Source organism: Lemur catta, chromosome 26 (assembly GCF_020740605.2).
Source record: "Lemur catta isolate mLemCat1 chromosome 26, mLemCat1.pri, whole genome shotgun sequence".
Lineage (NCBI taxonomy): Eukaryota > Metazoa > Chordata > Mammalia > Primates > Lemuridae > Lemur > Lemur catta.
Genome location: NC_059153.1, coordinates 4,150,447 through 4,294,625, shown reverse-complemented (window position 1 = coordinate 4,294,625; position 144,179 = coordinate 4,150,447). Strand labels below are relative to the sequence as shown.

The 144,179-nt window shown below is 40.7% G+C and overlaps 3 protein-coding genes across 4 annotated transcripts; 2 read left to right on the top strand and 1 right to left on the bottom strand.

Moving 5' to 3' along the window:
• Nucleotides 1–58,347: 58,347 nt before the first annotated feature.
• Nucleotides 58,348–77,638, bottom strand: LARP7 (La ribonucleoprotein 7, transcriptional regulator). 2 transcript variants are annotated; one of them, XM_045537495.1, is made up of 13 exons: nucleotides 77,489–77,638; nucleotides 70,801–71,004; nucleotides 69,696–69,796; nucleotides 69,539–69,622; nucleotides 69,197–69,361; nucleotides 69,014–69,107; nucleotides 68,585–68,938; nucleotides 68,353–68,497; nucleotides 66,478–66,629; nucleotides 65,535–65,653; nucleotides 62,570–62,729; nucleotides 62,250–62,341; nucleotides 58,348–58,583 (listed from the first exon to the last, which is right to left on the bottom strand). In XM_045537495.1, exons 2-13 carry the CDS (start codon nucleotides 71,000–71,002, stop codon nucleotides 58,503–58,505), a joined length of 1,749 nt encoding a protein of 582 aa, XP_045393451.1. In that variant the 5' UTR covers nucleotides 71,003–71,004; nucleotides 77,489–77,638; the 3' UTR covers nucleotides 58,348–58,502. The 2 variants fall into 2 exon arrangements, with proteins under 2 accessions (XP_045393451.1, XP_045393452.1); XM_045537496.1 differs by having other exon boundaries at nucleotides 68,585–68,935.
• Nucleotides 77,639–77,833: 195 nt separating this feature from the next.
• Nucleotides 77,834–121,916, top strand: ZGRF1 (zinc finger GRF-type containing 1). The gene is made up of 28 exons (XM_045537494.1): nucleotides 77,834–77,960; nucleotides 79,541–79,631; nucleotides 80,537–80,617; nucleotides 81,904–81,963; nucleotides 83,725–83,910; nucleotides 84,279–86,541; nucleotides 90,692–90,765; nucleotides 93,281–93,331; nucleotides 95,002–95,085; nucleotides 96,642–96,827; nucleotides 98,872–99,022; nucleotides 101,045–101,697; nucleotides 102,421–102,559; nucleotides 103,043–103,227; nucleotides 104,364–104,560; nucleotides 106,208–106,347; nucleotides 107,189–107,332; nucleotides 108,434–108,548; nucleotides 109,587–109,849; nucleotides 110,530–110,689; nucleotides 113,764–113,841; nucleotides 114,044–114,191; nucleotides 115,310–115,437; nucleotides 116,728–116,851; nucleotides 118,844–119,020; nucleotides 119,157–119,291; nucleotides 120,596–120,857; nucleotides 121,038–121,916. The coding sequence occupies exons 2-28, from the start codon at nucleotides 79,611–79,613 to the stop codon at nucleotides 121,160–121,162; spliced, it is 6,330 nt and encodes a 2,109-aa protein (XP_045393450.1). The 5' UTR covers nucleotides 77,834–77,960; nucleotides 79,541–79,610; the 3' UTR covers nucleotides 121,163–121,916.
• A 17,793-nt stretch (nucleotides 121,917–139,709) lies between these two features.
• On the top strand, nucleotides 139,710–140,498 carry NEUROG2 (neurogenin 2). Its single transcript, XM_045537493.1, has one exon. It carries the CDS (start codon nucleotides 139,710–139,712, stop codon nucleotides 140,496–140,498), a length of 789 nt encoding a protein of 262 aa, XP_045393449.1.
• The last annotated feature ends 3,681 nt before the right edge of the window (nucleotides 140,499–144,179 follow it).

The following is a 144,179-nucleotide window of genomic DNA, read 5'->3' as shown; positions in this document are numbered from 1 at the left end:
GTAGAGAAGGGTGTTTTGATCTTGCTCAGGCCGGTCTCAAACTCCTGACCTCAAGCGATCCTCCTGCCTCAGCCTCACAGAGTGCTAGGATTACAGGAGTGAGCCACCACGCCTGGCTTGTTTTCCCCAGTTTATTACCATTAGGTCAGACTATTTCTCTTTCCAATCATACTTCCACACAAGTGTCCATTCTTCATCAAACCTAAGCATAAAAATATAATTTTACAGTTGTCCCTAAGTCTTTGAGCCTTCATTTCTGAAGTCTCCCATGTCATGGAAAACTTTGGTTAAATAAACTTATCATGCTTTTCTCTTGTTAATCTGTTTTTTGTTACAGGGGTGTCAGCCCTTGGAGGAGGTAAACATACTATTTTTTTCTTCCTTACACTTGCAAGATTATTATGGGGATTAGAGATCACATACACACAGAATGTATATACACCTGGGACCCAAGAGTATTCAATAAATGGTAGCAGTAGTAGCAGTAACAGTTACATTGTTATGAAATATTATTTTTCTAACAATGCATCACTCTCTAGTCCCAGAATGAACTACTCAGGTGCTGACACTCAAATCCTCCCGCAAAATCCACAATCTGTATCCTATCCCTAGTCAAGAGCTGAAATCTGACAGATCGTGAGAAAAAAGGAGGACAGAAATCATGTCTTCCTTTTCCCAACTCCATTTATATAGTGCCTGGCGTGCACTATTGGTAAATCATCCATTTGTCAAAGGGCTTAGTCAATGAACACAGACTGCATAGGACAAGTCCTCGATACGTATTTGTTGAATTGCAATCCAATGGAAGTCAATTAAGGCATGTGAAGTTAACATGAGTTCAACACATTCAACAGCGAGTTGGTTATCTTGCTCACCTTTACTGCATAGACAAGAAACTAAGCAAATTATCCCGGGGCACACAGTGCATTGTAGAGAAGAATTCAACCGCACACTGGGAGGAAAGATTGGGCCACAGATCATTCTTCCCCACGAGCCAGGACTGTCACACCACGTCCAAGCTGTCCTCTTCCATGTGCCGAGAGTTGCATGAGAGAAGGGGGGTAAATAAATAAATTCTAATTCTTCTGCACTTGTAGGAAACAAATCCAAAGCTCAAGCTTCTGACCTTGGAAAACCATTTCTATTATTATTGGCATGGCTCAGACCCAGCTAACAATATTTCCATGAAGCCCTTACCAGTTCACTAATTCTTTGGCAAGGTCATAATTCAACCTTAAAAACAGGTGTAGTGCGACAGGAGAACAAGTTAAGCAACATGAGAAAGCAATCAGACACACCCAGACACTTTGCCTGGGACAATTAATCCAGTTGCTATAAGAAGTTAGAGACGGGCTGGGGGTGTAGGGCTGGGGGTGTAGGGCAGAGGGGTGGAGGGAGGAAGTAGGGCAGGAAGTTGTGCTGGCTGCAAGGTTCAATCAAGCTTTGGTTTGCCCCGAGACCCAAAACCCTGGCAAAGTGAGTATCAGCGACTTTCAAGCTGTCGATGTGCCTTTCAGTTTTCACCTTGGCTTTTCGACATTGGATTATCAGGATATAAGAGTTTCAGATAAAAACTAAAAGTCGTCTTCTTTCTCCTACCTCCTGTATCTCTGTTTCTAGGGGTGACCGTTGTTATCATGTTAGAATTTGTCATTCCAGTATTTCATCCCCCCAAATCCTCACTCCCCCTCCTCCTTCTACAGTTCCCCTTCCTAGCAAGTCTTTTTGGGCAACCTGAGGGCAGGGATTGCAGAATCAGTATAGACAGTGTCTAGGGTACCATGGGCCTGAAGACCAGGGAATTGGGGGACTTCACACACAGAGTCTGCAGGTGGCAGCCACCGGAGAGAGCGCTCCTGCGGGAAAGCAGACTCCGTGTGCCACGGTTTTTGGGGGGAGAAGTTAAAAATCCCTAATTTTGTATGATGCCTTTTAACCACTGAAAACGAATTAAAAGTCTGTGACAGAATGCAGCCAAAAAGCAAACAACAACACAACCCGCAATAACACAAACAGCAAAAACATAACGTGGACCCAACTCAGCCCACACGTTAACAGTTGTTTACATCTGCTTTTGATCGATAAGAAAGAAGCTTTAGATTGACTGTAGAAATTAGAACTGGAAAAAGGGTTTTTGAAATCATCTGGTGCAAATATTTTATTTCATGGCAAAAGGAAACTGGGCCCCAAGAGAGGCTATGGCTTCAGCACAGGTGTGCTAGTGTTAGCCGGGGAGTGATGATGAATACTATGACAGGCAGGAGACGTGTTTGGCCCTGTCCCCAAGCTGCTCATAGTCTAGTGGAACAGAGAACCTGTGAACAACTGGGAAGCAGTTTCAGCAGGGCCCATGCCATGGCAATATTTGACAAGGTACAGAAATAGAACAGAGGAGGAAGCAGTCAGCTCTGACAGCCATTTAATATGGTCATCCCAACCCCATCGTCCTGCTCCTGCCATCTTGAGTTCTAGCTGCTGCACGGTACAGCCTCCAGTCCCCAAGACCAACCCCCAACCCTCCCTCCAAGGAAATGGCGACATGGCATGCGCAGGACAACTGCCCGCGTTCAGAGTGCCATGCGCCAGCATCCCCTGCAAAAGAGAAGAAACATCTGGCTCTTCATTTCCAAAATACAGCAGCACCAGTAACCCAGCGCTGGAGGGCAAGACCCCTTGGTGGTCTAGTCCCGGCTCAGCCATTAACCAGCTAAAGGACAAGGCAAGTATGCAAACCCACGAGGTCAGACTAAAAGGCATTTGAAGGTGCTGCTGGTTTGGCGATTCCAGGACTTTTTATGACAGCATCCACGGAAGTTCAAAGAAGGAAGATATCACTGTGGGCAGGAAATGTGGGCAAACGGTGCAAACTCGGGGATTAGATTAGGCCCTAAAGGATGGGAAGGATTAAGTCGCAGGGGGAAGGGATGGCATCCGAGGGGGAGGGGAGGAAGCAGAAGGAAACAGCTTTAGCAAAACCAGTGGGGCCAGGAATGCACCCTGGTATGCTAAGGTGTGGAGGGAACTCCAGATGGCAGAGATCTTATCGCTGAGGTAGGAAGTAAGGTCCTGCTGCAAGAAGAATCCCAAGGGAGGTGTTAAGGATTTGAGAAGTGGGGGGAATTTGGGGGCCCTTTCTTATGGTGGCTGGGAGGAGGTGCTGGAATATCAACAAAGGATGTTGGAGCACAGCTGGGAAGTCTGCTTAGTGCAGCCCGGGAAATGGCAGTGAGCTGGTTTGACTATCAGTATAAAGAATAGGGGCAAAGAAGTTTTGGGGTGTGCTCTGTGCTCATTTGTGCTATGATTCTAGGACTTGTCACTCAAGAATAAAGGACTGCTGAAGCCAGGACTTCCTATATGCCTGGCACAACTTGATCCCCACTCCCAGGAACTAGAGTTTTTTTAGGAGAGGGAAATTCAAGGGAGAAAGGCCAACTTTTATTCATTCATCAGCCCTCTCCTGAGCCCTTGATTCTACATGCTGTGTCAGGAGCCTCCCTCTGGGCTCCTTGTCCCCATGGGACTGCTAACATCGCTCTCTGCTCCTTATACCATCTGTGCCAACCCCACCGGCCCTCCTTAGTGGCGGGCTGACGCCTGTGTGCGGTGAGCTCACCACTCCCATTAGGACCACGGGGCGAGAGGAGAATGAGGCCAGAGAGACATTTGCTCTCTAGACCATTAACGGTTAAGCAACAGGCATGTCTGCATTCTACCCCGTCCTGTCCTTTCTCTCCTGCACGTCTCTAAGCAACATGCCCTGGCTGGGACTGTCTCTACTGCCCCTCAATTCACACCAGCGCTGTCTCCCTGAGCCCCAGGTCTCTACCCCGTATTCTTTTCCTCTAGCCCCAGGCCATCCTCCTCCTTAGAGCACCTCCTTGTCTCCCAAAGCCTCACCAAGCTGCTTCTCCTGAGCTCAGAGCACGAGTCTTGCTTCATCTGCTGGTATGTGAAGGACTGTGCAGGCAGGTGGCAGAAAGCTTTGGAAAAATCTCCAAGCCCACAGCTATCACTGTTGTGCAAACCATAAGAGATAGATAGATACACACACAGTCACGCATCGTTTAACGACAGGGGTATGCGTTTGGAGAAATGCATCAAAATCTCCAAGCCCACAGCTATCACTGTTGTGCAAACCATAAGAGATAGGTAGATACACACACAGTCACGCATCGTTCAACGACAGGGGTATGCGTTTGGAGAAATGCATCGTCAGGCAATTTCATCATTGTGCAAACACTGCGGAGTGGACTTTTACAAACCTGGATGGTACATCCCTAGGCTATATGGCATCGCCTGTGCTCCCAGGCTACAAACCTGTACAGCACGTTCTCGTCCTGAATAGTGTAGGCAACTGTAACACAATGGAAAGTATTTGTGTATCGAAACGTAGCTAAACATAGACAAGGTACTACTGTAAAACAATGGCATTTTAATTTTATGGGACCACAGTCATATATACGGTCCATCGCTGACCAAAATGTTGTTATGCAGCACATGACTGTATACATACAAATACTATCTACATGTATGTACATATGTACACATATATGATAGCAAGTAATAAATCTCCTTAAAAGGCAGTATGCACTAAGATTCTTGCAGCAGCTATTATAACTCATCCAGACCTAAGTACATCAAAGTCGGAAACGTAGGTTCTCCTAAGCAGAGAGGTAGATATTTCCAACTTAGTGAGCTTTTTTGTCTGCTTTTCCGCTTTTCTTTGTCCCTGATGTGCCCAACCACAAATACATTACAATGGCTCAGGGAGTGATGGGGGCTTTCAGTAAACCCTGATTCTTGTAATTCCTCTTCAGTTTCCTGGAGATTTACCTGCTCAACCTCTGCTTCCTTTACCGGAAAGAAAAAAGTTCTTACAGATAAAATAAATCCTAATGACATTCAAGCTCTACTTCATGGAAACAAACAGGTGCTTATTTACAAGTGATCCGATTAAATTTTTCTTATTCATAATTACTAAGGAGAATCAAAAAAAAACTTGGATTGAGGGGCATCTTGCTTGAGTTTCCAAGTCAAAACTATGGAATTAAGAAAATGATGTGTTAAAAGGCACCTATACTTGGTTAATCCTGAAATGGGCGCCTTTTAGGTTCTATGATAAATCTCAGCGTTGAAAATGTGCTTCATTATTATTCCCCGCTTTGCACAAATGTCGTGGTACGATCCCAGAAAATATTGCTGTCACGGTGTTCAGTCCGTAACTATTCAGCAGTAGACAATCTCATGCACGGGTTTTACAAGGGTGGTGACAGCTGACTCTTGGAAATTTTGGAGTCAACAGCCCATGAATTTCCATACATTTTCTGAATGTAACTTTCTCCCCAAAATTCCAAAGTTGGGTCCATAAGGCAAGTGTTTGCCGTTAGTGTCTATGGATCTAAGGACAAAGTCACCCAAGATATTTTCCCACCAGAAACTTGAACTCTCTGCTTAATGTCACTGTTGGGACTCAAAACGTGACTTTTTCTCCCCTACATCAGCAAGGTTACTGATAACTTTATGGGTGGTAAAAACTGCCGAAATGTTCATGTGTCATAGAAGAACAAAGAATCACAAAGGTGATTTAAAAGCGTGGGTCGGTCTAACGACTTTATTTTAAAGGACAATCTCTACCTGCAATTGCTGTTTGTGCTTATCTGCAATTCTTGTTTCAAAGCACTCAAACAGCATGCGTGTGTTGCAAAATTGTCCCCCACCTAAGTAGTTTTCAATTGCCTTGCTTCAGGGGACTATACGAAGTGTATTTGAGTATCTTGGGTTTGTCTGTTCTCAGAACACATCCAGGACAAAATTATGCTGTCAGAAGCTTCAAGGCCCAGCAGCTGCAGGAGTTAGAGGAAGAGAAGTGAGATCAAACAGGAATGCGCTATCTGTGCATAAAATTAACATAGCCTTATAGCTTAACCCTAAGATAACGATAAAGTAAGCTAGGAAAAAAAAGATTTAAGGAGGAAAGAATTTGTCATTGTGAACTAGCCCTCCCCAGGAATGAAGGACATCAGGAAACTCACATTCCTAACTGAAATACTTAGGCTTGTTAGGAGGATGCTCTATACACCTTAGCAGACTCTAGTCTAACAAGTCTGAATTTGATCTACCACTGCCTGGAGGCCCTGAATACGATTTTTGACGTGTGCCACGTTCACTCTATAAAACCCACAATGACCCTTTTACTTGTAGTATAACAATTATGATTACATGGTAAGCATGTTTGTCTATGCTTTACAGAAAATGTATGTAAGAAAACAGCTTTTGTTCCATCTCAATAGCTAATGTAGAGCTCATTGTATTCCAGGATGATAGCCAAACTTTTTAATCAATGAAAAAAATTAGTAAATATACACACAATGGCATTTCAGGGAACTCTCTAGAATAAAGGACTGTTAACCCATTGTGCTAGGATTATTCTGATAACAGCAGCAGTTATAGCGTATTCAGAAATCTCCTTTCCAACACTAGAACACTGGAGATTTACAGTCTATTATTTAACGTCTTCTGTTACTTTTGTTCTGTTACTCTTCCCCCTCTTCTTTTAATTCTCAATTTTAAGAGGGCAGCTGGATTCCAGTAAATAGAACCAGAAATTAGAGAGCCACCATGAAAATAAATCACTTCGGATTGGAGTTAATTTGCTTAATTGCTAACACTTGAGATTTAACTTTCAATTTGAAAGGTAAATCCACTCTTAAATTTGGTGCTCTTATGCAAAACACTGTGTCTCCCCACTACCCCCCACAAACCCAACAGTCCCTAGAGGAACTCCAGCCCCACCCTCGAACAAAAGGTATTCAACGAACCAATTATGCACATAACCCGCTCATTTTCACATGCAAATACTCTTGGACATTATCATTTTACACATTTGAAAGTGATTTTTACATTTAAAGTCCAGTTGCAGGGCTTTAGAAATCCCAGCCTGTGGGCTAGAGACGGATTAAGATTTCCTTTCTAATTATCATTTTCTTTTGGTGCTAATGTGTTTGTTCCTTATTAGGGCCACTCACCGGCCTGGACCTAAGCCAGATTAAAAGCAATTCCTTTGATTTGCCTGTTTTCAAACATACAAAAGAATTTCTCGCTTTGAAAATCCCCACAGAGTTTTGGGTGAAGAATGTATCACCTCAGGATGTTGATACTCTTAATTATAATTTATGCCGTTGGGAATTCACCAACCTTAAAAGGTAATGTCTGCGGCTGTGAGTCTGATACCATTGTTAATTGTGCTCAATTCCTGAAAAAATAGAATACAAATTGCAATTTGTTTTGGGGATTTTGTAAATGTCTGACTACAGATGTATAGCCCTAGTGACTGCTTAAAATGAAATATTTACATATATGTGAAGTATTTGCAGAAAAATCACAAAAGTATTTCTTTTTCTGTCATTGAATTAAGTCAAGGAATAATTTTAATAAGCTTCATTGGGCCTTCCTATTATGCATAACTAAAAATTTAAATTAATACATCGTTCAAACCTATTTTGAAGTTATAAAGAATGTGCATAAGCTAAGGACTATATCATCTGTATCCCTTCGACACAAGAAAAATAATGATGGCTTTCTTTATCCAGAAAATTACGAATGTTAAGAGGAGGAGGTCAGTGTTCAAAAAGGCATTTTCTAACCCCCAAGTTAACTCTACTAGCCCCCAAATCCAAATAAACGCTTTATTTGTATTATCCTCTTGTTTGTATCATATATGTAAGAGCTAAAAAAGCAATTTTAAGGGAAGTTACACACAGTATTCTCTTTAAATATATTTAGAAAATTACTCTTAAGATTAACATAATTTTTCAATTGTTTTAATTCTCATACATTTTAATGATCAATAAAAGCTAGCCACACGTGCTAACTAAATTGTCATTCCAAATATGTGTAATCCCAGCTAAGAACTTTCAAAATGTCTTGAGCCACTACATAATTGAAAATACAGTGGATTCCTTTTAAACGGCTGCTGTGGGGGCGGTGGGTGGGAGGTGACAGGATTGATACTGTATTGCAAAGAAAAAATTATAGTTTTTATGTACGAACTTATCTTTGATTCATGTGTGTTTTGACCTGGATGATAAGTGAATGTACATAATACTTTTTTAAAAAATGAATCTGGGGAAGAAGTAAATAATGAAAGAAGGAAAGGACTGATAATTTGACTACCTACGTGTGACTATAATAAAAAAATAAGATAAATGGAAACCGAGGATTCTAATCCAACCAGGAAAAAAATTATTTGATGACAGAGGACACATGGAGAAAAAGGTGTCACCAGCCAATAAGAGCAAACCACCAACAGAAAATGCCAAAGACTGTGAACAGACCTTCACAAATAAGGAAATAGAAATGATTAATAAACTTACAAAAATACCTTTGGCCTACCGACAAATGAAGAAATCCACATTTTATTTCAAAAAATGCAGAGGGTAAAAGTGTTTTTGTTACATGAACACATAAAAGTTTTCCTAAAAGTGTTTTTTTGTTATGAATTATAGCATGTGAAGTCAGAGTGAAAAGTTTTTTGACTATTATACTGGCAAAGATAAAAATGAGAGAAAATACTTAATATTGGCAAGCATTTGCTGAAACGGGTACTCTCATATTCCGTAGGGAGAAAGTAAAATTTGTGCTGTAACTATAGAGGATAATTTGGCAACAAATGCTAAAATTCAAGATGCTCATAGTATGATCCAGAAAATTCCATTTTTAGGATTTCATCCTAAGGAAATATTATGGATAACATGAAAAACTGGAAACAATGGAAATCTCCCAAAGAGAAGAATTATCCATTAAAGTCTAATACTGTTATCTATTAAGTAAATCTATTTGTGCTATTTTATCCAAAATGTTCAGTGAGAAATACAGACTACAGAATAATACACAGCTACATGCGTTGGTTTAAGTTTAAGCAATAGACATAAAAAAGCTGGAAAAACTAAGGAAGTTATCTTTAGGGGTCAGAATTATAAAAGACTTGTATTTTCCTTTAACATATTAATATTTCTGTAGTGTTCAAACTATATAGTATTCAAAATAATATATGTTATGCTGTCACCAGAAAATACCTATTTGCAAATCAAAACCAGTATGTAGAACTGAAGGACAATAGGTAAATAACAGTTCAGTGAATGAACAAAGTGAGCTACATAAGATTCTACCATAATGAATTTGTCAGGTGACAGCCAAAGGGAAGTGACAGCACTCTCATGTTTCTGTCCCAAAGAGAAAGGGGTGGTTGTAAAACACAATGGGGAGGATGGGGAAGAAGCAAGTTCCCTAATAAGTGTCATTGATCAAGGGATGTAAGTGAGCCGATATGCAAAAAGATTTGCTCTTACAAGGAAGATGAAAATTCCATATTCTTCATGCAAAAGACCAGAGTCAACATTTGGGCTTCGACCTGACTCAGTAGCCCCCTTAGGATCTCAGGCGATGTGCAAAGAGGCTATTTACGAATCGTTGCAATGGAATTTTGGATCATCTGGCTTTTGTCACTTTGGGGGAAATTTTCTTCAGTTTTAGTTTTACTTTGTTTTAAAAAAGAAACAAGTACCTCTGATCCTGTTACTTCTCCACTTGCAAAGCTATTTTGGATAACCATTGTCTAAAAGATAATGCCCAAACTCCTCCTTATCAAGGCAAACAAGGCCCTTGCCGTTCTGGGCCCAGCCGACCTTAACCAGCTTTATTTAGGGCGGGTCTGCATTTACCCAGCTGCACACCCCACCTACACACACACACACACACACACTCACAATTCAGTGAAAAATCTGCAGAACTGGCACTGTGCCAAAAGAGAGGATTTCACCGCCTTTGCAAAGCCATCCCCAGGTTTGTGTGGCATTGACCACACTGTATTTATTTCTTTAACTGCTTGTTCTCTCCTCTCAACAGTCACCTGTTAAGCGAAGTGGCCCAGTTGTTCAACGTCTAGTAACTGGAGCACGATTACTACATCATAATTGTGCATCTCAATAAATCAGAAAAATGCTTTCACGCATGTTTTGAATCCAATGCCAGTTTTAAACATCAGTTTTAAAGATCAGTCATGTCAAAGGAACAATGATGAAATCCAAGTAGAATGGAGAACAGCAAACGAGTTATAATTATGCAACTGTATCCAAAATCTGGCCAGGAAAGCTTACACGAGGCGTCCGTATGGACACAGCCCTGAGACAGCCGGCCATGATGGTGACAGCTGGCTGCTCTGCCACCCGGGAGCTCAAGTGGGCCTCGCCCACGTTAGACACACTGCCCTGAGAGACAGGATGAGCAGGGCAGGCTTTGCTTTGTCACCATGGTCATGCAAGGAAGAGGACTCTCTCCGAGTAGGGCCAGCTGTGTAGACGCTGGGCTTGCTGGGAAGGAGCAGCCTGTTGATTCCAGAACAGCCCCGGGGAGAACAGTCAGCCCACTGGATAAAAGGGAGGGGAGCTAATCTCTCCCCTGAGTGTCTACACCTGGGTGAGGAAGGCGACACTGGATCTCTGGATACAGAAGCACATGATAAACAGCTGTTGCTAGGGAGACAGTGGTTGTCCTATGTGATAATAACCCTTAAGAGAACAATGCTTTTGTCCCTTCAGTCACAGCCATTTTTCTCTGCTTTTCCTTTTTGTTTTTTCTCATCAGAACAAAACCTTGACTACAAACACTAACCACATTTAGAAGGACCAGGTTGGTTGGTGGTAAGCATTCGGAAAATGAAATAGGCTGAAAGAACCAGCCTGCAACCAAGATTTGTATTTGTCAAGAAGGATTTTTCCAGCTGGGCCTGTAATCCCAGCACTCTGGGAGGCCGAGGCAGGAGGATCGCTCGAGGTCAGGAGTTCGAGACCAGCCTGAGCAAGAGGGAGACCCCGTCTCTACTAAAAATAGAAAGAAATTAGCTGGACAACTAAAAATATATATAGAAAAAATTAGCCAGGCATGGTGGCACATGGCTGTAGTCCCAGCTACTCGGGAGGCTGAGGCAGGAGGATCGGTTGAGCCCAGGAGTTTGAGGCTGCTGTGAGCGAGGCTGATGCCATGGCACTCTAGCCCGGGTGACAGAGCGAGACTCTGTCAAAAAAAAAAAAAAAAAAGGATTTTTCCCAAGCAAAACATTACTCATGCATTTAACCGTTCTTCAGAGAACACGTATCTGATGCCTTCTATGCACCGTGCACCATGCATCATGCTAGACACCAGGGATGAGATAAATTAGACGCTGCCTGTGCCCTCCAGAATGTTACAGGCATTAAAAAAAAAAGTGAATGAAACTGTGACTGTCGGCAGCAATGCAAGTCTGCAAAGGTGGAGGCAGAGATCAATTCAACCCGGGAGACAGAAAAGGCTCCCACAAAGGGTTAACTCTGGAGACAAACCTAGGAAAAGAGGTAGACTCTCCCTGGTTGGCAGGGAGGGGAGAGGTTTAGAAGCCAAATCAAGGAATTAGGTTGAGAAGTGAAAAGTGCATGGCACATTCTGAGACCCGGAGCCCTGCTCAGGGGAGAAAAGTGGACTATGCAGGATCTCAGAAGCCGTGTTAAGGATTTAGACTTTTTCTTAAAGCCAGTGAAGGATCATTGAACAGTTTTAGGCAAGGACCAAACAGGATCGAATTTGTGTTTTGGAGCCAGGCAGGGTGGATTGCACCAATAGTCACAGCTTATGAGGGAGGCTGAGGCGGGAGGATCCACGGGACGCAGGAATTGGAGGCCATAATGTGCTTTGATTGCACCTGGGAACAGCCATTGCCTTTCAGCCTGGCGACATAGAGAGGCCTCATCTCTAAACTAACAAACTAAAACTTGCATTGTAAAAAGATCTCTGTGGTGGCAAAGTAAAGGACAGAGTAGAGGAACATGACGCTAACCAGGAGGCTGGCAAGGGACAAGAGAGTCAGAAAGGCAAAAAAAGGCAGGGGGCACACACAAGAGATGCTATCTGATCATCATCTTAGCTGGGGGAGGAAAAAAATTTTACAAGGATTAAACTTTGTTACTTTGGCATAAAAGTGTCGTACTGCACAGCTCTGCTCCTAGCCCTCAAACTGTCGCCACGCTGCCCCGATCAATCGAGAAGCAGGCCCAGTGGCGTTTTCTAGCCCTGCATGAGCATTACTGAGAATTATGCAACTGCATCCGAAGGGGACCAGGCTTCTGATTCAGAGCAAACTGTTCACACCGTGGAAAGAAGTACACAGAGAAGCCATTCATTCTAAACATCAACGTGACATTCACCTGGGCTTTCTGGGAGCTAGAAAAAAATCCCCTGGGATGAACAGTGATCCAATCGATTTGGAGTAAAGTCTGATTTCCCACATCCTGGTGAAGAAAGAAAATGAAATCACAGAAGCTCGTGCTGAGAGGACTGAATGGTGGCCTCCCAGGGCATCTATCATTCAATAAATCTGTCAGAACTGTTTATTGTAAATAAAATAGTTTAGATGTAAACTTTAAAAATGTATGTAAAAATATATATATATGTGTGTGTATACTCTCTTACCAATATTTATTTAGTTTCAATTAGGCAAATGCACACTTGAACAAAAGAAAAGCTTATGTATAGTCTCATACTTTCAGAGTATAAAATATTATATCATCTGACTATAAAAGGTAAATCTAAATTCATAATTTCTTCCATTAGTATAGCTTTTTTCTTTTTTTTTTTTGAGACAGAGTCTCGCTCTGTTGCCCAGGCTAGAGTGAGTGCCGTGGCATCAGCCTAGCTCACAGCAACCTCAAACTCCTGGGCTCAAGCGATCCTCCTGCCTCAGCCTCCCGAGTAGCTGGGACTACAGGCATGCACCACCATGCCCAGCTAATTTTTTTCATATATTTTTAGCTGTCCAGATCATTTCTTTCTATTTTTAGTAGAGATGGGGTCTTGCAATTGCTCAAGCTGGTCTTGAACTCCTGACCTCAAGTGATCCTCCCGCCTTGGCCTCCCAGAGTGCTAGGATGACAGGCATGAGCCACTGCGCCCGGCCTAGTATAGCTTTTGATTGTACAAAACAGATAGTTCAGAACTTATACCCTACGCCTGCCTTTCTATTTAAATGATGTAGAACTATATTTACTTTTTTTTAACATTGTAAATGACATTTGCTACTTCTTTCTTATTATTAAGGCAAGAAGACAATCTGGGAAATATGGAAAAGTATGAAGAGGAAAGTAAAAGAATCATCCAATGTATTATTAATGACAAACCTTCTATCTTCTTGTTCTCTTTGTTTACCTTACCCACCACTGCCAATGCATCAGGATCTGCCAATTCTCTCTCTTAAATTTATTCTATATCGTCCACTTTTCTCCATCGACATCGATAGTATTCTAGTCCAAGTCACCATTATCTTTTCCGTGGAATACTGTTCTATCTTAGTCTTGCTAACATCTTTGTCCTCATTCTATCTAATCTCTACATGGTAGGTGGAGTAATTTTTTAAAAACATAACTCCGATTCCAGCCTGGGCAACACAGTGAGACCCCAATCTCTACAAAAAAAAAGTTTAATTAGCCAGGTGTGGTGCCGCGCACCTTTAGTCCCAGCTACTCGGGAGGCTGGGGTGGGAGGATCGCTTGAGCCCAGGAATTTGAGGTTGCTGTGAGCTATGATCCAGCTACTGCACTCTAGCCTGGGCAACAGAGCAAGACCCTGTCTCTAATAAATAAGTAAGTAAATAAATAATAACTCAGATTATATCACTCATCTATGTCATATCTTTTAATGTGGATGACTGATTGCTAATAATCAATTCTTTATAGAAGTTCTTCATCTGAACAGTGACCTTTTGTGCAGCAAGATAACTCTTGCAGTTTCTATTTAATTTTTCCATGGGAGTGACCCCATCCTTCTTGTGTATTATTCCGTCTCATCAGTACAACTTCATTTCAGATGAACAACTACACCGCAACCCAATATATAAAGTGAGATGAGCTGTGTTTTATTAGGATAAATGTGCTATATAAATTCAAATCTGTATTTTTCTGTAAAGACACTTGATAGGACATTCCTAAGGTAAAAACTCAGAGCTTGTTATGTGCTTGGCTTTACTCGGTGAGGCAGAGCGTGCTGGTAGTAGAGGGAGCTTCGATTTCCTCAGTGTGCCCAGAAGCAAACGGATTAGCTGATAGTGAGGATGAAGAAGATGTCAGAAGTCTAAGAAAATGGAAAAGATATACAATTACGAAAGATTTGTCTAGAAGAGGGAGGAGCGAATGGTCTAGGACGCTGGTTCTCAAAGTGGGGTGCCGGGGTCGGCAGCCCCAGTTATCACGCGGGAACTTGCTAGAAACTACAACTTCTCAGGCCCCACTCCAGGCCTGCTGAGTCAGAAATGCTGGAGGGAGGACTTGCCTCCTGGCATCTGTGCTTTAAGAAGCCAGATGATGGCGATGCATCGTGAAATATGAGTGCGCAGGGCTAGGGGGGGGGCCCTAACATTTCTGGGTTGCATTAAGAATCCCTGGAGGTTCCGGATTATGAATCTGAAGGGAAACCAGGCAGCGGTGCGTTGCTGTGTGTTTTTCCTTGACCTAGTTTAAATGTGCAGTGCAGGCTTGAAGGAAGTGGAGATTTTAATTCCACCAAAATGGGTGGTTTTCAGCTGTTTACATTTTTGTTGAACATATTTGAGAGTGTACACGTTTTTTCCTCAGTGTCTAAAAACGAAACAAAATATATTTGAAAACTGAAACTCGAGTGACATATTTTCAATTCCTGCAGCAGAAATGCAGTATGAAAACTACCAGATCTGATCCAACTTCCTCATTATACAGGTCAGCGTGCCTGAGTTGATTAAACTTACCTCCGTTTTATTCTAATGGATGAGAATTCCTACTTTGAACAGAAAATTGGATGATGGATACATTCAACAATGAAAAGGTGTTAAGAAGAAATATTTTCCGGGGAACTTCTTAGCATACTTGAATGAAATCACTGGTCCTCTTAGGATAGTAACAAATATTCAAATACCCTCTCCTGATAAAGATGCAAATTTATTTAGACATCGGAAGATATTTTGAGTTAGCTCTATGCTATCAAAGCTGAGGGCACAATATAGATCTATCAGAAAGAGTGATTTGGAAGGGAGGTGGAGGGAAATTTCTTCCTCCTCCCCCAGCAAAAGGAACATCAAGAAATTTGTAATTCAGCATAACAGGAGTGGGCAAGAGAGAGCCTTTAAAAGCATCCATTCCATGCTCATCTGCCTCTCCCTCTCTCAAAGCACTTGGGGGTCGTGCTGGTAAACTCAAGGTTGCAGGGCAATCCCTAGACTCTTAAGTGCCCGGTGCATTCCTCTTTGCTTGCTGTTTTGCCTGTGATTCTAAGTCAGGGAGCAGCGAAGTAGTATAAGCCTCATCCACACACACTCGCTTCCGAATTCAGCACCGGGTTCTCTCGTCTGGACCACTTCCTCCCTTACCTACACTTTACCATTTTAAGTGCTTCATAGCATTGAATATCCAGCCAGAACAGACTTCTCCTTGCCTACTCTTGTCTGCTTCTCTCCTGTCATCAGAGTCTTACAGAATGTATTGTTTCTAATCCTGCAGTTCAGAACTTTCTGGAACCCACAGACTAGGCTGAGGTTCCCCTATAAATGTCCCCAGTGAGTTTCAGTCTCGTGGCACCCAGAGAGTCACAAGTGCCTGAAACCACTGGTTTAATTACCTGGTGGATGCCTCCTCTGGCCAGAGATCTTGCATGTTTTGTTCCATCGTGTATTCCCAGTGGCCGACTATGAGCTCAGCACAGGATAGATGGATGCTCAGGAAAAATGGTCCAATTAATAAATGAATATGCTCTTGCACACTCAGCGTAGTTCAATATTTGCATTAGATGAATAGTCTGCACAAATGGAAGCTAAGCCCTACGTACACAGTCCAACTACCTTCAGGCCACTGAGGTAGGAGGGAGCCCAAGTGATCTGGATGGTAAGGTCACACGGAAGGGAACTGAGAACACTGCTGACAGCAAGAGCTGAACCCCTCCCCCGATCCGACTCCCAGGTGACAACTAGCACCAAGGTGCCCGTCATGTGAATGGGCCATCTTGGAAGTGGGTCATTGGACCCTAGTCCGGCTGCCCCAACCAATACCACGTGGAGCAGAGACAAAGCTTCTCTGCCAAGTCCCGCACAAACTGCACAATTGTGAGCGAATAAATCGCCGCTTGTTCTTGTTTTAAGCCACTAAATATTGGAATGTTTGTTATGCACCAATGAAAACTGAGATAAATGGTAGGTAGATATTTAAATTTCATAGAAACAATACATAAACTATGCGGTGTGTGTGTGTGTGTGTGTGTGTCTGTGTATACTCAAAGATTTAGAGCAATGAGGCCGGGCGCGGTGGCTCACGCCTGTAATCCCAGCACTCTGGGAGGCCGAGGCGGGAGGATTGCTTGGGGTCAGCAGTTCGAGACCAGCCTGAGCAAGAGCAAGACCCCGTCTCTACTAAAAATAGAAAGAAATTATCTGGACAGCTAAAAATATATAGAAAAAATTAGCCAGGCATGGTGGCACATGCCTGTAGTCCCAGCTACTCGGGAGGCTGAGGCAGGAGGATGGCTTGAGCCCAGGAGTTTGAGGTTGCTGTGAGCTAGGCTGATGCCACGGCACTCACTCTAGCCCGGGCAACAGAGCGAGACTCTGTCTCCAAAAAAAAAAATAGATTATATAAAATAAGCCAATCACAAAAAGACAAATAATGTATGATTCTACTCACATGAGGCACCTACATAGAAAAATCCATAGAAATATTAAGGACAATGATTACTATGGACAGGGGTGAGGAGGAAACGGGGGGGTTGTTTAATGCGTACAGAGTTTCGGTTTTACAAGATGAAAACGTTCTGGAAATTGGCTGCCTAACAATTTGCAACAATACTTAACACTACTAAGCTGGACACTTGGAAATGGTTCAGTTGCTCAATTTTATGTGATGTGTTTGTTTCTTATCACAATTAAAAAAAAAGACTAGAATAGAAATACCGCAAGAATGGGACAGAGAGTGAGTACTGCAGAGGTTTGGGGACATGAGAGACCGTTGCTGTCATGGAATGACGTCAGTGGGCAAGGAAGGAGCCCAGTCTGATGTCACGCCTAAGTGATGTGCCCAAAGAAGAAATGCTCAAAGAACCACAATCAAGGAATTTTCAATCCACCGTAGTTAGAGTTATATTTCCACTGTGTGTCATTTCTTCATGATTGAGGCAACGTATGAGATTGCCCTAGGGAATAAACTTTTCAATGCTTCCATTTTGGATTGATAAGAACAGCTGATGATGTATCATTAGCAACGGCTAATAACAGTAATGATCTAATAAGTGTAATGCAATCTAAGACACTTCACAGATAAACAAAAATTAAACCCAACCGGGCAAGATGCCCAGATTACTTCCTACACGCACCAACGAAGTACGGCGAAAGTAAAAATAGAAACAAATGTCTTACAAATATGGTTGGTTATTTTGGGGGTGGTAACACAAGAGAAGCCTCTTTTTCTTCTTCTCTGTATTCCTTTTTATTTCTATGTGTTAAACATCAGCATATGGTTAAAAGTGCATAAAGCACCTTTTAGTAATGGAAAACCATTTAAGGAAATAAATTGTTATTACATGTGACATCAGAAAATGAAAGGACTATTTCTTGAGATCCTGAAAAGTGATGGGGAGCCATTTCCGTCACCCAGCAAGATGGGGATTTCAGCTCTTTGGTGGCAGCTAACTCGTCTTTCATTGATTTTCCAGCCCCCCAATAGGGTTCTCCATGGTACATTTTCCCAGTAAGTAGCTCTTGACTATTCGTGACTCTGCCCACAGGAGAGGGAAACGTTCTAGGCTATTCCAGGAATGCATGTTGACCCTGAACTTAACTAGAAAGAGGGAATAGCAGGAAGCTCCCACTACTTACTACGCTAAGGAGAGTGTTTTACAGAGCTGGTCGAGCCCCATCGGTGAGCCAATTGGAGGGTTTAGTTCCCTCTCCAAAAGACTAGAAGGTGTGGCATCTTCTCACAAGGAAGACTGTGAGTAGGCTTAACCTTCAATTCACACTCTTCATCCCTTAAGGAAAGCAATGTTACCATTCCTTCTGTTTCCTCCCGTAGATATTCTGTGCATATATGTGCAAATATCCATGTTACACACACACACACACGGCACATGGTACACTACATCATATAACTGGTCTCCGTTTCCAATTTTCTGGTTTCTTTCCTACGCAATATATTTAACTTATACCCATACTGAATACCCATGGTATTAATCCTTATTGATTTGAATAGAAATGGAATTGTTGAATTGAATTTTAAAAAATTTCATTCAACAAATATTTGATTTTTTTTTTTTTTTTTTTTAGAGACAATGTTTTGCTTTGTCACCCAGGCTGGAATACAGTGGCCCATCACAGCTCCCTGAAACCTTGAACTCCTGGGCTCAAGCAGTTTTCCCACTTCAGCCTGCTGGATAGTTGGGACCACACCCATATGCCACCATGCTTGGCTAATTTTTTTATTTTTTATTCTATAGAGATGGGGGAGTCTGACTATGTTGCCCATGAATGATCATAGCTCACTGCAGCCTCAAACTCCCGGCCTCCAGCAATCCTCCCACCTTGGCCTCCTGAATAGGTGGGATTACCGGTGTGAGCCAATAAGCGTTTAATTTGAGCTAGATGCTGGGTCTATACCAGTGAAGAAAACAGAGTTTCTGCTAAAGTTTAAGGTCTCATTTGCAAAATCATAATAAGCTATTAGTCTAAAATCTAATTTCTGTTAAACAAAATATGTACATATATGAAATAACTACAGGAAAACTACTACTGAGCTTAAATGCTTGATCACTGGTAGGGCTATAGGCTACAGGTGGAGATATTTGTATATGAAGCCCTTATCAAAATAGCTACTTAGAAAATGAACTTGAAAACTACTTTTCCTTCCATTGAAATAGAGAAACTGAAGATGAGATTCAGTCTTTAAACCTAACAGGGGTAAATAACCAGTATACTAATTCCAGTTCATGAGATTTAAAACTCAATGTAGGCCGGGCGCGGTGGCTCACGCCTGTAATCCCAGCACTCTGGGAGGCCGAGGCGGGAGGATCGCTCGAGGTCAGGAGTTCGAGACCAGCCTGAGCAAGAGCTTGTAAAGTATGCAAACCCCCTCTCTGATGCCTTTGTTTCTCTTCTTGGAGAAACTCACTTTTTGAGATCACTCTAGATGCCATGAGTTTAGATCAGCGTGATCCTGAATTACTCAAACGATGACTCGCTTTTGCTATATTTTCTATGAAGGCTTACGATGCCGTTCCCATCACACCTGCATAGGAGTCGCTCACTTGACACAATCAATCCTGACACTTTCATTTCAGGATGCAGAATTTCATTGTTATTTTCCCCTTTGATTGTTCTCTATCCTCAATAGCTTTAGAGTCATTTCTCTTACTTTCCACTTCCCCCACTCTCCAGTTTGGAGGCTCCAGGCGTAAAGGAACATGGCTTTCTTCAGGATGACAAAGGAGCCTCTTATTATCCTATCACAATGCGAACCCTCCTGTTCTAAGAAGCACAAAAGAATTCTCCACCCCTCATCTCCCCCTGTCTTCAGCATCCTTCCTCCCTCCTACCTTTTGTGTATACTCCACCCTTGGAGTGGCCTGGGAGCAAGGATTCTGAACCTTGGGCATTTGGGGGTTCTATATTCCCTGCTGCAAGAAGAAAATAAAAGAAGCCAACGGGGCCGGGCGCGGTGGCTCACACCTGTCATCCTAGCACTCTGGGAGGCCAAGGTGGGAGGATCGCTCGAGGCCAGGAGTTTGAGACCAGCCTGAGCAAGAGCGAGACCCCATCTCTACTAAAAATAGAAAGAAATGATCTGGACAGCTAAAAATATATATAGAAAAAATTAGCCGGGCATGGTGGCTCACGCCTATAGTCCTAGCTACTCGGGAGGCTGAGGCAGGAGGATCACTTGAGCCCAGGAGTTTGAGGTTGCTGTGAGTGAGGCTGATGCCACGGCACTCACTCTAGCCTGGGCAACAAAGCGAGACTCTGTCTCAAAAAAAAAAAAAGAAGCCAATGGATGCTGATGGGCAGACGTGGGGCATTTTCCTAAAAACTGAGATAATCCCATAGCATTTTTCAAGAAAAACAACTAGGCAAAACTTCTGAATCACGGACCCATCATATCCTTGGTCCTCCTCTAATAGTGACAACCAGCACAAGTTCTTTTTCAGCGTACAATGGCTTTTCCATTTGCCAACACCATCTCTAGGCAGCCAATATCTGAGTTATCCATTATGTAGTAAAGTGCTTTGCAATACCTTAATTATTAAAAGTACATTAGAAAGCCAAACTCTGTTTTCCCCCTTCTATCCAGTCTGCATGTGTGAGACTTTAATTTCAATTTTAAAAGACTGAACCATTCACTGAGCACCTGGCATGTATCAGGCAAATGTGCCGGGCACTGTGCGTACAGGTATGTTTCCTATTGTCAATACCTCGTAGCAATTAGGGAAATAGCTGATTCCGCTAGGAAGTGACATGACCAGTGTGTCGGTTGTATGGAAGAGAGTTTGTAAAAGGGAGAGACTACAGAGAGTGAGACCAATTAGGGAAACTATTATAATGTCGTCTGCATGAGACACACAATGTGGGCCTGGACTTTGGAAAAGCAAGCTTGCAGAAGACAAAAGAAGGAGAGAGGAAAACAAACGAAAAACAGCTCAAGGCTGTCTGACATCAGGTATCCAACCAGTGGTGACTGTGTCACCCAAGACAGGGACCAAATAGTAAGATCCTATGAGGCACGTTCCATTCGAAGCCTCGCAGGATAAAAAGGAGGGGTTTTCAGGATTCAGGTGGAAGTATTAGGTCGAGAGAGGGGTTGACACTGAGGAAGCTATACAGGAGTAGATGATTGGTCTGGGAAGAAGTATAAATATGTGGGACGAAAAATATAGATGGAAAGCAGAACCCAGGAAAACACTAATATTTAAACAAGAAGGGAAGGAGGAGGAAGGGATGGAGGAGAACGATAAAGAATACCAGGAACACACACTGGTAGGAAAACCATGCAAGAGCCACGATGATCAACACAGCTCTTTAGGATCGGGGTGTGGACTGACTCACGGGGGTCTCATCTCCCATGATCTCCCCCAAAACCGTGCTCCAGCCACTCAGAACGTCTGATAAGCCCCTGAAATGCAACCTGCTTTCTACTTCCATGACTTTGCACCTCCTGTTTCCTCTGTCTGGAATTCCCTCCCTGTCTCTCAGTCAATGTGAGCATCTTGATTTCAGAGGGCGTTCAATGTGAGGGTAGAAAATACGAATGATGCTCTATAAGCCGAGTGAGAAGGGCTTCAAGGAAGAAGAGAATGGCCAACAGAACCAAAACTGCTAAGAAGTTTAGTAGGATTGGCGCTGCCAGCTTGCTAGATTCTCAACCAAAGCATCCTTCTCTCCCACCAACTGGGTTGCTTTAACCTCACCGTCAGGCTCAGCCTTTGGACTCTATACCCAATGAAGACTAAAGAATTGGGAGAAAAAGAAAATTAGTAAGAGCAAAGTCCTACAATACGTAGGAGGAGAGGTGTTTAGTTCGGGATGATTCTTCCTCTCAAACAGGAAGGAAGAAGACAGGAATATGTGAAAATAAGGATGTTTAGAAGTGGATGTTTGCCCCTGGTTTGCTTTCAGAACTGAAGAGGGTGGCTATAAAAGAGGCATTCATGAATAAAACATTCTGTACTCTAAGATGAAAGAATTAAGTCAGTTATACACTGATCCACGCTTTTATCGGAGAGATAAGATTGTCTAAGTTGGCATCAAGGTCTCTTATCCAATTAGAAGTCTGATTTAGTCAACAGCCCTGGTACTCTTGTACATTTTAGCTTTTTATATTTGTAAAGGCATGTTTTCTTACAGTAAATAGTCATTGGTGTCTAAGTAAACTGGGTAAGCACTTCTAGCAAAGCTATACAAATATACTTGGTAACTATCTTGGATAGGTAATAGCACTAAGTATATTGATTTGTTGGATATTATGCTTAACTCAGTGGTGCAAATTCACAAAATAAACATATGTCCTTAAAAACTAGCATTATGAAATTGATTAGTCCATATAATTTATGTTAAATATATCTGTTATTCTGAAATTCACAAGCTCACACAATTTAAGCAATATCACAATATCAGGCATCTAACATTTTCCTTCATCTTCATGATTATCAGCCACTATGTGGGGCAGCAAATTGTTTAAACCCAGGTACACCCAGTTCCAGAAAGAGTTTATTTGATCTACTCAATTCCAAAATGAACCAGGCTAAATAACCTTATAAAATTAAAGTGAAGACCCCCAGCAGAAGAGAAAGTCAGTATTCATAAAACCTGCAAGGAGACTTTATAAATCCATCCTTTAGGATGATCAGAAAAAAAGGTCAGACAAACCCAATTTATATTAGATCATATATTGCAGAAAAAAAATGACGTGATCCTTCTACCTCTATTACCATAAGAGTTGAATAAAGGTTAATGGATTTGAAAAATTGCATTTCCAGGAGTCTGGCTTTTAATACCAAGTGCCTGGCACAATACCATCATCCATTGTAAAGGAAAACTGTCGAGATGAATAACTTGGATACATAAGATGGTGTGGCAGATTTGAGGAGAGTTGTGACTACTTTAGTGAAATAAATCATTTAAAGAAACAAAACTGTTTTCACACCTGCTCAGGTAAAACAAAAGAATGTTTGCTTAATTTCATTAAAAGAAAAAATAAATTCCAGATGTACCACTTGACAATAATGTAGATCTAGATGATTCCTCTAAATTTTTTTTTTTTTTTTTTTTTTTTGAGACAAAGTCTCACTCTGTCACCCTGCCTAGAGTGCCGTGGCGTCATGATAGCTCGCAGCAACCTCAAACTCCTGGGCTCAAGCGATCCTCCTGCCTCAGCCTCCCAGAGGGCTGGGATTACAGGCATGCGCCACTGTGACGGCCTTAAATCTATTATTGTTCAGCCTTTGAAATAAATTATTCCTTCGACTAAAAACTCCACATGCCGTGACAGCTCCAGAATTTCTATTTAGGAGGCATTTCACAGAGGCAACCTGATTGGGAGACAGGGAGATTCTAAGGGGGCCTGGCATACAGTTATTTGTTCAGAGAATAAACAAATTGTTTCTCTTGGATTTTTATATGACAGAATTGATGAAAGTAGCAATGTTTGCTAAAGTTCTATTTGGATTTTAAGTAAGATTGTGAAAACATGATATCCAATGGTTAGGTGACAATGATGAGGACTATGACAATGATGATGATGATTTTTTCTGGAGGTGGCTTTTATCTGGAGGTGGGAGGGAGGTGACTAAAGGAGCCAGGCTCTTGCAGGGCTATTCATTCTCTATGCAACAAAGACCAAAGTCTTTAGTAAATTGAAGGCCCTCCAGGAAGTTATACCAATTATCTTTCCCATTTTATCTTTCACTAATCACTCCTTGTCCCCTACTGTGTAGCCAATTAATATTGATCACTAACCTTTCTGCCTCTCCTCCAATATTGTCCCCTCTTTACCTGCCTCTTCATGCCGCTCATTCTGGATCTGAAATGCTCTTCATCCAATCTCTCCCCATCAACATCAAATCCATTCTTCTATAACCAAGTCGAATTTCGACTGCTTCACTAAACCTAATATAATTTCCTCCAACAAAAATAAACCTCTTTTATCTCCTACGGTATTTTGTACACTAGTCTTGCCCTTGCCATATTCTATCCGTACTATAGTAAGCTATGTTCAGTGTTTGATTTCATCTTCTATATGATTGTAAGATCCTCCAAAGCAGGGCTAGATCTAATGTCTTTTTCAAGGAAAATTTTAAAACATTCCGAGTTCTATTCAAATAAGCCATAACTTACATAATCATAACTTATCCATTGAAAAATCTCAGGAACATATATATTTTAAAATTATTGCCAAGGGGTATACTACAGGTGACAACGTGAAATTTTAAATTTAGTTTCTCATTTTAACAGCTCCGTTCTGCAGTGTACAAGTAAAAATGTAACGGAGGGTTACATTATTAGTACATCTCCCATCAAATGTGAGTTAAAACTGAAAATGTAATTGTTGATCGCTACTTTGTTGTTTGACTTGCCACAAAATTCTATAGATGTAGAGCAAATGAGTACTCATTGGAGCCTTACTCTGTTATTTTTGTTTGCTAGGTGATTCTGAGCAAGTTACTTACTTTCTGTGTATCCACTTGAATTATCTGCTTTCTAAGTTGTTACAGATATTAGTCATTAAGCAACTGTCAAGAATTATAAAGAAGTCTGACAAGTAACCAGAAATGGTGCTTGTTAATAACACTCTGGAGCTGAATAACCCAAAGTGAACCAAGGAAAGGACAGAGTTCAATGAAGAGAAGTTTTCAGCCAACATATAATCCCATCAGAATTTGTCATGAGATCATGATGGTTGTTTTGCTAATACGTTGACATTTAGCATGTAACATATACAAGTAAGGGAAACAAATAAAGAATTTGCAAACTATAAAGCTTGATTAGCAACTGTGTACCTAAGACCAATATTAATGTAATGTGGTTTCTTACTTGGGGTTTTACATTGTTGAAAATAGTACTCAGAATTGAGAGGGTGTAAAATACTAGTAGCCTTTGATCCAGCAGTTTTGCTTCCAGCAATTTATCTACCAGAACACGTGTTCAAAGACATTCTTAAAGATAAATGCAGCACTGTAGCAAAATGCTGGAAACAAACTGAATGCTCATTCAGAAAGAGTAAAATAAATTATGATACATTCATATAATATGTTAGCTAAATAAAAATGAAGTATATGTACCAAAATGAAATGATAACTGGAATAAATTCTTATGAGAAAAGTATAGCATAAAGCAAAGTATATAGTATAAAGTATTTGTATAACAGGCTCCCATTTATGTAAACAAAAGGGGGGAGAGGTATGTACACAGATATATTTCCCTAAAAACACTATACTTCTAGAAAGGATACATAATAAGTGACTACTTCTGGAGTGGGGAATTGCAGACTTTGATTTTGGAGTAAGGTTTACTTTTCCCATATATTCATCTGTAAATATGTGAAGTTATTACCATATTCTTATATAAATTCTTTAATTTAAAAAAAGTACAATAAAATAATGTTTTAAAAACCATTATAAGCCGGGTGCAGTGGCTCACACCTGTCATCCTAGCACTCTGGGAGGCCAAGGCGGGAGGATCGCTCGAGGTCAGGAGTTCAAGACCAGCCTGAGCAGGAGCGAGACGCGTCTCTACTAAAAAATAGAAATAAATTAGCCAAACAACTAAAAATATATACAAAAAATTAGCTGGGCATGGTGGTGCATGCCTGTAGTCCCAGCTACTCGGGAGGCTGAGGCAGGAGGATCGCTTGAGCCCAGGAGTTGGAGGTTGCTGTGAGCTAGGCTGATGCCACGGCACTCTAGCCTGGGCAACAGAGCAAGACTCTGTCTCAAAAAAAAAAAAAAAAATTAGCTGTGCAAGATGGTGCACACATGTAGTCCCAGCTACTTGGGAGGCTGAGGCAGGAGGATGATTGAGCCCAAGAGTTGGAGGTCATAGTGAGCTATGATGATGCCACTGCACTCTAGCCAGGGTGACAAAGCAAGACGCTATTTCAAAGAAAAAAAAAGGAAAGGAAAGGAGAGGAGGAAGGAAGGAAGGAAGGAGGAAGAAAAGATAGAAAAGAAAAGAAAAAAGGAAAGAAAAAAAGAGAGAGAGAGGGAGGAAGGGAGAGAGAGAGGGGAAGGAAGGAAGGAAGGAAGGAAGGAAGGAAGGAAGGAAGGAAGGAAGGAAGGAAGGAAGGAAGGAAGGAAGGAAGGGGAAGGAAGGAAGGAAGGAAGGAAGGAAGGAAGGAAGGAAGGAAGGGGAAGGAAGGAAGGAAAAGGAAGGAAAGAAGGAAGGAAGGAAGGAGGGAAGGAGGGAAGGAAGAAAAAACAAAAGTATAGCCTTAGGTTATAGCGATTTATGAAAGCTCCACATCTGTGTTACCTCCTGATCCAATGACAAAAATAACGTTCTGAGTCTTGTTTGCTACCAGCCCACTTTGTGTTAACTTCGTTCTCACCCTCTGTGGTAGATCCTATTTTCAAAACTGGCCAGTATCCCATCCCACGTGCTACTGTTACGATGTGGTGTTGACATCCAACCCTCGCACTGAGTGTCCCCTCCGTTTGAATCCGGGTGAACCTCTGAGACCGCCTTGACCAAGAGTATGACAAAAGAGACCCTATGTGATTTCCAAGGCTGGTTTATAAAGGTGCCTTTTACTGCTGCCATGATTTCTTGGGACTTTTACTCTTGGAACCCATTCACCATGCGGTGAGGACGCCGGGACACCAGCCATCCAGGTGGAGGGGACTCAGCCAATGGCCCCAGCTAGCACCGGCCACCAGACCTGTGAATGAGCAAAGCTTAGGTGATTCCTGCCCGGGCCATGGTGTCATCGCCAGCCTCTAGTCACCCCAGCTGAGCCGTCACATCCTCACAAGCCCTGCCCAAATTGCAGATTAGCGAGAAAGCACATGACTATTGTTTTTTGAAGCCACTATGTTTGAGGTGGTGTGTTATGCAGCAACAGATAACTAAAACTATTTATATATCCTTGCCATAAAAGCTAGACACACAGGCTATTGAACTCATAGCTGCTTGTGTCACTAGAAACAAATAATTATCTCCTTAATATAACACAATCTACCTGTATAATAACCCTTTATAAAAGCATAAAATGCTAATCTTCTTCAAAGTTTGCAGTGAGTGAAGCTTAAAGTCCCCATTTCTCATCTTATCGCTCCCATTCAACATAGCTGATTTAGAAACTGTTTATAAAGCCTCCGGGAACTCTCTGTATTCATCAAATAAGGTATGAGATGTGACATATTGTTTTCTTTTTTCCATTTGTTTTTTTTTTTTTGATATAGTTTTATTGCATGCATTTCAAGTTCAAAAACAGCCTTCTTCCCAGACATGAGTACTTATCTTGTACATTCCCATGATGTTTAGATTGGAAATTATGTAAATCATGTTTTAAAAAACAATGCTAAAAGCATATTAATGCCATTAAGATTTTCTAAATCTACATGTACGCACTTTTTTCTCACATCTGAAAAACTCTCCCAACCTCTGCCAGAAGGAAAAAATAAAATAAAATAGGAAAAATTCAAAATATTTAAACCCAGAATAGTCCAGAAATGGATTCATGCCAGTACGTCAACTGATTTTTGACAAAGACACACCAAAAAGCATTTAAAAGAAAATATGGGAGAAAATCTTTGTGACTTTGGGCTGGAGAAAGAATTCTTAAATACAACAGTAAAAGTGCAATCCGTGAGAGAAAAACATGATGACTGGACTTCATCAAAATTAAAAATCTTCTGAGAAAGACCCTACAGAGAATGAAAAGACAAGAAACAGACTGATAGAAAGTATTTTCAAATCATATATCTGACAAAGAACTTATCTCCAGAATATATAAATTACTCTCTAACCACAACAATAAGGACACAACAACCCAATTTAAAAGATTGGCAAAATATTTGAATAGATAATTCCACAAAGAAAATATAACGATGGCAAATAAGCACGTGGAAAGTGTTCAACATTATTAGTCATTAGGGAAATGGAAATTAAAACTACAATGAGATACCACTACACACCTATTAAAATGACTAAAACAAACCAAAAAATGACGATGCCAAATGTTGGCAAGGATGCCGGAGCCACCAGAACTCTCATTCATTGTTGGAAGGGATGGAAAACCAGAACAGCCACCCTGGAAAATAGTTTGATGGTTTCTTAAAATGTTGTATCTAAACTAATAATGTTAATACATAGTTATATTTATGTATTGCCTTTTTCTCCCATCCCTTCACTGTCTAAACCAAATTAGTCTCTGTTGTAACTCGAATACTTTGCATAACATGAAAATTAAAAATATGACGTCTTGACAAGCATAGACAAACAATGGAATTTATAACAGAAGAAACCGGGAGCTGTGGTGACACGTGCCTGCAGTCCCAGCTACCTGGGTGGCTGGGGTGGGAGAATCACTTGAGCCCTGGTATTCCAGGCTGCAGTGAGCTATGAGCACACCTGTGAATCGCCACTGCACTGCCTTCCAGCCTGGGCAACATAGCCAGACCCCATCTCTTAAGAAGAAACTGAAAAACTTAAAAATGTAAGCCTAATTTGTGTCTGTTCAGGAAGATTCTCCATTAACCCACTTCATTCTTAGAATTATTTTTCTCAGGCCGATCATGGAAACTGCAGAAAAAAAACCAAGGAGCTCCCGGGGAAGCCAGAGCTAAGGGAGGGGTTTAGTCCCTCCTCTCGGCAACCGTAGCGCCAGAGAAATGCTCTTCTAGAGAACACAGAAGTGACAATGGAATTCAAGTTATTCTTATGATCCATTTGAGTCATGAAAATTATTTCAACTCTGCTGTCAATCCTACAGTGGAGTCATGGTAACCGGAAGGAGAAATCCAAGAACTCCGTGAGAGCAGTTATAGACAGGTAGGGGTGACAAGAGTGGCAGGAAGGGCCCCCTTGACAGTCACAATGTCTAAGAATTAGAAGAGGAAGATGGTAAATAATAGCGATTTCAAAGTAAAGCATCATTAAGACCAAATTGTAAATCCCTGAGTTTCGATTTACTAGCTACGAACTTGCATATGTAGTATGTTAGTTTCTTGAAACCCACATTTACTCATCTGGAAAATGGGAATAACAACATCTCCTTCGTAGGGTTGGTGTGAAAACTGTGTCCCAGCACCATGCATGGCTCATCGTAAATATTTCATTATTATCCTATGGAAGGTCCCTATATTGCTACAGCAAACAAAGCACACTAGTTCGCTGCCATGAATGAAATGACTCCAACACCCAGAGGTCTTTGGGAAGGACTGAATCATGAAACAAGAGAAAGACACTCAGTTTCGCTGGCATCGATGATAGAAAATGAATTACATCTCCATCAAGTCTCCCAGGAATGGATGCCAAACTCCCATCAGAGTTTGCCAGGGAGATAGTAAGGTCCAGAAAGATGCTAGCGATGTTTCACACTTCAAGATCTTAGTAAATCCTTATTTAATTAATTGAATTAAACTCTCTGGAAATGGCCATAGGAATCATAGGGGTCTCTTCGTGTATATGGTATATACAGACAAACTATTTAAAAACTCAGTTGCAAGACTCCCATTTCTTAATCTTTTACCAACTTAGAAAATGAGTAAGGTATAAGCACGGGCTCCTATCCAAGAAACCTGTCTTTCCATTTTGGTAAATAATTTGACTTGCATGTTTGAAAAAGTAGGTGAAACTTCTTGCCTTAATTATCCTGGACATAAAATGCAGAAAAGGTGCCACTTTTCTTAAAAGAAGAAAAAAATGGAAATAGCTAATATCTTAGAAGCCAAAACTTTTCTCTCCTTCAACAGATTGAAGTTGAAGGTCATTTCTCCTTGACCTTCTCATTTTTTGGAAAGCCAGATTTTAACCACACTGTGTGAAGGTACTGAACCCCTTTGGAAATTTCATGCTATATCAGCGTTTTCCAAAAGCTTTTAAAAAAAAATCTTTGTGAACATATCAAGTTGTAAAAATAACATATATGGTTTATAATATGTGATTCTAATAATATATTAAATAATTAAAAGAAAATAGAAATAAAGCAAATAGATGCAAACATGAATTCAGCCATACGCAAACTTAGGTATTATTTAGGCTCATTATTAGGGGAATGATCAAAACAAAAAGCTGAGAAATAACTATTTTGTTTAAATAATGTAGAAAGGACCCTATAAGTAATTCAAATTTCCAATAGTTTTATGTTGTCTTCATCAAAAATACCTACACCTGCTAATGAGTAAGGTTTTTGTCCTTTTCATTTCTTTATCTTCAGGGCATGAAACATTACTTTACGCTAATTAAATGTTTGTTGAATATATGAATTGTCACAAAGCATATTTTCATTGAAATCAGTAGTTATATATGATAATTTATCAGTTATGTTTATATGCACTAAAAGTCTTTCCAAAATATTTTTATTTCTAAATTTCCATTATATAAGCAAAACTATGGGCAATGAATTTGTTTCTACAATCTACATAATGTCTTTAAGTAAAATCTTTGACTCTTTGGGGTTTCTGTGCTTTTTCAATTATAATTTTTCTCCCAACCATGGTTCAGAAAGAGAAAAAATAATTCATATTTTAATTTAATTCCAATTCAATCCAGAATTGACTTGAAAAAGAATTATGAAAGAACATGGTAAAACATATCTGGAAACAGTAACACGGTTAAAATACAAGGTGACTGGGGCCTATGATATGTTACCACTTAGCAGGACAAAACAGCCATCGCTCCCGTTTTCCTAGCTCTAATTTGCTACAAATCACTTGCAGGAAAATGGTGATACTGCAGCTAGAGGTTGTCCGGACTTCTATTCCACCCGACTGGATGAATCAGACAGACTGGAAGGACCAACAATTCCAGCAACCTATTTCTACATCCTATGCAAATTAATGCACCAATCACTAAAAAAGTACTTCTATAAGGTCATAGAAATGAAATCGTGAACAGAGGACACCAGTCAACAACTTAAATGTTGCAGCATTATGTCATTTTTACACAGTTTTTAATTATGAGGTCCTCGGAATCAATTACCTTCCTTGCAAATTTTTTCTAATAAGTATTTTCATATATGCTATTTCTTAAATCACTAAACGTGTTCTATAGAATGAGATTTCATAGAGATTTTTATAAGTACATATATTCTATTTAAATTAACATATTTTACTTCCTCAATGTATATAAGGGTACATATAGACATACATACACATTAGCCAAGCCAATACAAAAATGATTTTTTGCTTAAAATATGATTTCTCTTGTAGTGCAAGTAGCAATAATTTCACCTTCATTCTTATATGCATTAACTATCACAAATACAGCCTCGAGAATACCTACAGCAATTCTTCAGCAAAAAAAAAAAAAAAAAAAAAAAACAGCCCCGAGTGTAATTAAAAATCCATTGTCATAAAATTAGAGTCCTGGATCTTATAAAGATTTAACACCCTATTTCTTTGGGACACAGTTGCCATAAAAATTTGCATATTCATTTTTAGGAACTGAATAAATGCAGGACCATCAACAAAGGCTGTGCTTAATATAACACTACCTGCACATATTAAAATCCAGATGTGGCCAAGACTTCGTTACGTGTAAACCAAATCATACTGTCAAGATTTTTATCAATTCTGGAGTGTTGTTCTTCAACATTTTCCACGCTCTCAGGGGGCAAGATCACTCTGTTGGGCATTACCATCCAACCCAGATGGCATCCATCGACCCATTGGACCCTAGCCCTAAAAAGGAATCCAGGTCTCTTTGGTAAAGAGGTTTCCTGCTTGCAGTGACACAGTCCCACACTGACACACCATCCCCAACGGGGCAAGCTGCACCATTGCCACTACTCAAGTGCTAATGCTGTCGTTCCTGGCACATGGTAGCAGGAAAAAAAGCAAAAAACAAAAAAAAATCCTTCTAGATACCCATCACAGATCACAACCAGATGGAGTACTCCCTTGTTTGAATATTGCCAGACAAACAGAAAGCAGGGCTTGTGCAAACAGCCAGAGAAATGCGCGCTCCCCCCTTTGCAGCGCAGGGCGGAAGCCGGGTCCCTGCAGCGGGCGGGACAGCGGGACACATGTGGCCCACCCAGGCTGCAGTTGCTGGGTGTCGCTCTGCTTGGAAAGTTGGGGAACGCTCAGGAACCCCCAGATGAGGCTCTTTCTGTCGTGCGGGCTGGAAGCCACTGCGTCCGGCAAGCCCCTCTCCAAGTCCCCAGGGGACTGGGGTCTGGGGTCTGGGGTCCGTGTCCCCGCCCACCCCAGGGGACCCCGGCTTAGTGCAGCGGTCTAGCTCTGCAGTGGCTCACGTGACGGCTGGGTGTGTGCCCGCGCGCGGTGGCGGGGATGAGTCTGCGGGTGCGTGGCGCGTGCAGAAGTGACACGTCTGGTTTTGGGGGAGACGGGGGTCTTTTTAGGGGTGTGTGTAAGAGAGAGAGAGAGAGAGAGACGGAGGAAAAGGAGATTCAGGGCCCGGGCCCGGGGAGGTGGCCAAGTTTCTTGTCGCCCCACCCCGCGCGGGCGGGGTCCCCGTGCCCCGGGGGACGCGGGGACAATGGGGCGCGGGCGCCCCTCCCCGAGCACCCACCTGGCGGATCCGCGGCGGGGTGGGCTGGGTGCAGGCCCCGCCTTCCGGGCCCGGGGAGGTGGGAGAAGCCATGTTCCCGCTGCGGCCCCCGCGTCCCCGCCGCGTCCCCTGGCCCGGAGCCCCTGTCGCGCCCTGCTACCTCCGGGCCGGGCGGGCGCGACCTTGGCCGGGGGGCCGCACGGGGCCGGCGGCGGCGGTGGCGGTGGCGGTGGCGGGGACAGGGGACGCTGCTCGGCTTCCTCGCTGTCGCCGCTGTCGCCGGGCGGGCGATGAGCTCAAGGACAGCTCCCGGGAATCTGTCCGTGCGCGCCGCTGGCCGCGGGCGTCGCCAGGTGGGTGGGGACAAGGCGGCCCCGCACCGCGGGCGGACGATCCCGCGGGAGCCCCCGGGCTGCTGGGGCGCGTCGTGGGGCTCGTCCCCCGCCCGTCGCCGCGCTCCCTCTCGGGTCCCCGCGCCGACAGCCACCCGCCCGCCTCCGGGCCCCGCGCGTTCGCTCTTTGTTCCGCAGATGGGGAGGGCTCGGTGCGTGGCGTGAGCACGGGGCGGGGGTGGGGGGGGACGATGCCACCGCAGCTGCAGCCCTGGCACGCGCCGGGTGGCGGGTGCGGTGCCTGAGCAGCGTGTGTCCCACGCCTTGGGCGTTTCCCGCTCCCCCCGAGATGCCACCGGCTTCCCCCTGCTCGCTTTCTTGGCTGTGAGAAAGTATCTTACACGGCTACCCTCCAGGGTCATGACCCCCTCCCTCTTCTGCACCTCCGCGAGGAACTGCAGAGACAGGACCAGGTTCTGCAGACCTGAGTGTGCAAGGACTCGTGGCAGCAGTCGTGGGTCCCCCAGGGGCCGACCTTGTTGGCTTCCATGGCTGTTTCCCAGGGATGCTCTCCCACCCTTGAGTCACCTGCCAACACCTGATCATCATCTCCCTTTATTGGCTTCAGCTGTCCCATGGTAGGGGGGACTGTGGCTTTTCACAGAGAGCAAGATGACCCTCCTGAGATTGATTGCCCCCCTTTCTTATGTAGCATCGATTTTCACTTTCTTATGGATCTCTGTGCAAACATACGCCCACCTTTAAGAACAAGACAAAGCAAAACTGTCCTTTACCGGAGCCCCCTGTCCCCAGCTGGCCTCTTCTCAGCAATGTCCTCTGCAACGTTTCAGTGTCTGCAATTCCTCTCGTCACATTTCTCTACTCGACCCACCCACCCCCATCCGCCTACGCCACCAAACCTTCTTCCAACAAGGGTCCCGATGACCCCCATGTTGCTAACTCAAATTATTATTCTCAGTCTTCCTTTGGCTTGACCTCTACATGTTATTTATTTTTTAAAACATCGTTCCCTTTTTGAAAATGTCTTCCATTGGTTTTTGGGGACACCATTCTCGCTCAGTTGTCCTCGTACCCTACCAGCTGCTGCTTCTCAGTGTCCTCTACTGGCCTTTTCCCATCTTCCAGACCTCTAAACTTTGGAATGTCGAAAGGTTCAGTCCCGGTCTTCATTTTCTTCTCTGTGTATACTGACAACGTTTTTGTTTTTGTTTTTGTTTTTTTGAGACAGAGTGTCGCTTTGTTGCCCTGGCTAGAGTGAGTGCCGTGGCGTCAGCCTCGCTCACAGCAACCTCAAACTCCTGGGCTTAAGTGATCCTCCTGCCTCAGCCTCCCGAGTAGGTGGGACTACAGGCATGTGCCACCATGCCCGGCTAATTTTTTCTATATATATTTTTAGTTGTCCAGCTAATTTCTTTCTATTTTTTAGTAGAGACGGGGTCTCGCTCTTGCTCAGGCTGGTCTCGAACTCCTGACCTCGAGCGATCCACCCGCTTCGGCCTCCCAGAGTGCTAGGACTGATAACGTCTTGATCCCATACAGCTCCATGGCTTTAATAGAATGTGTTCTAAGAACTCTTCATCCCTAGTCTTCCCCTTTAAGTTCTAACTCCTGTTGCCAACCACCTCTCTCCACCTCCATGTAGAGATCTAGGAGTTTCAAACTGGCCACATCCAAAACTGAACAACTTTTCATTTTCTGCCCAATCAACTGCTTTGATAATGCTTTTCCCATCTTCGGGATGCTCAGGACAAAACCCCCAGAAATACTCTTTATTCCTTGCTAGCTCTTACATCCTGTACTTGATCCACCAGGAAATCCTGTTGGTTCTATGCAATCCAACCACTTCTCTATTTCCACTACCATTTGGCTAGTCCAAGCCACCATCATTTTCACCTGCCCAAGAGCAAAAGTCTCTAACTAGTGTGCACGCTTCCGCCCTTGCTCCTCCTGGCCAGCTTGCAGCAGAGCAGCCAGCCAGTGCTCACAGCTCCTCTCTGTCTTCCTGTCTCACTCAGAGTAAGAGGCAAGGTCTGTGGGTGGTCTCTGAGGTCTGCAATCCACCCCCCATTCCTGCCCACCACCCCTCTGGCCTTATTTCCGGCCTTCCCCTGTAGGCTAGAGTGGGTAGAGTTCAATAGCACTATTATGGCTCACTGCAGCCTCAAAATCCTGGGCTCAAGTGATCTTCCTGCCTCAGCCCCCTGACTAGCTGGTACCACAGGTGTGCACCACCATGTCTAGCTGATTTTTAAATTTTTTGCAGAGACGGAGTCTCGCTCTGTTGCCCAGGCTGATCTCGAACTCTTGGCCTCAAGCGATCCTCCCACCTCGGCCTCCCGAAGTGCTGGAATTACAGGTGTGAGCCACCGCGCCTGACCAGTTCTCTTCTGATATATCTGTCGGCAGCATTTGATATAAATTTCTCCTCTTGACTTCCAGGACTCCAAACTCTATCTTGGTTTGCCTTCTGCCTCATTTTGATCCGCACCCTCAGTCCGTGGACCTCTTTTCCCTATCTGTGCTCACTCCCATACATTCCTATTCTTTTAGATACTGTCTACGTGCTAACAACTCCCAAATCCGACGTCTGGCCCTGCAGCCTCTCCTTTTGCCAACTGACTAGTCTCCATCTCCACCTCGATACCTCGGAGGCTTCTCAGACTAAACATGTCCAGAGTTAAACATGACTATTCCTCTAGTGGCCTTCCCTCTTCCAATAAATGGTAACTCCATCCTTCCAGGCCCTCATGCCAAAAACTTCAGAGTCATCCTTGATTACTCTCTCTCGCACACACACATCCAGTCCGTTAGAAACTCCTGCTGGCTCAATCTTCAAAATCTGTCCAGAGCCTATTTCCTAATCCCTCTAATGCTACTATAAAAGTCCAAGCCACCAGTCCCCTCTCTGTCGGATTACAGTAATAGCTACCTGTAGTTCTAGCCTCTATTCTCAATAGGGCGTTCACAGTTATCTCTAACTATTAATATAAACCCAACCATGTCACGTCTCTCCTTAAAGCCCTTAATAGTCTTTCATTTCACTGAGAATAAAACCCAAAATACCAGCAGTAGTGGCCTTCCCTCTCCCCTCCCCCAACGCTATTACCTTTCCACCCTCATTTCTTACCATTCTCCCCCAAACTCAGAGGGCTGGTGGAAGGACTCTAAATGATTCCATAACCTAAAACACTTGGGACACGAGCTGGCACATGCCAAGTGCTCATAGGTATTAGATGGCTCCTATGTGCTAACTAGCTCCGGTGGGTCCCTGAATTATGAGATCTTTAAAAGGTAATGCATCCTTTCTTTCTTTCTTTCTTTTTTTTTTTTTTTGAGACAGAGTCTCACTCTATTGCCCGGCCTAGAGTGCTGTGGCATCAGCCTCGCTCACAGCAACCTCCAACTCCTGTGCTCAAGCGATCCTCCTGCCTCAGCCTCCCGAATTGCTGGGATCACAGGCATGCACCACCATGCCTGGCTAATTTTTTCGATATATATTTTTAGCTGTCCATGTAATTTCTTTCTATTTTTAGTAGAGACGGGGTCTCGCTCTTGCTCAGGCTGGTCTCGAACTCCTGACCTTGAGCGATCCTCCCACCTCGGCCTCCCAGAGTGCTGGGATGACAGGCGTGAGCCACCACGCCCGGCCTAGCGTATCTTTCTTAAAATAAAAAAGATAAAAAACAAGTTATTAGCTGTCCTGCCCAACTCCCACTTTGGTACCTTTCCCAGTCTTTTCCACAACTGGCTTTTTGAGCCTGTTTCCTCTTCTGCTCATTCATGTTCTCTTCCTGCCGTTCTACCCTCCTCGGACGCCATTCTTGCCTGCAACTTGGGCCTCGCACATGCTGGGCTCCATCTGCCCACAATGCCCTCACCTTTCTTCGTCACCTAACTTCTATGCATCCTGCAAAACCCAGATCAGAAGACTCCTTTCCTAACTCCCTCAGATAGACTAGGGGTTTGTTCTCGGTGCCCCCAATGCAATTTTTCCCCAGTTCTATTTTAATACTTGCACATCTGTCATTTGTCTGTCTACACGATTACTTCCTCAACCAGACTATGAGCTCTTGACAACTAAGACGAGGCTTTTCATTTGTGTTTTAATTCCCATTGCCTAGCATAGTTCTTGGCATTTAATAAATACTTAAATAAAGCTTGTGATTTCAAGAAGCAAGACTGGAAACAATAGTAAATCATACTCTGTAACCACGGCTAGCTGACTACGTTGACGTTCCAGCAAACCATGTGCATGTCGGGGAGAAAAAGAGAGTGTGTGTGTGTAGATGTGTGTTTGTATAAACAATTTGGAGGGACCATAGTATCAAATTAGAAGCAAAGAAACATAACAATATCATTCTTATAATTCTCAGAAGTCAACACTTCTCAAAGGTGTATGTCTTACTTAGAGTCCATAACTTCTTGTAGAGCAATAGGAATATCTTGTATGATCTTATATTTTCTTAGATACAAAAAGCTCCCTAAAAATATTAGGTTATTAAGTACGAAATGTCCGATTTCCTTAAACACGAAGTTTGACAGTTGATATCTCTGACATTTCACTTTGACATTTCTTGTTTTATTTTTACTCTGAAGGAGCATTCTCAGTCTTTCACATGCATGGTTTGGCTTGTGATTATCCTTCACATTTTTTTTTTTTAGAGCAATTTTTGTGGAACCATGGACAAGTCAAAAATTTGTGTTAGTTTGGAAGTATGAGTTCCACTGTGGAACCAATGCAGCACACACAGCTCAAAATATCCGTGAAGTGTTTGGGAAGGATGTGGCTCGTGAATGCACAGTACACCCATGGTTTGAGAAGTTCTGTTCTGGTGATTTTAATCTTGAAAATGAGCCACATGGGTGACCTGAAACCCAGGTGGATCATGATGAGATAAAACTGTAGTGGAAGCGAATCCATCTCAACCCACGTGTGAATTAGCAGCAAGGTTTGACTGTTACTATTCCAACAACATTTGTCAATTAGAAACAAATGGGCAAGGTAAACAACCTGGATAGATGGTTTCCTCATGAATTAAATGAGTGTCAGAAGATAAATTGTCTCACAGCTTGCCTTTCCTTGCTGTCACAACATAAAGGTGAACTATCTCTCTACTGTATTGTTACATGAGATGAAAAGTGGATTTTTTTTTTTTTGAGACCGAGTATCACTCTGTTGCCCGGGCTAGAGTGAGTGCCATGGCGTCAGCCTCCCTCACAGCAACCTCAAACTCCTGGGCTCAAGCGATCCTCCTGCCTCAGCCTCCCGAGTAGCTGGGACTACAGGCATGCACCACCATGCCTGGCCAACTATACATATACATATATATATATAGTTGTCTGGCTAATTTCTTTCCATTTTTAGTAGAGACGGGGTCTTGCTCTTGCTCAGGCTGGTCTCTACCTCCTGAACTCAAATGATCCTCCCACCTCGGCCTCCCAGAGTGCTAGGATGACAGGCGTGAGCCACCGTGCCCGGCCTGCAGGTCCAAATCTTAAATGTTTTTTGGTGGGACAAACTTGGCTTTGAGTCTGGATCATGGCCCTTATAATCTGTGAGTTTGGGCAAATTACCTTTCTACATCTCATAGGTGGTTGTGTGTGTTTATTGGCGGGGCGGGGGGGCTCCTAAATGGGATATAAATCACTTATCATTTGAGAAGAAATGTTTCATATTCCTTAATATGAAGTTTCTGCCTTTGGAATTACTCTTAGAGACTTTTATGCCTACAACTCACGTTTGATCTTCACAATGACCGTGAGGAGCAGCAGGACAGTACTATTCTTATGTTGTGGGTGACAAAAATGAGACCCAGAGAAGTTTGGGTCTGTGACCCAAGTCCCATGGGTAGGCTAGTAAGTGCTGTTCCCAGAGCCCCTGTCCAACACTTTCTGCTGAATTACACTACGTTGGAGCTTTATTAAAACTCATGGGTGTCTTTCTCACTCTGATTGAAAAAGTGTTCTCTTTTTCTTTTCTTTTCTTTCTTTTTTTCCCCTTAACTCTAAGGCTTGATTCTTCCCACCTGCTTTCTGCTGTTTGTTCAAATAAACCGAAGACCATGAAGAACACAAGATGAAGGCTTCAATTTGTCACCATACTAAATCATGTAAAACGTTGAATCGACTTCCTAAAAAGCAATGGATCTACCATGCATGTACCATTACTCAGCCTCTTCTGATGTTTATCCAGGGCTGTACCCCAGAGGCTCAGATATATGTGATAGCACATTGGAAGTGCTAACTGGCCGTAGCTTTCAAATGTCAAGTGTCATGATCCTCAGAATACCATCCGTCTACAATATTGGTACTTAGCTTATAGCCATTGTCTCCTCCCCTACCTCCATCTATAACTGGAAGACAAGCTAAAGATTCTTCTTATTCATAAGAGAAGGTTTTAGTAGAGTATAACTGGCATTTCAGGTAGGATTTGTAGTCTGAAAGCCTTAGACCTTGCTTTCTGTACTGTTTCCTAACTGACATTTCAAAAGTCTCTCCACAGCTTCCAGATAAAATTGAGAGGGGTAATAAATCTCTAAAGGCAACTGGGCCCACTCCCAAATAAATGTCTTAAACCAATATAGATAAAGTTCAAAACAATTTTAAAGCTAATCCGCTAAAAGGGCAGGAGCTTCAACTTGCACAAAACAAATCAATAAACTGGAATTCAGATATTCTGGCTTCCGTAGTTCTTGGTCCAAGTTCTATTCGTAGTAAATATAGACTGAACATCAGGTGGCTGGCATTCAAGACTTTTCACATTAAGACTCCTTTCTCTCCAACTTTATTTCCTATCTTTTCTGTATATAAATCTGTTTTTCAGCTGAATCAGTCTACTCAATCTGAAATGAAATCCCTAATTTATTTCTGTCTCCTGCCAGAAGCATTATTGGATTTCCCTCGACTTTTGCAATTACTTCATTCTCTGATCATGTCTTAACACTTCCTGTCTATAGCAATCATATAATGCATATAATACTTGTGTAATACTTACATAATATTATCATATTTATGCTATATTGTATAGTTATTTATCTTTTACGTATATGCCCTATTTCCAAGTAGCTATATTATTAACATCTTGAAGTCAGGGACGATGTCATATGCTTGCTTAGAACCCTAGTCTATATTCTACGAATACAGGCATGAAATAAATGATGGTTATTGAGGAGTTGAGAAAAATCACCAAAAATGGAAATAAAATCACTAGAAACGAGCATTTTTTTAAATAAGTACTTATAAAAAGAATTATTTTTCTCCTTTTCCAGTCATTTTGGCTTTTTGAAAATAATAGCATATAATAGTATATAAAGCAGGCAAGTTTTGATGAACACACTGGCCTTTAGGTGAGAACTTACATATTTTTTTTTAATTTTTATTTTTTTTGAGTCAGAGTCTTGCTCTGTTGCCCGGGCTAGAGTGAGTGCCGTGGCGTCAGCCTAGCTCACAGCAACCTCCAACTCCTGGGCTCAAGCGATCCTCCTGCCTCAGCCTCCCAAGTAGCTGGGACTACAGGCATGTGCCACCATGCCTGGCTAATTTTTCTATATATATTTTTAGCTGTCCATATAATTTCTTTCTATTTTTAGTAGAGATGGGGTCTTGCTCTTGCTCAGGCTGGTCTCGAACTCCTGACCTCGAGTGATCCTCCTGCCTCGGCCTCCCAGAGTGCTGGAATTACAGGCGTGAGCCACCGCACCCAGTCATAACCACAATATTGACATTGATACAATCCACTAATCTTATTCAGCTTTCCCCAGAGTTGCTTGTATTCATTTGTCCCTGTTTGCAAGTGTGTGTCCGTGTGCGTTCGTGTGTGTGTGTGTGTGTGTGTGTGTGTGTGGGTGTGCGTGTTACGTTCTATACAATTTTGTCACCTATGTAGATTCCTGTATCCACTACCACAGGCACAATATTAAACAGTTCTAACATCACAAAGAGCTCTTGTGTTGTCCTTTTATAAACAGCCCTCTTTAACCTCTGGCAACCACAGATGTGTCCTTCATTTCTAAAATGTTGTGATTTCAAAAAATGTCACATAGGTGGCCGCCAGCGTGGTCCTCATGGAGCCCGGGATGAGGGCCACTGCGGCCAACAGCTGGCAGGGATGGATGCTGGAGCTCAGCTTCGTGTCTGGGTGCAGTGTCCTTAGGATCCGCCTCCGGGACTCCTCCTCCTTCGTGTCCAGGTAGGAGCTGCAGGTGACAGCAGAGATCCAGGGTGTGCAGTCAGAGCTCCTCGCCGCCAGTATGATGGATGTGTTTGCCAGAGACGCCGGGCCGGAAAGAAAGATCAACAAGACGACGGATAAACTCATAACTCGTGAAAGCATGGGCAGCTCAATTAGCAAAGAGAAAATGGGTTATAAACACACTGTCCACACATGCAAGCTGCCCTGCCGATCTCTCGCAGTTGGAAGTGTTATTTTTGCCCCTGTGGCTGCTGTGCCGATCGGGTGTCCCCTCTAAGTTCCGCATCGATATGGTGACCTCCCGGGAGTGGGGGACCACCAGGTCGCCAAAGGAGGGGTGGACCCGCCCAGGTCGGAAACGGAGCAGGTCAAAACTGATCAGTAGTGGGATCGCACCTGTGAATAGCCACTGCACTCCAGCCTGGGCAACATAGCAAGACCCCATCTCTAAAGAAAAAAAGATTAATATTTGTAAAAAAGTTTTTTTATTTTAAAAATTAAAAAAAAAAAAAAGAAAACACCACTGCATTTGTATATATTTAATAATTTGGCCAACATGATTTCCTTTGCCCTCCAGTCTTGGATTGAATGAAACCTCCAGTAGAGGCTTCTGACCTTCTTCTCTACTGAGATAATTTCTATTTCCTGCAGGGTAGCGAGTCTATGGCACGAAGAGGCAAAGTAAAGGCCAGCTAGGTGAGGAGGTCAAAGGGTAAAGTGCCCTGGGACGGGCTTGCTCCTGTGTTTGGAACAACTTCCTCTGGAGGACAAAGACTATCTTGGTGTATTAAGATAATTTTTCCTCTTCCGAGCAGTTAGGACACTGAGGGAAAGGAAGAATAAAGAAAACCACAAATGTAGGACACGTTGCACCTCACAATTACTGTGACAGCTATATAAAGAGCTTCAGAGAATGTGAAATAGTACTCTGTCCAGAAGCGCTTTTCTAAAAGAGGAAACTGGAACATAAAACAACTGCACATATATATATATATATATGAGAATTCTGTCACCTGACAGTTTCTTTCCCTCAAGGTGTGTCAGTTCTCTGCAAGATCATGGCGAGAACATAAATAGAGTGAGGCAAAGGTTTGTAGGTGACAAAAAGTGCATTTGACCCTTTAGGTTTTTTTTATCTATTAAAATACGAGCTCAGGTCTGTAACTAGGAGCAGAATATTCATAGGCAACGAGGAAAATTTGAATAGCAAATTTCATCGGTTCGCAGATGGTACAAAAATACGACTTTGCAAAAATAGATCAGAGACAACAGGAGAGAAATGGGGAGGGGGGAATTTATTTCAGTGACAAAGAAAAGTGTCTGGACCCCACAACGAAACAATTATTTTCTGATTTCTGCTAAAAGTAGTTTAAATGTTAGTTAACTTTTAAGAAAATCACCTTAATATTTTTTCCAGTTGGATGTGAAAGCAGCTTTTCAGTTTGTGTCCTTGAAACTTTCTTTCTTTCTTACAGACAAGGAAACTGGTTTTTATGACAATGCAAATGGGGATATGGAGAATAGTGGTGTTGAAATACCAGGATGAGGACGAAATATCCCTTATGGGTCAACTATTCAGGCCCATCCTCAAACCCAGTGCGTCCAAAACCAACTTCAGCTGCCTCTCTGCCTCCTCACAATGAAAACTAGAAATTCCAGGATTATCCTAATCTCCTTCCCTCCCTCCAATCTTCCCCACATCAGGCATTAAATTCTCCTCATACCAGTGGCTTTGGTGGCTGTCCCCTTCTCTTTCTTTGCAGTTGCCCTCTCCTATTCCAGGCTTTCTCTGCACCTTTTTTTTTTCCCCTCTTGTTTTAGAGACCAGTCCGGAAGTCCCTGACTTCCTGGTCCTGTGATCTATCTTAGCATGATCTTTCTAAAACAAAAGGCTGACCAGGTGGCCCCTCTCCTTCCACTCTTTTTTTTTTTTTTTTTTTTTGAGACAGAGTCTTGCTCTATTGCCCAGGCTAGAGTGCCGTGGCGTCAGCCTAGCTCACAGCAACCTCAAACTCCTGGGCTCAAGTGATCCTCCTGCCTCAGCCTCCCGAGTAGCTGGGACTACAGGCATGCTCCACCATGCCCGGCTAATTTTTTCTATATATTTTAAGCTGTCCAAATAATTTCTTTCTGTTTTTAGTAGAGACGGGGTCTCGCTCTTGCTTAGGCTGGTCTCGAACTCCTGACCTCGAGCGATCCTCCCGCCTCAGCCTCCCAGAGTGCTAGGATTACAGGCGTGAGCCACCGCACCCGGCCCCAAATATTTTTATATTTACTATTTTATGTGTAAAAATTTCTTAGATGTAGTAGAACCTTCCAACTTTCTAAAAAATACTAGGGCCATTTGACCCTACTAAATGACTCATGATTGCTATTCTTTGGAGTACTGAAGTTTTCCTTTATATATTTCCTTTATATACATACATATATATATATATATATATGTATGTATATAAAGGAAATATATATATCTGTTTTCTTCCTGGCCAACAAGTCACTTGTCGCTTATTCCTGTTGTGGATAAGCTACCTGAAGCAGCTGTTTTGCCTCTAACCCCATTCTGATCTGTTACAAGTTTGGAAGCCACATCATGCAAATTGCTATAACTGTATGCAAAATACAAACAGATCCAGAATGAGGTTCTGAAGACTATGAGAATGGTCGCGAATCCGGGGCACTGGACTTCACAACAAATATTTTGCCTACTCAGAACTACTCCTGACTTCGTGATTCTTTAGGCTCTGCACAGGTGTGGTGTTAAGGTGTAAAATGTAGCACCATCTTAAAAACCAAAGTCCACAAAAAACAGGAATTAATATTTGAAGATATATTATGCCTATGTAGAAAAGAGTGGTAACCTATGGTATCGTGAAAAGACAAATTAAAAAAATCTATTTGATTTAAATATCCGACACAGTCTACTGTGCTCTTCAGGAAATGCAAAGAACACGAGCTTGGGAAACAGGTCCTTTGGAACCCAGGGCCAAGATTGTTCTGTCTCTTTGAGTGACCTTTGCATAATTTAGCTATTCTGCCTCGATTTCATCTATAAAATTCCTAACTTGAAAACCAGAGATAAAAGCAAGTCTTCTGACTGAGTTGTTTGCAAGTAGATTAAGATAATAATTTAAGAGCAGTTGTTTATTTGGCACTTTCTATTGCTGAAAGGAGCTACTCCAAAATATTAAGATAGGGCTGCGTATCGGTAATTCGAGAAAGAATGCTGACAGCTCAACCAAATCATCAATGTTTTACTGGGTAAATCTTCTGATCCCTTTCAAATGTACGCTATCAGTGCCCTGTGACCTCTGCTAACTTATGATGACAGCCCTGCGCAATCTCCTGCCCTGAACTCTCCTCTCCTCCCTCTGAGTAGCAACAAGCTCCTCTTCCCCTGTAGACCACCAGGCCACTTTTGCAGAGGGTCTTCTTGGGTTATTCTCCACTACAAAGCAAGCCTATAGTTGTGATGGACTAAGGAAATGACAAGTAGTGGTCCCCCACCTCCGGCCAGCGAGACCCTCCGCCTACCTTCCTGTAAAACCATTCATAAACTTTTGCTTTTTAAGCACTTTTGTAACCATTAACAAATTTAATGGGCAATATATATAAGCTGAACTTTTGTACCCCCATAATGAGCTGAAATAAAAAAAAAAATTAAAAAAAAAATTTAATTGTCTGAGACAGGTAGTATTATTAGGATGCACCTTTTCTAGACAAGAAAACCGTGGTAGAAGTTTGAGCCTGTCCAATATAGCAGCCACTAGCCCATGCGACAGACAATTGAGCCACTTGAAATGTGGCTTGTCTGAATTGAGATCTAAGTGTAAAGCATATGCTAGATTTCAAAGACTTAGTACAAAAAAAAAACAAAGTAAACTATCTAATTAACACTGGTTTACATTAATTGCAAGTTGAAATATTTTGAATGCATTGGTTTCAGTGAAATATATCATTAAAATTAATCTCACCTGTTTCTTTTAGCTTTCTTGAACATGCCTGCTAGAAAATTTAAAATTATTTATCCGTGTCACTTTATATTTCTACGGGACAGCTGGTTTAAGTATCACCCTGCTACTGTCAGAGGCAGGATTGAAACCAGGGGGTCTTGGAATAGCTACATTATAAACTAATGCTAATCAACACATTAAAATATTTTAATATTGCAATCAATCAAAATATTCACAATTTGGCACACAAGGTACATCATCGTACCTGATATACCAGATGTCTAGTGATTCTTACGATACAGCTAAGGCTTAACACATTATTTTATAACACTTGGACATTTTGGTACCTGTCAGCTTTCAAAGTTGAGATTAAAAAGGAAATGAGTGTAGAAATGTTGTCATTACAAATCTTTGAGAAAAATTCCTTTGACAGTATTTGTGTTTTACCTTTCAAAAAATCAATTCTGTGAGGAATTAATTTTGGGTATAACAGGGAAAAGGCAATAAGAGAAGCCCTTGCTTTAACAGAGCTTATATTCTAGCCAGGGCGTGGGAGAGGAGACAGATGTTAAGCAAATAAATGTATGTTATATCAGGAGGTTATCAGGGCTATGAAGAAAAACAAAGCAGAATAAGAGAACCAAGAATAATAGGGGAGAGAAATGGTGAGAAATGGTGCTATTTTTACTGGGAGAATCTAAGAAGTCCCCTCTGCTATGCGCTGACATTTGCACAGGGACCTAAATGAAGTGGTGGAGCAAGAGTTGCAGTTATTTTCGGGAAGAACATTCCAGGCAGAGGACAAGCAGCTGCAAAGAACCTAAGGCAAGAGCTCAAGGCCAATGTGGCCGGAGCAGAGCGAACCAGAGTGGCAGATGAGGTCAGAGGGATGGAGGATGGAGGTAGATGCGTAGGGCCTGAGAGTTCACGGGAAGGACTACAGATTTCGTTTTGATTGACATTGAAAGTCACTGGAGGCTTCAACAGAGAAGAGTGATTAAGTTCTAAGTCACCCCCTGCCTGTTTTAAGGAGAGTAGGTTGCAGGGGGCAGGAGTGGAAGTAGGGGAGCCAGGTAAGATGCTATTGTGTGGTCCAGCAAGCATGGTGGCTTAGACCACAACGGCATCCGTGTACAAGGGAAAAGGTCAGATTTGCACTATTCATGCAGGTAAACCTAACAAAACCTGAGAATGAATTGAACATGAGAGAAAAATAATTTATTAGAAAGAAAACAAATTCTTTAGAAAGAAAAATAATTTATTAGAAAGAAAAATTCTTTAGAAAGAAAAATTAAATGTCCCAGTAAGGTATTAAAGTCTTGATTTTTTTTTTTTTGAATTTTTATTTTTTTTTATTTCAGCTCTTCATGGGGGTACAAAAGCTCACGTTATATACATTGTTCATGTCCCGCCCATTCCCCTAAAGTCTTGATTTTTAACATATATTCCTCTTTGAAATTGTAACACATTCTTCCTGTTGTATTTCTAATGTATATGTTGCCTACATTATATGTAACAACATAATTGGGATCATATTTTATATAGAGTTTTGCACCTGATATTTATTTCAATCAACACAGTTCCCTTAGCATGTCATTTAAAGTTTTACAAACATATCGTCTTTCATGGCTATATCATATTTCATTTACGAATGTACCATACTTTTCTTGACCATTCCCACAAATTAGATTTCCTCAGGGAAAAACATTCTTAGAAATGGAGTGTCTAAAGGAAAGGATAGAAATTTCTTGAAGGCTCTCCAAAAAATTGCTAAATTTTTTTCTTGAAAATATTAAATACGTACCTACCAGCCACAGATGAACAGCTTCTTCTCATTGGACTCTTGTCAGCATTGATGGATAATTTTTTTTTCAGTTGCCAATTATCACAGCAAAAAAAGAAAGAAATTTCTGTTATTGCTGTACTTCGCATGTCTTTGAATCCATACAAGTTTAAATCTTAATGTCACAGGTCATCTCCCATTTATTTTATTTTATTTATTTATTTTTTTTTGAGACAGAGTCTCGCTCTGTTCCCTGGGCTAGAGTGCCGTGGCGTCAGCCTCACTCACAGCAACCTCAAACTCCTGGGCTCAAGCGATCCTCCTGCCTTAGCCTCCCGAGTAGCTGGGACTACAGGCATGTGCCCCCACGCCTGGCTAATTTTTTCTACATATATATATTTTTAGCTGTCCAAATCATTTCTTTCTATTTTTAGTAGAGATGGGGTCTCGCTCTTGCTCAGGCTGGTCTCGAACTCCTGACCTCGAGCGATCCTCCCACCTTGGCCTCCCATAGTGCTAGGATTACAGGCGTGAGCTACCGCGCCCGGCCAGGACTTTCTAATGTGCCTCCAAATACCGTACTGTCTTTCCTCTTTGAGGTCTGTAGGGTAAATAGGAAATGTCATTCTTTTGCTAGACTCCCTGATATCGTGATAGCTGATGCCACTGTGCCGTCACTATTTCTAATTTCAATGCACTTTTTACAGCGTCGCATTTTTAATCTTAGAACCCTGCGTGCATTCTCAGAGTCCTGATCACATCTAGAGGGGCAGGGGGCCATGCCATGACTTAGTCCAAGCAACAAAACTAACTTCCGGTACATACCACTCTCTATCTTTTTTTTTTTCCTATGTATGTGTATGAATATATGTCCCTGGAACTTCACCTGCACTTGTCTGTGTTGTCATCAACAATGGAGAAAAATCTACTTTTTCATGTTGAAAAAAACCCAAAAGCTGCATCCTTGACCTGAAGTTCCATACGTAACCTTGTGATGTTTTTCCCAGAGAGGATAGGAAGCCTTACCTATTCAGTTTGGTGAAGAAGGGAGAATACGAAGTAAGAGAAGGTTGGATGTAAAATAAAGTGGTAAAAGAAAGTCAAGGTCGAAGAGGAAGGACAGGTTCGGGAGGCCCCGTGTGTCTCCTTACTGGGTCCTCAGCTGCCGGAGCTTCTCATCTTGCACCTGGCCTCCTGCCCAGCACCCAGTGCCTGTCCTGTCCCTCCCTCCTGCATTCTGCCCTTGAGACACACCATAAGACATGACACGGCTGAACTCCCACCCTTCTGTAGGAACCCTACAAAGCAACTACCCATGACCTTCCAGCCAGTCCTGAGTGATCCATCGGGTTTCTAAGAATCACATTGCCTCAAGGGACTTTCTAGTTCATGGGCCACATTCTTGCCTCAATAAAAGATCAAACAGATCTCCTGCCACGGGAATACACAATTTAAATAGCTTAATTATATTTAATGTTCTGCAGAATAATGAAACTATATATGGACCGTATGCTTTGATATTTATATTCTACTTTTTAAAATGTCATCATTCGTGCTGGTAAAACACGGGCTTTAATGTCGGATGAACTTGAAGTCTTACTCCTGACTTTGCCATTTACTGGCTGTAGGAACTTCCTCAAACAATTTTATCTCCCTAAGCTTCAATGCCCTTAGGCAAAATGGGACTAACAATACCTAACTGCAGTTGGAAATATTAAATGAAATAATATAGTCTGAAGGATTAATACGGTGCTAAGCAGATAGACTTTTTTTTCTTTTTCTTTTTTAAATCATCTATCCAGAGATTTAAGAGAGAGATTTTTAAACCTTTCTTTCTTTCTTTTTTTTTTTGAGACAGGGTCTCGCTCTGTTGCCCAGGCTAGAGTGCCGTGGCGTCAGCCTCACTCACAGCAACCTCAAACTCCTGGGCTCAAGCGATCCTCCTGCCTCAGCCTCCCGTGTAGCTGGGACTACAGGCATGCGCCACCATGCCTGGCTAAGTTTTTTCTATATACATTTTTAGCTGTCCGGATCATTTCTTTTTATTTTTAGTAGAGATGGGGTCTTGCTCTTGCTCACGCTGGTCTCGAACTCCTGACCTCGAGCGATCCTCCTGCCTCGGCCTCCCAGAGTGCCAGGATTACAGGCGTGAGCCACCATGCCCGGCCTAAACCTTTATTGCTTATCAGACCTACAATGGTGTCTCCTATATATTTGTTGTACATAGATGAGCACATAATAAACATTAGTTCAATCCTTTGCTAGCATAGGCATCTGAACATATTTGCAAGGGAGACAGAAAACTCTCTGGTCTATTAATGCAGTGAAACAGTGCCCAGTGCTGGCATTGACTATGTGTGTCCCAGGTTATGGAGAGCGCTTGAGTTCATGTCAAAGGAAAGAAAGGGACTGAGAATTTGAAAGAGTGGCCAGCACACAGATCCAGGAATTTTCCAGCACACTGCCATAGAGCCTGCACTGCTGAATGGACAGCAAAGTTATATAGGACTTGGCATTAATCATCAGTTTCAGAGACTCTTACTATAAATCTGGTTCAAGCAAGGAATTTAGAAAGGGAAGAGAAGAAAAATAATTGCCCTGTGTGATCCTACAAGGAACTTAGGATGCGGGAGCAGGAAGCCACGCACATAGCATTGAATGAATGTGAAGTGCTAAGAGTTGGTCAGCATTTTTTTAATTATGAGTCAGCAATCATGGGTTCCTCTTTAATGATGGGCTTCCAGGAAGAACAATGTTTCTGGAATAATGTAATCTGAAACTTTTCTCTTTATTTCTTATTTTACCTCCCGTCACTAGAAAAGTCGCTTCATTCTCACATCACCAGCAAAATTCAGCAAACTTCACTGCATGGCTGGTCTTGTCTGTTGACAGAGGAAGAAAGAAAGTGAAGTCAGTTCAGAAAGAAGACGCCCCCTGACTAAGGCGATCTTCCCATCCCTGAAATTACGTTTCAGAATCTCCTTGTAAAATGCCTATCACAGCGACAGAGATATTAATTGTTCAAGATATCATGGCTATTTCTATTATCATTATATTGCACATAATGTTATGTATTGTCATTGTTTTACCTTCTCTCTCCAGTTTTGCAGTTCTGGAAGGGACAGTACCTTACACTGTTTTAAAGCATTTCATTCTGCTCAAAATCCTATAATAGCTTCTCAGCCGGGCGTGGTGGCTCACGCCTGTAATCCCGGCACTCTGGGAGGCCGAGGCGGGAGGATCGCTCGCGGTCAGGAGTTCGAGACCAGCCTGAGCAAGAGTGAGACCTCGTCTCTACTAAAAATAGAAAGAAATTAGCTGGACAACTAAAAATATATAGAAAAAATTAGCCGGGCATGGTGGCGCATGCCTGTAGTCCCGGCTACTCAGGAGGCTGAGGCAGGAGGATGGCTTGAGCCCAGGAGGTTGAGGTTGCTGTGAGCGAGGCTGACGCCACAGCACTGTAGCCTGGGCAACAGAGTGAGACTCTGTCTCAAAAAAAAAAAAAAAAGAGAGAGAGAGAATCAGAGGGGATGCCAGACCAGCAGGTGAAGGGCACAGAAGGAGGAAGTCTTAGCGATCTGAAGACAAATTTATCTCCTTGATCATTTGGCAAAAGGCTGAACTTCTAATCATTGCATTGCCACAAAACTGCATTAATCCTGGTAGTTGAGGAAAACCTAAACCTCATCTCAGAAATTCCACTGCTTTCTTAAAACCCTTTTGTGGCCAGGTATCATTCATGGTAATAGATCTCTCCTTTTCCTTTAAGGGCAGCAAAGCCAAAAAAAAAAAAAATGACTTCAAGGGCCCAGAATGGAACGACGAGCTAAATATAGCCACATCATACTGTAAGAAATAAAGACGGTGTAAGTCTGCCAAATACGATCCCGTCAACAAGGAACAAATTATGTTGCTCCCAGTTTCAACCTTGAGGTAGGAAAGTTTAAGAAACTAAGATTTGCGATGCTCTAATTTTAATATAATAATCAGCAATTTTAAATGATTTCTGCATTTGAAGTGCACCCTGGATATTTAAAGGCAGGGGCTACGTGACCGCAGACAGAAATATACTGTACGGTCCTGGAAGCTATGTCCGTCCTCCCAGCTGCTAGGAGAACATTTGTCATGCGGTGACAGCACGCTTCTCACTCCTGATGGCTTGCACACTCCCAAACCAGCAGCCCGGCCTTTTGCTAAGGTTGCCGGGTCTTTGCAAAGTGAGTTTTCAAGACCCCTGGGAGAGCAGAACAACATGAGGAAAAGTCTTAAGTCTCCTCCTACTTTTTCAGATCCTGCCGAAGTTAAGGATATGATCAGTAGAGGTGACATGTCAAGAATATGCAGTTGGGGGCCAGGGGTGTGAGGAAAACAAACACTTCTTCAGCCCTGCACAGGGTCTCGCGACACCAGGATGAAACATTAGCTTTGGGGCCGGGCGCGGTGGCTCACGCCTGTCATCCTAGCACTCTGGGAGGCCGAGGCGGGAGGATCGCTCGAGGTCAGGAGTTCGAGACCAGCCTGAGCAAGAGCGAGACCCCGTCTCTACTAAAAAATAGAAATGATCTGGCCAACTAAAAATATATATAGAAAGAATTAGCTGGGCATGGTGGCACATGCCTGTAGTCCCAGCTACTCGGGAGGCTGAGGCAGGAGGATCGCTTGAGCCCAGGAGTTGGAGGTTGCTGTGAGTGAGGCTGATGCCACGGCACTCTAGCCTGGGGAACAGAGTGAGACTCTGTCTCAAAAAAAAAAAAAAAAAAAAATTAGCTTTGGATGCCAAGTAAAGCAGACGTTATAAACCTAACTCTGGGAAACTTTTAATTATAGCATGCACTCTCTCTCTCTCTCTCTCTCTCTCTCCCTCTCTCTCTCTCTCTCTCTCTCTCTCTCTCTCGGTGTAGGTAAGTTAGAAAAGAAGAGCTTCTATTTTAGAGGACAGGGGTCTTTTTTTACCTAGGAGCTATAGAGGAAGAAAAACGAAGTGCAAACAGAGAGGGGGTGCACCAGAGGCAGGCAGCAAGTTAGCTCACAACAGACACAGGGCTTAAGCCAGTAGAAGCAGCCAGATGACGTGCAAGAATTCGTTCCACGTAGCTGGCATCACAGACACACCAACGCTGTGTTCCTCAAAGCGAATTCGCATCACGTGGGGACTTTTTAGAGATGGAAATTCTCAGGTCCACCCCAGCAGGCCCTCCAGGGCAAGCTGTTGCATGCTGAAGTCTGAAGACCACTGGACTGGTGGGTCCTGTGCCCTGGGGTGGTGGCTTTCCAACGTCAGTGAGCACTAGAATCATCACCTGGTGACGGGTCCCCACCTCCAGCGCCCAGGGCAGAGTAGCTGCCTCGTCACTGCCCGTGGACTTGCGGAGGAATGGAAGGGGCAGAGGGAAGGAGCATAGTATTCACATACACCAAAGAGCCAGAACTCTCAGCTTCTGTCACTCAGCTCTTCCATTTTGATTTTTGAGACAGAGTCTCACTCTGTTGCCCGGGCTAGAGTGCAGTGGCATCAGCCTAGCTCACAGCAACCTCAAACTCCTGGGCTCAAGCGATCCTCCTGCCTCAGCCTCCCGAGTAGCTGGGACTACAGGCATGTGCCACCATGCCCGGCTAATTTTTTCTGTATATACTTTTAGATGTCCATATAATTTCTTTCTATTTTTAGTAGAGACGGGGTCTCACTCTTGCTCAGGCTGGTCTCGAACTCCTGACCTCAAGCGATCCTCCTGCCTCGGCCTCCCATAGTGCTAGGATTACAGGCGTGAGCTACCGCGCCCGGCCAACAATGCTATTTTAAAAAGAGACACAGAGACAGCGGACAGTTAATGAATGATTTCCATCTGCCAAATGTGTGCAACATGGTAGATACTATGATTATCTCTATTTTACAGGGTAAAAACCTGACTTGGGGAGGGTAACGTTTTTTGAAAGAAAAATCTGTACAGTATACTTATTCGGTAAACAAAGGACTTTATGAAGAGTGTAATAGCATGTATATAATTTAGGTGACTTTCTTTTTGTTGTTGTTCTTATGTATTTTCTAGCTTTTTTTCCATAACAAATTTGTGTTAAGTAATTGTAATATAATGCAGCAAATAATTTCTAATTAAAAATTTAAGGTTATTTTATTTTTATACCTTTGTCGGGACTTGAGATAATTTTAAAGTATATCTTCATGCCTTCATTTAGTCTTTCTTCCTTAGTATTTATCAAACTTTTTGGCTTTCTTTTTAATCGAGAGAGCGGAAATGGAGTTGGTTTCCTTAGCAACAGCAGCTGAAGCTCCCAAACATTCTTTTCGGTTTGTTTTTTCATTCCTTTCTTTTAAAATTGTTTGGATTTCCTGAGTAATAGATATGCATACTAATTATCAGTCCAATTTGATTTTCAGAGCTAGAAAATGATGACTGTGAAAATGGCCAGATTCAAAGCTTAAACCAACAATTTTAGTGGGTCGCCAGTTCCTCCCAGAATTTTCGGACACTTTTCAACACTGCAACTTAAGTTCAAGGGCAAATGTCTTATTGGTACAGACGTCAACATGGGCTCTCACAGTCAACATGAAGACTGTATTTGGTGGAGTCCTTAACTTCCTATTTGTTTATCTAAGATTTATTAAATAAAAATAATGCATGTTCATTGAAACATACAAATAGGACAGAAAGACTAAATTTTAAAAAGTCTCCATCTTTACCTCAGTTCGTTCTTCTTTGCCAAAGAGACCACTGTTAACAATTTCCTGTAAATCATTGTGAACTTTTTCTAATGTACTTTTTAAAAGGAGATATATTCTTTTTAATACGTTTACCTAGATGGGCCAATAATATATGAATTGACTTGTAACATCTTTTTTACACTTTGATCTTAATTGCTGCAGAGTATTGTATTGCGTTGTACAAATAATGTACCGTAATGTAAAAAATTAGCCTCTTTTTGATGATAAAGGGTTTTTTGTTTGTTTGTTTTAGAAACAATCCTGAAATGAGCAAACCAGTGACATAAAAGAACATCTAAATGTATGATTTTGGTCATATAAAGCATAAATCAGGTGCAACTAGTTTATTCTGTTGAGGCCTCGCTTGGGGAGTGACTGGAATATGATTCCCACAAGGGTTACTGATAATAATGTTTCTTTCTTTCTTTTTCTTTTTCGAGACAGAGTCTCCCTCTGTTGCCCCAGGTAGGATGCAGTGGTATGAAGATATCTCACTGCAACCTCCAACACCTGGGCTCAAGCGATCCTCCTGCTTCAGCCTCCCAAGTAGCTGGGAATACAGGTGTGTATCACTGCGCCCGGCTAATTTTTCTATTTCTTGTCGAGATGGGGTCTTGCTCTTGCCCAGGCTGGTGTTGAGCTCCTGGGCTCAAGCCATCCTCCCACCTCGGCCTCCCAGAGTGCTGAGCCTGAGCCACAGGGCCCAGGCCCAGGGCAAAGTCTTGAGTCTGAAATTTGAAAAATTTCTATAGACTGATCTTTATCAACCTATCCCATTCTTTATCTTCTCTACTTTTCTTTTTTTTTTTTTAACCAACCTTCTTCAGCTGCTGAGATTCTTAGCCATGTCCCAAATGGGAATTTTGACCTAGGAGTGTGTGAGCTGCGAGCATTGCTTCTCGGTCCATTATGCAGTGTCTCCAGGTCACCTCTCTAGAAATTTCCGCTGCGGAAAGGTCTGGAGCTGCCTGGGCTCCTGCACTCTCTGAGGCTTTATTACCCATCTATTTCTTCCTCACGTTTCATGAGCTTCCCTTGTATTCTTGCAATAATTGTTTTTGCTTTGCTTACTCTAGTGGAGTTAGTTTCTGTTTCTTGCAACCAGAAGAATCATAAATAATACAATTTATTTTTTACTTGCTCGGGCACACTTATTCTATAAATACGTTACTGCAAGTATGACCTCTCCCTACACTGACTCTCCCTACTCTGATTGACAGGTGAAAAGAAGTGAGCCAACAATCACCGGGTGTCTGCTCCAGCAGCTGGGCCACATAGCACAAAATCTCTCCAGTTATTTTTGTGTCCTGAGCACGGGCCGGAAGCAGCATGAGAACTACTGTGCCAGATATGCAAGAGCAAGAGATACCTACACACCTGGAATAAATTCGTGATGTGGGACTAACTGGGACAGTGGCCTTCTCAGATAGATGAGTTGAGACCGGTGGGTCCCCCCAACTTGGTATTGCGTAAATCCCCAGGATTTTGACTCAACTTTAAGAGACAGAGGGAGAACCCTGAATTGACTGAGATTAAGAATCTTTCTGGGCCGGGCGTGGTGGCTCAGGCCTGTAATCCTAGCACTCTGGGAGGCCGAGGCAGGATTGTTTGACCTCAGGAGTTCAAGACCAGCCTGAGCAAGAGGGAGACCTCGTTTCTACTAAAAATAGAAAAAATTAGCCACAGCAGGGTGGCACCTGTAGTCCCAGCTACTCGGGAGGCTGAGGCAGGAGGATCGCTTGAGCCCAGGAGTTTGAGGTTGCTATGAGCTAGGCTGATGCCACGGCACTCTAGCTAGGGAGACAGAGAAAGACACTCTCAAAAAAAAAAAAAAAAAAAAAAAAGAACAAACCAAACAAAAAAGAATCTTTGTGAGATGTGAAGCTTGAAATTAGAGATTAAGTTGAATTATAAAAAATAAAGTTATATTTCTGGCACACCTTAGTTTGTGAGCTAATATTTGCATTGAAACAGAAATAACAGATTTTTTTATACTATAGGTGAATCATTATAAAATGTACATTATTATGTGACCATACCCATTAGATTCACAGTCTAATTTATCAATTGCATAATGGATTCACTAGTTAATCCACAGAATATTACGGTTAACTTTTAAATATCCACCCAATTTTGTATATATCTTCTTTATATTAAAATAAGGACTAGGCAGGGATATAATTCAATAGTTATTTTCTAAGTAATGCCACAAAATGTTCTTCAAATGTAGGAAAATAAATTCCTTAAATCCTGACAATTTTTATATAGTCACACCACTGGAGACTTATGAAAATACAAATCCGTATGTATTACAAGTCAAAAGATAACAAATCAAGAGGATTTTCAAATGGGTTCAAGGCACAAAATGGCTTCCCCTGCCCCCTCTGGCATCAACTAAGCCTTTTGCAGAGATAGAAGCTTTTGATGTTCTCATTTGATTCAGTAACTATGAGTCAGCATAAGTCATTACAGTAAATACTGCCATTGATTCCAGTTGCCTTGTAGTTCCTCCAACTCAGCAGTATCCAATCAAAATACAATGTGAACTGTATGTGTAATTTAAAATTTTCTAGTAGCCACAGTAAAAAAAAAAAGAAACAGGTGAAATTAATCTTAATATCTTTTAACACAATAAATAAAAAATGTTATCATTTCAGGCTGGGTATGGTAGCTCATGCCTGTAATCCTAGCACTTTGGGAGGTTGAGGCAGGAGGATTGCTTGAGGCCGGGAGTTCGAGGCCAGCCTGGGCAATAGCAAAACCCTGTCTCTACAAAAAATAGAAAAACTACCGTGACATGGTGGTGCACGCCGGTAGTCCCGGCTACTTGGGAGGATCACTTGAGCCCGGGAATTTGAGGTTGCAATGAGCTATGATGACGCCAGCCACTGCACTTTAGCCCAGGCGACAGAGGGAGACCCTGTCTCAAAAACAAAAAAAAGAATATGAATACTGAGAATTGGCACCGTCAATAAAATATCTTTTAAGGAACTAAATGATAATATCTGCACTTCAGGAACATCCTGAAGCACACATTCAATTTAATTCAATTAAACAAATATTTATTAAGCAATTACTGTGTGCAAAGTGTTGGATAAAATATACACTTACCTAAACGATCACAGGTTCACAGGGACTTTGAAAAGTCATGCAGAAGTAGGACTTTGCATTCAGAACCACTATCACAGCTGTCATCTAGGGTGACTTTTGTTATTTAACACATCACTTACATTGTATCACAATGACACTGTATTTCTCTGTCTTCCCCAAGAGACTGTAAATTCTTTCCTTTCCTTTGCATCTTTGATGTCTACAGTGTCATGATCTATAGCAGGGGCTAAATAAACATTCCTTGAGTTAAATAAATCAAAGAATAAAGAAATGAAAGAATGAACAAATAGGGTTTCTATTCCCTTTCCTTTTTTGGTCCCTGGGAGTTGTCACTTTCTAACAAACTGTGTAATTTACTTATTTTTGTTTATTGTCTGTTATCTACTGCCGCGATATAAACTCCTTGAGAGAGTAGTCTTTGTTTTATCCACTAGTGTCTTCCCAGAGTTACAACAATGTCCAAACATAGATAGTAAATAAATCTTTGTTGAATGAGTGCTTGTTTTAAAAACTGCTAAGAGGACAGGGAATTTCTGAAATTTTAACTTGGTAACACCTCCACGTTGCCTTAAGAGATTCCTCGCTGAGATCCACTGAGTTCTTGAAACATTCATTTACTTCCGATTATTTTGGATCTACTGGAGCATCCTTCGTCACTCTTGGCAATAAGGCTTAGCAGCTACTTACAGATCTTTCTTCTCCATGAACGCGTACAGCCAGCTTTCCTTCAGAGACGGAGAAAACCTTCGTGGTGGGAGTGGCATCATGCCAGCATCCTTTTTTTTGATAGTAATCAGCTGTTGTCACCCCAGCCAGGAGACAGTCAATCTCTTTAAATCTCTGGCTCACAGATTCCTGACTGCAGGCCTCCCACAGTCCAGGAAAGGGGTTGCCAAGTGGGACCCCCATTTCTGGACAAAGCTGATAGAGTGAGGAATGAGTTTAAGCCCAAGGCAAGGAGACCCCTGTGGCTGTCCAGAACACGTTTCTGGCAAGAGATGAAGATGATGCCGGTCCTGTATAGACCCTGTAAGTTCAGCTCTGGGAAGGCCTGGAAGGTTCCAGGCCTGAGATTTTCCTGAATGAAATGACAGACTTTAGTCCTAAGGTTGATTCGTAGATTGACTGCCTCCCCCTTTACCCCCACTGTGCTCACAGCACCTGGTACATGCTAACCAAAATAAAATGTTTACCTTGATTTATGAAAAATAAACTCAGTGCTTTCAAAATCGAATATTTTAATTGGAAACAGTTCAGATGGTCTGTTGTTCAATTGGAAGCTCAGATGGGTAACGTTGGTTGACGAAATGTTACACATTTGTATAAATCAACATGAAAACATATCAAAGATATTAGAAATGGAAGAAGTAAGTTACAATTACAGTGAGAGTTCACTGCTAAACATTTTTCTAAACTTCATATTCAGGGTGGGGCAGGGTGGCTCACGCCTGTGATCCCCACACTTTGAGAGGACAGGGCTGGAGGAAAGCTTGAGGCCAGGAATTCTAGACCAGGCTAGGCAACAAAGGGAGACCCTGTCTTTACAAAAAATAAAAATTAGCAGGGCATGGTGGTACGAGCCTGTAGTACCAGCTACCGAGGAGGCTGAGCCAGGAGGATTCCTTGAACCCAGGAGTTCCAGGCACTCCAGCCTGGATGACAGAGCAAGACATTGTCTCTGAAACAAAACAAAACTTTATATTCATACAGTGTTATTTGTGCAATCATGTATTGTTTTTGTAGTATAAAACCAAAATTAACACATTTCAAAATAATGTGTTATTTTGAAGCATTCAAAAAATAACGCTCAAAACACAATTTACTAAATCATGTGAGGTTGACTTATAAGATAATTTCAACAAATAAAATGTTTAATGAAAAACTGTGGTATATAATGTACTTGTCTCTAGAAAAAAAGTTTTATTTGTAAGTTGAGGAACAAGGGTATTTCTTTTTCTAAAATTTTTATTTATTTCAATAGCTTTAGGGAATACAAGTGTTTTTTGTTGCAAAGGTATTTCTTTTAATTAAATGTAGGTTTTAAAAAAACACTCATTATATAGCATTATCACAGTAAAAATGAATTTCCTAAGAACAACTCAAGTATGCAGCGAAATATCAAGAGGTGAACTGTAATTTTGTTCAGTCATATTCAGAAAACCTTATGTGTTTACTTGCTTGTTGAGTCTTTGCCAGTCTAATCTTTTCTGCTTTGGTGATTAACTACAGAGAAAGAAATAAGAAATTAGAATGTATTGGATACCCAGAAACAAAAAAAATAATTATGACTAGGAAAATTTCGCAACTATCAGCTTGAAAGAAATTTTTTAAAAAGGGGAAAAGGAAGACAAATGAGATAATTATGCTTAGGCTCAATCAATGACAAAAATAATTGTTAAGATTAAGGCTTATTAAGTATAACAGATATTAAACCTTTGAGTTATCAAGACAGGCCCCCTCAAGTTTAGTTCAACATTACTTATGGCTCACGCCTGTAATCCCAGCACTCTGGGAGGCCGAGGCAGGTGGATCGCTCGAGGTCAGGAGTTCAAGACCAGCCTGAGTGAGACTCCGTCTCTACTAAAAATAGAAAGAAATTATCTGGCCAACTAAAAATATATATAGCAAAAAAAAATTAGCCGGGCATGGTGGCACATGCCTGTAGTCCCAGCTACTCGGGAGGCTGAGGCAGGAGGATCGCTTAAGCCCAGGAGTGTGAGGTTGCTGTGAGCGAGGCTGACGCCACGGCACTCACTCTAGCCCAGGCAACAAAGTGAGACTCTGTCTCAAAAAAAAAAAAAACATTACTTAAACTCTTTCAATTAGAAATAGCCACTTCCACATTGCTAATTCTTTCATCTTTTAGGAAGGTTTAGAACCTTTATTTGTTTGTTGTGTCACATCCCCTTGGGCTTGAACATTAATTACCAAGGCACTTTTTAAAGGATATATTTTCCTTAATAATTATATTGTGCTTGAGAATTTATGAATTATTTGAATCAGACAGCGTATTTCTGGGCTGGGTGCTACACAAAGGTTTGCTTATAAATTGCTTACAAATTTGAAAATTAAAAAATACTTAAAATAAGGATGTTATTAAGAATACTTATTATTGCTTACACCCTTACATAAAATAAAATGTTGGATAATTTTAAAGGAGGCAAACGAACGTATGTGGAATGCAGAAGAAAACCGTTTAAAATGTCTAAAATATTCCAAAAAGCTTCCTTGATGGAAAAAGTTAAAATATCTTACTTGACTCTGGAGTACACGCAGGTCTTTTTCTCTTTTTAAAAAATATGGATTCTAATGAGTGTTTAAACAGTTTTAACGTGTTTGGTGTCATATGGCCACCAGCAAGAGGTCACCTTTAGATTGGCGACGTTTAGGATCCTATCATACCCAGGCACACATTGTATGGATTCTGTCTTTACCTGCTGACAGCAGTGATTTGTGCGGAAAATACCATTTTGATTAAAAACAAAATTGTGTTTTAAAAGCTGAAGAGACGTAAGCCTTATTCTGTCTCCAGTAGCTATTCTCTATCTCTACCGATGAGCTCAGAGTGACAGAGATTATACTGCAAAGACTCGGGCCAGCAAGAACGAGTGAGACATGCTCTTTGGCAGATCTCTCCTCCTTCTTCCTGCTCTTTTTTGAGAGATCGTTAATTTAATTTACCCACGTTTTAGATATTATTGTCTATAAAAATACCATATGTAGAAAATACAGTTTTTCTTAGTCACTTTTCCTCTTTCAATTCTGTATAAACCGAACAAGACTTAGAAAATTGTTCCCCGTGTTATTCTACTCCATCATGTGAAAATTAAGAACCAGGATTTTTAAATTAGTGCTTTGTTTTCACTTAGTGATGGACCGGATACAATGCTATTGTGGAAACACTGGTCTGTCATGTAAGGGTGGGCCGTCACCCTTTGGGCCAAGTGACATTCTGCTAATTTTCTCTAAGCACTTAATGTCTATGACTGTGGTGCTCCTAGTACCTTCAGCTGTCCTGGTCTCCTAGTCCCTGACAAGGTCCCTTTAAGGCCTCTGCATTTTCTGATGCTGCAGCCGGGAAAGCCGTTTCCTGAAGTCTCCTGGCTCCCCTGCCGACGTCCCTAAGGGCGAGCCTGCCAGGGCTGTAACATCACCTTTGCAGACAGACTTCCTGGGCAGCCTCATCTGACGTAAAGCTATTCCGCAGAACTCTTTAATTTGCTTTATTTTTCTGCACAGGAAAACCACCTAACCTCTATTGTTTATCTGCAAGCTTCATGAAAGCAGGGGACTCTGTTATTTATGACAGTACCCCCAATTCCAAGAATGGGGGCTAACAAAAAGAGACACTCAAAATGTATTAATTAGTCAAAACAATTAGCAAACAAGTAGCTTAAACTAATCACGGTCTATTCCTCTCCTCTAACCAGCTTCGTACAGCTTTTACTTTGTGTGGAGTCTTCTTTATTTCATGACATGAGCCAACGAGCTACTGCCATAGCTTCAGCTGTTTCTACTTAACAAATCCTGGCAACGACAACCCTGACACTGCCACAGGTAAACGGAATCAGGAACAGGACCTGCCCCACTCAGTAACAGAGGGACTCGTGTGTTCCAACTTGGCTTATAAAATTTCCTAGCCAATGTTTGTTTCCTTGCTTCAAATTTAATTTGCAAAGACACCATCATTCCAAATTTCTAAAATCAACAATAGGTAATTCCTAGTTTAAAAAAAATATATGCAATCTGAATGAAATTTCACACCAATTAGAGGTATTATTTAACAAAGTGACTTCACTTGTGGGTTCTGGATTAATGATTTTAACATTTCAATGATCTCACACAGGCTGTGACATTAACACCTCTCAGACCCTGAAAGAATCCTTAGGAAGCAAGGGAGGCCTCCCCGCTCAGCAAGTTCGGTCTCCATTCAAGGAAACACAATTAACAAAGCCCAGTAGGAAACCTCTCCCCAAATCATCATAAATTCCAATGAACTCCAGGTTGTTGAAGGCTGATGAAAAAATACTTGATTTTGAAGTTAAAATTTTTTTTTATAAATATGACCTCAAACTAACAAGGCCAGACTATAGGAAGCAGAACTTTCAAAGTGCTCACCAAGCATACATGGATGTTCATCTTTTTAGGTTTTTCTCAGACTTTTATAATATACATTTCTAAGTTTTTATGATAATAGTGTTCGTTATTATATACCCTACTTTGTTCTAAACACTTAGAAATGTATTAACCTTTACGTGTACATAATTTGTTTTAAAAGAATAAACCTGACACCATACTGGCAACATTTTATAAATTTCCAGTATCATTTTAATTAACACAAAATAAAATTATTGAAAGAGAAGCTTGCTTTAAATTATTTATTTAAGCTTGTTTGTATCACTTGTTGATGGTCCTAGAGAAAAAGGAATCAAGTTTATCACTGCCGTAGGGAACACGGTGCATAAAGTCTCTTAATCTTATCTGTGGAGCCTCATCTCTTATAAACCACACTCCAAATACATTGTGTTTTTACCAGGAAGACAGTCTTTCTATAATCATTTACTACCAAACTACAAGACACAGCAGCCAGAAATCAAGACTGTTTAAAGTACATTGTTGGTTAAAAAAAGAAAGGAAAAAAAGGAAAACTCTTAATTAAAATTGTGTACCCTTTTGGGAAAAATAAGTCCGTTTCATGCGTTTTGAAGTCTAGAGTGTGGGTCTTCCCTCCCAATTTAAAACACAGTATTACACTCTGTAAATCTTTGCAAATCTTTGTTATGTAATACCAAAAGCAAGGTTATTTTATGACTGCCTATTACTGACTTTCAGAAGGCATCCAATTTCCACAAAAAGTTTAGTCTACAGAAACAAAAATGAAATAATTACCTTTTCAGTGCCTCTCTTCTTTTCCCGAGGCTGATTAAGTTTGGCCTGTCTATCAACCAAAATCTTCTGCCAATACCTTTGTTCGTGATCACCTTAAAAAACAAAAACTCTGATTACTGAACAGAAGGATACATATGAAAAAACATTATCCAGGGCATTAGATTCTCAACAAAAGAACCAGAATACTTGTTTGATTATATTTAATGCTACTTTACACACATTAGAGGATGAAAAAAATACTAGTTTCATCAGCCAAACTCAGAAAATACAATTACCCATAATAAGAATCGTTCCAAAAAGAAATTTCTATAAAGTTTTACCAGAAAGGACCTCGAGTTTCCAGCAGTGTTTCTTTTTAATTTCTGCGTATGCATTTATGACTGCTTCGGCGTCCTCAGGGGTTTTAAACCTAGCATGGCATTCTGTATCTCCTTCCAGCAAATCAACATACACAACTTCTGAGATTGCTGCCAAAGTGTCCTGCATTAGAGTTTAGTAGAAAATTTCAAAATCAGTAACAAAAACGTTTCGTAATTCTAAAATTACTCCAGTGGCTGTCCCAGAATATACAAATAGTATTCCCACACCCCCAAATCAGGAAAAGTTTAAGTTGAGGAGTAGTTAGTATAAGGAAAACACAACTAAAAGAAAAAAATGATTAAGGGAGAAAGTGCTTTCGTTCCCTTGTATCAAATCACTTATGATTTAAAATATGTGTAAAAATCATTTAAATTTTTGTAACAACTCATGACAAAAATTTCATCTCACCTACAAGAATCCTAGGTTCCCTGCATAGTTCAAGAGCTCTGACTATCTGATAAAATACCTAAGTAAGCTCTTCTAAGCAAGTAGTGGTCACCCAGCAAGAAAAAGTTTTACCTATAATGCCTGCTGTGAGGGCAAATTAACCAGATTCCTGAATTCTTAACCAATTTTTTCCACAGCAGGTTCTAGCAAGTATACAATGCATTTATGCAGGAATGTTACACTAATTCCTCATTCATCAACTTCCATTCATAAAGCTAAAGAAATAACTGGAGATTCCCAATTAGGAAAAAAAAAAAAGAGTCTGATTTATGTCACTTCCCTTTAGTTTTGAAACAAATTTTCAAGACACAACTAATTTAGATTACTTTTAGATATTAAATTTTTAGATGTTTAAATAACGAAAAGAATTGAGTAATACCTGGAAATATTATTTCATCCCAGAATAAGAGAAGTTTATTAGTTAATAATGAAGGGTATGTATAAAAAAATCTGAGCCTTTGGAAGTCAGGGAATAGGTCTCAACTCATCCCAACACTTAGCATAGATATTTGCTGAATCAATTAAAAAAAAAAGAGAAATGGAGAGAAATATACTTGTCAATCCTTTCCATTTCTTTATCTAGTTAATCAGCACTAAATTTAGGAACAAATAATCAGTATTAAATTGATGAAATCTGAATGTATTCATTGGTAGTTGTGAGAGTTTTATAATTGATTTTCCAGACAGATTCAATTACTACAACTCAAAAGATATTTAGTAAATATCCATTATAATGTCAGGCTAATCTCCTGGTTTAAAACCACTAGAATTTAAAACCCTGGGAATGACAAGTTAGCCTGGTAACCACACTGGCAAGAAACAGGCAGCAGTAACCACCATAATAGCTCAGTTTTTGTTGCAGCAAAATGTAAGTAACTATTAACTTGATTAACGTAGTGATTAATTTTATGATTTGGGGGATCGTAAATGAAATATTTGTAATTGATATAATTACGATTTATACAATAAAAATGCTTTAATGAATATAATTAAACCTGTGTCAGCTATTCCAAATAGCAAACTTTGAGTAATTTTTATATTAAATCTTTTGCAATCTGACTAACCACAGCAGCATTTAGGTCCCTCAATTTTTTTGCCTTCTTATTCTAAATGACATAGCCGAAAATGCAAGCTGCTAATAGCAATTTGGGATTGGCTAAATCTCTCACCAATCAGGAAAGAGAATCAAAATTTATGTCTTAGTGACAGCAACAGGATTTCAGGATAGGGTTTCAGATACAGACTGCTTACAGATGATTACAGGAAGTGACAACCTAGATGATGGTTATTGAAGTTAAAAACTCACTGGTATGAGTCTATGTAAAACCAAAATGTCATACTACGTGATATTGAATGTCAGTACAAGAGAATTTTTTAAATACTTGGTATGCTATTTAAAACATTCTATATAACTTAAAAAGAAAGAGCCTTACCTAAATGGGTGATAGGGTAAGAGCAAATAAGATATGGTACTCCCACACAAAGAAATATGATTTCACTAATAAGAAAAAAGTACTGCTATCCGTATTGGTATGAAAGGTTTTGTAAAAGATAAACTGTATTATAGACTACTATGTATAGCAAGTTGTAGTGTAAATTATGTAGAAGTATGGAATTTGCTTTCACACACATAAAATTTTTGTAGTTTTCCAAAAATATTTTACATTTTTCTGTAATTGTTTGAAAATTTTAGACAGTCAGCATGGATTGAAAATACTTTACCGAACAATTTTTAAAAAGACTATTTCCTATAAAAACCCCTGTATTTCTTTTAGGAAAAAAAATAAATTCCCCTAAAGAATTCATTAACAGACAAAAATAAACTAAACCCATAAGTAAAAATATGCATATTATTCCTTTTATTATTTAACAGCAATTTTGACTTTTTTTAGGGTAAGAAAATCACTTTGGAATCCGCTGAAAACTAAGAGTGCTAATGCAAACAAATTCTCTAGTTTGCTCCAAAACTAGATAATATCAGATAATTATAATTTGAAATAATTTCAGACCAATTCTAATATTGATTAAATCCTCAAAAAAGTTTTGGTGACAACTATTTTTCTAAAACCTATTTTTACTGAAAACAGAAAAAAAGTCCTCTAAAAAATAAATATTGGGAAAGTACTTTACTATATCTACCCCTTTAGTTAAAAGGACTACATTTACTCACTCAACTACACAACCAACCATCAGAGATACCAATAAAAATAAGCACAAGTTGCAATCTTCCTCTAGAGAAGGATATTTGTAAACTGTGCTGATTGTACATTTGGTTCAGTAAGGAATTTTAGTCTTTAGATTTTGCTTCAAGTTAAACCTAAGAATTTAACATGGGGAATCAAAACCCAACAGGTAGTTTACCACAGAGGTACAAATTCTAATTTGATTTGTTTTGTTTTCCATATTCAAAACATTTTCACATGGGGAAGTTAATAACAAGAGAAAGGGACAAATACCCTAGAGGCTCAAATCATTTACCCTGACTTGTTTCCTGCCAGGAAGTGGCTCAGTGCTAAGGATCTTCACAATCACTCCACTCACAAACTGTGGTCCTGTTGTGTTAACTTTCTCCTGTGGGCGACACTCTTCATTGCTGGCTGTGGATGACAAGGAAAGGACCAGGAATAAATCTCTTATACGTATCAACCTATCATATCACTTAGGAGGAGGATCACTTTAGAACAATAATAAAGTCAGAGGCTGATTTAAATAATCAATTTAAAATTTACTGAATTTAAAAATTAAATAATTAAGAAAGTTACTTTGTATGTCATACTGCTTATTTCAGATTTCCATGAAATACAACGCAGACTGTTTTACTCCTCTAAAATGCTAACTAATATTGTTAGAACATCTGCAGAACTTTAAAAAACGCCCCTTCTCCCTGAACCAAGGAACAAAAGAACATTAGTTAATAAAGTAAAAAACTAATTATAGGATAATATGAGAATATTCTGAATACAATATTATTAAAATGTGAATGTTTATTTTTACAATATGTAAGAATTTAAAATGTATTCTATTTTGAACAACTGATAAGAATACTGCTTTAATTTGTTCCTGCTCATGGTTCATACAGTGAAATGAAATTACAGGTGAGAAATCACAATCTTTATTCCTACAAACTTGGGTCAATCTACAAACTAGGCAGTCATGACTAAATCTGATTAATACTGAAAACTGTAGAGAAAACTCATGTTATTAAAAATGATTAAAATGAGCCCTTCCAACACTCTTACATCAAGAATAAATCAATCATACATCTGGACGACTTGAGAAATCAATAATTGTTCTAACAGTGACCATGTTAAATAATCAAGTTTTTTTTACAACTAAAATTTATCCCATAATAATTCAGAAATCGCATTTTCATATAGAAGTACATCATAATGCTAACAAAAACTATCATAGTGACTTTTACCTTTTTCATTTTTCGTTCCAGAACTGTGAGGTATTCCACTGTCTGTTTCCATTTCTGACTCCGATTTTATGTGGGATATTGTTTTCTTCAAGGAAGCCATGCTAGCTTTTTGCAGTGCTAGATACTCTTTTTTTAAATCCATCCATTCACTCCTGCAAGGAAATAAGTCAACTATTGAAACAATGACAACAAATGACTAAATAAAAAGTAAATATGGAAATATCTAAATATATACATTCACAGTGACTTGCAACCACTCCTCTTCCCAACTTTCCTACTTCTTTAAACACATACACTCAAATATTTCCTGGGCTCTAAATCCAGCTAGGAAACAAGCAAAGGGAGCTCCCCTTCCCCCACCATTCAGGTTAAATGTTTTAACCTTGCCAATTAAAATTTTGAGCCTTTGACATATTTTCATTTATAAAAATAAAATCTTAGCATTAATTCTTTGATTGACTAGTAACATTTACTGTATCAGTCATCTCTGAGGGGAAAAAAATGAGAGATTTAAGATTTGTTAAGCTCCTTCCAATTAAAGAGATAACATTCCTTAGTATTTACTTGAATGAAAAGGAATTTCTAAGAAGAAGAAAACACCCCATGGAAGCAATTTATTTATTTACATACATTTAACATGGAGATGTTTCTTCAAACAGCTAGAGCTCCTCTAAATAGAAACACAAAGCCTCTGCAGGCTCTGTGGGAGCCCTCATTGTTACCCTAATCTATGCCATCAAACAAGCAGATAGGAGATTTTTTTTTTTTTTTTTAGAGGAGGGTATCTTGTGGTAATGGTGTTAGCTGTTAACATTGACATCTGTATACTTCAAAAAAAAAAAAAAAAAGTCGCCAGACCCACCCAGGATCATACATTCCCTGAGAGCTGATACATTAAAATAACAAAAGGCTCTTGTAATGATTCTGTGAGATAAAAAGGCAAAAGGAATTCAGGAGTTAAGAATAGTATAAATAGAAGTGCCTGAAGTCCTGGCCTTTTACTCATCTAGAGGAGACCAGGAATCTGGGGAAAACGAATCAGGGAAGGTAAAGAAAATCTGTTCTCTACAAGGTACGCAGTTTTTTTTTTCTTCTAGTTAGCTTTTACCCCTTGGGTTCCAAGAAGTTTTATACGGGTGGGCTCCCTTCAACTTAAACATGGAGGTGCTTTCTGAGACTTTTAGAGTAAGTGCTTCCATGTTTTAGTGGAAGTGAATCCAACGTCTTTCTCCAAAGTGGAACGTGTGCAGACTTTGCTAACGTACAACAGTTAAACGGGGGGTCCCCTTTGCTTTAACATGGGGGTACGTGCTGCGTGAATCAAAAGTAGTGCTTCCATGTTTCAGTGGAGGTGTCTCCAAACTGCAACCAAGTTTGTTATTAATCTTGTAAGATTTTGTTCCAGGTGAAAAATGGACTCCACGCTTTTTTCCAAAGACTGGGCTCCCCACCACTTAAACGTGGATGTACTTGCTTTGAGACTAAACAAGTAAGTGCTTCCATGTTTTGGTGATGGTAAGTCTTCCTTTTACATTTTCACAAGCCTTCAAAAGTTCTTCATTGAATCGCCGGCTTTTAGAATAGTGAAGCTGGATTTTATATTTTGGAGTCTATTAAGGGGCCCCCCTCTACTTTAACATGGAGGCATTTGCTGTGATGTGACAAAAGTAAGTGCTTCCATGTTTGAGTGTGGTGGTTCCTACTTAATCTTCAGTTGCATCCTGCCCACGCTGTGTGCAGACAGACCTTGGCTACAGCCCGTTACTGTTGCTAATATGCAACTCTGTTGAATATAAACTGGAATTGCACTTTAGCAATGGTGACGGATTGTTGAGTCAATTGCCAACAACGATGTAATTTACAACACATGCTTACTTTGACAGTACTCTTAATGGTATAACCTCTTCTCCCATTTTATGTCTCTCTTTGTGTTTTTTCTTATGTTTTCTTTTTGTTTTTAAGAGAGAACCATCTTTTATATCTCCAGTATCCTTTTCCTCTTCAGTAGAGACTTCTAAATCTTGAGGGGAGAAAAAAAAAAGCCAGTTGAGATGAGTGTGTGGCCGTGAGAGGGGGAAGACAGAACCTTAATGTATCTAATCCTTACCTCTGTTTTCTTTGGAAACTTCTAACGCTTCTTTTTTAATTGTGTCTTTCTGAGCTGTTTTCTTTACTTTCGATCTGGGAGTTGGGCATTCTGCATCTTCAGAGCTACTTCTCTTCCTCTTCCCTGTTCTGCCTTCAGATAAGCTGGATGCTTCAACTCTTTCTCGCTTTTTCTTTTTCTTTGACGGTTGCTTTTGGGGTTCAGGAGTTTCTATTTCTGAGCCCTCAGATGTGGTTCTCGACCTTTTCATTTTACAAACGCTCCCGTCGCTTGTGTCCATGTTTAACTCTTTCACCTGAACGCTGTCTTCCTTCTTCATTCGGCCTTTCTTCTTCTTTTTCTTTTTCTTTTCTTCTGTAACAATTCTATCATCAGTTTCATTTTATTTCAGCTAGATCCATTTAAATATTAAATAAAGTAAATACTCACCAGCCGCTCTTAAGGATGGAATGGGCTTATTTTTTACTGTCTTGGGAAATATGCCAGGTTTTCTTGGTGCTTCTTCTGGTGGGTTGTTAAGAAACTGAAATGATTGCAAAAAAGTTATTAACTTGCTAAATTTTTTGCTTCTGTTTTTTTCCTTTTTTTTTTCTTTTTAGAATCTGGACCTACCTCAATAGCTTTCGCTGCTTGTTCTTTTGTTTCAAATTCCACAAAAGCAAACCCCTTTGGATCTCCAGTAGACTTATAATGTGGTATACTTATGTAGACAACATTGCCACATTTGCCAAATACTCTTTCAATCCAGCTGTGATTAACATTTTTGGGGAGTAACTCCTGGGATAAATTAAAAGCAGTATTAAAGACTTAACTCTAGCCTAAGCTTTTCACAATCCCTACACCTTACTCAGAATGCCAATAAATTTTAACTTAAATATTAATGGTTCTGTGTCACTTTTTGACTGGGGACCCGGGCTGTTAAGCTTTTCTGGGAAAATAGCTTAAATAGCTTACCACGTACACTGTCCGCTCATCCTCATCCTTTGGTCGTTCACCCAGGGGCTTTTTCCTCCTGATCCTGGTGCCTTCTAAATCCAGCTTTAAAACAGTACATACGTTAATCAAACTAAACATAATTATGGGATATAATAAAATTGTAATTGATTCTTACCTCTACAACAGCTGAACTTTTCAAAGCTCTGGCTATTAACTTCCCATCAGTGGTTAATTTTTTCATTTTGTTAAAAGACACCAGAAGTGATATATCAACATCTAATAAAAATAAAAAAATTGCAGTAAAACTAAAGCAGAATAAACGTAATTTGAGATTAATTAACTCAATTTAATCAGCTTTGAGCTTTTACAGCCCCTGTAGACCCTAAGCCATTATATATATACACAACAGTGTTTTATGTGTGTTGCATTTGTTGGCCTGCCTAAAAGACTCATTTAGCAAATTTAAATTAAACTTAAAACTTAAATTTGCAATCTAAACATGAGATAAAAATTTCAACATGAATTACTTACTGGGATCTTGCCCTCTTAGAAACCAGGTCTTTCATTTCAGATCTGGGTTAGGTGAAATGCCTTTATGAACTAAAACAAGTATAACACTTTTATCTCTGAGATGTACATGATAAATGGTATTTAAGCAATTAAATTCCAAACTTTTTTTTTTTTTTTTTTTGTTCTCTTTTGAGACAGAGTCTTGCTCTGCCCTAGGTAGAATACAGCGGTGTCATCATAGCTCACTGCAACCTCAAACTCCTAGGCTGAAGCCAGTAAGCCTGGCTGGGCGAATTTTTCTATTTGTAGAGACAGACTCTTGCTCTTGCTCAGGATGGTCTTGAACTCCTGGTCTCAAGCAGTCCTCCTGCCTGCACCTCCCAGAGTGTTAGGATTAATACCTTTATCAGTGTCTGCAAAAGTATGTTACTGCTTTGGTTTAAGGTTGCTTATTTAATACAGGCCTAACCTCTGAGAAGAAGAAGCTTCTATTCCTATCCTAGGAATAAGAAACAGATAAAAAGTTTTAATTCTTTAGCCTGTGCTTCCTATCTGGGGAACTAGCACCAAATGCTATTTAAAAAGTTATTTATCAAAAAATAAAGTTATTTATCATTAACTAAGCAAAATCAAAACATTGCAAGGAACATATTTGCAAAAACAGATAAGGAATAACATCTATGTTACAGAATAATATACTATTTTAGAAGTTAATTCAAAGACAGCACACATCTAAAATTTGGTTCTATTATATACTGAGACAAACTTACATCCATCTCTAGATTTTTCTATCTGCTCTCGAAGAAATCTATCCTTGTGAAGATTGGCATCCCCAAACCAGAAGTCTACTTGCTTAGCAATATCCGCCAGCACCTGTTTAACTCGAGACCGTTTCTTTTTCTCTACTTCCTTTTTCTTTTCAGTGCTTTCTTCTTCCATGGCCTTTTCTTGATTTCCACTTTCAGTTTCCATTCCTGTGAATTAGAAAACAAAGAAATATTTACCTCAAGCGATTACCACAAGTAATCGCTAATATAGGAAAATACTTAGATTACCTTTTAATTGTCTGGCCCGGAAAATGGGCTCAACATTTGGCTGCCAGAAGACAAAACTTTTCAGGGGAACGCTTGTCAGACATTCTCAAAAATCAACTGAGGAAAATTTCAGTGGCCTTGTGTTTTTTCTTGTTTATTTTTATTTATTAATTTTTTTTTTTAGCTCTTTCTTGTTCACTTTTCATTGGCTTTGTTTTTTACTTTTAAAATAGTGTAACTCCTCTCTCAGGGATCCCAGCTTTAGTTTTTTTTTGTGTGTGTGTGCCTTTTTAACTGTAGGACCAGATTATTCTAGTGTAGTATAATATTTACTACACTTTGAGTCAGTAAATGAAAGTATAAGATTAAGGAACTCAGTCTCTATCTCAATAACCCCCCCACCCCCACCAAAAGTTTTATTCACATTTTTTCAATACTAGACCCTCCAATGGACGAAATAAAAATAAACGGATGCTTCATGTTTAGTTTTAAAATGTTAACTTCTGGTTTCTGGAAGCAGACAGCAACTGCTAAGCTGTAAAGTCAGCCCATGCCAGTGTTTATTTCTTGGGCAACGATTTCTCACCCTCTTCTTCCCCAGTCACTCGCACACACCACTTTCCCTTTGCCCTCTCAGCTCCAGCCATACATTGGCCTCGCTCTTCCCAAAACTCACCCAGCAAACTCAGCAGAGGGTCTTCTGAAACATGTATCCACAGAGACAACACCGCTTGCTCCCTCACTTCTTCAAGTCTTTATTCAAATGTCATCGCAGGGAGCTCTCCCCCCACAATTAGATTTTAAAATGTCAATTTCTGGACAGATAACTGGGTAACTCCTCTGCCTTGTTTTTCGCCATAGCCTCATCACCTTCTAACGTTATTGCAGAATTTATTTCTTTATTCTTCCAAGAATGGGAGATTGATACAATCACAGATTTTTGCTCATTTTGTTTACGGATGCATCCCCAGTGCTTGGTACATAGTAGTCACTCAAAAATCTGTTGAATGAATTGTGTCTAGGATTTGTTGAGTGAATGGAATCACTAGAGGTGCATTCATAAAAATTAGTGAATGAGCAAAGGGATGAACATCGGGCCTGGGATGATGCAGGCCTGCCTGAGAATAACCTCAGACTCCCATAATATGGTTTTGGAAACAGGAGTTAGGACAAATGGGAGTAACATCTGTTTCCTCTGTTGTATCTGGGTTGGAACAGCTATTAGTTGGCATGCAGGCCGTGGTGACCAGAATGACATAAAAGATTGGCAGACAAAAGAGGCTGAAGCTTTTATGTGTCAAGGTATCCTCAACACAGTTTGGGCCTGATCTAGGAAAGCCATACATAGCTGTTGTGGATTAAGGAGGCAAAAAAAGCAGTGCACTTGGGTAATTGCGGATTTAGGGAGTGCTGGGGCCGGGGCTCCAGGTGAGATGAGCAAGCACCTACTCTACCTTTTGCCTTGTGTTCTTCTTCAAAGCTAAGTCAACATCATATTTACACCTCCTGAGTCTTACTGCGTGCTATACTCTGTTACAGGGCTGCTGCTGACAGTGACAGAAATAGATAAGGTGTTTCAAAGTGACACTCTGTAAGAGGGTAACCTTAAAGCATTTCACCTCAAATCATCAATTAAAGGTGTATTCATTCTCATCAAAGCCAACAGGAGAATTCTGGCATTTTTAGGACAGGTTTCAGCTGATCAGCCAACTACCAATTTTGAAAATACCCAAGTAATGATATATTTAGTTGATGTTGGCTTAAGACATAAAAATGCAGCTACAAATCAGAATTAATACTTTTTAAAAAAACAGGTGTCATTTGTACTGAGTAACCACATTCCTCACCCCATACTCTCCTTCAACCCATCTTGTCAAGCTTTTATTCCCACCATTCCGGTGAAACTGCAAACAAAATCATCAATGAGCTCCACTGTCAACATGACCCTGCAGCAAGCAGCATTTGCAGTTGATAACTGCGTCCTTGGAAATATTTTCTTTATACACTTTCCTCTTAATTTCCTTTCAGTCTATCACCCTGCTACTGTGCTCTACCTGTACATGCTGCCCACGGCTGGACTCAGTCCTGGGCTCACTTCTCACCTACGAATCTTTTCTGAGGGTCCTGGCTTTAAGCTCCTTGGCTTAATGCTGATGTTTCACAAATCTCTTTTCTCTCATTAGCTCCCCATTCCAATATTCAACTGTCCACGCAATACTTCCACTAGTTTATCTAAAGGATATCTCAAAGTAACATGCCAAAAATAGAACTCCCTCTTTTTTTTTTTTTGGACAGGGTGTTGTTCTAGAGTGCAGTGGCAGCATCATAGCTCACTGCAAACTCAATCTCCTGAGCTCAAAGGATCCTCCTGCCTCTGCCTCCCAGAGTGCAAGGATTACAGGCGTGAGGCAATACCTGGCCAGAACTCCCAAATTTTAACAAATCGATTTTTTGCCTAGTTTCTCACATCTCAGAAACACCAATTACAAAATTGCTGAGAAGGCAAAAACCTTGACACATGTTTAATGCCTCTTTTCTCCACAGCCTGTAGTCAATTCATCAACATTTCCATTAGCTCTGCCTTTAAAATACATCCTGAATAGGAATATGTCTCATCTCCATCATAAGCACCTGGTCCAAGCTACTCCCCTGTCCTGCCTAAACTACTGCAAGATCTTTCTTACTAATCTGCCTGCTTCTACTCTTCTTCCCTTACAGTCAATTCTCCAGATCATCATTTAAACATGTCAATCAGATCATGAAAATTTCTTGCACAAACGCCTGCAAACGTTTCTTATCACACTCAGAATAAAGTCCAAAGACCGTTACTGTCATCTGCTAGGCCCTATATGGTCTGGCCCGGTGATATGTAACTTCATCTCCCACAGTGCTTTCCGGTAGGCTCACTTCAACCACACTTACCATGCCCTTTAAACATGCTAAGGCCATTCCCTGTCACATCTGTATGGATTACTTCCTTTTTTATTATGGTCCCTGCAAATGGCACTTTCTTAGAGGAGATTACTATTTCACGCAACCTAAAATACTCTCTCCTTACCCCTGTCCACTCACTCAGTCACCATCTTCTATCTTTGCATCCTCTTACCATTACCTGGATTTACAATTTTATTGCGTATCTATCCTACTGGAATGTCAACACCGTGAAGGCAGGGACTTTAACTTGATTACTACCTAAGCATCTGGTGTATAATTAAATATATTTAAAAGTATTTCTAAAGTGTTAAGCATTTCAAATTCTTTTGTAAGGTGGTAGAAAATAAATAAAATACAAATGCAGCTGTGACTACAACTATAGTGGCCCCACTGCTAACCTTCTCTCTTGAAGAAACTGTAAGTTATAAAGCAGAGACGACCTACTCCCCAGTTCCCTTCCTTGTCCGAGACCACCATCTAATGAACAGTGGACAGAACTGCAAAAGCACAGAAAAGTCGCAGCCCTCCCAGGACTTTCCCCATCATTCTCATATTTCAGCCCAGAGGTCCTCCCTTCATTCTTTCTCCTAAGGATTATTTTTGTGGTTCCGAGTCCTTAAGTTCAGAATGATCAAATATACCTTTGCTTTAGAAGAAGATATGGATTGAACAGAAAGTAACGTAAGATATGGTGCAATTTAGCTCCCCTACACAAGGACTGCGGAAAATCAGGAATTTCCATGGCAATACTTTTTTTTTTTTTTTTTTTTGAGACAGTGTGTCACTCTGTTGCCTGGGCTATAGTGCAGTAGTATCATCATAGCTCAATGCAACCTCAAACTACCTGGCTCAAGCAATCCTCCTACTCCAGACTTCCAAGCAGGTGGGACCACAGGCATGTGCCACCATGTCTGGCTAAAATTTTTAAATTTTTTTGTAGAGATGGGGTCTTGCTATGTTGCTCAGGCTGCGGTAATACTTTTGGTTAGTCTTAATCCTCAACGTCCGTCTTGTGATAATAGTTATGTGTATCATCATCCCGTACATTCCAAATCAAACTTACTATCTTTCCTACCCCTAGATCTGTTCTTTCTACCTCCCTCATCTTATTTAAGAATGCTATATTCCACCAAGTTAGCCAATCAAGCTATTTGGTAGCTGTGTGGATTTTGAGCAAGTTATCTCATTTCTCTGTGGTCTATAAAATGTGGATAAAAATCATGCCTACATAATAAGGTTGTTGTGAGGATTAACCAAAATAATGTAAACAAAGTACTTCAAATTGCTGCCATATAGAACACACTCCATAATTTGTAACCATTATTGTTGTTTACCAATCTGTCACTAAACCCTATCAATTCGAAGTTGAAATGGCTATCATCTGTATCCAGTGTTTTCTACAACTACTGCCATGAGAATACGGCAAGTTTATACACTATTCTAGAAGTCATCCATCCTTCCCAGAAGCCTATGTGTAAATTGTCTAAAACACAGATCTGGTTTTGTGATGCTAAGGAAAAAACTTGCATTAGAAATTCCCTATCACCTTAACATAATATGTATTTAAAAAATTGTTTAAAAAAGTAACATTTAACTGGCTTCTACACATGGGCTTTAAACAAAGAATAAAAGTTACTGTGCAACAATGCCAGTTACTTTACACACATTGTTCTAAATCCTCACAAGCCCTCTAGGGAGTAGTTTCTTCCATCTCAGAGGTTAGGTGACTTCTCCAAAGCTAGTTAGGTAAGTGAGCCCAGATATGTTCAAGACCCACATTGGCTACCTTTTAGTAGAATCTCCTGCAACTTGTCACCAAAGACCCTATGTGCTGACTCCAGAATTCTTAACCTGAAGTCTGGACAAGACTTAACCTTTGGCTGGACAAGAATTCTTGTGAACTCCATTAAGTTGTTAAAAGACAAATTTTAGGCCGGGCACGGTGGCTCACGCCTGTAATCCCAGCACTCTGAGAGGCCGAGGCGGGTGGATGGCTCGGGGTCAGGAGTTCGAGACCAGCCTGAGCAAGAGCGAGATCCCGTCTCTACTAAAAATAGAAATAAATTATGTGGCCAACTAAAAAAATATATATAGAAAAAATTAGCCGGGCATGGTGGCTCATGCCTGTAGTCCCAGCTACTCAGGAGGCTGAGGCAGGAGGATCGCTTGAGCCCAGGAGTCTGAGGTTGCTGTGAGCTAGGCTGACGCCACGGCACTCACTCTAGCCTGGGCAAGAAAGTGAGACTCTGTCTCCAAAAAAAAAAAAGACAAATTTTAAGATAAGGTAAAGTAATGACTCTTGTACAAATATAAAATGAATATGCAGTAAACATTTTATTTAAGTACAGTCATGGGTTGTTTAAGGACAGGAACACGTTCTGAGGAATGCCTTATTAGGCGACTGGGAGGTCCACCATAGGCCGTACTTGCTCTGTGATGCCCTCACGAAAACCTAGATGGCACCTACCACTACACACCTGTCATCCCATGGGACGTACCTGAGGTCTGTCCCTCTGCTGCACTTGACCACAAATGAGGGAACCAGATAAGTGTCAAAAACCAGTTCGAAGGAGAATGCAAACAGCAAACACGCATCTAGGCAATCAGGAACCTAGAAATAAATGCCCGCTCGGGGTAACAGTTAATTGCATCCCTACTGGCCAAACCTAACTTCCCTTTTTATGGTTTTCTGCAAGTCACAGGGTTGTAAACTAGCTCCACGACAACGAAAGGCCCAGACAACCTGCAAAGCTGAGCTAGAAAAGACACCGACCGCTTTTTTTCCCCATTTCGAAGCGTTTCACAATTTTTCCCGCCAAAATTGGGCGCCAAATGTTTTGATAAGGACGTGCACATTTTCCCGGAAAGCTCATGCCTAACTTCACGTTTTCAGAATAACTGGTTTGCCAAAAAAAAAAAAAAAAAAAAAAAAGGCCAGGAACCATCGTTCTGGTCGCAGCCGACCCCCCAACGTCCCCGAAGACTCGGTTTCCAGGCCCAGGTGAAATGTCACCTGAATCTCTGTGGCCTGCCACCACCCTCTTATTATTTGCCGGCTCCCTTGCAGGACTGAATTTTCAACTCTTGGAGGACAAGGACTCGCAAACGACTTAATTTTAGGCCGCCAGCCCTCACGTTCGCTACCCCGTGGCAGCCAAGGCTCAGCGCCCACCTGCGGAATAACGCGTTTTCGCCCGCCGCCCCTCTCGGCACCCGTACTTCCGCACCGACGCCGCCAACCGCGGGCCGCGCCCCCAACCTCCCACCGCCGGGCGCACGGCGCCCCCTCTCGCTGGAAACCGGAACTACAGGCGCCGCGGGCGGACTTCGCGCGTGCGCACAGAGAACTAGGCCGGGCGAACGGATGGGTCCGCGGAGGGGGCGGGGCGAGAGGGACCACGGAGGACCGAACGGGACTGCGAGAAGAAGGACCGAGGAGAATTTAGACTTCACCCAACCTGAGCGACCCTGTAGGCCACCTGCAACTTACTCCGTTCAACCCCCCAAATACGGGGTCAGGAACTGCGTCCTCCAGCCCTCCGCGGCTCCTGCTCCTTATAGCCGTGGTTACTCGCGCGTCATAGGGCGAGCGACACCGCTCTCTCGTCTCCGTCGAGCAAGACGGCCCCAGAAGCGGCGCGCCCGCCGTGACGTCACAGGGGCGGGGCACCAGCGAGCGCGGCCGGGGTGGGGGGAGGCTCGCAGCGGAAGAAGGATTCGATTGGCGGTTGGAAAACGGCGGGTCTGGCTGAGGCGTACGGGGGGCGGGGCACGTATGGGGGCCTTAGCGGGTGCCGTCGCGGGTCGATGACGTCACGCTCTTTCGCGGGAGACGTTCGAAAGTGGCTTTTCTGCCGTCCGCGGCCGGAGTGAAGTGTTCGTCGGGGTTTCCTGGGAATGAAGGGCGGAGAGGCAGGGGGACTTGAGCGACGTGGGGACGAAGGGACGGGGGAATGTGCTCGGTAAGAAGCGGGCCGGGGAGGGTTCTGTTTGGAACCGGGCTCGAACATCCGAGCCCCGAGAGGGTGCCCCGGCCCGTTTTTAGGGGTGACAAAGGACCGATGTCCGGTGTCATTTAGTTGCACGGGGCCGTGGGGGTCAGCATGTTGGCAGACGGGACGTGGGTTTCCTTTGGTTCCTTGGACCGGGTGCTTTCTTCACAGAACGGTGAGTTCGTCATCCTAAAGGTCGTCGTCGGAACCGTTTAGGGGTGCAGGTTTGGAGTCGAAGGATCGCGCTCGTTCAAAACCAAAAGGACCCCAGATATCTTGTTATTAACAGGAAGAATGGCTCGTATTTTTACTGCGAACATTGAGTTTTTGAAATGTGTCCATAAAATATAGAATGTACATGTAGCCACATTAATAACGTGTGTATATATGTGCATGTATGTATGTTGTTATCTCAGGACACCTGAGGTCTCCACACCACTTTAAAAACTTCTTTGCAGATTAATCTTTCACCCAGTAGAGGTGATGCTGTTGGCTAAAACGATTTTTCCTGTTGCATGGCTGTAAAGGGAGTATCCACCCCGCGAGGTTGAGAGCATTTAAAGCATTTTAACAGTCTAGCATAGAGGTGCACTGAATACATGATAATGTCTCAGCACAATGTCTAGCACATAGTAAGTGCTGAATAAACATACGTAATCTATAAATAATATGTAGGTAGCATATTTTGTGTGTGTAAAGGAGGAACTAAATTCAGAATCGCAAATTATAACTTTATGGAATCCCTCCAGGGCTTTTAGGGCTGTGTTCCCAAGCCTGAGCATGCGTAGCCGTCACTTGCAGGAATTAGTAAAACCCCCTCAGCTGGGCCCCAACCCCAGACGTTCTGATTTAATAGGTCAAAGGAGGAACCTGGAAATTTGCATTTCTAGCTAGTTTCCAAGTAATTTTGTTGGTCCAGGCATCATATCTTTAGAACTACTTTAGGAAAAAATGAAAGAAAATGTTTCTTTTGACAGCTCTGTTCACTTCTTCAATTCACCGTGAGCAATTTTAGAGTTCCAAATTTGCCCACAATTACAATTTTATCCAATAGCATAGGATAAATACAGTGCCTTTTTTCCCCCGGCAGAGGTATTATATAATATGTATTTGGCCCTAGGTACTGTGGTGTATTGACTTTAAGATGCAAAAGGAAGAATTTGAAAATACGAGGGGGCCATCTTGTGGTGACCAGCACAATTCAGAAAACTTTAGGAAACCTGAATTTGGGCTGTAAGGAACAAAACGTGGAGGGGAACATTCATATTTTCTGATTTTTATGGCACCTAGAAAAATGTTTGCAGACTACTAATTAGTTTTTATATTTTTCTTAGTTTCCTCTTTACGTGGTAAATTCTTTTTTCACTGTGTGGTACCGCTTTTACTGTGTCCTCAGGGACACATGATTTCATTACACCTCTGTTTCCCTTGGTCGTCAGATAGTCTTGGAACTCTTTGTGTCTCTGGTCAAGAGTTTATTGCGAAAAATTATATTTGATACTTGTTCTTTTCATCAGAGTTGAAAATTCCATGTCATTTTTTAATTTTAGGCGGTATAAAGAGTTGAATAACCACTGATTATTTTCTGGACCTGACTGGTTTATAACTTAAGAAGAAACAATGGAAAGCCAAGAATTTATTGTAAGTCTTATCAATTTTCACAATTTGGTGAAATTTCCTTGCTTCCTTCCCTCTCTCCCTTCTACACTACTTACTTTTTCTTCCTTCCTTCCTTCTAAGGTGTTTCACAAACATCTTGCTAAGGTTGCCAGACTTCGCAAAAACAAAACAAAAAGCAGGACACCCAGTTAAATTTGAATTTCAGATAAACAATGAATACTTTTTAGTACACATATATCCCAAATATTGTAGTATATTTTATCTGGCAACCCTCTCTCTTACCTACTATTCTTATTTGTCATACAACATTTTTAACGAAAATAGCTAATTTTTCCTAAGCAATAACAACAGCAGAAAAAAACAATGAGAAGAATAGCGTGCTTTACATTTCTTTGCAAATAGCTTTTAACATTTGACTTAATAGAAGACAGCTGGACTCTCATATCTGCTTCTGCATTCAATTTGCAATTGACTCTTGCAATATTGCCTGTACATAACCCTGAGAAACTCCATTCTGCACCCCTGAAGGGATGAGAATGAAAAGACAAATAACATCATGAAAACAGTTTAGACCTCACAGAAGCCTGTAAAAGTCTTGGAGACCTCCAGGAGTGTCTGGACCACTCTGAGAATAGCACAGACCGTAAGTACTTTGTAACCCAACAATTTTTCCTCTGCCCACTGATGACTAGGAAGCTCAAGATTATTTTTGGTGCTTAGTTAACTTTTCAGTTTTTTCCTTAGAGTTTTCCTCTCCTTTTTCCCTTCTTCTGCCTTTTACTACCTACTTTCCTCCCCCTCTTCCTCTCTCCCTTTTATTTTGATAGAAGATATCTTGAATATTTTTTGTAGGTAGGAAGGGTATGTATAATATGTAACATTGAATATATATAAATAGCAATCATTTCTTTACTTTTGGAAATAAGGTCCTATATACTCATCAAAAGACGAAGAAGTCAAAAGTGTGGCAAGATGGAATTCTGAAGATCACTCACTTAGGAAACAAAGTAAGTGCAAAGCAGTTGACTACACAGTCTGCGAGCTAGATTCTTGCCTTTTGATTGAATATTAAAACTGTAGATGATAAAATGTTAGGTATGTTTATATACTGACATGATGTGAAAACAAATTTTCAAATGATTTTCATAACACAGTGGTTAATTTGTACATTATAGAAAGAGTTCAGTAAATATTATTTAATTTGTTTTGATTTAAAAACTCTTATATTATCAAGTACTTAACTGTGTGCTAGGCATAATATGTTAAAAGTATCAACTCGGTCTACATGATCCTCCTGCTATTACTAGTTAGGTACTATTTCTGTATTTATTTTACTGATGATGAAATGGAGGCACAGAGAGAAAAAGTAGCTTATGACAGTTAGAAGGTGGAGTCATACATGAACCTAGGCTTTTTGGCCCCAGAGCCATGTCCTAACCATTCTGCTGTCTCTTTTAATATTAGTAATTTTAAAAAAGAACTTTATTACAGTTGGTTGATAATATTAGATAGGACACATTGGTAACCTCTGTAACCTAAAGGAAGTCCATACTCCTGAGTCTAGCAGTGAAAGAACTCTATATTCTGTTCTTATTCTATTTACCTGTTATTATGAGTTTATAACTGAGGAAAACTTTTCAGTAGAGAAAAGGCTATTTACTATTGTTTTTTAAAGTTCATATTTAATTTATTAAAACAGCAAAGTAAAAGAAAACTAGTTTTGCCTTAAGCCTTCAAGTTTAGTTCATATAATCCTATTAAATTTATAAACCTAGTTAAGTTTAACAGTTACTTTCAGTGAGGTCTTAGTTTAATGTTCAGTCACCTTAAGTTGAAAAGCTGCATGCATTTAAATGACCCGTTTTTTTTTTCTCCCTTACCCCTCACATTCAACACGTTTATTCATTATACCTCATAAATGATTCTTATCTCAATGCCAATAACCTTATTTCAAGCCCTGATCACTCTTCGATCCTGCGTAACATCCCATTACAATAATCTCTTAACTCTTATCTCCTGTTTATCCTCTGCAATGCATTCCAATTTTGTTTTTCCCAGACTTCCTAGTAGGAATTAAATTCTTGCTTTTCTTATGTGTATACCTTTAGTCTTACACAGACTGAGTAGATGCATAATAAATATTCGAAATAGAGGCACTTTCAAATCTAAGTTAAAGCAGATAAACCTTTCATTACGTTATTTACTTACGAGTTTTTAATTGGCTATTGAAGATGTTTAAGAAAAGCAGAATTATGTTCTGTTTCTTTTTAACATTTATTTTGTTTTAATACAGGCAGTTTTATGTGATGACAAAGGAACATGTTTGGAGAGTGTATTTCTTAAGTGCCTTGAGGTATTTTAATGTGTTTATCTTATTTTTTAAGTTATTCTTTAAAAGTCTCTAAATATTTCCTTTGTAAATGTTGTTGAATAGTGTATTCATGGTACTTATAATTATGGCTAGTATTTGTTGAACACTTATTATAACTAGACCTGGTGCTACAAGCTTTTAGGTATTGTTTCGTTTAGTCTTTACAACAATGCTGTGATTTTTATGGATTAGGAGTATGGTGCAGAGAGATTCAGTAACTTGCCCACGTTCATAGAGTTACACTGGTGGGGCTGGGATTTGAACCCAGGAGGTGACTCTAGAGTCTAATTCTACTACATAGTTTTTTGATGGGCAGAAATCTACAGTGGGAAATATTTTGTGAAATATTCCCACTTAAATATTTTCTCAAATATTCAGCCTGTATTTTTCCCCTAGAAAAGGAAAAAGGAAGGGAAGAGAATTAAAGGCATATTTTAGTATAAAGAATAAGGATATTAGAGTTGATCATTCTGGGTTCATTTCCCACTTCCAAATACTTTCTAGTTAACCTGACTTCTCTGTGTTTAACATCTTTACTGTAAAATGTAGATCATAGACAGAATCATTGGGTTGGCCTGAAGATTAGAAATAACTTACATAAAATTCCTAACACTTTAGTACAATGATTCTAAATGTGCTAAAATGCATATTATTGTAATTTTTGGCTATGATATTTAATTCATTTTGAAATTTTATGTGACATTAATAGTGGTTGTGGGGGCCAAGTGTGGTGGCTCATGCCTGTAATCCTAGCACTTTGGGGAAGCTGAGGTGGGAGGATTGCTTGAGGCCAGGAGTTTGAGACCAGCCTGGGCAAGAGTGAGACCCCAGGTCTACAAAAAATAGAAAAATTAGCCGGGCATGGTGGCGTGCACCTGGAGTCCCAGCTACCTGGGAGGCTGAGGCAGGAGGATCACTTGAGTCCAGGAGTTTGAGGTTGTAATGAACTGTGATCATGTCACTGCACTCTAGCCTCGGTGCCTAGGTGACAGAGTGAGCCCCTGACTCAAAAAAAAAAAAAAAAAAAAGTGGTTGTGGTACTTTTATATTTATAAAAATAGAGTCCAGGAGAATGACTATCTCAGTAGATATTTAGTTAGTGATAACTACTGTTATTATTTCATCTCAAATCATTTCATTAGTAAAATATTAATTTGATACAGATTTTATGTATTTTTGAACTAGCTTTATAATTTTATGCTACAGTTAAAGGTGGTGGCAAGTGCTATATTTGTTCATTAAAGGGATTAAAATGCATTTTGGAACATGATTAAGCAATTATAATAATTTATAATAATATTTAATATGTGATAACTACAGTAAGTATCTTTTTCATATTCATTTAAAGGTATACAATTGATAATGGCTCTGATTTTTGAAAAATTACATTTAGTTGTATGGATTCTAAGTAAATTCCTTGAGAGGAAGCATTTTTTTCCTGTTTGTCTTTGTATCCCCAGTGTGTAGTAAGGAGCTTCATTCACATAGATCCCCTAATACGTACTATTGAATGAACAAATTAGTGACTTTTAAAAATTGTATTATTATCTTTTTTTGTGCTTATTGGCAGCTAACTAGTGCATAATAATAAATAATTGAAGCACTTAGTTACTGATTCATTTATTCAGCAACTATTTACTGAACACCCATCGTGTCTTGCTCCATGCTAGTGAGCGTACTGGAATACAGATAATCAAATAATTAGATGTATGTGATTTTTGACATTTATTCTTTAAAATTTAGGTGAAACCTGGAGATAACTTAGAAGGTGATCGGTACTTAATCACAGTCGAGGAGGTTAAAGTTGCTGGCAGCACAGCTATTAAACAGGATGTCGTTAAAGAAACACCTGAATTAAACTCAAGGAGGTTTATATCCTCTGGCCGGTCTCTTGGATGTCAGCCCGCTGGTTTAAAAAGGAAGTTTACTGTAAGTTTCTCTGTGGAAAATAATACATCAATATATATTTATACACTCCTTGGTAGAATCTGAAAAAAAAAATTAAGATATATGTTTATTAAATTGTTTCAAAAAGTAGTGAATTTTGAAGCTATTGTATTTCGTTGTTAAAATGGCCCTTCGTAGTATCCTTAGGTAGAAAGGAAATAAACCATAGTTAGAAAAATCTTACTACAAATGAATGTTTGTATTTAAATTAGCAAACTTTAAATCTTAATTATTACTTTACCTTAGGCAAAACGTACACATTCCTTATTGTGTTTTTTTTTCTTTGTCAGTTCATTTCACATTTTCTTTAAAGGTAATGGCACAGCTAATAATTGTCTTAATATTTTTAGGGTTTCCAAGGACCACGTCAGGTTCCAAAGAAAATGGTTATTACAGAAAATGGTGAATCACCTACATCACTGGAGGCTCAGAAACCTGGCCCTACTTTTTTTTCTCCATTCTACAGCACACCTCCTTTGTTTTCTACTGTTGGCAAGAAAAATATAAATCCTACATCAACAGACCCTGAGAACATTGTGACTTACAAGAACAGAGAGAGAAATGGCATGCCTTTTTCTTCAGTTCTTTCTGATCCGTCCTTCAAGATTAACCCAGAAATGCTATGTGAAGAAACTTATTTTTGCTCTGCTATCAGTTCTGGAAGGAAGCAGTCAGACTCTTTACTGACCAGTGAGCCTAAGAAAAGAGATAATTTGTCATCTCACTGTTCAGGAGTTTCACAAAACATCAGAAGCAAAGCACAGATACTAGCTCTTCTGAAGTCTAAATCCACTAGCACATGTGAGAAACTAAATTCTGAGAATACAGAACACTTTCTTCCAATACAACAAGAAACATTGAAAATTGCTACTAAACCAATTCAACAGGAATTAATTCCACAGGAAGAATGGGCTGAGATGAAGAGCACAGGGAATTTACACTACCGGCATCCATCAGAAAATACCGTGAGAAGTAAAAGCCGGTGGGCCATGTATTTATCCTCACAGAGTTCAGCTCTACATTCTGCCGCAGGTGGAAATGATATGGAAGGGAAACCCACGCCTCAGGAAGATGATATAAATTTGAATTTGAAAGAACTTTCGGTGCAAACAAGGACACAGTTCTTTGAAACATGTACCAAAAAGGGGAAAAACTATAATGCAGATAAGCCAGTCGGTAACAATGATCAATCCTGGAATCAGGAAATAAAATTAGAAATTCCTTCGTTCTGTGAAGGTGATAGCTTGCAGGTTACCTGTAGCTGTCCAGACAGCGATGGTGTATTATCATCTGACATTCAAGAAAATATTAAAATACCTTTTAATCAAATTGGCACAAAAGGATCCATTCTCACTGGAGAAAATGTTCAGGAGGCAAATCCACGTGGAATATCAGAAAAAGAGTGCAAACAACCAGTATCATCTCTGCGAGAATCGGAACATCTACAAATTGAATCTTCACTAAGTAACAATTCTAGGATTCCTGATGACGTTACAGACGTGTTTTCTAAAAGTAATGCTGATAATGAAACTCTTAATAGTATTCATGAATCTGTAAGTGATGTAACAGAACCGTTTTTGGAGGTAACTTTTAATCTGAGCAATTTTGAGACCAGTGACACGGAGGAGGAATCAGAGAAAAACAATAAAATTTCCCACAATTCAGACAGTTTGGTAAAAGAACTTTTGGTTAACAATGGCAATTCATGTGTTGAAAAGAGATGTGTGAGTATAAGCTGTCAAGGAATCGGCAGTGAACATTTGCCACTCTTAACGTCTGTTGGTGGCAAACCTGCAGAGACATTTCCTGTTGAAGAGACTTTGCCATTACCCTTTTGTGATAAAACTTGTGTAGGTTTTGATACAGGACCTATTAAAGCTGGGAACACTGGAAAAGAAATAGACGAGCACAGTGACACATTAAGCAATTTTGATTCATCTTTAGAGTGGACCGACGATGTATGCATAGATAATAGAGAAGATTCTAATAAATGTATCCAGAAAGTCACAATTAACTCTGATTTTGCCTTACTCCCGAATAAATGTAAAGATACCAGCCCAAATTTACATATTCCTCATGTTTTAAACATGGCCACTGATCAGACTCCTGAAAACAATAACCCATTTTCAGAAGATGCTCAATCTCAGCCTTTCATTACGGGAAGTGACTTAGACCAAAATGATGAACAGATTTTACCATCACCCTCTAGCAGTGACAACAGCATCCAGCTATTAAGTACCAATCAGAATGACTCTGGATGTATCACCCTTGATAAATCAAACATGCAAATTTCCAGTTCTTTGTTTTACCCTCTGGGAGAAAAGGATCCTGTTTCCACAGAAGCACATACACCTGAATCTGAAGATTTGGGAGGGATTAGAAGTTTACGCCATGACCATATTGAAGTTGAAACTGCCAGAGAAAGCAAACAATGCTGGAATGATCCTAGAAATTCTTCAGAACGTTCTGGACTAGTAAATAACCTTTCCCTTTTAAAGTCCCTGTCTGAACACAGAACAGCTTTAGACAGCTTGGAAATGTTGAAAAAGGAAAATATTATCTTTCAACAACAAGGAACTCAACCGATATATAAGGCAGATAGCAGTTCTGAAGGTTAGAATGATGTGTCTGTTTTGCGTTCTCTTTGTAGCTCAAAGGAGAAGATATTTGCTCTGGCTGCTATGTTAAAGAATTACACAGTCTTAAATAGGTAATACATATACTTGGGAAAACCAATTATAATAGAGAATCATATAGTGAAAAGTAAGTCTCCTTCCTACCACGATCCCTCAGTCCACTCCTCAGAATTAACCACAGTCTTCTAGGGCAGCAGTCCCCAACCTTTCTGGCACCAGGGACTGGTTTCATGGAAGATAATTTTTTCCACGGGAGTGAGGGGAGGAATGGATTTGAGATGATTCAAACACATTTATTGTGCAGTCAGACCTCTTTGCTAATGATAATCTGTATTTGCAGCCACTCCCAGTGCTAGCATCACCACCTCAGATCATCAGGTATTAGATTCTCATAAGGAGCTGCAACCTAGATCCCTCACCTGCACGGTTTACAGTAGGGTTTGTGCTCCTATGAGACTCTAATGCCGCTCCTTGTTTTATAAAAGTGCTTTATATATTAGAGATGTTAGCCCTTCATAGTATATGTTGCAAAGTTTTTTTTTAGTATGTCATTGGTATTTTGACTTTGCTTATGGTACATTGCCAACAGCATTGTCTTTTTAAGAATATAATAGTAAAGATATATATATGTGGATGTAAATGAACAGTGCACTTTATGATACTCAGAGAAAAGTTAAAATTGAACTTTTATTTGAATATCTCAAGTGATTCCTGAGAAAAATATGAATAAATTATTGTATCTACGAAAATGGTTATTCGAAATGTAGTTAAGTTGGATGATAATTGTTTATTTTCTAAAAAATTAAAAATAAAAAGCTTTAATGAATATAAATATGGGCAGATAATGTAAATGCGTATATGAACATAAGTTTCTAATACGAAGATTTAGGAATTATAGGATTTAGTTGTGGGAAACCTACTCTTTTCTCTCATCAAGTTGGAAAGAAAATTACAGTTGGTTCTCATTATTTGTGGTAGTTATATTCTGTGCAGTCACTGCAGACAGTTAGCAAATAATGAACAGGTTTAGATTCCTGCAAGCCTCTAATCAGAACATTTGCTTCAACTTATCAACACATAACCTTATTTTATGCGTGTTTCCATTTAAACACTCCTTATTTAATATATGTTGTTGATTCATTTACATTGAACTCATGACCAGTAATACCCTAACGTATGCCGGAACAAAACTTACCTAACACATGTATTTTCTCCATAAGGGCCGTCACCGCTTTATTGCACTTAGGAACACTAGAGAGCACTATTCTTAGAGGACATTTTAAATAGCGAAATCACCAGCAGAAAGCACAAAAATATGACACTGGATAGACTATAAAAAAGACACTTGTGTTTAAGGTATAAGCTGCAAGGAGAAGGCCGAGTGTTGTCTAGTTGAAAACATGTGTTTTGGGCATTTCACTTTTTGCTGCTCTATCTACGCATATCTACAAATGATCACGCAAGTACTGTGAATATTGATTTTGGGGTTACAAAGAAATTTTAGGGAATAGGTAGAATCCATGAGTAATGAGGACTGACAGTATTTTTTGACATAAATATATTTTTCTAGAAAGGATTAAGTTGGTTTTCTTGAGACACTTTGAGAAAAATTGAATCTATTGGAATACAAGAATTATATGGACTTTAATATAAAATTAGAGAAGAGTAACTGCTACACAGTATATCCACCTAACAAAGCTGTCCTTGTACCCCTTAAATTTATACAAATAAAAAAAGAGGCCTGGCGCGGTGGCTCATGCCTGTAATCCTAAGCACTCTGGGAGGCCGAGGCAGGTGGATCACTCAAGGTCAGGAGTTCGAGACCAGCCTGAGCAATAGTGAGACCCCGTCTCTACTAAAAAAAAAATAGAAATTATCTGGCCAACTAAAAAAATATATATATATAAAAAAAAATTAGCTGGGCATGGTGGCGCATGCCTGTAGTCCCAGCTACTCGGGAGGCTGAGGCAGTAGGATCGCTTGAGCCCAGGAGTTTGAGGTTGCTGTGAGCTAGGCTGATGCCAGGGCTCTCACTCTAGCCCGGGCAACAGAGTGAGACTGTGTCTCAAAAAAAAAAAAACCAAAAAAAAAAAAAGGCACATTAGAGAAGTATAAATTTTACCACCAGTTTAGAATGTGAAAATTAAAAAAAAAAAATCTCCAGTTAAAGTTTTCCTGAGATGATTGCGTATAGCTTAGAAATGTTATTTTAGGATTTTATTCTGGAGAAAAGGCAGTAAAGGAAAAGAACATCAATTTTCATTCAGTGCCGTTTTAATTTTAGGAACAACAAAGTTCCAAAATCATTTATTTTTATTTCATTTAATTTATTCTCAATTTTATGGAAAAGCAATGAAACCAGAAATAGCAATTGTCTAAAAATGAGGTTTACACCAGATATAGCTATGATTTTTTTTTCCACTAATAGTCTCTTTAAAATTATAGTTTTTTAAAAAATGCTAGCTTTTTAAAAATTTCAAAATGTTAAGGGGTACAAATGTTCTTGATACATGGCTTGAGTCAGGGCTATGAGTGTGCTAATCACCGGAATAGTGTTCACTGTACCCATTAGGTAGTTTTTTGGCCCTCCCCACTGCTTGATTTCCATTGACTCTTACTTCCCTCTGTGCACTTGTGTGCCCATCAGTTAGTTCCATTTTATTAGAGAGTAAATGTGGTATTTGTTTTTCTATTCTTGAGATGCTTTGCTTAGGATAATGATCTCCAGTTCCTTCCAAATTTCTGCAAAAGGCACTAATTCATCCTTTTTATGGCTGAGTAGTACTCCATGGTATACGTATTTTGTTAATCTGCTCATGGATCGATGGGCATTTGGGTTGTTTCCACATCTTTGCAACTGTGAATTGTGCTGCAATAAACATTTGGGTGCAGGTGTCTTTTTGATAAAATGATTTCTTTTCCTTTGGGTAGATAACCCAGTAGTGGGATTGCTGGATCAAATGGTAGGTCTACTTTTAGTTCTTTGAGAAATCTCCACACTGTTTCCATAGAGGCTGTATGTACTAGGTTGCAGTCCCACCAACAGTGTATAAGTGTTCCTTTCTCTCTGCATCCATGCCAGCATCTATTGTCTTTGGACTTTTTAATAAAAGCCATTCTAACAGGAGTGAGGTGATATCTCATTGTGGTTTTAATTTGTATTTCCCTGATGATTAGTGACGTTGAGCATTTTTTCATACATTTGTTGGCCATCTGTCTATACTTCTGTTTGTGTCTTTTGCCCACCTTTTTTTTTTTTTTTTTTTTTGAGATACAGCGAGACTGTCACTTGGACTGGAGTGCAGTGGCGTCATTGTGGCTCACTGCAACCTCAAACTCCTTGGCGCAAGCAGTACTCTTGCCTCAGCCTCCCGAGTGGCTGGGACTACAGGCACCTGCTACCACACCTGGCTAATTTTTTCTATTTTTACTAGAGACGGGGTCTGGAACTCCTGAGCTCAAGCAATCCTCCTGCCTTGGCCTCCTAGAGTGCTAGGATTACAGGCATGAGTCACTGTGCTATCACAATCTGAATTTATCTGGTTTAGTCATTTGTCTTCTGTGTCCCTTCTATTTTAAGGAATTTTGTCTGTCTTGTTCACTGCTGTTTCTTCCTTGCCTGGCATACTGCACTTGTAAAGTAATTGTTGACTGAATAAGTTAATATACATTTTTTTCCTCAAATCATAGTCAAATGGATTTAAGATAGACTAGAATAGCATTAAATGCTTTTTCTATGGTTGCACACAACAGCAGTATAATGGTAGTCAATACTTCATTTTTAGCATTTTTAGTATAGGTTATTAGCTATTGGCTTAGTATTTATTTTTCAAACTAGTTTAAAAAAAAAAAGGAAACATTCCTACTGTTGACTTAGAAAGTAACCAAAAAGGCTTTCATTCTAAATATTTTTGAATTTTTATCGTGAAAATGTTTCAACCTACAGAGAGAGTAGGTTTGAATCCTCAAATGCCCATACTCTAGGTTAAACAATTATCAGGACTTCGTCTCATCTTAAAATTTATATTCCTTGTTTCTTTCAGTTTTAGAAATGAGTTAAAAATTTTAGAGCATAACTATATATTAATATAATATGAATAAAATATTTTGATTTTTCTCTATTACAGCTAGGAAACCATTTACTACAGAAATTTCACAAGCTATACCAAAGTCTTTTCATCCGAACCAGGATTCTCAACAGGTACACTTTTTCCGAACAGTATATTCTGCAATATAATTGGTATGAGTGAGTGTTCTATAATTTATAATAGAATTATAGTGATACCATAGTCATAGAGGGTCCCAAGCTCTCTTGGTTCATGACTCCTCTTGTATCTCAGTAATTTTTTCATTGTATCTCTCAGCCAAAAGAAATATCTAACAGTTTCATTTATGAAGTTGTTAGTAGTATTAAAACAACTTAATAAGTAATTATGTCCTAGTAACTTAGTAAGTATTTTATTTTTAAAAAGCACAAGTACTAATGTGTACCCCTGTTGGGCACTGCACAACTTCTCAAACCTTGGAATGGATTAGATTAACACTACCTCATTTCTTGTTCCACATTGATTTTTCTCATGATCATTGATTTTCTTACCATAGCAATTTCTCGAAACCCAGCTTCAGAAAGATATGATGTCATGGAAAGAAAGGTAGTGAGAGCTGACGTTGAAACTGAACCACCTTGAGTTTTTAGTTCATTCAGTGTCAGACAGATGTTGGGTGTCACTGTTGTTTCCTTAAATTTAAAACATCTTGTGGGCCGGGCGCGGTGGCTCACGCTTTTAATCCTAGCACTCTGGGAGGCCAAGGCGGGTGGATCGTTTGAGCTCAGGAGTTTGAGACCAGCCTGAGCAAGAGCGAGATCCCGTCTCTACTAAAAATAGAAAGACATTAGCTGGACAGCTAAAATTACACATATAGAAAAATTAGCCGGGCATGGTGGCACATGCCTGTAGTCCCAGCTACTCGGGAGGCTGAGGCAGAAGGATTGCTTGAGCCCAGGAGTTTGAGGTTGCCGTGAGCTAGGCTGATGCCACAGCACTCTAGCTCGGGCAACAGAGTGAGACTCTGTCTCAAAAAAAGAAAACAAAAACAAAACATCTTGTGGAGCCCCTGCAAGTTTACTGTGATACCCCCAAAGTACCTGTTGCACAGTTTGGGAAGTATGGTAGTAATATCAAAAATAATAGTACTAATTAGGATGAACCGAAATTCTAGAATAAATCATCTAGATTAGTGTTTCTCAATGAGGATGCTGTCAACACTTCTGGAGAGACAATTGTTTCATTATATGGCACTACTCTTTCTAGCAGGCATGTTTGCAAGAAAAGAAAGTGGAATGTTTCATTTGTCCCCGTTTTGTATCTTACTTTATTTTCTATGTTGCTGGTCCTTTTTTTCCTTTTAATAATCTTGTTTTTGTTCTTTTTAAAATATAGAAAACAGTGAAGAAAAAATAAAACTTACTCTACCTCCCAGAGATAATTATGAACATTTCCAGCTTATTTTATATGCCTAATTTTAAAAAATGTAGTTAGATTGATGTGTACAAATAGACAGGGTCTTGCTCTGTCACCCAGGATGGAGCATAGTGGTGGGATCCTAACTCAATGCAGCCTCGAATTCCTGGACTTAAGCAATTCTGTTGCCTCCACTTCTCAAGTAGCTGGGACTATCGGCATGTGCCGATGCACCCGGATAATTAAAAAAAATTTTTTTTGTAGAGAGGGTGTCTCATTGTGTTGCCCAGGCTGGTCTTGAACTCCTGGCCTCAAGCATTTCTCCCGCCTCTGCCTCCCAAAGTGCTGGGATTACAGGCATGAGCCATTACGCCCGGCATGATGTGTATAAATAGTTTTATATCCTTCTCACCGTAATATTGTATTGTATTATCTCACTTTATTAAAAACTCTTCTTATACATACCTTTTAAAGGTTACTTACCATTCCATCTTATGGATGTCCTGTGCTTTGGGACAAACAGCTCCCTCTTTTGGCCATTTCGATTATTTCCAGCATTTTGCTGGGGTTTTTTTGCTTGGTTTTTTGAAACAGGGTTTTGTGCTATTGGGCTAGAGTGTAGTGGTGTCATCATATCTCATTGCAACTTGGAACTCCTGGGCTCAAGTGATTTCCTGCCTCAGCCTCCCAGGTAGCTGGGACTACAAGCACATTCCACCATGTCTGGCCAATTTTTCTATTTTTGTAGAGGCAGGGTCTTTCTATTTTGCCCAGGCTGATCTTGAATTCCTGACCTCAAGCAATCCTGCAGCCTTGGCCTCGCAAAGTGCTAGCATTATAGACATGAGCCATCACACCTGGCTACATTTTGCAATTATAAATAATACTTTAGTAAATGTTTTTGCACATAAATCATTGGGTACATTTTTAAGTTTTTTCCTTAGATTTGATTGCCAGAAGTGGAACTGATTACTCGGAAGCCTAGGAACAACTTCCTTAGTTTCTTGATATTGTCAAATGTAAAAAGCTTAATGTTTTACAATTAGAATATTTATTTCACTTCATTTTTACTAGTATTGTTAAAGGCTTTTTAAATTCTTGCTAAGTGACAAAACTGTTTTATCAACGGTTTGTTTTTTATTTCTTATTAGTGATGGCATTCTTGTATTTCTTATGTCTAATAGAAATTTATATTTTTATTTTGTAAATTACTGTTGCCTTTTGATTTATCTTATATTAATATCTATTCCTAAGATACTAAAAGAAAATGAAGTTGAACCAAGTGAACCACCCAGGTCTCTGCAGGTGAGTTATTTTTTATAATGTAAAGTAGCCAGAAATTACATTTTTATACATGGGTATGGTATATAATTTTAATTTTGTATTACATATTGTCTGTTTTCTAACTCATTTGTAGTTAATTACTCTTAGATGAGCCTCCTGCCTTTTGTATAAATGCCCAATATGATCAATGTAATTTGGATAAATAACACATTCTTTATCATAAAGCTAATTTTGCAAACTTGCAGGTATTACCAAACCCATGAATTGTCATTGACAATTGCCCAGCAGCTCTGTTGCCTAAAACAGAAAACTAAAACAAAAACATTTGTGCTGTGGTAGCTTGCCATTTTTTATCCACTGTAACAAAATCAAATGTATAAACTCATAAACAACTAGCAACTGCATAATTTAGCCTATGGATGATCACATTCTTATTGTTTTTTTGTTGTTGTTCACTTGAGAAAATAAGGTTTAAACTTTTTTAAGGACAGTTTTCACAAAGTATAAACTGCAAATAAACAGTCACTGTTTTTCTTCTCCAGAATGAGTTGCCATCTAAAATAAATATCACACATTAACAAAAATTTGTTATAATCCCAAAGTAATGAAAAAACTCTTATAACCTTTTGTAATAAAAATTATTTAAGTCTTTTTTAGCATTAAAACTAGAGTGCATTTATATTGTTGTAATGACTTTTTCTTACTACAACTTTCTGACACAACATCTTCATGTTTGTTGGATAGAAGGAAGTTTCAAGACTTAGTTAGGGCGCTCTTTGAAGATACACTTAATGTCACCTCTGCCCTATTTCTGTAAGTATAATTAGCTATTCATAGCAAAGGAGCTATTCTGGCAGAGAAGGTACTATGCTAATTAACTTTGAAAACTCATTATATTAGAAAATTCTAATTCTAAAATATGTTGAATATTTTCAAGAACTACGTGGTTGACAGTTGTGCTTATATATAGTGTTATTAGAGGAAAGTGACCATTATTTGGAGAAATACAGTACTTCACCTCTTTTGTCTATTGGGAAAATGTTTTCTCCCCATATTTCTTTTTTTTTTTTTTATTTAACTTAAGATTGATTTTCCTTAGAATCTACATATTTTTTAAACATGAAAAAATTACTTCTGCAGTTGAACTCATTTTTTTCTGTCTAATTCATATTAAAAATTATGGTTATTTTATGTTACTTGATGAACTAAAAATGACTAGTTGCTATTGTCAATATCATGTGTGTTACGATTGCTAATAGATGATTTGATTCATTCTTTAAACAGACTGTTACACTATTTGCAATTTTTTCTCCTTTAATTTCTTACTAATTTTTAAATTAAATGATCTGCATTAATATAGTATTAGGTTTGATGGGTAATTTATTATGTACCCAACCATTTTTTCTCTGTCAAAAGATTCAATGAAAAATTTAGAATCAGAATTGACTAATATGCTGAATTTTCAAGTTAATTACCATAATGACTTACCTGCTAGAGCACCCTTTGCCAGGGGTAGCTTGTTACACGTACGTATAAAGAGAAGCGAGGTGGAGATGGCAAGCATGCTTTCACAGGGCAAACTTAACCTTTACATTTCACAAGTATTTTTCTATCAAAATCATGAACCACCTGCAAAACTATTCTGGCTAACTAGATTGATAACTAGATAATTTATTGATATTTTATTCTAGTTCTTTTCCTCAGGAAGTGAAGAAGAGACTGCTTTTCTAGCTGATATTTCTAAACAAATAGAGAGAAAAACCTGTGACCCTAAGGTAAAATTTGTGAAGAATATTGATTTTCTGACCAGCTCTGTTTCCCTGTTTTTTTTTTTTTTTGGTCTTGAACTTTCTCTGAACTACTAATGAGCTAATCATGCAGTATCTGTACATACGTAGGACACACTAGGAGTTGGACAGAAAGCTATGTAGAGTACAATTGATGGATGTTCTATGGAGAACAAAATGGTTATCTTTATAGCCTTTAACTCATAGCCTACTCAACCACTTCTACTTCTGACTGAATATACAGAAGTATACGTAACCCAAGCTCTGAATAGTGTTATCTATTTGACATCAAAAATTGACAGAGACAAACAGCACATAAATGGTTGGGTTTTGTAAATAGTGGTTCTACTCCTAAAATCCAACATACCGCTTCAAGAGGTCTCCACGGCAGCATAGAAGACAAAACACCTGTTTCCTCGTGGGGAGTGTATATATTATCCATCAAACAAAGCAGAAATACACAGAACCTTTGAGAATTGAGACTTGTTTTTATTGAAACATATGTTTTTAACTTCAGAAGAATATTTTCAGTGAAAATCCTATATCACGGGGCCTTTAGATTTGATTTTCCTTTCAAATATGTGATTTAGAATCTGCATTTTCTAGTGGGTATATTCCAATTATATATTATTACCTTTTTGTTAATTCATGAGTTAGAAATAAATGAATCCTTTGTTTACATTCTTTTGACTGTTTTAGCAGTCACTTTTCCATGTTCTGGGTAGGCTTTGTTACCCTGGGTAGAGGAAAAATCCTAGCACCCTCAAGGGGGCAGCAGAGAAAGCCATTTGAAGCCTGAAAGCAAAGCAGCAAGCCCCGTCTCTGCGGGGTGAAACCTCGCTCTGAGGGTGGTTTGTGTTGGAATTGTACTCTTAGGCCCTTGCTCTCAGAGCAGTAGGATATGGGATCTTCTCCTAGGAAGCAGAGAGCCCACCATCCATCTTGCAGTTTGCCTGATAGTCCACAAAACCCTTAAGCAGAGAAAAACGCTTCCTGCATTCCTTGTCTTTCCTCCCTTTCTGTTATCATGTGTTTACTGATTGCTTCCCGAATGCCAAGCACTGTGTTAAATATACATGATACTTAGATAAAGCCCAAAGGGCTCTGCCCTCAAGGAGCTTCCAGTAAGTACTATTAGGATATAGGGGAGGAGAAACTTCATTGGTGTATGAAGTTACAAGTCTGTAGTGACAGTATCGTATGTGATATATAGTTGTGTCATATGTGGTGGAAACAGAGAAAGGAGCAAACTAAGTCTGGCTTAGTCATTATTATTATGCTTATTATTTATGCTTATAATTAAAAAAATACTTTTTAATGTTGAATATAGATAAATTGATACAGTTTAAATTACTCTTAATATACGTTTTGGGATAATAGGAATATTTCCTGGTTTTCAGCATTAGTCCCCTGGTAATTATTTACTTTAAGTAACATGATTAAAAAGCTGAATTATGTATTATATTCTTTGTATAGACATTGTGAATGGATACATATGTCGGTATCTACTTATGCAGTTCTTATTTTTAATAATTTACCTGTAGCCTGTTGAGTTTCAAGGGCACCAGGTGAGAGGGTCAGCCACTAGCGGTGTGATGGTCAGGGGTCACAGCGCACAGCTAAAAGGCAGGCAGTTTCCCGACGGCACTGCGTATGAGAACTTCGTGACAGACACTTGTTCCTTCACACCAAAGCTGCCTAGCACATGTCTGCAGGTTGACTTCTTGCAGGTAAAAATATGTTTATACTTGTATTTCGCCAAATCATTTCCTTTATGTCTGTGCCAGATTTTGTAAAGATAGCATGGTCAAGTCTTTGTACAGTTATAAGTCAAAAAGGAGTACAGCAAATTGACAAGAAGCATAATAACTCAAACTAAATAAGATAAGAATGTTTTATGTGGAAGATTTACTGCCTTTTTAGGATCACGAGTCTAACAGACTACTTTTCATGTCAGAGAGGACTGAGGGTTCTCAACAAGAACACATAGGTAGACTACACGTAGAAAACACTCGTCTGTTTAGCAGCTAGTAAATTTTTTTTTCTTCTAATATTTCCCATCTCTCTTCAAGCATGACATTGAGTTTCTCTTGTTGCTGCCAAAGGCAAATCCATGGGGATGAAAATAAAGGTCGTATAGTGAGAATGGTAGGCATGTATGTGAAATAGTTTTGTCAAAGAGATTTAAAGAGATTTTTAAACATTTTTACTTTTTTTTAAAGCATAATGTACCTACAAAATAAGCACACACATCATAAGTGTGCAGCTCAATAATTACCACAAAGTGAACATACCCATGTGACCTCCCACCTAAAGGAACAGAGCGTTGCTAGTATCCCAGAAGCTTCCTGTCTGCCCCTTCCCAATCACTCCGCTTCCATTCTTTCCAAAGGTAACCACTGTCCTGACTTAAAAAGCCATATATTAGTTTTGCTTTTGAAACTTTAAATAAATAGAATCATATACTGGTGTATTCTTTGTGTCTGACTGCTTTTGTTCAACATCACAATTTTGAAATTCACCCGTGTTCTTGCTTGTGGCTCTAGTTTATTCGTTTTCATTGCTAGTATTGTGTTCCATTATATGAATACGCCCCCATTTATGCATTCTTCAGTCGTTTGGGTTGTTTGTCTTTGAGGATTATTGCAGATAATGCTGCTGTGAACATTCATGCACTGTCATGAACATGTACATACACATATGACACGCTTCTGCTGGTTGTACTACCTAGGAGTAGGATTGTTGAGTCACTGGATATGCATATGTTTACTTTTAGTAGGTAATGCCAAACTGGTTTCCAAAGTGGTTCTTATAATTTACATTTCTATCAGGGAGGTATGAAAATCCCCATCACTCTACATCCTCATCAACATTTGATGCTGACAGTTTTTTTTTTTTTCCAATATTAGCTATTTTGGTGGGTATGTAGTGGTATTTTACTGTGGTTTTAATTTGCATTTTCCTGCCTGACAATAAGATTGGGACCTTTTTGTTTGCTTATTGGCCATCTCTATCCTTTTTGATGAAGTATCTGTTCAGGTTTGTCCCTTATTTTTTAATTGATGTGTTTATCTTTTTAAAAATTTGTTGGAATTCTTTATATGTTTTGGATATATACTCACTGTCAGTTGTATGCTTTGCAAAATATCTTCCCTGATGTTTACTTACCTTTTCATTCTTTTCTTGAGACAGGGTCGCACTCTGTCGCCCAGGCTGCAGTGCAGTGGTGTCATCATAGCTCGCTGCAACCTCAAATTCCTGGGCAAAATCCTGCCCTCACAGAATTTACATTCTGTTGAAGGGAGACAGACAATAAACAAATAAATGTACAGTTCCTCAGAGGGTTTTAGATAAAGCCCAGACCTGAGGACATAAGAGAAAACTGTTCAGTCCTTGAGTCTGCAGGAATTTAGACCTTAGTAGCTACAAGCATGAGGTCTGATTTAGCCTGAGCCCAATAAAAATGGCAGTTGATCTTGAGAACCAAATCCTTAAAGGCCAGATCAGTCCAAATCAGAATCTGACCCATTTCAAATAAATCCAAAAGGTTTTGTGTTCTGTATTTCACTTTCTGTTCTTCTTGGTTTTAGTGAGTTTATCCTATTCTATCCTTTATGGAAGAAGTTTTATAATTCTTTCCCCTGCCATAGCTCTACAAAATGTGCTTGAAATCGTTATTTTTATAATATAGATTACTAGAATTCCTTCAAACTATAGAGAAAACATGCAATAAGAATATTTTGATTGGTGGCTTTGTTTCCTCTTTCTGGATAGTTGACACCACCAGAACAAAGGATCTCTGCGTTGAGCCCTGTTTCTACGTTTCCTTTGAACTCAAGAAATGAAGATTTCTTACTAGAATTCTCTGAGAAGTCCCTGAAAGCAAGAACGTCACCTGATGATCTTCACTTTCTCAACTTGGAGGGTAGTTGTTACCATATTGCTCTAATATCTGTCTGTCCATGTAAGATGAAACTTTATATTTGAGAGATTGTTATTAAACTAAGTATATCTCAGGACCAGATTCAGTGTCATCCCCCTTGAAGCCTTCCCATGCCGCTTCTTTTAACCTCCTGTATAATATTATGGGTTGCTGTTCTAAGTATAATACTCCCTTCTAGCTCTCTAATTCCTTCTTATTTCTCCTCCTGAGAGTGCCTTCCATCATTGTCACTGCATCTCACAGCTATAAGTCCAGAGCCTGACCCCTCTATAGTCCTTTCCTGTCCCAGGGGAATGACTCATTGTGAATGTCTCATCAATATTATTGCTTGACCTTAGCATAACCTCTTCATTTCCCCTTTTTTTGTTGTGGGATCCTGGCAATATCAGGAAACTCTTCAACTGCTGCTACCCCCATTGCACTCTCAGGACTCTGTGTTTTTATACATTTTGACCTTTCACTATAAGTTATTTCGTGAGATAGCATCTTGCTCTGTCACACCGGCTAGAGTGCAGTGGCATCTTCATAGCTCGCTGCACCCTGCAACTCCTGGGCTCAAGTGATCCTCCTGCCTCAGCCTCATAAGTAGCTGGGACTATAGGCACATGCCACCACGCCTGGCTAATTTTTTCTAGTTTTAGTAGCGACAGGGTCTCACTCTTGCTCAGTCTGGTCTTGAGCTCCTGACCTCAAGGATTCCAGGCATGAGCCACCACACCCAGCCATTTCCTACTTCTTAATAAGTATAATACTATTCCATAGGATTCCTCCCACTAACTATTCTTTTCCTCTCTCTTTTCTTATAATCTCATCAATATATCTTCCCCTGATTCTAGAGTTATGTTGGATGAGGGGTGAAGTTGTAGGTGATTTTTTTGGTTGTGGATGGATGATATAAAAAAGAAAAATTTTGTAATGTGAATTGGTAGTTGGGCTGGAGAAGGTTTAGTGGGTTTGGTTGTTAGAAGGCAACAAGGTAGGAGTATTTTAAAACGAGTGAAGCGGCAATTGAATAATGGATGATTTTCACAGTTATGCTATGAATCTTTTATTTCTTTAATGGAGTTTTAACTTTTCTGTCAGTGTTGCTTGATTGACTTGTTAGAATTACAATATAGCACTTTATGAAAGAATATTCATCGGCTCACCTACCACTCTACTACTTTTCAAGTAATCTCCAGCGTTTATTTCCAACAAAATAGAAACTGTCAGGAAGGTACATTATTATAAAATAGGAGTCCATAGCATTGTCAGATAAAAACTTTAAGCTTGTATGGTTTCCCTGCAGTATTTGCATTTATGTGTTCAACAAATATTTATTGCTTCTTATATTTTTAGGGATGTGTCTATTACTAAAGCTGCTGACAGAAGGAATTATAAAACTCTTTCAGATAAAATCTGCCATGAATTTGCCAGAATTGTACTCTTGTCACATACTACTAGATCAAAATAAAGCTAAAATCTTCTTTACCCTGAAGGAGAATGTGAGTGTAATAAATATATAAAGGAAATTACAGTCAGCATCATAGAAATGAACCAAGAACTTTAGTCTCTGGAAAAGGAACATAAAGTAGATAATCAAAAACTAGTCTGGGTTCTCATCCTGACTCTGGCAGTTGGTAGCCATGTTACCTTTAGGCTTCTGTAATCTCATTCGTGAAATGAGAATGATGCATTTTTTGGTTGGCTTTGAAAACTTCAGCGCTATACGAACATAATACGGTAATTAGGGGGAAAAAAATCCTTAGCTAAGGAGGAAAAGAAAAAGAAGGACAAGTTTATCAATGTCAAAAAAGTTTCAGAGTTTGGGAATTGAGTTTCTGAAATCTTTATTTTTTGAGGTTAAAACAGTTAATTATTTTTAAAGGAAATAAAATTATGTGATTTTTGTTTTCAGGGCAAGTTGCTACTTTTTGCTTTTGTATAGATACCCACTGTTTTCTAAAGCCTGGATGATGACTGGTGGCACATTTTAATTTAATCAGCATTCTGTTTTTGTTTCAGGAATGAAAAAATCCAGTTCGCTGGAGAATGGGAACCTTCAAAGGCTTTCATTAGTAAGTAGAAGCCAAGTTCCACTTCCTGCTTTGCCACCTACTCCTGGGCTGCCTGACTTAGATTCTTGTGCACGTGTGTTCCACTGTCACACGCAAGAGTCTTCTGCTTCCCCCACGTTCAACTTGTGGGAAGAGTCCGCAGTTCCGTTTTTCAGCTTTGGGCCTGAGGACCAAAGTGAAACTTCTTTCTCTGAAGAATTGGGGGAAGTGACTCGAGGGGATGTGTCACTTCTCGGTAATGTATCTACTCAAAGCAAGTGGCTGAAATATCAAAACACATCCCAGTGCAAGTTGACTGCTCCAGACAGAGCTGATAAGGAAGTAACTGATGGCTTCTTTGCTGAGGCTGGTTCTGCACTGCGTTTTAGCAGCACAGGTGAAAGGCGGACTGATGCTGTCCGTGAAAGCCCTCTGGACTCTGTGCAAATGCAGATGATAAAAGGCATGCTTTACCAGCAGCAGCAGGATTATAGCAGTCAAGATTTGGTTTCCAGGAAGAGAGCACTTTCTCTGAATTTAAAGCAGACTTCCAAGAATGAAGAAATGCAAAATGTGTTAGGAGGGCCTGCTTGCTGCACCTACAGTGTAAAGGATTTACAGGTGAGGACGTACCAGTCTCCTGGTACATTTTCCCCAATAGTTATTGTCTGAATTTCAACCAAAGGATTACCAAAATTGTATAGGAGCAATTTTGTTTTTGGAGCAGATGGCTTTTTTTGATCCAGAATTCAAGCTACAGTCAGGTCATCTCCTTTGACTAAAATCTTTCCTAGTAATTGTGAACATTAAATTAAATGATATATTTCAAAGTATCTGGTGCAGAGTCTGGCACATAATAGGTGCTTAATAAATGATAGCTCCTATTTCTGTTTCCACCACCACTTCTGCTATTGTTAAATGACAATTGCTCATATTTTTGACTATCGGCTGAGTTTTGCTGTTGAATTCATTATTAGAATAAAGGTACATTTTATTATACATTGGTTGTGAATGATTCTTATAGTCATAACCAGAAGTAAAGATACATAATGATCCATTGACATCAGTTCAGTTTTTCCTACTTAAAAAAATATTTAAAAACTTATTAAGGGGCAGACAAGCAAAGTTAGTCTTATTTAGGGTTAAAAGTGCAATGCAAAGCTATTCTTGCTATACCTGGTTCTGCAGATTAAAATTAGAAAATAATTTTCAAGGATTTTAGAAATCAAAAGAAAAATTCATATATTTTCTTAAATATATCTATGAAAAATAATTTACTCATTAGTAAACAGTATTTTTCTGGAGTTGTTAGAACATTAAATAACTTGAATTATTACATTTCAGGAGATAAATTGCTCTGAGCTGTGCTTCCCAAGTGGGGAAAAAATAAAATCTGCTTATCTTCCCCAAAGGCAAATTCACATACCAGCTGTTTTTCACTCTCCTGCTCATTATAAGCAGATTTTTACATCTTGTCTCATAGGTATGACTGTTATATTTTTACTTTATTATGATTGATTGCTGCTTAATTCAAGTAGTAGAGTTGTGAAAAAATATGATATATTGTGAATTTTCATACTAAATTCTCCATTTGAGATTTATTATTTTCCATGTTTAGTCTTTGATAGTAACTTTTATTCTAATTTCAGATCAAAATTGAGTTTTAAAAGTGGGAAGTGATAGTATTATCCAGTTATAGTTTTTTATTTTTATTTTTTAACTAGAAGTGTTACAAATGACCTTGTTAAAGTACGTGGAAAAGTTTAAATATGATGCATGATTAGGTCTGATTGTTTAAAGGTACAAGGACAAAACTTGCTTTTTAAAAAATGGTTATTAGTATTGTGTTACAGTTGACTCTGTTAAAAGACTATTTTCAAATTTAGCTAAAAAATAGCACATAGGTGGTATAAACATGAGATTATTTTGTGTTTAATTTTCAGCTGTATCTATCTTTTTTTGGTAGAACATCTAAATATATTGCTGTTTGGATTGGCACAAAGGTTGCACAAAGCTCTTTCTAGAGTTGACATGTCATTTTATACATCACTGAAAGGAGAGAAACTGAAAAATACGGAAAAAAATGTACCATCCTGCCATCATAATCAGCCTGCAAAACTTGTCATGGTTAAAAAGGAAGGTCCAAACAAGGTATTGTTCTTGCTTTCCCTTGCCTCACCCACCAGTACTTGCCCAATAAAAAGTTTAGGTACCTATTGCTCTGTGACAAGCTTGAAGAGTGAGTCTTGATTAAGTCTTCTATCTGAGGTATTAGTTCACTAACATATAGTAAGCTGTCAGTAAGTTTTATTGGAAGAATGATCTGTGTTCCAGGAAACAAAAATATGAGTTAAGATTAACCTTTGAGTTGCTTAGGAACTTACTGCCTAGTAGTAGACAGAGAGCAATACATAAAAAGAAAATTTTATATACTACTGTAATCCCCAGTCCGAGTAACAGATAAGGCCAGAGGAGTAGATAAGCGTACTGACTTAATTTACATGGCTGATGACGGATCATTGCGGAAGTCAGGTGAGTAAAACGCATGTTGATTGATGGCTTGTACTCATTATATGACTGTGCTTTCACTCATGATAATACAATTTTAAACCTCCACTGCTTGCATATCGCACTTCATCATTAGTTAAGTGTGTAAATTTGGATTTAAATTTAGTTGTCAAAAGCAGAATTCGTAAATAATAGTATAACTATAAATTGCAATATTATACAGCCACTAAAGATCCTTCTTTGTTTTCTTTTTAAGATAATTTGATGATACAGTTTCATGCTCATACTATGTGGTTGGGTATAATGGTTAGGTTACAGAGCAGAAAATGTATTGTTATCTGAGTTTTGTTTTAAAAAAACACTATATACATGTGTCTGTCGTGGTGTGTATGTTTATATATACTTATGTGTGTGAGAAAAACAGGATGGAAAGAAATGTATAAAATGTTAGTTGTTTCTGGGCAGCTTTCAAGTTGTCCATAGTGAACATTTTTAATCAGAAAAACAATTTTAAATTTATTGTTAAATTTTCAAGTAAGCTTTTATTTTTAGAATAATGTAATCTTTTGATAACAAGAAAGTAAATGGAAAAATAGGTGGTTTTAAATTTTAATTTGTTATTTAAGTTAATAGTAAAATTAAATTGTATAGTGACTGATTTACTAGAGTACATTAATGCCAAGCAGTCTTTATAAAAACCTTGACAAACATAATGCAAAACTAATAGGAAAAAAAAACATTTTCTCATTAAGTTTTAGTATTTTTTTCCCCCTGCTTAGGGTCGTCTCTTTTATACATGTGATGGACCCAAAGCTGATCAATGTAAATTTTTTAAATGGCTTGAGGAAGCAACTCCAGGATATTTAACACAAGAAGAATGTCTCCCTAGCATGGTTTTAAGTGATATTAAGAGTATTGGCTTGTACTTAAGAAGTCAAAAGATACCACTCTATGAGGAATGCCAGCTTTTGGTGAGGTATGTTTTATGATACCAAGTAAGTGCCTACAATTATGTCAGAGAGCAACCTTCAGAATTATTACCAGTTTTAAAAGATATTAAGATAAGAAAAGTGTCTAAAAGATAGAGTACCTCCATTCCTATAACTATAAAGTGGTAATAAGTTTTTAAAGTTATTTTGGCTCCCTCTAAACATCAAGCAGTATGAGCCATATAAGGATAACTGGCAGGATGCTATTTTTCTATCCATTTTTATGTTCAGTCAGGGCTATTCTTCATAATCCTAAGGGAAGCCCTGTTGAACAAGCTACAGGAATAATTTTTAGCAGTGCAGGATGATAGGTAGGCGATCATTCACAAGCCTGAACTACAAAGCTTATAGGATAATAGAATACTACTTTTTAGAAATATCTTTTATAAAAGTGAAATTACTCAATAATTAAATATAATGACCATTTGGACAGTAATTTAATAATAAGATTGATTGGTTGCTTATGTATGCTAGGCACTCTTCTAAGTACTTTGCAGGTGTTATTTCATTTAATCATAATAATAACCTGTAAAATGTGGAGATAATGAGGGTAAATTATTATACCTATTTTACAGTTGTAGAAAATGAGGTTTCTCAAAAAACTGAAAATAGAACTACCATATGATCCAGGAATCCATCCCACTGCTAGGTATATATCCAAAGGAAAAGATATATTGAATATATTTGTTCCACATGTCAAAGAGATACCTGTACTGCCATGTTTATTGTAGCACTATTCACAGTAGGCAAGATATGGAATCAAGCTAAGTGTCCATCAACAGATGAATGGATGAAGAAAGTGTGGGATGGAGGCACACACACACACACACACACACACACACACACACACACACACAGAGGACTATTACTCAGCTGTCAAAAAGAATGAAATCCTGTCATTTGCAGCACCGTGGATGGACCGGGAGGTCATTAACTTTAGCCAGGCACAGAAAGACAAGTACCACATGTTCCCATTCCAATGTGGGAGCTAAAAAAGAGGTAGAGAGTAAGGTGGTGCTTACCAGAGGCTGGGAAGGGAAGGGGAGAGAGGAGGATGAAGAGAAATTGGTTAAGGGGTTAAAAAAAAAAAGACACAAGAAATGAATTATATTATAATATTCAATAGTACAGTAGGAAATCATAGTTAACAGTAATTTATTGTATATTTCAAAATAACCAAAAGAGAAGTTTTATAATGTTCCCAACACAAAGAAAAGATAAATGAAGTGATAGTTCAGTTACCCTGATTTGATCATTACACATTGTATAAAGGTATCAAAATATCACATGCACCCCCAAAATATGTACAACTATTGTATATCAATAAAAAATTGAAAAAAAAATGAAAATGAAGGAGCTAAAAAAGTAGATCTCACAGAGGTATAGAGTAGAATGGTAGAGAGTAGTATTTTTTAGAATCTTTTTCGATCTCAATTTCTTAAAACTAGTGACAATTCTGTGAGGGTTATTTTCTTCCTTTGATGGAATATATTTAATATATTTTATGTACATGTATGAAAGTATATAAACATACACAATGCTGATTCTTTCCTTTTCATACTGTATTTTAAAGATTTTTAAAAATTTTGTACCTCACTAATAAAATTAATTTTTATTTTTTATTCCTTTTTTAGAAAAGGATTCGATTTTCAGAGAAGACAGTATGGCAAACTAAAGAAGTTTACTACTGTTGATCCTGAGTTTTATAATGAACCAAAAACCAAACTTTATCTTAAGCTGAGTCGGAAGGAAAGTTCTGCAATTTATGGTAAAAGTAAGTTCATCTAATCATGTTGTCGGTAGTTCAGTCTCGCCTTATCTCTTCAGTACATACAGCTCCCTAAATCCTTTATATTAAAGGGAATTTTTAAAGTATGGTTTAATAGTACTACATATTATAAATTATCATGTGATAAATTAGACCATTTCTGAAAAGCATATTTTAAAACTTTAGGGCTTTTCTTTAAGCTTTATTAAAAGGATACCAAAAATGTTTAATTTTGTTTAAAAAGTCACACTAAGCTCTTGGCATCGTATAAATAAAGTATATTGATTGATTCAACTATAATACTCCACGAGTTTGTTGATAATTTTTTCAGTGTCTGCACAATTTGACAATACTGAATCCCAAATTTTGTATATTTGGAAATAAAATCATTTAAAAATAGAGTTTTTTTTTAAAAGGCCTGTAGGTACACTAAATCATTATCTTTGGTTTCATGACCTATTCTTAGTTATGGGTCTTCACACAACTTGCTTTATTTAGTTATTTAAAATACTGTAATAAGCATTTGTGAATCCACAAACCAAAGCAAAATCTAGTTCCTTTATAACAATCTAAATTTAATACAAATTAACCCCATAGACTAACTCATCTAGTTGTCTCTCATAACTCAGTGTATTTACAATTTTGATCCCTGCATTCAACATTTTTTTTTTTTTTTGAGACAGAGTCTTGCTGTGTTGCCTGGGCTAGAGTTAGTGTGATTGTGGGAATCATTACACAGGGAATACTTATACCAAAGTATATAACCTGTTGGACACCTTAAATATATATAATTTTTTTTTTGTCAATCACACCTCAATAAAGCTGGGAAGAATGTTTGTCTTTTCAGATGATCTTTGGGTGGTTTCAAAAACCCTAGATTTTGAACTGGATACTTTCATTGCATGCAGTGCTTTCTTTGGACCATCCTCTCTCAATGAGGTGGAGCTACTGCCTTTGAAAGGCTATTTCCCTTCTAACTGGCCCATTAACAGTAAGTATGACTATGCTTATCTTAATTCATATTTAAAAAGAATGATAGGGTATACCGTGGGCAGGAATGCTAACTGTGTGTGGGATTGTTTGATTAAAGCCAACAAAAAGTACCCACCTCTAGTTCCTACTATCATGTCCAATGTGTTCCTAAAAATATGTATGAAAGTTGAATATATAAATAATTTCTTACATCAAGTTCTAATTCTGTTGATTTATTTGAAGATACATTTAATAAATGATTTATTTTTATATTGAGAAGGTCTTGGCGTATTTGCAAGGAGTTGAGCAGGAGGGTATGATTTTTGTGTCTTATCATCTGTCTTGAAAAATTCCTGATAAGACAGGCTACCAGTCTTAGTTTTCTTTTAATAAGGTAACCTTTAGTAAGCCTGAATTTCTGTCTAGTTTTACGAATCTGTAGACTTCTCTACACATTTCAATCTCTGGAATTATTTCTGATGGTTGAATTTGGTCCATTACTGATTAAAGATACAGCATTTAATGACACATCTTTAGTGTTTCATATAGTTTGTAATTTTTGATCTTTTCTTTCATAGCTGAGTAAACCTGGACAACTAGCTTAAGTCTGATAAGAGCCTAATTAAGTAAACATTTATCACTTGTCAAATGGGCATTTTCGTATTTGTTGCAGTTGTTTTTCACCAATAGCAGCATTTTAGTCTTCTGTTTTCCATATGTTTCTATAAAATAATTGAGGAAGAAATGCAAGAAAGTGTTTAAAAATCACACAAACAATACTGTATAGCACAAGTGGTGCGTTGATTAAGGGAACTGCTGGCTGTCAAGCAGTGCCACTACGCTCTGACCCAAAACAGGTGTTCTTGTTCATTTGCTGATGTATAGAAGTCCAGATATGATATAAGTTATGCGATTTATGGGTACCCACATACAGAGGGAATGAACAGCTAGCATAGTAACTTAATGGGTAAGAGTTTGGGACCTCTGCAGGTACTTAAGGGATTATTTTATGTCATGTGGTTAATTCCACAGCTGAACTCTATATGGACATTTAATACAGAGTTTTGTTGTGGTCCATTTTGTTTACGTCAAATGTTTATCTTCTGCATCCTCTCTACAGTAGTGGTCCATGCATTGTTGGTCTGTAATGCTAGCACAGAGCTGACTACTTTGAAAAACATTCAGGACTACTTTAATCCTGCTACTCTACCTCTAGCACAGTACCTGTTAACAATGTAAGTCATTATTTACATTTGAGTCGTGGGTGTTAAAAAATGGTAACTAAAAGTGAATATGAAAACGCCATAGAAGTATATTACATAAATGTTGCCAATAAAATTTTAATAATCTTTCAGACTATGAAATTACTGTCAGTAGTTAAAAAGAGAAAGGACTATGCATGATTTTTCATCTATCTATTTGTTATGGTTTGAGCTAATGTTACTACAAATTTTTTCCCTTTGTTAAGGGGTAATGTCTTAAGGATTATTTGAGTGTTTATTTTATTTTTTATTCATCTGTATTTTATATTTGTATGCCACAAATTATTTAACATTTAAAGGAATCATTTTACAGCTTGAATCCTGTATCGATACTGATTTTATTCTTGATATCACCCACATCTCATTTTCAGTTTTTCAAGCACCAAGTCCCTTTTTAAAAAAATTGGAAGTGATGTTATATTAATGCATTAAAGTAATATAAAAAGTCAAATTTTCAATTTGGAATATTATTATCTATCTGTGGTTTATTTTTCTCACCACAATAAAGTCCTAGGTAAAAAATGTGATTCCATTATGTTATTTATCCAATTTGAAAAGAATTCAGTCTTTACAGAAATGGAAATAAAACCAATTCATGTATTTTACCTGAAATAGAGGCTACCTTTATTATCTAAGCCAGGTTTATATAATAGAGCATGGGCTTTAAAGTCAGTCCAACCACTTGTTAATGGTGTGGTTTTTGTGAAAAATATTTATATTTTTGTATCCCTATTTGGGATAATTAGCTAACTACTTCCTAGTGTTGTTGCGAAGATTTGATCAAGTGATATGTAAAATGCTTAGAATAGTGCCAGCACATAGTAGGTATTCAACAAAAGTTCTTTTTTACCCTCCTCCAAATTGGGATATGTATCCATTTATGGTTTGTTATTATTAAAAAACTGTTCTCTGTGACGCTTACAAAGTGATGGCTAAGTGATGAAGACATCTACTCACCTGTTTCAAAAGCCCCTAATTCTTTTTTTATTTTGTTTGCCGCCTTTTTATTAGGTCTTCGCCAAGTGCATTTAGCAACAAAAGAGTCAGTCAGAGAAAATTTATCCCGCCAGCCTTCACAAATATCAACACAAAATTTGAACTGCTCAGCCTGGGGCCAACGTTGCAGTTAGCTAGTGAGTTCATTCAGGAGCATAAGTTAAACGAGGATCAGGCTGCGGCTCTAGTGCAGATAGCTCAAATGATGGCATCCCGGGAAGGTGCCGAGGAAGGGAAGGGGCTGCAGATCCACACCCTCCCCATCACGATCATACACGGTAAGAAGCAAGACAGAAAACTGTTCTAATCAATACGGGATTAAATGCAAGGTTTTGTCACTCAGTCTGCTCCTTTATAATTTTCTATTCAAACAAGGTTGAAGAATAACTATAAGTAGATTTTTTTTTTTTTTTTTACCTGAACTCACTTTGGTAAACTGTTAGATGGGAGAGTACTGATCACGCTATCTGGGAGAATTGGCAGCTTATCTGATAAGCGAGTAGCCTTATACACCTACAGTGTGTCCAGATTTGATCTAGATGTTTACACGTTACTGTGCTACAGTGGCCTTCAACTCTGACCAGCAGAACCTTTTATTAATTCCTAGTCGGCTCCCTCTTCTGTCCTTCACAGCAGCTATTCCAAACCTTCATTCCTCTCCCAATCTCATTCTTTCCTTACTCTCTCTTGATCTTGACTCTAAAACAGCAAAGAGATTCGTAACAGGAACTTCTTTTAATGTCCTGCCCTCCTTCTCATTAAAAGTGGAGGTATTTTGGTTATTTATCTATGCATCCCATGTGCTTAGTACATAGTGAGCACTCAATGTTTTTTTTTGAAGAAATTATTAATTAAATGAAGGAAAAAGAGAGAGAGATGGATGAAATATTTCTTGTGCTTTCAGAAATTTATTTGTGGTGTTGGTTTTATTTTTTCCCCCTTATTTTAAAATAATTAGGTGTTTTTGGAGCAGGCAAGAGTTATCTGCTGGCAGTGGTGATTTTGTTCTTTGTACAGCTGTTTGAAAAGAGTGCGGCTCCCACAGTTGGAAACACAAGGCCATGGAAACTTCTGATTTCTTCTTCCACTAATGTAGCTGTGGACAGAGTACTTCTTGGGTAGGTGTGACAAGCGTATTGAAGTAGCTAGTGCTTTAGGTTATTGCTGAGGCAACACGGGCCCTACATGTCCATGGGCATACCCATTTTGGCTGGGTATGCCAAGAATGAAGGCCTTTTTCTCAGACAGGAGTCAGAATCTATGAAATAGTAACAGGCTAACTAATTAGTTTACAAGTAGGACAAAATCAAATGCCAAACCTGACAATTTTGGTACAATGATATTCATGTAAAAATTCAAGTTCAGGCACTTACGTGTGGGGCTAAAGATGTATTGTTGGGGGAGGCAATCTGCCATTGGCCCTGAGGGATGCCAAAGATGCAAGACCCCGGACCACTCTTACCCAAGACACTTCTCAGGGTTGTGTTTGCAACAACCACCTTTGATTGATGAGGTAACATCTCCCGCTAGGACAGAGCAGGCTTGCTTGCTACTTGTTATAAAAACAGTGGATCCTGAACTCCAGTGTTGCTGTCCTACATCCCAACCCACTGCATTTGCAGGCATCTGCCTGGGAGCCGGGGAAACCAATGCAGATGTGTTGATGCTCATGCTGCCCCTGTGTCATGAGTACAAGTCCTTTGTCTGTCACCCAGCAGTCTTGAGTCCATTACCTTAGAAGCAGGCTAACATGGACTCCCAGAACCAATGGTTAGAGGTTAGTCTCCTTGTTCATCTGCCTGTATGAACACACAGTAGTAAAATAGCGGAACAATTTAAGTAAATTGTATTTTTGACTTCAATAAAAAGGATCCAAAGAAGGCAATAACAATCTGTTCTGCAGGTATAAAATTTGGGGGATTGTATAAGACTTTATTAAAGATACAAAGAAAATACTGTAATATTTTACCAATATTCCATTGTTTAATGATCTGAATTACAACATAAATGACAAAGTTTGATTAGGAGAAATAAATTACTTATCAGGCTTTTTAAAAATTAACATTTATAATCACACAAGTTAATGCTTATGGTAGAAAATATGCGGACTATACAGATATTTTATTATATTTCCTTACAGATTTTTTAATATACATTTTGTTTTCCAAACAGATTCAACAGTATATATTGTTTCGTGTCTTGCTTTTTTAATTTAAAGGTTATTTCTCTAGAAAACAATTTTTCATAACTCTCTTATATTCAATGATTTGCTTATACCATACTTTAAGCAATTTTTGATCAGTAAGTTCTTCCCAAATTTTTGCCATTATAAATTACATTATGACAAATATCCTTAATCATAAATCTTTGTCCCCATTTCTGATTCTTTCCTTTGGAAAAAGTCCTAAGCCTAGAATAAAAGATATAAACATTTTTAAGCTTTTAACATACTTTGCAAAACTGCCCTTCAGAAAGGTTCTGCCAGTGTGCACTCTTAACGAGTAATTTAAAAGAATGGCTGAGAAGAACACTTTTTGATTCAAGACGATGTGCAGTTACATGGGACTAAACAGGAAAGAACTTTAGATTGCTCAGCCAGAGATGAAAATTTAACTGTAGACTGTTGAGAATTAAAAAAAAAATTCAAGAAGTTAGAATGAAGAGGGAAGGTGAGTACTGAATAGTAGAAGTTACAGGAAACCTTTAAAAGAGATTCGTTAATGTTTAAACCTCTGATAAGGACCTGAGAAATGTGAATCTATAATTAGGATCTAAGCCTCAATTGTTTGTGGTCACTCATGCATTTCTTCATACTGGCATAACATTTTCGTTGTGCACTTGAACAGACTTGTACTTGGCATGGACAGGGTAGAATAGCTTCTTGAGAAGAAATGAAAGTGTGGGCAAATAGCAATACTATAAGGATACTGCACCCTTTATTATTATAGATTCAACACAAATTTGCATTGAAAAAATCTCAACGGGGCCGGGCGCGGTGGTTCATGCCTGTAATCCTAGCACTCTGGGAGGCCAAGGCGGGTGGATCGCTCGAGGTCACGAGTTCGAGACTAGCCTGAGCAAGAGTGAGACCCCGTCTCTACTAAAAATAGAAAGAAATTATCTGGCCAACTAAAAATATATATATAGAAAAAATTAGCCAGGCATAGTGGTGCATGCCTGTAGTCCCAGCTACTCGGGAGGCTGAGGCAGGAGGATCGCTTGAGCCCACGAGTTTGAGGTTGCTGTGAGCGAGGCTGACGCCATGGCACTCACTCTAGCCTGGGCGACAAAGCAAGACTTTGTCTCAAAAAAAAAAAAAAAAGAAAGAAAAAATCTAAACTAGTATTGCAGGCTATAAAGCAGCCAACTATTCTCCAAGATAAAGCCTGTGAAAAACATAAAAATTGAAATCTATTCATGCATCAACACTAAAGAAATTATTTTATGAATATTTTGGAAAATTACGTTTGGAGAGCTATAGTTTAGTCCTCCAGCTCTTTAAATTCCCATTTTGAGGTGGTAGAAGATGTTTCGGAGGATTGAGTATTCACTGAGCTCCAACTCTGTTCCCAGCGTAGAGCCAAAGCTGTAAGATATGTAAGAGGGGAGGGTAGCTGAAGGGTCCTTCCTCAAAAAGCCCTAACTGGGGGGTGATGCGGTAGAGGAGTAATCACAGCCTTTGCATGTAGACAGGCTTGCCTGGCTGACTCCACTTCTTAGCTTGTTGGCTCAGCAAAGACACCTTACCTCTGAGCTTCAGCGTCCTCATCTCTAAGAGGAGATGTCACGCAGAGCTGCAATAAGTAGTAAACAAGGTAATAAATGTAAAGAGAAAGAGCTCTTCCTAACAAATCTCGATGCTAAATATATGGTAGCTATTGCGTTCCATATTATTATGTCTTTAGAGGCAATTTTATTTGTGATAAATACTAACACTGGTATGTTACAAACATTTAATGAGCCTTCAACATAAAATAATACATACTTTAAAATTCTCTAGAAAATGCATCATATGTAAAAAAAAATCTTTCAACTACATTGTATTTCCTTTATTTGAGTTTAGGCATTTCCCATTATTTTAATGAAAACATACTATTATACAAAGTTACTTTTAATAACAAATGTGTGAAACTTTGTTTTCTAGTCTATTTTTTACATAATCAGAATCTATTTTATATTGTTCTCTTTAAAGGCTTCTCAGTCTAGGATTTGAAAAGTTTGTCCGAGTTGGGAGTATTAGGAAGATTGCCAAGCCAATTTTACCTTACAGGTAAGAATGCTTCATTCCAAAAGTCACAGAATGGTCAAAGAGAAGTATGGCAATTTTATATAACTCTTACCTTATATCTGGTTTTTGAAGAAGAGCAGAGAAAGCCTTATCTTTCTTTCTCTTAGAAAATCTGTATTTTGATTTTTTGTGATGTTCTGAAAAATGGAATAAAGGGGTTTTTAAAAGGTGGTTCTTTCTTTAGCTTACATGCTGGCTCAGAAAATGAAAGTGAACAACTGAGAGAACTGCATGCGCTCATGAGAGAAGACCTGACTCCTGTGGAAAGAGTCTATGTGAGAAAAAGCATCGAGCAGCATAAACTGGGAACCAACAGAACCCTGCTGAAGCAGGTGAGAGTTTGTCTGTTTCTGTGCAATATTCAGAGCCTCTTATTTCTGTCAGTGGAAGAACATTTCCTTTGCATACAACATCTGCGGGTCAACTAGTGTGGCTTGGCTTGAGACTATGGGTCAGGTCTCTCATTCTGAGAACAGTTGCTATGGCAGGATGATCTTCTCCTGACAGATGCTGGAAGTGCAAGAAGGCAGGCCAGACCACACAAATACTTTTAAAGCTTCTGCCCGTATCATGTCTGCCCACACACACGGGCACATGTGTATGTAGCTAGTGGACTACGAGGCCAATGACCGCATTCAGTTAGAAGATTCATAGGCTGGGCGTGTTGGTACACACCTATAATCCCAGAGGCCAAGGCGAGAGGATTGCTTTGAGACTAGCCTGAGCAACATAGCAAGACCCCATCTCTACTAAAAAAAAAAAAAAAAAAATAGAAGAGTTGGCCAGGTATGTTGGTGCACACCTGTAGTCCCAGTTACTGAGGAGGCTGAGGTGGAAGGATCACCAGAACCCAGGAGTTTGAGGTTGCTGTGAGCTATGATCAGACCACTGCACTCCAGCCTGGCATTCTGACATAATATTTAACTTGTAAAATTCAAATATACTTATAGGCTACAAGTACACTTTAATTTACTGTTCAGCTTTAGCCATCTTTACCTTCTTAAATAAATTTAAAAAAGTATGCTCCAAGGTTAAGAAAGGATAGTTCATTAGCATATTCAGTGTAATCTTTGTGAAGAACTTTGGCCTGTGTTTGTATAATGCATGTTATCTTTATTTAACCACATTTAGAAGATAAAATATGAGTCTCATCCTTGGTTTTGAAAAATTCTTGATATCGCAGTACCTTCCTTCTGAACATCAAAGTGTGCCTCTTATTTATTCTTAATGGGCCGGTGGCTTAAGCAGTCTGTAATTTGGTGATTTCCATTTTGTATTATGTGTAGGAATAATAAAAATGTGGAGGTAAAGTGATCTGCGATTTTCAGTTGCCAGGATTTAAATTAGGACTAGCTTGCTTTCTGACTTTAGCCTACAAGTTCTTTGGTAGAAACATTCTCTCATTTTCTATTAATCGTTGTTCATTAATAACATTTTTGTTGTCATAAAGGTTCGAGTAGTTGGCATTACCTGTGCAGCCTGCCCATTCCCGTGCATGAATGATCTCAAATTTCCTGTAGTTGTGTTGGATGAATGTAGTCAAATAACCGAACCGGCCTCTCTCCTTCCCATTGCAAGGTAATCTAGAAGATTCTTTTCCCGAGGGCATTCAGAGGCCACAGTTATTTCAGACATTTCGTCTGGTCAGACCCTTTCCAAACTTTTGTGAAAATTCTTAGTAATTCAAGTAGTAAACTTACTTTTAATAAGTATACACAGAGAAATTGGGGGGGCCAGTTAATGTATCAAAATTTTGTTAGGTCACAGGTTAGGCATCTGGGTGACATAATCCCTAAAGCATTGATAGCTCTAGTGCTGGGATTCTCCTGGAACCTTGCAAGTTTCTCAGCTAGATTAAAGGTTGCTCTTTGGTTATAGTTTGAGAACCTAACTCCACTGAAGAATGTCCTTCAGTTTCCTTACCTTGACACAATTCATGTTTAGGTTTTGAAAACAATTTTTAGATTATGAAAGGATGTAAAGTATATAAAGAAACACAAGTTGAAAACAAAAACTTGTCTCCTAAAATTGGAAGACCATGAAATCTCATAAGCTGTTGCAGCCAACTGAAACATTGTGCTTTTAAAGGTAGTGGAAAGAGGACTAGACTAGGACTCAACAGGCCTGAGTTCTAGTCCTTACTCTGTCCCCAGTTAATGAGGAAGCAGGACACCAGCTGTCATGGCTTGCGTGGGACTTGGAAGGTTCCTGGATCATGGGGCTTTCAGTTTTTAGGATGAGTTCATCACCCTACTCAGGAGCCAGGGGTGGAAGAGCAGCAGAGGGTAGAGGAGTAACACTTGTTGAGCACCTACTGTATACTAAAACCATTACATATTTCATTTAATTCTTACCACAGCTATGCAAGGTATAATTACCTCCAGGTAACTAAGAATACTGAAACATGGAGAGACTAAATAACTTGCTATGTCCATAAATTATAATAGAGTTGAAATTTAGATACAGGTTTGTCTACAAAACTTGGATTTAACCCCTGAGAGCCTAATTTACTTCACCTCTAAAACAAGGGTTTAAGCCAAATGAGTTCTATGCAAGCTTGTAATTCTGAGAGCTTATGGATTCGAAAAATCAGTATGTCCCAGATATGTTGCGTGAAATGTGAATTCCATGCAGAGGCAAGGGACAATTAATAGGCTTTCTGTGGAAAACATTAAATTATGTAAAAGATTCTTTACTGCATAATGTTTCAAAGCCGTTAATATACTTCCTGGCATTATTGAGCCTTGTTAGTTCTCAGGACATTTCATGGGATTTGAATTTTTAAATATATTTTGGAAAACTGCAATAAATGATGTTCATGCACTCTTTTTTCATTGCTTAGATGAATTTTTCAAATTCTGTTTTTAGGTTTGAGTGTGAAAAGCTGATCCTTGTTGGGGATCCCAAACAGCTGCCTCCCACCATTCAGGGCTCGGATGCAGCTCATGGAAACGGATTGGAGCAAACTCTCTTTGATCGACTTTGCTTAATGGTACATACTGCTGCATTATCATTTATTCATGACATACTGTGTGTGCAGGTTGATAAGAGAATGAAAATATTAGAAGGCCTAGTCCCTGCCTTAAGATAATTTATAATTGGGCCGGGTGTGGTGGCTCACGCCTGTAATCCTAACACTCTGGGAGGCCGAGGCGGGAGGATTGCTCGAGGTCAGGAGTTCAAGACCAGCCTGAGCAAGAGCTAGATCCCGTCTCTACTAAAAATAGAAAGAAATGATCTAGACAGCTAAAAATATATGTAGAAAAAATTAGCCGGGCACAGTGGTGCATGCCTGTAGTCCCAGCTACTCAGGAGGCTGAGGCAGGAGGATCGCTTGAGCCCAGGAGTTGGAGGTTGCTGTGAGCCAGGCTGACGCCACGGCACTCTAGCCTGGGCAATAGAGCGAGACTCTGTCTCAAAAAAAAAAAAAAAAAGATAATTTTTAATTGGAATTATTTAGAAAGTACTCATCTTAAAGATAAGTAGAACCCTATAATTTAAGTGCCCCTTTATGAAAAGAATCTTTACCCTTCTGTACTTTAGTAGAGCAGTTAACACTTGACATTTAAAAAAAATATTAATATATTTTTAATTTGAGATGGAATTCACTGTCTTAGCCCATTTTGTGTTGCTATAACAAAACACCCGAGACTAGGTAATTTATAAGGAATAGAGCTTTATTTCTTACGGTTCTGGAGGCCGGGAAGTACAAGGTCACAGGGCCCTCATCTGGCGAGGGCCTTTGTGCTTAGTGACCCCGCAGTGGCAGGTGAGAAAGCAAGAGAGTGGGGGGGGGGGGTGAAGGGCCAAACTCATCCTTTTCGGAGAATAGCATTAACCCACCCATGAGGGCAGAATCCTCGTGGCCCAGTCACCTCTTAAAAGTCCCACCTCTCAACACTGTTGGACCAAAGATTAAGTTTCCAACATGTGAGCTTTGGGGGACACATTAATACCTTAGCATTCACCTAACAGAAAACTAGCCATTTTAAAGTGACGAGTTCAGTGACGTTTAGTACACTTACAATGCTCTGCGACCACTGTCTTTGTCTGGTTCCAGAACATTTTCATCCCCTCAGTAAACCCCATACCCACTTAGCAATTACTGCCTGTCGCTGTCTTTTTAATTTCTACGTAGTTGAACCCATACCATAAATATAATTTCTATCCTGCTTCCCTTTGTTTAACTTTGCATAATAGTAAATCATCTCCCCTTGTTATTTTTTATCATGTTTTGTAATCATCACTATTCTCATAAATATGTTTAATCACTAAATATGATATGGTGTGGCTATACCATAACCTAGTCATTTCTCGAACATTAAATATTTAGTTGTTTCCAGTTATAAATAATGATCCTTTGAGCCTTTTTTTCTTTCGGCATTTTTATACTTGACACAGTTTGTCAGGGGTTTCATGGAAGCCAACTGACTTAGACTTATGTAAAAACTTAGACAAATTTATTCCCCAAAGAGTACGCAGATTGGCTATTTTTCTTACATATTTTTCGTCATAGAAGATTCTTTGTCCATGTGGTTGTTAATCCTGCATTTAATTGTGTATGTATTATTATGGGAATACCTGGTAGCTATTCAAAGTATCCTAACAATACCACAGAACTTTCGACAAAGAACATTTTCCAGAAGAGCCGTACAGCAGATGGGACTTGGATTTTATACGTGAACCAAATCTGAAACTGCTTGGAAGATTCAGAATGAAAAATCGCTTTTACTCAGGAGGAAAGTTAACACATGAATTATCAACAACACTTTCTAATTTTGAAAAATATTTCTTTTGAAGTTAGTGGTAAGCCAACTCCAGATAGATTATGAAAGCCTGTAGTCTGTTCTGTCGTGGTTGTAATTCTTCTCCTAAGCCCATAGTACAGCAGTATTTTACTTTTAAAAATATCATTTTTCTGTCCTTAGAGAAGAAAAAAAAGTTAGGTTTTAACTTCTTGCTTTTCTGCATTTAAATTTCTTAGGGACACAAGCCAATTCTCTTGCGAACTCAGTACCGTTGTCACCCTGTCATCAGTGCTGTCGCTAATGATCTGTTTTATGACGGAAGCCTCAGGAATGGCGTTTCAGAAACAGAGAGGAGCCCTTTGTTGGAGTGGCTGCCAACGCTGTGCTTTTATAATGTCAGAGGACTGGAGCAGGTAACCGACACTGACGTTGATGGGAGTCAGCATGGTTTAGCTTCCCGGTTTAATTTTATTGTTGTTTGTATGATTTTACTTGGGCTTTCTGTAGCCTTTCTGGGAAATGTAATTTAGGATCTGTTTCCTACTCCAGATTGAAAGAGATAACAGCTTTCATAATATGGCAGAAGCTGCGTTTACACTCAAGCTGATTCAATCACTGATTGCAAGTGGAATAGCAGGCTCCATGATTGGGGTGATAACATTATACAAATCCCAGATGTATAAGGTTTGTATTACATATTACAGCATTTGTCATATATTAAGTATTGCAATTTATATATTACAACGTTTGATATTACATTTGGAGCAGTTTGGTTTGGTGCTTGAAAAACTTTTGGTGCCGTAATGAATGTATCAAAAAAGAAACATTCTGATGTGTTTCTGGTCTGGCTTTTTTTCTGTATAATTAAATGTAAACCTAACAAGGTTTAATGAAATTTAGTTTACAGCTGTTGGAATGAAAATGCAAATAAACAAATTAGAGGGAAGAAAATATGGTGTATGCTTTGTGTTTTGGGACAGATGGGATTGAATCTCTGTTTTCCAAAATGTTCTTTCATTATTATTACAGTTTGTCAGGAAATCAAGGATAGATAACCAGATATTAATGTACACTGAGCCAAATACTTCTAACTAGATTTTTCTTTTTTCTTTTACTGTTTTTTCATCTGTTTCATCATTAGTTTATTTATCACCTTCAAATTAGCATTTCCAAATGAATTCCCAGCAACAGATAAGCCATCGCTTGTTTTTTTTGCAAATAATATTTTTTAAATTTCAAAATATTAAGGGGGTACAAATGTTTTTGTTACATGGATACCTTTTATAATGCTTAAGTTGGGGCTCTTAGTGTATCATCTGAAGCGTGTTCCTAGAACTTGGTAGGTAAGTTTTCACCCTTCCCTGCTTCTTGATTTCCAACACCTTTACATCTCTTCATGCTTGTGTGTGCCTGTCAATTAGCTCCTAATTATTATTATTATTTTGGTTTTTTTTTTGAGACAGAGTCTCACTCTCTTCCCTGGGCTAGAGTGTTGTGGCATCAGCCTCGCTCACAGCAACCTCAAACACTTGGGCTCAAGCGATCCTCCTGCCTCAGCCTCCCAGGTAGCTAGGACTACAGGCATGCGCCACCATGCCCAGCTAATTTTTTCTATTTTTAGTTGTTTGGCTAATTTCTTTCTATTTTTAGTAGAGACAGGGGTCTCACTCTTGCTCAGCCTGGTCTCGAACTCCTGAGCTCAAATGATCCTCCCGCCTCGGCCTCCCAGAGTGCTAAGATTACAGGCATGAGCCACTGTGCCCGGCCTTAGCTCCTAATTATTAGAGAGTGATTGACAGATCACTTTAGATTTTGCTTCATAATTCATATTGTCATCTAGTCATTTATCATTTTAGAAACTAGCTAAATCTATGTGAGTTATAGAAGAGAATGAAAATTATCCAATATTAGTTAAATTAAAATGGTTGCTGTCTGTAAGTTCTTCCCGGCCTGTGCACCGCGTGACCCCTGCCTTCCTCCCTGCACAGCTGTGTCATCTACTCAGCGCCGTGGATTCTGAGCATCCTCACGTGAGGACTGTGCAGGTGTCCACGGTCGATGCTTTTCAGGGAGCTGAAAAGGAGATCATCATTCTGTCCTGCGTAAGGACAAGACACGTAGGATTCATCGATTCAGAAAAAAGAATGAACGTCGCATTGACCAGAGGAAGGAGGCATTTGTTGATTGTGGGAAATTTAGCCTGTTTGAGGAAAAACCGACTGTGGGGGCGTGTGATCCAACACTGTGAAGGTAAAATGAAAATGTGTTTAATTCAAGCATTTTCGAACGAACACTGACTTTTATGACTTAATATTGGGGTGGTTCCTGCAGGAACAGCTTGGCATGTGCCACTGTGGGTGGTGACTGACAATAACATGGGGGCCACTACTAAATAAAGAATGGTTGTCTCATGTTTTATATCTTTTTAAGGAAGGGAAGACGGATTGCAACATGCAAGCCACTGTGAACCACAGCTGGACCATCTCCTTAAAGATTATTTTGAAAAACAAGCAGAAGAAAAACAGAAGAAAAAGAATGAAAAAGAGAAAATCTAAAGATAAATCGCATTTACAAAAAGACATGGTATAGACATTTTTAATTTAAGTAAATTCAGATTCATTTTATACTACATATTAATTTTTTATGTTTTTATTACTCAAACCCTTTTTATAAAAATACTTTATCTCTGATATTTAAATAACATAGTAAATACATCTAAAAATTTGTTCTTCAAAAATATATATTATTTATATTAAGATAGGCAGATGTTGAAGGTAAAATAAAATCCTATTAAAAATAACTAGTTTCTAAAAAGTATATTTTCTGTTTGCTAAAGAAATGAATTTCCCAAGGTGCAGGGGAAGGGAAATACCAATGTACTTCAATGATAAGTGAATATCTCAGAAGCTCATCTATGAGACACATCTACACAGTCAGAATGCCAGCACTCCTTTCTGAGCACTGTCTACCAGAATCTTTTAAAAATAAATAAAATGCTTCACTATTTTATAAATGAAAAGATTCAAAACAAAGCTTTTGAGAAGTACAAAAGAGAAGAAAGAAAAAAACACTCAAAGTTCACAACTGGAGACAGCAGTGCTCAACGCCTTGCCCTGGGCAATGCCTGGCACCATGTCTGGTATAGAAGGTGCTTAATAAATATCCACTGGAGGAATGGACAGATGAATGAAAGACTACCTTTGGTTCATTTCCTTCTAGCCTTTTTCCTGTGCGTTTATTTGCACAGTAGTTATTGATATGTATAATATATATGGATTAAAACTTTTTCCTTTTAACATAATATATTCTCCTTGTAGAAAATTGTAAAATATAAGAAAGTATACAAAAGAAACAAAAATCTCATGGAAATCCACTACCCAGAGATAATCATGAACATATGCTTATATTCTGTATGTATTTATGTAGGTAAGTTTTAAACCATTTGAATCTGTACTAATTCTTAGACATTATTAACAAAGGAACATTCTTCCATAGGTGGAAGAATGACAAGGGTTTAATTATAATTAATATTAATGAACTATTTTTACCAACTTAAAATCTTAGTGACACAAGTCACTCAATATTCATTTTAAAGATGCAGAAAATGGCTACTTGAATTACTTCACAATAAAAAAGTGACCTGTCAACCTCTATGGAACTCTTCTTTTATGTGAGGGAGAAAAATAAATTCAACAACCAAGTAATTCTCCCAGTTTTTTCTCAAAGGCATTCCTGTTTGCATTTGATTGTTCTTTTAAGTGTTCATCCAAACTAAAGTGAAAAATGTGACTTCCAACAGTTCCTTACAGTTGGTAAGGAATAGTTGAAGGAAGTATTGTAGAGTCATACTTTACCCATGAACGGTACAATCTGACTGACAGCCTATATTTAAACTGGATTCCTGAGTTTTGCTGCCTGACCTCCCCATTTTTTTTATTTGTTAATTTTGAGTCTGTTCTTGGCCAGCTGGAGCTAGGTCTCAAGTAATTTTGTTTTCCCAAGAAGAGTATATGCATGGTATATCTGTTGAGCCTTTGTATAATCTGAAGATGCGTTTGTGTTGCACTCACTTATGAGAGCTCTGCAGACACTGTGGGACTTGCCCTTGGCCTCGCTTACTGTTCATTTGGCTGATGGTTGAATTTCCATCTCAGATCTGTAACCACATGGCCGGCTGACTTTGCGCAGTTCTTAGTCTAACTCCTACCAGCTTTGATCTAGAACTGTTCAAAGACTCACACTTGTGCCTGTGCTATCGTTACTTTCTCCCTACCCTCTGCCTCTCATTTTGTCAGTTTTCCAGAAATTTCAAGTTCTGCAACAATGTAGGGAGAGATCTTGATGACATAGAGTAGGATTTCTCAACTTTGGTGCTCTTGACGTTTTGGACCTGACAACTCTTTGTGACGGGGCGCTGTCCTGTGCCTCAGGGGATGTTTGGCAGCATCTCTGGCCTCTGCCCACTAGATGCCAGCAGCTCCTTGTTCCAAGTTGTGACAACTAAACATGTCTCCAAACTGCCAGATGTCCTGGTGTAAAGGGTGGACCCAGCATTCCAGCTCTCTCAAAGCTGCAACTGCGCTTAGAAGTAGGGCTGCCCCTATTTTTTTGGTCGGCATAAATCCTATATATATATATATATATATATATATATATATTTTTTTTTTTTTTTTTTTTTTTTTTTTTTTTGAGACAGGGTCTCGCTCTGTTGCCCAGGATAGAGTGCCGAGGCATCAGCCTAGCTCACAACAACCTCAAACTCCTGGGCTCAAGCAATCCTCCTGCCTCAGCCTCCCAAGTAGCTGGGACTACAGTCATGCACCACCATGCCCGGCTAATTTTTTCTATATATATTCTTAGCTGCCCAGATAATTTCTTTCTATTTTTAGTAGAGACGGGGTCTCGCTCTTGCTCAGGCTGGTCTCAAACTCCTGACCTCCAGCGATCCTCCTGCCTCGGCCTCCCAGAGTGCTGGGATTACAGACGTGAGCCACTGCGCCCAGCCCCATCCTATAAACAATTAAGCCAAAGATGAGAGGAAGTGAAGTGATGGCCTAATCTACCACAGCTAGCCGGAGGCGAGGCTGGAACCCAGGCTGATCTGACTCAGAGACTAGGCTGCACCGCACGGCCTGTGAAGTAAGTCGCTTTACTTTATCAAAGGGTAAAAGACACTGAAACCAAAAATCTTCCCATCCTCTTTTATTCAACCAGAATTATGTCCAGATAATTTGCCTTGGTCAATTTAGTATGTGATAACTTATTAACAGCTTATTTGTTGAACAATAAATTATTGTTGGGACCACACACGGCTTTCTGGATCCTCGAGTGTGGCCTTTAGGATTTGTTCTGTGAAGTCTGGATTTGGTCGAGGGGCTGCACTTGGAGACCTGGAGAGCCACGCATGGCCCTGAGGCTGCAGGTTCCCAACCCCGCCTGGTAAAAATAATTTTTACTAGAGAAATGGGTTTGTTGCCTTCTCTTTGAAGGTTTTGGAAGGTCTACACTTGTTACTACAAGATCTAGTTTGTTACTTAATGCAAGAAAGAAAAGTGATTATTAACAAAATCAGTATTAATAGCTGAGCTGGTGATTCTTAAAATTCTTATAATTATCAGAAATGGGGGCCAGTCGTGGTGGCTCACACCGGTAATCCTAGCACTTTGCAAGGCCGAGGCGGGAGGGCCACTTGAGGTCAAGAGTTCGAGACCAGCCTGAGCAAGAGTGACACCCCCCCGTCTCTACAAAGCATAGAAAAATCAGCTGGGCATGGTGGTGCATACCTGTAGTCCCAGCTACTTGGGAGGCTGAGGCAGGAGGATTCCTTGAACCCAGGAGTTTGAGGTTGCTGTGAGCTAGGATGATGCCACTGCATGCTAGCCTGGATGACAGAGTGAGACCGTGTCTTAAAAAACAAACAAACAAAAAGCTTAAAAAATATATTTTCTTCTCTGCAGCCAACCTTTGTCCTTAAAAAATATACATTTCAAAATTTGAGTTACTTGTAAAAAATTGCAAGTTAAAATCTGAGGTTATGAAGCTCAGCTTAAAACTTTAAAATAAAACATAATTTTTGGTCCTGTTCTTTCATATGTGAACAAAAAGAACGTTTGATTTAGAGATGCCAAAGCAAACCCCAAACGCTACATGCTCTTGACTGTGGTTTAATTTAAAGGCAGCTGTGAAATAGCTTTATACTAATTAGATTTTTTATACTAAATAAGAATGAACTGGAAATTGGTGATTTACTCGACAGATATTGGGCCTTGAAAATGAAATAATTATTCTAAAAACATTAGATCAACACTGATTTGAAATGCCTGCTTCGTAATTAATCATGAGTGAAATGTGTGTTTAATTCAAGTTGTGTTTTTGGTTTCCGCGAGCTTGACTTGATTATAAAGGAAAAAGAATACAAACCAAACAGCTCTGCGAGCCTCTGACTTCCTCTCATCCTGAAACACTACTTAGTTTGATTTTTTAAAAAAACTCTCTGTTTGTGTCTAAATTATTGCTTTTCCTTACTATTTTACTTTCTAATCGGGCATACTGAGTCCTGATAATAGAGTAATTGAGGACGAGTGTATGCCTGCACGTGTTGAAAAATCAGGAAGCCGTCAACTTGCAGGCTAAAAGAAAACTTGAGTAGAGAAAACTTCCAAAGTGAAAGTGTCAGGATACCTCTGCGACTCAGCCTCTTTTAAGTTGAAACAGTACATTTTGGGGGGCTGAATTATGATGGATTTGTGGCTTTTTGGAATAGAACTAAGTCTTTCTTTGCTGGAATTAAAGCCAGTGAATGCATTGAGCATCTGCTCTGGGTCTGGCCCTGCGTGAGCTGGTGCAATCTTCTCTAACAGGCGTGGGACAGAAGGTTGTTTGATGTGTCAGCCCAGGCGTGGCGTGCAGGGCTGGTTAGTGCACCTTACCCCGGTGTGGGGCGGGGTAGAGCTCTCTCTGATGGAGAAACTTGGGGGCATGCTCGAAGGAAGGAAATCGAGCTCCTTTGCCTATTCTTTCGGAATGGGTACTTGTAAATACACCAAGAACTAACACGGCCATGATGCTCGGTCTCCTTGTCCTCGAGTCAGGGCCAGGCTACGAGGTGTGAAGCAGAGGCTAGATCGTTGAAGACTAGGGAAGGCATCGAGAGGGAGGAGGAGGACAGACATGCATGGAAGGGCCTAACCGGCGGGGAAGACACGTAGTTGGCAAATCCTGAGGTGCGAAAAGATCCCAGGTCTTTTTTTTTTTTTTTTGAGACAGAGTCTCACTCTGTCACCTGGGCTAGAGTGCCGTGGCGTCAGCCTCGCTCACAGCAACTCCAACTCCTGGGCTCAAGCGATCCTCCTGCCTCAGCCTCCTGAGTAGCTGGGACTACAGGCATGCGCCACCATGCCCGGCTAATTTTTTCCTGTATATATTTTTAGCTGTCCAGATCATTTCTCTCTATTTTTAGTAGAGACGGGGCCTCGCTCTTGCTCAGGCTGGTCTCGAACTCCTGCCCTCGAGCAATCCTCCAGCCTTGGCCTCCCAGACTGCTAGGATGACAGGCGTGAGCCACCGGGCCCGGCCTCCATATTGTTTAAACTTAAAAAAAATCATGTGAGATTTTCCATCACCCTACATTACTCCGACATGCCACTGACCACGGCCTCTCCCTCCCTTCTCCTGCACACACTTTCTGGCATCTTCTTGGTCTCGTCTCCAGACCCTTTGCTAACCCTACAATCTGTCGGCTTCCCTATCTTTTCCTGTCTGCCCAGATGTCATCCTGGTTAAGTACCCTCAACTACCGTGGCATATTGTGGCTTTGATGCGGGTTTTGGTTTTTTTTTTTTTTCCAGCTGAGAAAACTGTAACCATGGATTAGTGAAAACATCCTTTTCTACTTTCTTGTACTTGGGCTGCCGGATGTTCTAGAGGAAATTATCCTAATGGGCAGATGGGTGCCACAACACATTTATGATAATGGATCTCACACGTCCCATATGCCCGGAAGTTATATGTCCCTAATAAGCTCTTCACCTCATTGTCTCCAGTCGCTCTTCCCACCAGAATGGTTTTTCTAACATGCAAATATGATCACATTAGGATTTTCCAATGGCATCTCATCACCTGTCATATTGCTTTTCAACATGTGATCCTTGGTCCACCACTAGGTTCAAAATCATTTATCCTAAAAAATGTTTGGTTTTTTAAAACTACTTTGACTGAGGCACATACAATAAATATGACCCGTTTTGATAAATTTTGACGAATGTATGTACACCTCTGTAACCACCACCACAATCAAGATCTAGAACATTCCATCATTCCCAAAAGTTCCCTTGTGCCCACCTTTGGAGGCAATCTCTCCTCCACCCAAGGGAACCACCAATCCACTCTCACCATAGACTAGTTTTGCCTGACTTAATATAAATGAAATCATATCGTACCTTTTGCATCTTTTTAATCAGTATGTTTTTTGAGGTGTATCCGTGTAATTGTGTATTTCAACAGTTCATTCCTTTTAATGCTGAATAAGATTTTATTGCATGAATACACAACAGTTGTTTTAAAACTATTCACTTGTTCTTCACTTCTGAGATAATTTTGTCCATTCTCTTTCTATTCTCTCTGCTACTCCCTCTGCCCAAATGATAGACTCCTGGACTGATCCTATAAGTCTCTTATCCTTACTGTTGTCTATACTTTGACTTTTTTTCCTACACTCTCTAAGATATTCCATTAATTTTATCTTTAAAGCTCTAGATTAAAGTTATGATACATATAATACCACACATAATATGATGACCATAAATTTAGTCTCTACGAACTCTTTCTTGTTCTCTGATTATTCCCTTTTATGTAGCATTCTATTCTTCTTTTATGTGTGTAATACTTTCTCTTCTCTTTCTGCAAATATTAGTTTTGAAAAATCTTCCTTTCCTTGCAATATTTCTGTTCACTCCAGATTTCTTTTTCAGCGTATTTTCATCTCTAGCTTTCATGCTGAGGATTTTCTTGATATGACTAATGATTCTTGACCTTACATTTATATTCAGGAAGAAAATACTAAAAAGTTGACTGGAAGCTCTTGTATGGGGGTGGGTGTTGCTGGGGAGAACTGGTCGACCAATGGGCTTCACTTTCGGGTCACTGGGTGGGGAGAGAGATGTTTCCCTGGGATTCCCATAGGTCTATGTACTGAGATGCTTTCTCTGGAGGCTCGCAATTCTCCTATTGCCTCTCTAGGAGATATACACTTGGGGAGAATGGGGCTAGGAGCCCCACTGTTCCACTTGATGAGTGAGTGTCTTGTGGGAATGGCAAACTCCCTTTACCATCTAAGTACAAGCCTGAATGAGAAGTATCTCATCAATGCATTCATTCACGCAATACAGATGACTCTTCTAGTTCATTTAGTGAATACTATTAAGGATGAACGGCCGGGCGCGGTGGCTCACGCCTGTAATCCTAGCTCTGGGAGGCCGAGGCGGGTGGATCGCTCGAGGTCAGGAGTTCGAGACCAGCCTGAGCAAGAGTGAGACCCCGTCTCTACTAAAAATAGAAAGAAATTATCTGGCCAACTAAAAATATATATACAAAAAAAAAAAATTAGCCGGGCATGGTGGCTCATGCCTGTAGTCCCAGCTACTCGGGAGGCTGAGGCAGTAGGATCGCTTAAGCCCAGGAGTCTGAGGTTGCTGTGAGCTAGGCTGATGCCACGGCACTCACTCTAGCCCGGGCAAGAAAGTGAGACCCTGTCTCAAAAAAAAAAAAAAAAAAAGGATGAACGTCAGTAAACAATTTAAATCAGTATCAAGAAAAACCGCCTAAGGCCGGCCGTGGTGGCTCATGCCTGTAATCCTAGCACTCTGGGAGGCCGAGGCGGGAGGATCGCTCGAGGTCAGGAGTTCGAGAGCAGCCTGAGCAAGAGCCAGACCCCATCTCTACCAAAAATAGAAAGAAATTATCTGGCCAACTAAAAATATATATAGAAAAATTAGTCGGGCACGGTGGCACATGCCTATAGTCCCAGCTACTTGGGAGGCTGAGACAGGAGGATCGCTTGAGCCCAGGTGTTTGAGGTTGCTGTGAGCTAGGCTGATGCCACGGCACTCTAGCCTGGGCAACAGAGTGAGACTCTGTCTCAAAGAAAGGAAGGAAGGAAGAAAGGAAGGAAGGAAGGAAAGAGAGAGAGAGAGAGAAAGAGAGAGAGAAAGAAAGAAAGAAAGAAAGAGAGAAAGAAAGAAAGAAAGAAAAACTGCCTATTTAAAATCAAAAAAGAAGAAAGAAAGAAAGAAAGAAAAGAAAAGAAAGAAGGAGAAAGAAAGAAAGAAAGAAGAAAGAAAGAAAAACTGCCTATTTAAAATCAAACCCATCAGTCAGAGCCCAGTTAGGAAAATATAGCCCCACTCAAAAAATCCAAAAGAAGAACTTTAAGAAGAACTAATTACAAAGTTTTTTTTTTATTTTTAGCCTATTTTGGTTTTTCTTTTTTTCCCCAAAATTTCTTAGTAGAGTTTTGCCACACAAAAAACTTATAAAAACATCTCTTGATTTTTCTGCACAATATTGCATTGTGAAATCGTTCTTTTTTTTTCTTTTTCCTTCAAGGGAAAATGAATCCTCAAATCCGCAAACATAAAAACCCTGGAGAAAAAGAGAATTTGCTGAGAGGAATGCATTATCCTCTTGCAAATCCTTTCCTTTCTCTTATTCTCAGTCCTGCTGTCTCATGCGCTGACAATAATGCAACATAGTTTCAGTGTGGTGATTGGTGCCATAAAAATGCAGTTAAATAGCAACCCACAGTAGCCTCCTTCAGGGTAACGATGGCTTCTGTCACAGAGAAAGCCCAAATCCTAAAAGCACAGGCAAGCAAAACCCAGAATTAAACATTTTCTGGATCCTGATTATTTCTAATATAGCAGCGATATATGCCAGAGTTTCAAGCACAGAATGAAAAAAGAGGAAAGTTTTTAATCACTAATAAGGGTGGGTCAAGAAGAAACACATGGAAGAAAGATTAGACACAAAGGATTTCCTGCTAACAAGTGTTATTAAATAAGAGAATGTTTTACTTTGGGACATTAGTAAAAACAAACAAACAAAAATCTTTCTTTAGAAATCTAGCAAAACCCTATGATGTGATCTCTCTGAAAATTAGAAATGTTCCACCCAGAACATAGAAAATAATAGCATTGAGGAGCTTTCATTTCTCTGTCCAGCCCCAGGAATTTTGACTTAACAAAAATGCTTAAATTACACTGTATGTTTCTGTCCTCTACAACTATGTTTACATTGATAGTTCAAGACGAAGTTTTAAAAGTTTGTTTTAAAATTATAGCATCCCATGTCAATGCAAACAGTCCGATTCCTGGGGCTTTAATTTTAACTGTGGATGAGTTCTGTGATATATCTCACCCCACTTCAGACATCTCTGATCTGAAATTTCCTTCCAATCTTTTGACAGAGTAAAAACAAAAGGCATTCTCCAGAAGGCCAGCATTATGAAAGAGGACAATTTCTGATTATAATGTTCTAATATTTACTTATAAAACACAAAGGTGAATATTTAAATTATCCCTACCCAATGGCAAAAAGATAACCATTACGAATAGTTTTGTGTCTCCAGGATGTATGTGCGTATATGTACATCCAACCATTCAGATATAAATTTCTTCTATAAATTGGGGTCATAACAAGCATTATGAGATTTTTTTTTTTTTTTTTTTTTGAGACAGAGTCTCGCTCTGTTGTTCTGGCTAGTCCGTGGCATTAGCCCAGCTCACAGCAACCTCAAACTCCTGGGCTCAAGTGATCCTCCTGCCTCAGCCTCCCGAGTAGCTGGGACTACAGGTGTGTGCCACCATACCCAGCTAATTTTTATATACATATGTATTTTTTTAGCTGTCCAAATCATGTCTTTCTATTTTTAGTAGAGACAGGGTCTCGCTCTTGCTCAGGCTGGTCTCGAACTCCTAACCTCGAGCGATCCTCCCGCCTCTGCCTCCCAGAGTGCTAGGATTACAGGCGTGAGCCACTGTGCCCGGCCATTATGAGATTTTTAAAAATTAAATATTTAAAAAATTAAAATATGATTTTAAAGTCTGCATATTTTGCTATTGTAGCATTTATACTAAAATATATGTACTGCAATATTTACTACAAAAATACTGTAGTAAATTATTGTATAATTTATTATTAGTCAGTTTCTACTGTTGACAAATGTGGGAACAGATTCACCCTTTGGATTCCTAGGTAAAGTGCTAAAATGTTAAGTTGCCTTTGGCCCTTGGGAAAGCACAATACTTTGACAAAGTTAAGGTCAAGTAAATTGAGGGGGGAAAGAGATGAAAACAGAGAGTGAAAAAAGGAATTTGGGCGTCTAGACCCAGGGGATGAGGCCTGAGGCCCAAGACGCTGTGTGCCCCACGGGCCCCCACCCCCAGCATTTACACTCGCGACATCTAGCTAAAAATCAACATCAAATCCCAATTCTGAAGAGAATAAAAATATACCAGGGGAACCACAAGGGGTCTGGAGAGTGAATTTGGAAAGAGTCCCTGGGTGTGTGAGGAAAACATTTATCCACACACACTTTATATGACATACAGAGATAGAGTATACACCCAAGAAGGGCTTCTGAGGTCCTTTTGGAGTCCAAGTCTTTTCCCCAGACTATTGGGTCTTGGCGTCACTTGTCACTTGGTGTCACTGAATTGCTAAATCCTCACAACAAAAGTCTTGGATCAGCCGGGCACCCGTGGCTCACGCCTGTAATCCTAGCACTCTGGGAGGCCGAGGCGGGAGGATCACTCGAGGTCAGGAGTTCGAGACCAGCCTGAGCAAGAGCGAGACCCCGTCTCTACTAAAAATAGAAAGAAATTAGCTGGACAGCTAAAAATATATATAGAAAAAATTAGCCAGGCATGGTGGCGCATGCCTGTAGTCCCAGCTACTCGGGAGGCTGAGGCAGGAGGATCGCTTGAGCCCGGGAGTTTGAGGTTGCTGCGAGCGAGGCTGACGCCACGACACTCACTCTAGCCCGGGCAACAGAGTGAGACTGTGTCTCCAAAAAAAAAAAAATAATAACAAAGTCTTGGAGCCTAGACCGGATTGTTCTGGAACGCGGCTGCCCTGAGCACCGCCAGGGAGGGTGTTGGGTGTGTTTATTTCTGTCTCCGGGCCTCGCACCCCCGGGTCCTGCGCGTTTGTACCCGCAGCTGCAGGTGAAGGTTCCCGCAGAGGGCGTCCCCGGAGGGACCGCGAGCGACAACTCCGAGCTCACTGTCGCATCTGCCACCGGCTGGGCCCAGGAGCTGTCCCCGAGGCCCCAGGCCCCGCCGTGGCCCCGCCAGGACGCGCGACCCCGCGGCTGCAGGGGACGCCCCCCTCGCCCTCGCGTCGCATCTTGTCTTGTGTTTGGTTTTCAACGTCCCCTGCGGCCCCCGCGCTGCTCGGAGGCGCACGGAGGGGGGAGGGGAAGATGGAGAAAAGGGGCGCCGGGGGCACTGAATGCCTCCTTTAAATTCCTGCTGACACCTCGGTTCCAGGCCCCTAAAATCTCAATCAACAACCCATTAGAACTCCACGGGAGTAAAACTAAATCCTCGTTTAAGTGTATTTATCCGATCGCCTTGCTCTCTTTCAAATGCTAAATCCACTGCAGCATGTGCCCCCTTCTTTCTGTCGCCTTTCTCTGCACCCTGGCAGCCGGGCCCCCTCTGCTAAATATGAAAGATGCTAATCATATGACATAGCACGTCTCCGTCGCAGCCGGAATAAAGCCTTCAGATTTGGGATCATTGCCTCCAGACAACAGCTTCATCAGCCGGAAAGTTGGTTTCTTTTTTTTTTTTTTTTTTTTTTTTGAGTTTTTTTTTTTTTTTCGGTTTTTTTTTTTTTTTTCTTTGGGTTTTTTTTTTCTTTTTCTTTTTTTTTTTTTTTTCTCCTTTCCTTCAACTCTCAATCCCTTCTTTGTCTGCGGGGAAAATGCGGCCGACTCGAGCCAGCCGGGCCATATGGTTCGCCCTGTATTTTCTTAGTTGAATTCTGAATTGTTTCTGTGACTTAGCGAAGTTTTTTTTTTTTTTTTTTTTTTTCTTTCTTTTTTTTTTTTGGAAGTGTCGTATAAAGACATAGAAGAGCTGCTTGTTCAGGGAGCGCCGCCCGGGCGCGCCGCGGCCGCCCCCTCCCGGCCTGGAGACCCCTGGCGACGGCGACAGTCGCGTTAGCACAATATTGTCACTAACCACACCGCGCGGGCCACAGCTGTTTGCTTCGCGCTCCGGGCCTACTCGGCGCCTGGCACACAGTAGGCGCTCGAGAAATCCTGGGGTGGATAAAAAGAATGAAGACATCAGCTACAAGGGTCGACCCTAAATGTTTTGGGGTCTAAAGTATCTCTTTGGATCCCTGAAAAATAAACCATATGCTCACCCTTTCCTGACACTCTCTATTGCATTCCGGTTTTATAGTCTGCATAGTTTACGACTCATGCAATTTTTGATTTGGGTCTACCCATTTGAAGGTAAGCTCTACAGGGGTACAAATTGTGTTTATCTTGTGCATGGCAGTGTTCCCAGGGCTGGGACAGTGGTTGACACACATTCATTGCTCATTAAGTGTATTTTGCATGTAGGAAGGAGGGATGATGATTCAATGAATAAATTAAAGGAATGAGCTGATGTCCTATTTATTGCCAACAGGTACGGATTAAGACAGCTTCATTGCTAAAGATTCGAATTTATTTGCCTCAACCTCACCCTTTTGATTCATATCAACAGCAAACAATATATTTATTTCCAGAAGAGAATTGTAGGTTTTGTGTTTTGCAGTTTTTTTTTTCTTCCCCCTCCTTAGTGGGGACAGGAGAGGGCAAATCAGCTCTCAAGATCTTTATCCATTTCTCTGAATAAGTTTTGTGTTTTCCAGGTTCGGGACCGTCCCCGCGAGGGCGCAGGCTGCCAAATTTCCTTTCTGTCCAGCTCCTTACACAAATCCCAAAGGGCCCTTTTCACCAAATCATTAAATTCTACAGAGGTGGTCAAGCCCGCACTGCTTTTCATGGAAGGGAGAAAGAAAAGGGTCCTTGAAGTTTAGAAGATGCCCAAGGAAAGCTCTTTGAATGACATCAAAAGAATGAGTTTCCATAGCTGTTGAAGCACGAGGGGCAGCGTATCCGCACAAAGGGGGCTCGGGGCACCGGGGACGGGCCCACCGCTCTGTCCCGGGACAATTGGGTCACTGAAATAGGGAATTAATTACCATTGGAGAGTGGGCAGCCCATTCACCGCTGGCTGAGTTTTATTAAACGCCAATATAAATAACAAAACAACTCTTGTGGCTGCGCTATTCCGACACGCCAAAGGAAGGATTATGCCGGGGATTAACATCTTAAAGTCTATGAGACTTTCTGACTCAAGGCTCGGAGCTGGTAATCGTGTTTGTCTCCTGGTTCAGCGATTAGTGCTCTTTCTTGCACTCTCCCCCTGGATAGCCAATGTCCCTTTTTGCAGGCACGGAGGGTTGGGGTTGGGGGGGGGATGAGGTTCTGTCCCTAGTGGGCCCCCAAGCTCTCCATTCACGCGCCGGCTGTTCTTTTGCCCTTACCTGGGGACAAACAATCAGAAAGCTGGCGGGGACTGGCAAAGTCTCCTACGGTGACATCTTTCCCTCGTGGGAAAGACGACGGACGCAGAAAGGGCGAGGAGACGTCTGCCGGGCTCTGCGCTCCCCGGAGCGGACGCGGCGAGGGTGGGGTGGGCGCAGAGGGAAAGGGACCCCCCCCCAGCACCTGCGGACGGGGTGCGGGCTGGAGATCGGGGTCCCCGGAATGGGGATGGCGCCTGGGGGACGATCGTCCCTGCTTCTGTCCCCCCTGGCGAAGGTACTGCAGGGGTAAGGGCTTGGTGCAGCGAGGGGACAGCTCAGCGACCCAACCGGACCTCTCCAGGACTCGGTTGAAACCCAGTCCTCTCCGGACGGGATCCAAGGGGAAAGCGAGGCTGAGACTGAGAATGCCACGTGGGAGCGGTGGCTGGGGACCGGGACGAAGGCGGGGCATGAGTTTACACTGCCATCCCCCTGGGCTTCTTTGGCTCCGGGAAGGGGATCGTCAAAAAATCCGGACTCACGCTGGCTCCCAGCGCTCACCAGCGCCACCAAGGCACCCTGGCGCTGCAAGGGGTCCTCTGCAGACGACGCTAATTAATCGTCCCTGCTCCGGGCTGGCTTGTTCTGGAAGCCAAGAACTAGAGACTGGGGGTGGGGTGGGCGTGCAAGATGCGCAGGATTTGCTTTTTCTCGGCATCTTTGCACCTTGCAGAGAAGAGCTCACTGGGAAGATTAGAATTTAGGGTGCAAAGCCCCCCTCGGCAGGCTTTCATCCCGATCTTTCAGCAGAGCATGAGCAGTCCCCTCTCCTCTCGGCCTGGATGCTGGAGTGTGACTTTGGGGACAGGCTTTCTGGACAGCCGAGCCTTTGCTCTGGTCCTCGCCAGGAAGGTCGCCTGCAACAGCAAGAGCCCAGCGCGGGGACCGGTTGTCCCCTTACGCCACTTGTGAGGTCGAAGTGTGGACGGGGTGTAGCCTAGGGCTCCGCAAGCAACACCTACCGTAAACTTTAGGGCTTTCGGGTCGTCTCAGAGTTCAAGCTTCTTAGAGGCAACAAAGACCTTCCTAAAGATCTCCACCCCCTGCCCCCCTCCCCTGACTTCACTTCTCTCCCGCCGCACGCACTCGGGATGAGTTTAAATCATGGAGCTCCCACTTCTTGATAACTGCCTGCTTTGAGCTTTTGTTCTCTTAAAGTAGGGGTTGCACACTGAAAGAGGGGCTGCAGATGAACAGTTTGACCCCATAGGACAGTTCACGCAGTGGACAGGAGCGGCCTTCGGTCACCGTCCCCCCCCCCCCTTCCCCCGGGTCCCAGGGCATTTCAGCCTCGTTTCATCTGGACAATCTTTCAGACCACACAAGTGCCTCTCGAATTTATTTAAGTTAAAAGAGTGCCGGAGGAGTCCAGCTAAGGATATTTTTGGCCTTAGGGACGTCTTCGCAAAGCTGAGTGCAAATCGCAATTGCTTTTTTTTTTTTTTTTTTTTTTTCAGCAAAACTGAGCAAAATGCCGAGCAAATAGAATTCTGCTCTCTAGGCAACTGAGTGGGAACGGTCGGTCCGTGCATTGCACCGGCCTTGTTAGCTTGCCCTCGGGGTCCTTTTGTTTTTCTTAAGGGTGTGTTTCATAGTGAGGAAAATGCTCTATTATCAAGAGAAAGGCAGCTCTGGAAAGCTACAATACAAACACACAACCAAAATTCCTGCAGTCCCAAGATCAATAAAGGGTGATTTCCTTACACCTGTACTTTGCACAGTAATCTAGCACGTACCACTGCATATACCCAAAGAAGCCCTAATTTTAAAAATAAAAATCTATAGACCCCATGATATCATTATATTTAAGTGGATTAGAGGTTGATTGATGTACACAGTCCTGAGTTTCTTGACAGTGCTGGAAGTTTCCTTCAGAAACTTCTAGAAACTTCCAGAAGAGGAAATGTGCAGTTTACCTTAAATACTATTTTACCATTACCAAACATCTGCAAAGGATACACTTAAATTTTCACTATTAACTTCTCACTCACAGGCAGTATAGAAGATTTGGATTTTGTCAGTGGAAAGCATGTACCCTTTCAGTGAATCATAAAAACATAAAATCCCGGGAGACCATAACAACCAGGCAGTCAGATGCCCAAATAACTGTTAACAATCAACTAAGAAACCCATTGTGTTTCATTAGCGTTAAGCATTAGACCCAGCTTGAGCTCATTGTTATTTGGGGTTATATTAACACAAGGCTCACCAGTTTCCCTTTAAGCCTCTACTTAACTGGATTGCAATTCTGTTCTTCTCCCAAATGTGTTTTATCATTAAATCAATCCAGCCCTTCCTAGCCAAACTAAAATTTTCAAGCAACCTGTCCAAAGAGGTGCATTTCTACAGATGCTAAAGTAAACCTTCTTTTGTTTTCCATTACGTTAGTCTATCAGCTTGTCTTTATTTGCAGCAACTCCTGTGGAGAGATATAGTTATCTAGAGACTGACAAGCCATGGTTCCTCCCATCCATTCCAGTATTGATTTTTAACAGTCTTTTATCATTTCCTCAGAACCTAGCTTTCTCACTTTTTATTTCATTCAAATTTACCAACAAAAAGTCCTGCATCCACACCCACATGTTTCTTCAATCCCTGCCCAGCTGTGCTGGATAGGGCCACACCCCTAGTGGCTTTTTCTTTTAGGAGGACTATGAGCAGAGTATGGGCTTGTTTGCTTTCCTCAATTGCTGCCTACAAAGTAATGCTCATGTGTGCATTAGATGAGACCCATCTTTTGCTTGCATCAAGCCATGTATGAAGTTCTGATTCTGCAGGCTCGTGACAGAGAGACAGAGACCCAGAGAAATAAACGTGAGACAGGAGGACCGCGCCTCCTTTTTCTTCTTCCTGTTCCATTTCTGCACTTCTAACAAATGAAATCAAGCTGTTCTGAAAGGATTGGGGAGGAAGCTAGAAATGATGGTTTTAAAGTTGGGGGATTTGTTTTAAAATGGGAGGAAATGGAAACACGAATATAAATGAGCAAAGGGAAATATGATAGTTTTCAAATAATTTCAAGACAAAGAGAAGTCTGAAGGTTGGAGAACTGCAACGGGGAAGAGTCTCTTTTACAGGATTCTAATTTTCATTTTCTTCACTTTGGCCCTTGAATTCTGCTTGTCACTTCCCTGCAGAAAACATTAAAGAAATCAAAACGATGCCAAAGCACTAACAGCTACTTTTATCACCCCTCCTCTGAAAATGCAACTTACTTCCAATTCCTTTAAACCAAAGGAGATAAAGATCAGAAGTTAGCAGTCTTGCATTCCAAGGAAAACTAACTAAATAATAAATAAATTAATTAATTAATTTTAAAAAAAGATAGTTTTCTCTTGCTACTCTTTGATTCCTAATACTGCCACTGCGCCTTCCTTAATTTGCAAAGGGGACCTCAAGGGACGCCTCTCGGGTCTGCTGGAGTCCGGATCCGTCCCACGTCGACAAGAGGGTGGGCGTGAGCGTGGGGGACAGCGGTGGGGTGGGGGCCCGACGGGAAGTTTCCTCCCAAGTCCAGTCGCCCTTCAGCTCTTTTTTCTCATTGAAAAGCGGGAGGATCGGGAAGACGGGCCCCATGTCCCTACAAGGCCCCCCCAGCGCGGAGCAGAGGTCAGGGAAATGTCAGCGCAGCCCCTTGGCTCGCAGGAGCCGCAGCCCCTCCGCCCTCCGGCTCCGCGCACTGCCACCCACGCGGGACCCTGGCCGTCCCGTGCCACCAGGCTGGCAACTGAGGCTGGCACCCTAGCACCTCCATCAGCGCCCCGAGCCTCAGTTTACCGCAGGTAAAACGAAGAGGTTTCTTTCAGCTCTACCTGGGGATCATGTGAGTGTTCCTATTGTCACATCCTCTAAAAAGCCCCTCAACCGCTCCCCGCCCTGTCCCCGCGTCCAGGGGACGCTAGGAGGCCCCAGTGTTGTCCTCTCCGCTCAGCCTCCCACACCCGTCTCCCTGGACGCCAAGCGCACTCGTCCACGACGCGCCCCCACCGCTCGCCACACGCACCCCTGTCCTGCCCTCCCCCAAATGCGTGCGTTTGCAAATCGGTCACCATGTGCAACCGTCCCTAAGAGGCTTTGCCAAGCGCCGCCAGGCAGCACACAGGGCTGACCGCTGTCCCCGGGATTCTGACCCCCATTAAGTAATTCCGAGCGCCCCTCGCCCGGGAGCTGCAGGCCGGGCCGCGCCGGGTGCGGTGCGAGCTCGCGCGCCGGGGCAGGGGGGTGGGTGGGGGGTGGGGAGCCGCGGCGGCCGCGGGGACAGGGGGGCGGGGGCGACAGCCCGGGTCCCCCCCCAGCGCCCGGGCCCCTAATGAGCCGCTGAAAGGGAGCGGGCTCCGGTGCGCGTGGCTCGCGGGCCTCCCGGAGTCCGGGCCGCCCTGATTGGCCAGCTGCGCCGCGCGACCTCCATTCATTAATAAATTAGCGGCACGCTCCAGCCGAGCGCGAGCCACCAATCACAATGGGCAGCGGCGGCGACAACAGCCGCAGCTTGAGCCGCTGCGGCCGCCGCGGCCTCCGCAGCTCCGGGCCCCGGCCTCGAGCTCCAAGCGGAGCTTTGGAACCATTTTATGCTGATTAGATAAAAAGGGGACAGGGGGGTGGTGGCGGAGGGGGGGAGGAGGAGGATGGATGGATGGATGGCAGGGCCGAGGGGGGCAGGGGGGTGAAGAAAGGGAAAGAAATGAATGATGATAATGCCATGAAAGGAGTAAGGCCAGGGGACAGAAAAGCGGGGGAGAAGGGGGGCCGCGACGCGGGGAGGAGGCGGCGGTGGCGGGGGACGGGGGCGAGGTGGGGGCCCGGGGGCAGATCCGATTGTTTCCTTCGGGGTATATAAGGGGTTTTAAGGAGGGTCGTGTGCCAGACACGCAGCCACTGAACCACAAGCAGCTTCGCTTTAACTGGAGGGCCCGGGAGTCGCGTGCCGGGAGCCGCACGGCCGGGGACTCAGTGACAGACAGACACGCACCGCCGCCGCCACACACGACACCCGGGCGGGCCACCGCCGCCGCCGCCGCCGGGGCTTGGCCAACGCGCGCGTTGCGCAGGTCCCCCGCGGAGCCGGGCCCGGGGCGCAGGGACACAGCGTGGCGCTCGCGGCGGCGCGGGGATCCCGGGCACCCCTCAAAGCGACAGCACATTTAGAGCCAAGTAAGTAGGTGGCCGCGCCGCGGCGTCCAACTTCGCGCGCGGGCCGAGCGCGCCGCGCACGATCTCTGTCGCGGGGGTCACAGTCCCCTCCCGGGGCCGGAAGCCGGGACCCCCCCCCTCCCCCCTGGCTGGCGCCGAGTCACAACGAGGGACGCCCCTGACCTTGGCTGGCTCTGTGTCCCGGCTGCGTGTCCCCTCCGCGCCCGAACGCGCCACTCTGCTCGGTGCCACGTGGAACGCGCCGGTTTCTTTCTTTACACCGCGTTTGCCTCTTCCTCCCCCTGCCCCTGTCCCCTCTTCCGCAGGATGTTCGTCCGATCGGAGACCCTGGAGCTGAAGGAGGACGGGGACATGCTGGTGGTGCTCGGCTCGGCCTCCCCGGCCTCGGCGGCGCTGACCCCGCTGTCGTCCAGCGGCGACGAGGACGAGGACGAGGAGCCGGGCGCGCGGGGCGGCCCGGTGGCGGCGGCGGGGACGGCGGGGACGGGGGGCTGCCGGCCTGCGCGGCTGCTGGGGCCGGTGCACGGGTGCAAGCGGCGCCCCTCCCGGGCGCGGGCGGTGTCCCGCGTCGCCAAGACGGCGGAGACGGTGCAGCGCATCAAGAAGACGCGCAGGCTCAAGGCCAACAACCGCGAGCGCCACCGCATGCACAACCTGAACGCGGCGCTGGACGCGCTGCGCGAGGTGCTGCCCACCTTCCCCGAGGACGCCAAGCTCACCAAGATCGAGACCCTGCGCTTCGCGCACAACTACATCTGGGCGCTCACCGAGACGCTGCGCCTGGCCGAGCACTGCGGCGGTGGCGGCGGTGGCCTGCCGGGGACCCTGTTCCCCGACGCGGCGCTGCTGAGCCCGGGGACCGCGGGCGCCGCCCCGAGCAGCGGCGGGGACAGCCCGTCGGCCGCCTCCACGTGGAGCTGCAGCGACAGTCCCGCGCCGTTCTCCTCCGCGTCCCCCAGCTCCACCTCCCCGTACAGCTGCGCCCTGTCGCCCGCCAGCCCCGCGGGCTCGGACCCGGACTACTGGCAGCCCCCGCCGCGCGACAAGCACCGCTACGCGCCGCGCCTCCCCGGAGCCGCCAGGGACTGCGTCTAGAGCTGCCGTCTCCGCGACCCACGCCGGGCCTCAGTGGCTTCCCCTTTCCTGTCCCCAGCCGGGCCCTCCTCCCCTCCGCTGTCCCCAATTTCCACGCCCGGGAGGCCACCTCCCTTCGCAGGGCTTGCTGCCTTCCTTGACTATATTCGTTCAGACGGGCTGTGATTTATTGAAGGTGTGATGGAGCTGGTGGCGTTTGGGGGCCTTCCTGAGACTTAAAACGATGCTGGGGAGAGACGATGGTGGCGCAGCTCAGGAGTCTGCGGAGCGGACTGGCGCTCCTCCCCCTTCTCTGTGTCGCCGGAGGACCGGGCGCAGCGCGTGTGAATCTCCCAGGGGCAATGCAACCGGTTCCTGCGATCCTTTCACCTTCGCGTCTACATAGAGATGTTAATGTCGAGTAGAAAGAACTGTATCTTAGCATCTGAATGATTTCACCGGTAATAATATTATCCACAGATTTGCCAGGGCTGGCATCTGCTTTCTTCCCATTGCTGTCTGCAGGCTGTGGGAATTTCACCTGTCAAACCAAACTTTCCCTCTCTGATGTGCACTTTGTTCCGTTTCCCAGATTCGTCACAATGCCCATTGTCCCGTCCTTCTCTCTCCTTTCTCTTCCCCATTTTGCCATCTGTCTCTTATGATTTATAAGAGGGGGGAAAAAAAAACTTGTTTTGTGAGGGGGCAGGTTAGAAGTCATTGTATAATTTGTAGGCTTTGTCACGATTGAATGCAAGCGTGGAAATTTAGGCTGAACTCTCTATCAAAAGGAAAAATGTGGAGGAAAAGGGAAAAATCAGGAGGGAGGGTTGCTTCATGCATTATTTATCTCGACCTTTTAGGGGAGAAGGAACTCCCCCATTCTTTCAAGAGATTAAAAATAAATCAACAGACTGAAAACCTAAGCAGACACGGAGCATTATCGGGATCAGCCACACACGTGTTCCCTTCTATTTATTATAAAGAAATTTTTCATGGGAAAAGTATGTATTTTTTTGTATATTCCACAGAGTTTATTCTAGTATGTATTTACATCTTGAAGAACAAGGAAATTGTTCTTGTGATTAAGCTATAAATAAAGTATCTAATTTTCATAAGTTTTGTGTGTTGCATTCTAACTTTTTCTTGATTATGTAGTTTGTGTTTGAGTTGCAAATGAGTTGTGTTTTTCTGAAATTCCTCCCATGTCAAATTGAATATACTACTTGTACTTTGGGGGCAATGTTCACGTGTAGGATTTCACTAAGAAATTACAAGAAGCTGAATTACATTTAAGACATTAGCACTGAAATAGGTAACTCTCAATACAAACACTACTTTGTTTCTATGAAATCAATTTCTGAGCAAATGAGACAAAAAAGGAAAAGAATTAAGATGATGATGTCACAATAAGCCCCAAAGTTCAGAAAACTTCAAAAATAGTGAAGTTGAAATTTCTTGGTGGGGAGTGTAGAAATTTGGTTCTTATACTTCTTTCAGCTTCTGTAAACTGGGGAGGTTGGACAGTGGTCCCCAAGGGCCCCCTTTCCAGCTCTAATGTCTGTGATGTAACAATATTTATAAATTCACTATTGGAAGCTGATGTTGTATTGGTCATTTGAACAAGCAAGTTGGTTTTAAAAGCAAACTCCTAGAGAAAAGGAGATATTTAGAGGGAGCTGGAATTTAAAAATATCTGAAAGAAATAGCTCGCCTTTCTAATCTTTGTTAAAGTAATCACATGGTCAAAACTTCTTTAAAGAGGAAGCAAAAATGGTTTAACTTGCACCTCAACCTCCGAAGCAGAAACGAATGACCTTTGATTGGCTTTGGGTCAAAAATGACCAAGTGAAGGTTGACCACATTCTAGATATAATCCCCTTGGGAGAGGATGTCTATAACAATACAAGCTAAAAAGAACCATGTAAGAACATGTTGATTGTTCACACAGCACCCTCCTCACCATGAATGTCATATCTGCCTCTGGTCTGGGCTGAATTCTCCACTTTTCTGCATAAAGCAATAATAATTTCTCTGGAGATGTCTATCTGAAAACTATTCTTCTCTAGCCTATGGAAAATATCAAGTGTTTAATATTTTAATAACTCCATCTCTACCAAAGGAAGAACCAATGCAGGGGTTTTGTTTCATTTTCATAACTGGACATCCAAGAGACCTGTTGAAACATCCCTTCTAATTTATTTATTTATTTATTTATTTATTTATTTATTTATTTATTTTTTTTTTTTTTTTTGAGACAGAGTCTCGCTTCTGTTGCCCAGGCTAGAGTGAGTGCCGTGGCGTCAGCCTCACTCACAGCAACCTCAGACTCCTGGGCTCAAGCGATCCTCCTACCTCAGCCTCCCGAGTAGCTGGGACTACAGGCATGCGCCACCATGCCTGGCTAATTTTTTCTATATATATTTTAGTTGGCCAGATAATTTCTTTCTATTTTTTAGTAGAGACAGGGTCTCGCTCAGGCTGGTCTCGAACTCCTGACCTCGAGAGATCCTCCCGCCTCGGCCTCCCAGAGTGCTAGGATTACAGGCGTGAGCCACCGTGCCCGGCCCCTTCTAATTTAAAGAGTGTGTTATTCTTAGGTACTCTTTGATTATCTGATATGGGGGAAAAGATACAGTTCCCTTATAGTCACATGTATGTTTCTGGTGTTTAAAAAGCCAAGCCAGCGGAGTAATTATAATAGGATAGTTTGAAAACATTAGAGTTTTGATGCTGACCAGTGCTGCTTCTGGTGGTGATGGTATACGATGATGATGATGATGATGATGATGATGATGATGCTATATGGTGCTCCCTTGGGAAACAGGGCTGTGACAGCAGACCCTGAAGTGCAGTCACTCTTCTGAGACTATGGAAACCTCTCAGTTGGTAAGGCCATCTCATAAACAGGTGACTCAGTTGGAGAGGCAGCCATGGGTAGATGGCCTAATAATCATAGCTTTGAGTATTAACAGCTAATACAGACTTGGCGTTCGACCTAGCAGACTCCAGCAGCTACTTCTGCACAGTTTTCCAGGTCAACAGTCTGGCGAAGAGACAACGCTTGCAGGTCACCCATACTCAGGCATGTCATGCATGCCACAGGGTCCCTCTACCACCTGCGACCCACACCCAGGTTTTCCCTTCCCCATCTAGAGAACACCTCATTTGACACTAAATTGGCACCATTATTTTTTTTATGGCGTCTAATCATCTTTAGCAATTAAGAAAGATGTTCTTACTGCCTCAGCGCCTGGAATTCTTCCTCACCCACTGCAACCTCCAGCCGGGACGCTGAGGCAGGTCCTTGTGTCCCCTTTCCAGTAGAAATAAGTCCAACGACAGGGTCGAGGCCACTGCTTCTGCGATAGGGGACAAGGTCGCTTTTCCATTTTATCCATTCCCCTCCCCGCATAGTGACCGCGCCCCGCCACGAGCTGGGTCAGTCTGCACCCAGCGGGCCTGCAGGCCTCGGAGCCAGCCGGGCCATTCTGTCCCCAGGCCAGTGGCTCTCTGGGGACAGACATTTCAAACGGGGGCGGCGCTTGCGGAGATTTGCTTCCGGTGACAGTTGCTAGACCTTCCCTGCGCCTGGACCGCAGCGCGGGGAGGCGTGAGGGTCGGTCCTGCCCGCATTGGGGTGTCGCTTTAGCGCCACCAGGGTGCGGGGACTGGTCGTATTTATTTGTCCTGAAGTGCCCA

Bases quoted from the DNA above. Each gene is read 5' to 3' on its own strand.
- LARP7 (XM_045537495.1), bottom strand. From the start codon at position 71,002: ATGGAAACTGAAAGTGGAAATCAAGAAAAGGCCATGGAAGAAGAAAGC. The intron at 65,654-66,477 runs GTAAAAGTCACT...TGTCATCCACAG, and splicing joins TGGAACGAAAAATGAAAAAG to CCAGCAATGAAGAGTGTCGC. The intron at 58,584-62,249 runs GTAATTATTTCA...CTTTCTCTGTAG, and splicing joins AGAAGAGAGGCACTGAAAAG to TTAATCACCAAAGCAGAAAA.
- ZGRF1 (XM_045537494.1), top strand. From the start codon at position 79,611: ATGGAAAGCCAAGAATTTATT. The intron at 81,964-83,724 runs GTATTTTAATGT...TTTAAAATTTAG, and splicing joins TATTTCTTAAGTGCCTTGAG to GTGAAACCTGGAGATAACTT. The intron at 107,333-108,433 runs GTAAGTATGACT...TCCTCTCTACAG, and splicing joins TTCTAACTGGCCCATTAACA to TAGTGGTCCATGCATTGTTG.
- NEUROG2 (XM_045537493.1), top strand. From the start codon at position 139,710: ATGTTCGTCCGATCGGAGACCCTGGAGCTGAAGGAGGACGGGGACATG.